General features: G+C 45.3%; 1 protein-coding gene across 1 annotated transcript; it reads left to right on the plus strand.

The window, feature by feature from the left end:
- Positions 1–54984: 54984 nt before the first annotated feature.
- Positions 54985–111543, plus strand: ATOH8 (atonal bHLH transcription factor 8). Its single transcript, XM_086964244.1, has 3 exons — positions 54985–55789; positions 82760–82951; positions 109878–111543. The coding sequence occupies exons 1-3, from the start codon at positions 55127–55129 to the stop codon at positions 109881–109883; spliced, it is 861 nt and encodes a 286-aa protein (XP_086820370.1). The 5' UTR covers positions 54985–55126; the 3' UTR covers positions 109884–111543.
- The last annotated feature ends 32636 nt before the right edge of the window (positions 111544–144179 follow it).

Genomic DNA, 144179 nt, shown 5'->3' on the forward strand with positions numbered 1-144179 from the left:
AGAACTGTTTCAAAGGGTGCTAACAATCCCGAAAAAATTGTCTTAAATACATGTGCGATGCCCCTGGTATCAGACATGTTTAAAATTTGGCTTAACATTTCTACGAAATGCACAGGGCAATTTGTCGATAAAAGGGTATGTATCTCTGACGTTGTCCTTGCAATTTGCAGATCATACGTTTCTTTGGACGACGTCAGAGGCACAGTAGTCTGTAAAAGAATAGACTTCATTCTACTTAATGTATCAATTTGAATAGAAGAGATATTCACATAAGGCCATATTGCCGCCTCCATGTCTGGATTGCTGTTTGGATACAATACTTGCATACAGCAAACGACCCTGGAAGTAACAGTAACGAGATAACATTCTCCTGGCACCATTCCACAACAGCTGTGGTCATTTATTAAAACGTAGCTTTGGTTGGAGTGTTGTCTGAAGAATGGCTCTATCTGTTTTGCAGGAGTGCCTTGCAGGTGATATGAAAGGTTATTTGAACACCCTTCGCAGGCTCCATGCAAGTTAATACCTTGACACAGAAGTGTACCGCCTAGTGATTTTTTACAATTATTGCCATTAAGGAATACCTCCTTTTTCCCTTCACTATAACATTTGTGTGTGTAAGGTAAATCCCAGGTTGATTTGCTGTATCCTTTACCCAACCTTTCATACTGGCCTGCTGGTATATATTCTTGACAATATTTAAACTGGAAAGTTGTTATCGGAATTGTAATTGTTCCGTGTATTATCCATTCAATGACAGGTCTTTCTGACATTGTCAATGGTAATCTCTCAAGTTTTTCAAAGCTCAGAATCGTATAATCTGCTCCTTTTTGTGCCAGACTGATTTGTTTATCAGTAAGGTTAAAGATAGAAAATAATGACGTTACGTTGATTAGACGCCATGGCACATAGCCTGAACGTAGGTTTTGCAACGTCCAGCCAAGCTGTACAATAAAAAGCAATTGGGACTGACCATGTTGTAACATTAGTAAGTCTTGCTCTATTATATCAAAGGCAGATGATACAATACTGTCCAGTGAATATATTCTGGAAGAGAGAGTCGTTAACCCATTGTCCACAACAGAAAGTGATTTTTCCAAATGTATACGATCAATTTCTCGTATTTTTTCTGCTGTCTCAATTTGCATTACTTTCTAAGCTTCGTTGTATGCAGCGTATATACCGGCCGCTATGAAACGTTTTTGACGCTGTTTGCGAGGTCCCATTATGAAATCTCGCAAGTCAGCACCTTCTTTAAGTAAAGTCAAGTGTTGCTGAATTTCAGCCAGTGTGAATTTCTGTAGCCATTCAAGGCATAATTTCCCTACACTGTATGTTGTAACTATCCCTGGATGTTGTCTCTGGGAATATCTTGGATCTGGCCTGGTCATTTTGAATCCCTGTCTTTTGTTCAGGAATCTATCTTGACAGTTGTTTGTGTCTGTGGGCCAGATCAACCATGTTTTCCAATCAGGATTTGTTCTGTTTTGGTGAAAAATATGGGATACGTCTATTTCCACATCTGTAGTGCTATTTCTATCAGGGTTGGGCTTTTCAATAGACGGTTTATTTAAGTATTTTATCTTAGCTAAACCAAGACAAGTAGTTTGTTGAATGGTATCATTCAGGAATATTATTTGTTCTGGGACCATGCAGGCTCTAAATAATGCTTCTAGACCTTGTACCTGCCAGTCTTTTGTACCCCAGATGGTTTTTGTTTCAATGTTATTTTTCCAAAATTCAAAACCAAATGTTGAAATTTTGTCATACAATTTCTCAGAATAAATCAATTTAGTATTTTTCAACATTGTTTTCATTCCTGTTTTGTTTAACATTTTAAAATAAAACGTTTCTGGATCACTATCGTTGAACCCTGAGAAGTATGGAAATTTCTCATAGAATGTCTTCGAGCTGCCTTTTGGCGGAGTTGGACAATGTTCTAAGCATGGGCGAATTTTGCGAATCTCGCGTTCGCGAATTTTGCGGATTTGCGAACTCGCAATCCGCAAAATCCGCGAATTCTCGCGAATTTGCGGATTTTTTTTTTTTGTGTTTGCGCGGGTTTCTGCCAGTTCGCGAGGGTTTTTTACAATGTCGCAAATTGCGAACTTACCTGTCGGGTCGCAAGTTTCACGAACTTGTTGTTTCTACGTGTCCAGCCTGTTTGGGACACTCTTCTTCATCACTGCCACTCTCTGTCACCACTGCCACTCTCTGACTACTCATGCCACCCTCTGGCCCACCCATGCCACCCTCTGTTTCATCACAGCACCCTCTGGTTGTCCAGTCAGTGTACATTATTGTGGCAACGCAAGCACACCTTCCCTGCCTCAAGTGACCTGAATTAATTTGGGGCTGATTAATGTGTCACAGAATATTTTTTTAGCTGGCACCTGCTTCCTTAGTGCTTCCTGATTAGTGATCTTTTGCACTTGCTAAGTGCTTTCATTGTTGCAAAATTAGTTACAACACCTGCCCTGCCCCAACTGACAATAATGCATTAGGGGCTGATTAATGGATTTGAACTTCCAGCCTGGCTCCTGCTTGTCTCCCTTAGCTGTAATTCAGGACCTTTGTGGCATATGTGTAACTATTCTGAGGTTCAGAGTAGGGTCACATAATAGTTTCAACTGGCAACTGAACTCTGGAGGGGCCCCTCAGGAAGCACTACAGGAAATGGCTACTAATGATGAGCCTGAACTTTTGAACCTGGTAAGTAGTTACTTTCAGTTTTGCTAAGATCGTATTTCTGCAATTTTGCACTTATTCGCGGGGCGCGAACTCACGCGAACAGTGCGAACAGTGCGAGCAAAATCCGCTGCTCGCGGATTTGCGGATTTTGCGGGAGATTCGCGAATCTCGCGGATTGCGAATTTACCGAAAATCCGCAAAATCCGCGAGCGAAACGGATTTTCCGCCCATGCTTACAATGTTCCCATTGATTGTAATTAAAAACATTTCTAGGTTGTGCAGATTTATGCAAATAGTGATGACCATAGTGATTGTAACAGTATTATTCCTCATAATTTGATGAACCCTGTAAATCATGTTCTGTGAATTTAGCTGACATTACCAAATCTGACATCATATTATTAATATTTTCAAAGTCCCAATCATCAGAAAAAGAACTTGGTATCACAAAGTCACTTAAGGAAACCTTAAACTGGTGTGGATACTTCAAGAGCTCAATCGGGCCATAAATATCATAGTCAGTTTTGTCCCATGCTATACCTCCAGGTATTGGATTGGCTGTGATGTTCACTGATGATAGTTCTCTTTTCTTGATGTGAGAGGATCTATGAGACTTTAGGACCAAGTTGATGTTGTGACTTGCTGTGTCCATTGTACTATATTTTCCATCAATGAATCTACCCAAGCATAAAACCATGATGAGCCAAAGCAGGAGGAAAAGTACACCTAACACAGTCCAAAATTCAATCCATGGTGAAATCCGATATGTTTCTTTTAGTTCGTGAAAAAGCTCGGTCATTTTTTCTTTGAAAGTTTTTGTTGCTGGCTTGTTTCCATGTTCACTTGGATCATCGGAAAAGTCATCAAAGTTGATAAAGTAGCCAGATGCTGTTCTGTCAATTGGTGGGATTGCTTCCGGATTTCCATTGATCTTTGCATTTTCTTTTGTTACGTTTGTACATTCTGATGCTACATCGTTGTAGATTGGTGTATCATCACGAATTGTTGCAATTTGGGTTTCAAGAGGCACAAGTTCCATGGCTTTGTTGCATACTCCTTTTTTATTTACTGTTGGTTTATCGAATGCGATTAGTCTCTCAGTTTAAACCTCTTGGATTGTAGCAAAGTTTGGTCTTCTGCTATTTCTTGGGAGTCCGCTGGGCCTACTACTTATTATTGGCCACATGATTGTGGTTTCACCAGGTCGATTGAAACAATTCTGTTTTCCTTTTTACCAGCAAGTGGCGGTAGTACTACTGATCTTGTTCCGCTGACAGCTAAGACAGGTACTGCTTTTCTGTTAGAAGGCCCAAATTCCTTCTTTACCGCAATCTTCTCTCTGACCAGATCCCCAATCTTTGGAATCCAGACAGGTCTTGCTGGCACAGGTGGTTCTTCAGTGGTTGTTGGCTTAGATTTTGTGTTACTTAGACTCTTTCTGGTTTCATTCAAGTCCTGTAAAACAGCCAAACGATCTTTGATATCAAACGTTTTTTCTTCTACCACTGAAGACCGACGATCCAGATCCTGGATAATCATTCTACTACCAAACAAAAGTTCATACGGACTGAAACCTTTTCGAGAATTTCTTGGCATGTTATTAAGACTACGTTGGACACTTATTAATGTTTGACCCATTCATCACCCGAAACTAATACACTTGCCGTTATAGATTGCTTTATGTCATGGTTTTTTCTTTCCACTACCGTATTTCCCTCGGGATGGAAGGGAGAAGAGTACGCAATGCGATGCCCATGCTGGTCATGGCCTCTTTGTAAGCTCGAGAGCTAAACGCAGGACCCTGATCAGAATGTAGCAAGCCAATTGCGTATGTGCCGATAAAGACTCGCAAATCTTTTATAACAGTTCTGGCGTCAGCCGAGCGCTGGTGGTCTACATTTTTAAGTTAATTTTGTCTTAATAATTATGGGGACGCATTTCTCCAGCTGGATTTCTGCGTTATAGATCGCCTGATGCTTTCTAATAAAGGTGTCCTGGCAATAGTCTGGTCCAGTTCACAACTGCGATCTCTGTTGCAGTCTGGACAATCCATTGCAAATTTGTAAATTTGCAAGCTCATCCCCGGCCACCAGTATTCTGATTGTAATTCTATTAGAGATTTCAAGATCTGTTGGTGCCTCGGACCCAGTCCCATGTGTGCGTCTTCAATCAAGAAAACCCTCCGGTTCATGTTTGGAATTACTCTATCCACCACTCCAGGGATTTGAGCAAAAGGAACGGAGTTTGCCTCAATTATATATGTATTACTGAGTGGATAGTTGAGAGGCAATGCTGCATAATCGCCTTTTAATGAGGCTTTTACTGCCAGCATGGTTTCTCCATCTATGTGTTTTTCTGAACGCTTTTTTGTGGCTACGGAAGCCGGTTGAACCGCTTCCGCTGTGGCTCTGTTAGCCAATGAATTCCCTGTAACGTGAACGCCATCACGTTGATGACTCAGTGCGTGTATCACGTGAGTCTTTTGTAGTTCTTTCTGTAAAAGAACTACTTGTTCCCAAAACTTTTTATGTTTTATTGTGGCACCAGTGTCATCTTTGTAACCGTTTTTGCTCCATGTCTGCATGTCCCTGCTGTATGACTTGACGCAGTAATGCGAATCGCACACTATTAGTGTGGGGAATTTGCGATCTGCATTTTCAAGCGCCATCTTTAAAGATCTTATTTCAGCTCGTTCAGCTGAACAGTTTCTGAGTGATTCAGTTTTTGTAATCATAGGTCTGAATTTACCAGAGCGCCAGCGACCTTTAACAATCGCGCACGCTGCATTGTAGGATTTTTTATCTACATCGTAGTGTTGTGCGAATCTGTCCATATAGATTACGCAGGTATATTGTTCCAGAGGCAAAATTTCGATTGGCAGAGGGTATTCTTGTTCATATTCTAGATCATCTAGTTTTTTCAGTTTCGGGTCAAAATAGTATTTCACGTCTTCTGTAGCAAGAGAATTTTCCCATTGTATCCATTTTAGATCTAATGCCACTGTATTCAGATTGCGTGGACTTGTTAATGCCTCAAGGGCTGATTCTGCTGTATAAACAGTTATCCTCTTGCCTTGGGCTAGGGCTCTTTCTTTTGCTACAGCAGTTTGAACCGCTGTTATAATTTTTTCTGTAGAGCTGAATTTCATTTCAGCTTGAGTGTACAAATGTGATTTGTAAGCTATTGGTACCGTTTCTCCCTCATTAGAGGTCAGGTATGTGAATCCGCATCTTCCTGGAATGACTCGGATTACAAGGTTGCGTTCGTTTGCACGTGTTTGCAATTTTGTTTTAGTTAACATGTCCGTCTGTAATGATCTCAAAATTTCTGTGTGCTTTTGAGTCCAATGTATTGGTTTGAAATCAGGTTTTATTAATTCATAGAGAGGTTTAACCCTCTCTGCATAATTTTAAATGTATGTTCTACCGAAATTCAGGAAGCCTAGTATTGATTGTAAATTTTTCAGTGTTTTTGGTGCTTGGAGTACTGCGCACTTCTCTAGGAAGTTGTCTGCCAGGCTTTTGCCTTCGTTTGATAATTCATATCCTAAAAATAGGACTGTTAGATGGGCAATTCTTGAATTTTTAAAGTTGAATGTGTAACCCTCTGATGCGAACCCAAGTATTATGGTGTTCACTCTTTTTAAGTGAGTCTCCAGGTCATCGCCTGTAAGATAGATGTCATCGACATATGATAATGCCTCATCATCATATATTTGTAGTAACTCTGTTACCCTTGCTGAGAATAATCCTGGGCTATTCTTGAATCCCTGTGGGAGTCGGCAAAATTGTTTTCGCTACCCCATTATTGAGAAAGCGGTCAAATACCTGCTTTCAGGTGCTATGTTTTGACAGAAGAATCCATTAGAGATATCTAATGTCGTTTTATATTTTTTGCGCACAATGTTATTCATTAGTGCTGCACTGTGTGAGTTTTGTACTGCAAATGTTTTGGAGCAGGAGTTTAAATGTCTGTAGTCCAAAACTAGGCGATATGAATCGTCTGGCTTGGAGACAGGAAACAAAGGATTGTTAATTTGTGAGGTGCATGTTTCAATCACCCCTTGATATTCAAGTTGATCTAAGATCTCCCTGACTTGCTTTTTAGCTTCTTGTCTAACCGGGTACTGCCTTTGTGCAGTAGGTTGATTTTTTAACTGGATTTTGTGAGGAGGAGAGTCCTTATCCCATCCTACATGATTTTTGTATAATGCAGGGGCTTGGGCCACTGCCCATTTTCTTGCCAATGTGTATTTTTTGTGAATCGGAATATGATTTGAGAAGGCAGGCATAATCATTTCTTCGCCATGAGGGCATTCCCTTACAAACTCTGGTGGCCAGTCTTTTTCTGCTAGAAGGATGTCATAGCCTTTAGAAAGTTTCTCCCAAAAGAGACCTTTTATTTTCCTAGTTTTATCTCCCTCTATACGTAATGTTATTTCATATAGTTTATGGGGCACACTAACTCGTGTGTCTGCAGTTTCTACCTGAATGTATTCATTCGTGTCCACTGTCTCCAGAAGATTCATCAGGATCTTGTGAGCTATTGTCACTTCTGCTGCGCTGTCTAACATTGTCTGGGCCCACTCTCCGTTTTTCAGTTGTGTCCTCAGAATCCTCGGCATGTTTAATTTTAATACTTGCTACCTTTTTTCTGGGAAATTGTGATGTATTACTTTGATGAGCAGGTTCTTTGTCTTTGGACTTGACGTGCTCTTCCTTGTGTTCTGACCGTCCTCTTCTTTCCGATTTCTGTGAGGAAGTCTGAAAAGAGCGGGAGGGACGTGTATTAATATCTTGATATCTATCAGGTTTTCTCAATTTATCCCTATCTCTAAGATTATATCTTTTTTCAGAGGTTTCCCTTTGGGGAGACTTGCCTCCTCGGCCAGGAGATCTTTTTCTCAGTTGAGGAGGCCTTCCTCAGGACTGGAATCGTTTTTCCTTGGGAGTGGATTGTTTATTACCATCCCAACTCTTTATTGGAGTATTTAGATTATTTTTAATAAATTGTTTTTCAGGATTTTCAGTTAGTTAAGGTTTTACCGGTTTCCCACCCAAACTATCTCTTCCTAGCTCTTCATAGGATTTTTCTATGATTCTGGCAAGTTCCAATGGTTGGTCTGTTGTATCTGTTTCCTTTAATTTCTGGCGGATTGCCACACATGCTGCTTCTCCTTTTATGTTGGCCAATAGTATAGCCGAGACCTGCTTAAAGTCTTTCAGTAATTTCATACCCAGATTCAAGGCAGGTTCTGGACCGTATTCGTTTTGAATTTGTCTTAGTACATCTGGTATTACCGCCATAGACGGAACACCATGTGTTTTTGTGTAAATGGAAGCAAAGACCGTGCCCAAAGTGTCACAGTCTTCCTCATGTGGTGCAACCCCCATTGGGAGGCAGATAGTCAGAATTCTGTGTTTCTCATGAGGTGTAGTATTAGGAAATACTGCCTCTATTTGAGTTATTTTCTGAGCTAACCAGAATGGAATTTGTTCCCGTTTTATGGGTGTTTTACCAAGACATGATTGTATGTTCTGTGGTGTAATTTTATTTGTATTCCCCTGATGAGGGGTCAGCTGTGGGATGTTAATTGTTGGTTGGACTGTTGCAGTCCGCATGACATATGGGACTAATTGTCTATGTATTTCAATTAATAGTTTTAGCTGAGCTAAAAGTTCCACGTCTGACATGTTATCAATGTCTGGATGTGGTGTGTAGCTGGCTAGAACCGGCCACGTGGCTCCTGGTCTACCTAGTGGACCGTGCCTGGTGATGTGATTTTGATGTTTTAGGGCGCCTTTAAACCAGAGCAGGTGCTCTTGGTAAGTTAGTGGGATTTCAACGTCCTCGAAAGGAGTGTATATAAACGGAGGTTCCTCTATTTTGTAATAGTGGAAGTCTTTTGTCACAGCGTGTGCTGCTGGAAAATGTATCCATGAATAGAATACCTCTGTCTGCCGAAACTCATGTGCCTCTATCATGAATATGACTGTACCACCTCTTGGTGATAGTCCATTCTCTATAAGTTTAAGAGTTATAGTTCTTCTTATATTGTCCAGGATGATGATTGCATCCGGGTCATTATCATTAAACCCTGTAACATCTGCACCCGGTTGATTCACATTTACTGTGGCTTCACCGGTTTCGTTGTTGTCGCCGTGTTCTGACATTGTTTAATGAGAGTTGTTTGTAGAGCAAGTTTCAAGGAAACAAAGATTAGGTGCACAATATTTTGGAACACTGTATCCTTCAACGTTGACTAAACCAAGAACTAATACATAGGATTCTCATCCTACTAAGTTCAGGCGGATTTTAACCTTTCACCCAGTCGTGAAAAGCACAACTGAGTTACTCTAGTGTCTTGTGTTAGATTATCGCCTTACCAAACGTTGGGCGCCATGTAGTGTAGTTTCTATATTCCCAATAGGCTCTGTGCATTGGAATAACATAAACAGCAGTGTAGACGTAGGACTGAGGTCATCTAGGTCTCTACTGACTATGTTAGACTTAATTAGTTTTGCCAGCTAGCTCAGAGGTCACTAGAAACTTTCTCGAATGTTTATTTATTTAATTTGTATAGCGCTACAGCTACCCACCAAGGGGTTTCCCGGCGCTAGTAGTTCAGAAATGCGTATTTTGCCAGTCAATATCAGATGTTAAAAAGCCACGTTTTTAATGCTTTCCTAAACTTCACATGGCTGACTTCCGAACGTAAGGAATGAGGCATCTTGTTCCAGAGTGTTCAGGAAAGGGTTACCCGTCCTGATTTAGACAAGAAGGGATTAGCTTCTGACAACCATATAACATGACAACTTTGCTCCCCCAGAATAAAGAGTGTATCTCCAGAGTCATGTGAAAACAATAGACAACTATTTCACTCAGTCAGTCGTGCATGCTTAGTTCCACCAGATTGCAGAGAAATAGAGAGACGGGCGTTTTCAATAAAAGATGTTATTTTATTGAGCAGTCTTCTTTCTCATGCAAGAGAAATGAATTGCCACAATTGCAATACTTATTGTAAAGTAAAGTGCGTACAGTAAAAGTAGTATTATGAAATAATACTGTAAAAGCATTGATATGGTTTCTTAGCCATATGATACTTAAAATGGATAAAATATATACATACATAAAAACATTGACTAACAAACTCAACTGGTGCTTCTAAGATACGCCTACCCCGGTGTACCTGACCTAAGCCTAATACGTGGGAAGGAGTAAGTAAGTAGCAGTTTTAAGTTAAAGTTAAGTTATTTGCCAAGTATCGGAATCAAGAATTCTCTCTAAGGTTTTATTCAGCTCCGTACCTTGGTTATAGAATGAAAGAGGTCTTGTATCTCGCTTCTCAGGACTCAATCTCCCAGCAACCCGCGAGGGTAACTTGGGAACACCGGAGTTGGATTTTCTCGGCGTGAGAAAAGGCAGCTTCTCCAGCGCGTCAAAAAGGGAGGGGCGGCTTCCTCTGGCTCTCGCATCAGCTGGGCTTCGGATAAGTAGATAGCCGCTCTGCTCCACACCACTGTGTGTTTGCTTAAGGCAACGTTGGTATATTTATATCTGAAAGGTGCCGGGTTTGACGTAAGGTTGGACATAAGACGTCACTAAGAACTAACAGTTCTTTCTGGACTCCAGGAGTTCTTGTGCAAATCAAAACAAAAGCAGGGGGTTTTCCCGGTCTGCTGGAGGCTTGGTTTGTTTAAAGAACACGTTGTGCTTTCTAGGAGTCTATGGGAGTAGCCTTGCCGTGTTTTGGACTGCATGGGCTATTACTAAATATGGATATGATTCTTATGCCTTTATAAGGATATTATTAATTATAACCACATAAGGGCATGAATCGGGAATATCGAATTAGGGTCCTAGATAGAAATACAACACTGTCTGTGAAATGGCAGTTTGAGAAGTGAGATCTTTCTAAAATGGTGGATAAGATGCAGTTTTGAAAAAAGTAAAGAAATGATTGGCTGTTTGAGATCATTATAGTCTGAAACGTGGGATGCATGTTTTTGTTTTTTAAAAACATGTTTCTTATTGGTTAAGAAAAAGTGTTTGAAAGGAACATTACATAGGATAAGCTGATATTTTGAAACGTCAAGCACACTTGCTGTTTGGTTTAGCAACATTGTGTGCTGAACTTGTGACCTATGAGTTTAGTTGAGTGTTCTATGAACTGTTTCTATGGTAACAGGAAGTGAGCAGATTGGGGGTAGGGTTCACATTTATGTCATTGAGAAAGGGCTGAAATGTGTAACCAATAGAAATGTGTGTTAGCTTTTGAATTAATGTGGGGAGCAATGTGATTTGATATTTACATGTATATGTGTGCAGAATGAGAGGGGAAGCTTGCAATGTTTTTGGTTTTGCTAAAAGCTGCATAGTACAGAGATTCTGTACAAGAAAATCTGGTGTGTGACTGACATACTTCTTAATCTACAAATCAATTTGAAAGGTAGCTTATTATTTTGTGAGAGGTTGTATGTGTTGTGTTTGTTTTCAATAAGATTAATGTGTTTCTCTTGGTAAAGTCCAGGGAGTAGTCTTGCTTATCTAGATTCATTTTGTGAGATTGTGTTCTAAAATATGTGGAATGTGTGCAGTCATGTCACCTGTTCCAGACTACTAAATGTGTTTTGCTAAAGTCCAAGGGATACTGTTATTTGTCTAGAATCACACTGTGAGTCAGTGTGCATTTGGGAAAATTGGGAAAGAAGCTTTTGGTTGCTTGATGTGTTTGCAGACACATAAGTGCTTAAAAACCTTTCTTGTTGTTAAGTTTTGGTGGTATTAGAAATAGTCATTGCCTATGTATTTGGAAAATGAGTTAGACTTTAACACTAAAATGCAGTAATAAAATATGTGGAATGTGTGCAGTCGCCTTAGTTTTTGTAGATCAGTCAATGTGTTTTGATGAAGTCCAAGGGATAGTCTTGGTTGTGTAGAATCACACTGTGAGTCCGTGTACATTTGGGAACTATTGTGAGAGAAGCCTGTGGGTATTTCATGTGCTTGCAGATAAATAGCTGGTTAAAAACTTATGCTGTTGCCAAGTTTTGGTAGAATTTGAAAGCGGTCATTGCTTATGTATTTGCAAAATGAGTAAGGCTTCTACAGTACAGTGCAGTTCTAAAATATATGAAATGTGTGCAGTCATGTCACCTGTTCCAGACTAGTAAATGTTTTGCTAATGTACAAGGGATACTGTTATTTGTCTAGAATCACACTGTGAGTCAGTGTGCATTTGGGAAAAATGTGACAGAAGCATTTGGTTGCTTGATGTGTTTGCAGACCCATTTGTGCTTAAAAACCTTTCTTGTTGTTAAGTTTTGGTAGAATTAGAAAATAGACATTGCTTATGTATTTGGAAAATGAGTTAGGCTTTAGCACTGAAATGCAGTAATGAAATATGTAAAATGTGTGCTCTCACCTTAGTTTTAGGTAGATCAGTCAATGTGTTTTGATGAAGTTCAAGGGATAGTCTTGGTTGTCTAGAATCACACTGTGAGTCTGTGTACATTTGAGAACTCTTGTGAGAAACGCCTGTGAGTACTTCATGTGCTTGCAGATATATAACTGGTTAAAAACTTATCATGTTGCCAAGTTTTTGTAGAATTTTAAAGGAATCATTGCTTATGTATTTTAAAATGTGTCAGGCTTGTACTCTCAAATGTAGTAATGAAATATGTGAAATGTGTACAGTTATCTTAACTCCTCTAGACTAGTGAATAGGGTTCGTTCTCTAGAATCACACTGTCAGTGTGTGTTCATTTGTAAAGCATTGTGAGAGAAGCATTTGGTATGTGTGGCTGTACTACTATAATCATTCAGTCACTATCCAAGTACTTATGGAGCGATTCAGAGCCTTAGCACATGTACTGCTTCAAACTCCTATGGACTATGCATGTAGAGATCTAACCACCTTCACACTTGTGTTTCAGGCCCACAATTTTCCAGTTAGTATCCATACACTGCAGCAAATACCCTGTGACTTCTCTTGCCATCCCATAGTGACTCTTTCAGCACCAAGTACTAATCCATTCACTAAAGTAAAACTCAACCAATTATGAATTCACCCAGTGTCTCTTCTTAGAGTACTGTAATCATTCAGTCAGTATGCATGTTCTTATGCAGTGAGCCCGGCTTTAGGGCATGGAGTGCTTCAAACTCCTATGCAATCTTCTTCACATCTGATACTGACCCACGCAAAAGAGCATTATTCAACTCATTTAACTTTAGTGCTGGACTTTTTGCATATTACAATCTTCTGACGAACTTCCGCATTTGAGTATGATGTACTGCCAACATCCTGAAATGGTGAACAACTTTTTGCCATACTTTCCTAGAAAGACAGGCCAGAGAATGACCTTGCAAACCAGTATTTTTTCTTACTCTGCAAGGGTCTAGTCCTTGCAACATCTTAATCTTTTGTTTAACACTTTTTTTAGTATATGCGCGTAAGAAATTGCGTAAAAGATCAATAGATTCTTGTCGTACAATACAAATACTACTGCGATCCCATGTGTACACTGGGGCTTTAGGACGTCTGCCTAGAAATTCATCAGCTATCACTTCTTCTGCATTTCTGGGACCAATTTCTCTTTCTCAATTGGACAACCATTTCTAACCTCATAAGCTCGACCACTGGTGTCAACTGCATGCAACAAATCATTGATCTGAAAATAACTCTCTTCATTAAAGAAAGGCTCTGAACTTGAACTGTGTTTCCATTCCCCCCAAAAAACATCACAAAATTAGTTCTATTAATTACTCTTTTCCTCTTACTTTTGGTCTTCATTAAATGGATTGGTTTATCTGGTGATCTAATTCTGTTTAAAACGAAAATAAATAATTTCCTCTTTACTTCAAAAGCCTTTTCAACAATAGATTTAATATGCTTCTTCTCTTTATAAAACAGTGCTCTCTTTTTATATTTCTTCATATCTTTCAGCAAATTATGTACTACTCTATTATAAAATAAGTTTTTTCTTATTTCTTTATACTGATTTTCTATTCTTTTAAAATATGTTGGATCCTTTGAGTGTAAATTGTTTTTTTCCTTTCCTATTTGTTGAATTTTTTTGTGGTTGGATCATTTTCAGTGGTTTCAAAATTCTGAATATTCTTTCTGGGTCTAGTAAGATTTGTAATAAATTCCTTACCAGAACATTTTCGCTTTTTAGTCACATTATGTTGGTCATACAATACTTGTTGTTGAATTTTCTTCAAGTAACTGTCCTTTAGCTCTCCTTTTCTCTTTCTTGATTTTTCAGGCATGATAACTTTATTTTATTGATGTTAAACAATATCTGGAAAAAAATAAACATAGATAAATATATATTAATAACTTGATAAATTATATTTTTCTATTACTATACAAACACATTCTATATAGATACTGACTGATGAAATGTACACCTTAAATACAAGTGTGAAGGTGGTTAGACTACTACATGTATAGTGCACAGAAGTTTGATGCACTCTGTGCCCTAAAGCCTGGCTCACTGCATGGGTACATGCATACTAACTGAATTATTACAATACTCTAAGAAGAGACACTGGGTGAATTCATAATTGATTGAGTTTTACTTTAGTGAATGGATTAGTACATGGTACTGAAAGAGTCACTATTGGGTGGCAAGAGCATTCACAGGGTGTTTGCTGACGTGTATGGATACTAACAGGGGAATTGTAGGCCTGAAACACAAGTGTGAAGGTGGTTAGACTATTACATGCATAGTACATAGGAGTTTGAAGCACTCCATGCCCTAACAGTGCTGCCAAGGATCACGCAACTGACGTGACACTAACGCATTTCAGTGTGGTACTCCGCATTACCGCACTGAAATGCTTTGTCACGCATATGCTGTGTGGTGGTTGTCACAGAAAGCACTTAATAAAACTAAAATCTGTGGCTTGCCCGTGACTTCGGCGCGCTGCTCCAGCAGGCTTAAGGCTCTCAGCTGAGCTAAGTACAGTGTATCATAGTGCTTCCTATCCCGCATCACTCTCTCACTGTCAGCAGCACGTCATCGCGGTGGACGTCACAGAGCTTCCTACTACTGGAGCGCAGGCGGCTCGCTAGTTTATCATGGCCGGAGGGAGGGCTGCCTATAATTATGGATGGAGGGACTGAGCACAGGATAATACCGTGGCCAGAGAGCCACAAATAACTGTGGCCTGAGCGCTACAAATAATCACGGCCGGAGCTCTAGATATATTCATGGCGCCCGGCCGTGATGCTAGCGGTGCTTCCTGCATTCGCGCGCACAGGTCTGGGCTGCTGTGTGCTGAAGACTGGATGGCCCCGCCCGGGACTCACAGGATCGAGTCAGGACAGTACAGCGGCCTCGACCCGTCACCCGGCTTTCACTGGAGGCAGGCCTGGGGGCCGACTGGAATTGCCACGGACCGCGGTGGCTACAGCCTGCCTTCAGCCAGCTGTAGGCCAGAGTCTACCTGCAATTGAGCGCGCAGGGCCTGCATTAATTAAAGAAGTTATCGGAGCCCGGAACCAATCTGCTGCATCTAAAGGTGTCCAGGGGTCTCTCGAGCAGGCATTTGACAGGCATTACCAGGGTGATGGTAAGATCACTTTCTTGATATTTTGACGTGGATAGTGAGATGTGCTAACCTTCAGCTTTGCGAGGGAAAGGTTGATGTTTTTCCTGAATAGAGGTCCCAAGTACAGTGACTGTTTCTGAAATTCGTTTAATGCAAGATCTGTATTACGTTCACAATCCTGAAGCAGGGTAGCACTAAAAATCGTAACCTGCATTAGAGTCCTTTAGCAATATCATTTGAAAAGTAATTCTTGATAGATACATGCACAAGAAGCTATTTAAAACAGTGCCCATTATATTTTATCACCCAGCATCAGTCCACAGACCAGCAGGTACCTGAACTCACTGTCTCTCGAGTGCTGCTCTCTTTGATTCTCTCTCTGTGAATGACTTTCTGGCAGACGGCTCTTACCTGTTTATGTTCTATAGTATATATGAGATGTTTCCCATCTCTTCAATGCTTGATTTTGCTCGTGAATAGGTGTCACTTATAGTCGTTGAAATGTCACTCATAATTACACTGAAATTATGAAAATGTCACACATGCCAATCTGGAACCTTGGCAGCTATGCCCTAAAACCTGGCTCACTGTATAAGTACATGCATACTGACTGAATGATTACAGTACTATAAGGAGAGACACTGGGTGAATTCATAATTGATTGAGTTTTACTTTAGTGGATGGATTAGTACTTGGTACTGAAAGAGTCACTATAAGATTGCAAGAGCACTCACAGGGTGTTTGCTGGAGTGTATGGATACTAACTGGGGAATTGTAGGCCTGAAACATAAGTGTGAAGATGGTTAGACTACTACATGCATAGTGCATAGGAGTTTGAAGCACTCTGTGTGCTAAAGCCTGGCTCAATGCATGAGTACATGCATACTGACTGAATGGTTACAGTACTTTAAGGAGAGACACTGGGTGAATTCATAATTGATTGAGTTTTACTTTACTGTACAGATTAGTACATGGTACTGAAAGAGTCACTATGGGATTGCAAGAGCACTCACAGGGTGTTTGCTGGAGCATATGGATACGAACTGGGGAATTGTAGGCCTAAAACACAAGTGTGAAGGTGGTTTGATCACTACATGCATAGTCCACAGGAGTTTGAAGCAGTAGATACTTGATTGAGTTTTACTTTACTGTATGGATTAGTACATGGTACTGAAAGAGTCACTCCATCAATGATGGAGAATATGGAGTGATTGGTTCCGAAGGATGTTTGGTGAAACAAACGAAAGGAAATTTGATTAATCGCAGAAAGCTGAGTTGCGACACTGCTGATAAAAGGGAATTTTACTATTTAGCTCTTTTGCAACTGTTCAAAACGTGGCGTTCAGAATTAGAATTACTTGAAGAATTCCAAAGCTATGAAGATTCCTTCAATTCTTGTAAAGATACCATAGAATGCACTGTTTTTTTCAAATTATGTGAAAATGTTGAATGAAATTGATCAAGAAGCTACAATTGCAGCTGAGATTGCTAGAGACAGTTCTCAAGACAGTCAAAGTTCTGCTGCGCTGAGTCAAGATCCACTAGGACAACCAATTGTTAAGAATGAAGCAGCAATCGCCATGAATGAGGTGGAAACAGCAATGCATCAAGCTCAAGAAGATGTAACAGACTTAGCAAACTTGGAAGAACAACTAAATGTTAAACAGAAATAAATATATCAGCAAGTGAGACAACAGATTAACCATGGATTTCTTCATGAAAAGAAAGAATGCACATGCACATCATTTCAACCTATCCAGATGTATGTGAGTGGACAAGATGGAACAGGAAAAAGTTTCTTAATTAAAGTAATCACCAGTTATCTACAGAAAACAACTGAGTCACATTTGCCTTGTGTTGTAACTGCTCCAACTGGGTTGGCAGTACACAACATTAAAGGAATTACATTACATCGTTTACTGATACTACCTGTGAGGCATGAAAACAAATTGGAATATCACAAGCTATCTGGAGAAGCTTGTTGTGAAGTTCAAGAGTGCTGAAGAAAATGAAACTTCTTTTTATTGATGAGGTAAGCATGATCTGAAACTTAATGCTTGCTTTTGTGCATTTAAGAATGCAGCAAATTCTTAAAACAGAGTATGACGTGTTATTAGGAGGAAAACTTGTCATAGTTTTCGGAGATCTATTGCAACTTATTCCCATAAAAGGACAACCAGTATTTAAAACACTTGCGCATGAAGACATCAGAAAGTCTCTGGGAAGTGTTGGAAACGTTAACATTTGGTCATATTTTGAATACAAAGAACTCATTACAAATATGGGACAGGCAAATGATGTTGATTATGGAAGTATTCTTCAAGATATAAGAATTGGATAACTGACAGAACATGGCAAACAAGCTTTGCAGAGTCGGTCACTTTCCAATTTGTTTCCAAATGAAAATATAGTTCCTGAGAAAATATACATAAAAATTGCTGAAAACAAATCTGTAATCTGCTTAATGCCAACACTTGCGAGTGTTCTATATTCAACTAACAACTTTTGAAGCTGGAAAATGACGAAATAATAAAAATGGAAGCCATCGATAAGATAGAGCATGAAGGGATCACTATTATTTTGACAGAAAAATTGAAGACAAAATTAGATTCTTTAGAAAAATCGATATCTAAAAGTGCTGGTTTAGAAAAGAATCTATATGCATGTAGAAACTGTCAGGTAATTTTAAGGCGTAATTTGGATGTAGAAAAAGGTTTAGTTAATGGAGCAATGGGCAAAGTTGTGGATTTTATTAATTATTCGAATAAAAATGGTATTGAATTTTTAAAAATTAAATTTGATCAGATTGAAGAAATGAAACAAATTGGTTGTTGTTCAGTTCGTTTTTGCTCGTTAAAGATGTATATGGCCGTAGAAAACAGTGTCCAGTTTTTCTGGCATATGCAGTGACTCTTCATAAATCTCAAGGTTTAAGTGTAGACAGTGCTTTGGTGAACATTGGAAGTACTGTGTTTAAAAGAGGTATGCATATGTTGCTTTGTCGCAAGTCAGAACTATATCTGGTTTGTTTTTGATTGATTTTGTTGACACAAAGGTTACTGCAGATGAAAACTGTGTAAAAGAGTATAGGAGGTTAAGAAGAACGTATGCTCCCAATTTAGGTCAATATCCTGTATTTGAAAAGTGTGTAGTAGGTCAAAGAAGAAGGTATGTGAATATCTGCAGTGAAGGTATAGAGAAGGAAAAAAACAAGATAATGTTGTCATTGTACGCAAAAATCACAAGCATTTGCAATGCAATAGGTCTCGCATTTGCGAGAGTTTTAGCTATTGGCATTGTAAATGACAAAGCCTTTCATTTATGTTTTAAAAACCAACACGTAATTAAAAGGCATTTTGCCATTTACAATGCCAATAGCTCAAACTCTCACAACTACGAGACCTATTGCATCTTCAGAGAGACCAGGTATTGGATGGGCGTGTCTCCTGTTAAGGGGCGTCATTAATTCCAGTTACCTTACACAAGGTCACATTCATTTTTATTGTCCCGGGAATATTAGCTTATTCGTCCAGAACTATAGGATGTCGAGCAACTCAGTGACTCGAACCTAATTCCTAGTTCTAAATTCAGCTGGTCTGGCCATTACACCGCACCCTGGGGCAAGGGGAGAGGTACAGGCAATGCCACATGGAGGCTCAGCTCGTCATGTGCTCGAGGTGCCAACAGGACCGCAGGCTGAGCCAGAGCCAGGCATCCTCCCCCTCCAGTATTCAGGGAGCTGAGCGGAGCCTGCCAGGACCTCTCTACAGGCCTCTGCTCTGCTGATGTGGACGGATTTAAAACGGAGCGAGTACTGTAAGGTGATGCCACGAGTCCTCGCTTCCTTCCTGATGGCTCTGCGCACAAGGTGTCTCTTCTTCTTCTCTGTACATCTATCTCTCGTAGCGCCTCGCTCTGCACACAGCTGCTTTCTCTTAGCGCTGCATGCTTCTAGCTCACTAAAGCCTCACTAAAGCTTGGCGATCAGTTCAAGCGCAGTGGAAGACCTTTTACAATAGTTGACTAGTTATCTTTCATTTGTTTATTGGTACTGCTAATAAGGTGAAATCTTTGCCCAGATGGTGTTACCGTGAGAAAAAAGACAAAATAGTTAAGTAATATCACAAAATGTGCTGCATTATGCCGCATAATTTGCCTTTTCTTGCCATATAATTTAGCGGCATAATTTGGTCCATCACTGCCACATAATCATAGTGTTCCTAGATATAATGTTCTAGTTAGACCACTATTTCTGTCAGGAGAGTTTAAAAGCTCAGAAATAGACATGTGCATACTTTTGTAATCGTCTAGCGTAGGGGCAGCATGTCGGGGTCTCCCACATGACCTATTTTGCATCTATTTTCTCACATTTCTGTAGTTTTTGAAAATACAGTTGGGTAATTTAGGTGGCTCCTGGACATGTCACAGCAACTTCTTTTGGCGTCTCAGGTATAATCACCCTTGCATCTCAAGAGGCTAACTCTCGGGTCTCACCGGAGGGTCACTTTATTATCTAACGTGAGGGTCATTTGAGGATATAATGTGAGGGTCACTTTAAGAGCTAACATGAGAGTTATTTTAGGGAGTAACTTGCCCAAGCCCTGACCTGCATCCCAAGTGTGCCAGCTTCCCACTTTACACTCCCTGCCCTACCCCTTTTGAAGTCTACCATCACCTGCGCCAACAACCCCCGGACCTTGCCGCCTTTCTTACCGCAATTACCCCCTCACCAGACCGCGTCCCCCTCAATGTGTCCGTCGCCCCCGTAGGAATTGCCACCAACTGACCGGCCTAAAAGGATGAAGGCACCCATCCTGCGTAACCTATGCCCAAATCTCCACCTGCCAGTTCTCCTCCGAAGACATCAAACAGTTTGCCCAGGACCACCGGATCCTAATCCACACTGAAAACTGCACCTTATTCCCAGTGGCCCAACGTCAACAGTATTGCCCCCCAGACCCTTTGCCTCACCCTGGGATCCCAATCTTACCCCACTATTACCTTCTTTAATAACGCATGTTCTCCCGATCCCCCTTTTGCAACCAGCACCCTCCCAAAGTGAGCCTCCAGCCATCCGAAAAACAGTCTTCCTTCACAATTCTTACCCCTGCACCCAACCTTACTGCCCCTCCCCGTGCTTGTGATTTAACACATTACCCCTGTATTTTGTAATAACACCCTTCCCCAGCCAGCGCCAGATCCCCTGAGGCTGGGTGGACGCGACTCCCCGCCTGGACACTGCACGGGAGCGATGCCCAAAGGACGCCTCACTGCGGCTTCAACATCACTCACAACAACTCCGCCATACGAAATGTTGCACATAGCTATCCGACACCTTAGCAGCTATCCATATCTTAAACTGCATTCCACACGTGTTTTACATGTGTTTGTAACCTTCAGTACTCCAAGTATTGTAGGTTGCTAATGAAAGCACGCGCTCTCCCCCCATAGACCCTGTCACCCTGTTCTCCTCTCGAGCCCAGCATGCCGCCAACCCGCAACTCTTCTCCCACCCCTGTTCCAAACCCAGAATCAACACCTCAAGAACATCATATTTGCCCCCCTAGCGTCCTGTGCAGGCGAAGTCACTCTGAGCCCTCCCTCTCCTTCCCTCGCCCACTGTACCCGGACCACCTACCAAGGACTCCAGAAATCCCTTAATCCTCTCCCTATGCGGGCCAGATCCTACTCCCCCCCATATTCCTGACCCCAGGATACAACTCCTCCTTATGGATGCCACACCCACCAGTGTATTGTATTGTATTGTATTGTATATTGGATTTATATAGCGCTTATCACCCAGGGGTCTCTAAGCGCTTGCCTTGGGAACCCGTCCTGGCTTTTCCCTGTGAGATAGCCCCTACAGGGCATCCCCAAGGTGAAAGCCAGGCATCCCACCGCAGGGGGCAATTGTGGAGATTAAGCAAGCTTAATGCCCAGAGTTGCAGAGTGTGAACCCATGATTAGGTCAGGCACCGAAGCGAGAATTAGCGAGTCCGTGGACATTTGAGCTCAAGACCCTGCCGCGTCGGGAATTGAACCCTGGTCCCGGGTCTGACCTCTGCTTCAGGGTCTGCCTGCTCTAACCAGTGAGCCACACTTCTCCACAGTGCCAGGCACCACAACACAAAGCCTCCCCTAAAAGCTGTAAATCGACTCTGTCCCGTCGCCAAAATGCGCCCCTTGAGCCCCCCAGCACCCCCTTCATATGCAGCCCCCTTTGTACGCGCTTCCACTTCCCCTTTAGCAGCCGCTATTATTTAAAGCCATAAACCCCCTGTGTTAGAACCCTTTCCTCGGCTGACATAGTAATAATAGGCAGGCATTTCCCTGTAAGTCCTTACACTATTAAATCAATAGCTATTAACAGTGGCGTTACTTGGGTTGGTGTCACCCCATGCGGGTAACTCATGGTGTCACCCCCTAACAACTTACCCCATTAATACATCATGGACCTCCTCCGAGTCTGCCAGTGCCAATTATTGCACTTCGCAGAGGTAAAAACGCCCATTGTTGAGCTGTGCTTTGTCAGTGATAGTTTTTTTAATTTGTGCACAGCTGTCAGGCTCCATTCAAGTTAAATACCCCCCTTCCCCTGCTCCCTACGGAGCCTCTGGTTCCTTAATCGGCGTAGAGGTTTCAGTGGTTCAGATGGTGGAGTGCTCCTTGGTGCTGTGACTGCGTCCCCCCTCCGAACCCACTTAATGGAACTCTGCTCTCAAGAGCACAAGATGGCGGAGTGCTCCTCGGTGCTCTGACTGCGTCCCCCCTCCGACCCCACACAATGGAACTCTGCTCTCATGAGCACAAGATGGCGGAGTGCTCTCGGTGCTCAGAATGCGTCCCCCCTCCGACCCCACTCAATGGAACTCTGCTCTCATGAGCACAAGATGACAGAATGTTCCTCGGTGCTCTGACTGCGTCCCCCCTCCGACCCCACTTAGTGGAACTCTGCTCTCATGAGCACGAGATGGCGAAGTGCTCCTCGGTGCTCTGACTGCTTCCCCCCTCCGACCCCACTTAATGGAACTCTGCTCTCATGGTTTTTGGGTCTTGACCTGGGTGCATCTTGCCATCTTGAGATGGTTTCCATCGATGCCCACGACCCAGGTCCGCCATTTTGTGGATTCTTGTCCTTTCCTTTGGTCCATTGGATTCCATCCTGCCGACCTTCAGTCATTTCTCTTTTGCTGGACTGCCTTATCTCTTTCTCCCCCTCAGGTCCCCCTCTCTCCTCTCACCAATCTCAGCCTCCGACTCTTCTCCCCCACCTACCGCTCTCTACCCCTTTTGATTTTTTTTATTTCCCTGTTAACTCTGTAAATATCTGATATATACTTGTCCAGCCTAATCACTAGTAAAATGTAATCCTGAGCAAATCTACTATTTGTATATATATGTATATAGAGATAACTCTAACCACTAGTATATGTAGTAGACCCTTGTACTCACTACCATTCCTATGTGATTCTTAGAGTTTATCCATTTGTATCTCTTCCTTGAGTGACTTTACAACTTGTACATTTGCAATTTTTCTCTGTTTATATCTCTTCCTTGACTGGCTTTACAACTTGTACATTTGCAATTTTTCTCTGTTTATATCTCTTCCTTGAGTGACTTTACAACTTGTACATTTGCAATTTTTCTCTGTTTATATCTCTTCCTTACGTGACTTTACAACTTGTGCATTTGCAATTTTTTCTGTTTGTATCTTTTATGTAACTCATGTAATCCTAAATCCTTATGTATCGGAACTGATTCTTTTGCAAAGCGCTCTGACACCTTCAGGTGATGTTCGCGCTATATAAAATCGCATTAAATAAATGAAGAAAGTGGAAGAAGCTGCGGTTCAGAGATCTGCGGTACAAAAGGGGGTGGTGATGGACGGAGCATCTGAATCAATCAAACACTCACAACCAGTCAAAAGATCTGGGTTTAATCCATCACCGTTCTTTAGCCCACTCTGCCACCCCAGTTCAGACATGGCTATATGCAAATCAGTCTGACCCTGTGCCTCATGGGAACAGTCCAGCCCGAACTGCCAAGCTTCCGAGGACCGGTTTCTGGCATTCCAGCCGTCTTCAGCCTGGCTTGCTTGAATACAGTGGCAAAGTGAGCAAGGGACTCAAGTCTGAGCATACCCTGCCACACTTATGGCGGCCAAAAGTGGTACAAAAGGGGGTGGTGAGTGTTTGATTGCTCAGACGTGAGTCCCTTGCTCGCTTTGCCACTGGATTCAAGCAAGCCGGGCTGAAGACGGCTGGAATGCCAGAAACCGGTCCTCGAAAGCTTGTTTGCGGTCCAGGGAAGACATGGCTTGGCAGTTCGGGCTGGACTGTTCCCATGAGGCACAGGGTCAGACTGATTTGCATATAGCCATGTCTGAACTGGGGTGGCAGAGTGGGCTAAAGAACGGTGATGGATTAAACCCAGATCTTTTGACTGAGTGAGAGTGTTTGATTGATTCAGATGCTCCGTCCATCACCACCCCCTTTTGTACCGCTTTTGGCCGCCATAAGTGTGGCAGGGTATGCTCAGACGTGAGTCCCTTGCTCACTTTGCCACTGGATTCAAGCAAGCCGGGCTGAAGACGGCTGGAATGCCAGAAACCGGTCCTCTGAAGCTTGTTTCCGGTCCAGGGAAGACATGGCTTGGCAGTTCGGGCTGGACTGTTCCCATGAGGCACAGGGTCAGACTGATTTGCATATAGCCATGTCTGAACTGGGGTGGCAGAGTGGGCTAAAGAACGGTGATGGAATAAACCCAGATCTTTTGACTGGATGTGAGTGTTTGATTGATTCAGATGCTCCGTCCATCACCACCCCCTTTTGTACCGCTTTTGGCCGCCATAAGTGTGGCAGGGTATGCTCAGACGTGAGTCCCTTGCTCACTTTGCCACTGGATTCAAGCAAGCCGGGCTGAAGACGGCTGGAATGCCAGAAACCGGTCCTCTGAAGCTTGTTTCCGGTCCAGGGAAGACATGGCTTGGCAGTTCGGGCTGGACTGTTCCCATGAGGCACAGGGTCAGACTGATTTGCATATAGCCATGTCTGAACTGGGGTGGCAGAGTGGGCTAAAGAACGGTGATGGAATAAACCCAGATCTTTTGACTGGATGTGAGTGTTTGATTGATTCAGATGCTCCGTCCATCACCACCCCCTTTTTCACCGCGTTCAGAGATCTGCAGCACGTTTTATGATCCCTTCACCGCCTGTTGGCAAAGCTTGAAGTAAACGGCCCAGAGGCTGGGAAGAGACCGCCCGTCCCTTCCTCCCCAAGCTTCCCTCGGAGCTGACGCCCAGAAGGCTCCCAGTAAGACTCCAGTCAGTCTGCTTTCACTTTCGGGGGAGGGGGCGATTTCGGCGCTAGGCATACTTTTTCTTGAGTTTACCCACGAGTGTGAAAAATGGGTATTTATTTACCTCACAAGTGTGACCAAATGTTCTATACATCACGAGTGTGGCAATGTGTATTTTACCTCCCGAGTGTGAAAAGTGGGTTTACCTCTTGAGTGTCAACAGTTGAGTTTACCTCACGAGTATCAAAACAATATTTTTACTTCACGAGTGTAACAAATTATTACCTCACCAGTGTCAAAAAATGTGTTTACTTTGTGTCAACAAACGGGTTTACCTCACGAGTATCAACAAAAGTTTGCCACGTGAGTGTCAAAAAATGGGTCCTCGCCAGTGTCAACAAATGAGTTTACCTCACTAGTATCAACAAATGAGTTTACCTCATGAGTGTCAAAAAACGTATTTACCTTACGAGTGTCAACAATGTATTAACCTCACGAGTGTCAAAAAAGGTTTTGTCTCACGAGCGTCAACAAAGGAGTTGAACTCAAGAGTGTCAAAATGGGTCCTCGCGAGTGTCACCAAATGGGTTCACTTTATAAGTGTCATCAAATGGGTTTAACTCACGAGTGTCAACTGAGTTTACCTCACGAGTGTCAACAAACAGGCGTACCTCGCCCATGTCAAGTGTGAATTAAACTATTGAAGTTGGGCAGCAGTTTCTCCTTCTTGACTCTACGGATCTGGAACGTTCTGCATTTCTAATGTGTATTGTTGTGCCAGGTTTAGTGTAGAAATAAATTGCTAGTAATCAGTGGTGCTTAGAGATGTATTTGAATATAACTGTTGATGGTATTATATGTATAATTATTGTTTCGGCAGAGGGGAGTAAAACCAATAATAAGAAGAAGAAGGAAAAGAAAAACTAGTAATGACAGTGGTATACCAACACTGGCAATAACCGTAGAAAAAATAATTATTATTATAAGAAGATATACTAGTAATGATAGTCGTAATACTAATACTGCTAATTATAGCAATCATAACAATAATAATATTAATAGTGATAGTACTAATACTACGGTTAATAACAATAGCTTGCATTTCACACCTCCATCTTTCTGAGTTAGATAAGTAAGCACTTTTGACCTAATAACAGTAGATGATAGACTTCTGCTGCCTGCGAAGGGGTTCGCGCTACATATGCGCCTGCTGCGCTAATTGCATCTTTACATTGAGGACTTCGGGGGTGCACGTGGGGGTTTGAATCAAAAGTTAGGAGACAGCGCCACAGTCTTCTTTTTGGCACCAAAACCCAAGACCTCGAGCTGACAGGTGCTACATGTGTTTTTTCGCCGGTTTGTAATGCCGCTTCGCGCGGATTTTAAGTGTATGTACTCCATACGTTTTCCTTCTTTTATACAGCTTTATACTTCTGATACCCATATTTGTCTACGTTCTCGTATTCCACCCCCTCCATCTACTGGCACTGTGATGCGTGCTCTCCGTACCCCTGGCCCATCAGCATACCCTGCAGGCTGCCCCACGCATCTGTTCTATATCTCTCCCCGGTTAAAGGCACTTCATCCCTCCAAAACCTACTGTCCCCCCCTCCTCCTCTCCCCATCCCCTCCCTCACCTCACACTCTGTAGCAGCAGCACCTCTTCTCCTCTTGAAATTCCCAGGAGAAAGCAGCTCTTACTAATCAGCTGGAAACTGGGGACCTTAGACTGCGAGAGAACATTTATCATTCGCAGCCTCAGCCAGGCAACCCTTAACGCACCCACAATGCCTGCACCTCCTTTGATACCAGGCGCCTTCAATAAAAGAACCCACTGTGCCTTAGCACGGAAGAAAGCCATAATGAGATTAATTCCGCACATTTACAAGAAACCAATGGTGCGCATCGTGAACTCGGGGCCCAGCTGCACTCCGCGGCGGGGGAGATACTCTCCCCTGCTACAGTGCCTGCCGGCAGACGCTGGGAGGGAGAGCCTGGCCATTGGGGGGAGAGCTGCACTCACCGTGCCCCCTGCGCCTCCACTCCCCGTGCCTGCAAGAATTTTCTTATCTGCTTGTTAAATAAACAAGCAGATAAGAAAAGTCTTCACGACAATCCGGAAAACAGGCCACAGTGTCCGTAGGGGCTGTCTGAAAAGCGGACAGGGTGACACCTGAAAACACTCCTTTCCATTGGGAAGCCAGTGTGACCATGAACGCTGACGCTACCCAATGGAAAGGAGGGGCGGGGCTTACAGTACCCTTTTTAGAACAATATCACTCGCAGAGCATGGCAGCTTCGCTGCTCCGCCCATGCGAGACCTAAAAAAAGACACTGTTGAAGAGATTGTTGGTTATCAGTTTGAAAATAGCTCAGGTGTCAACTGCTACGCTAATGTAGTGTTCAATGTTGTTTTTTTTCTTGAAGGTTTGCAACAGCAAATTATGGAGAATCAGGAAAAAAGATTATTTCCTTGTTGCATTCCATTTATGAAAAATTGAGAACTGATACAAGTAAAATACAAAGCGTTTGTGATGTTCGTAATCTTTTGGATATATGTTCTGGTTCTACACGATTTACGCAGAACATCCAACAAGATGCTCGGGAATTTCTAATGTATATGCTTACCGTATTGTAAAATGAAGGCGTAGAAATTGAAAAAAATTGTTATAAATGGGAACATCAGTGTGAAAATTGTATGTAAACATGTAGCACTAACATAGACACTGAAAGATTAATATATATTTGACATTACCGGACTGTAAATCAGTGTCTTTCAATAAGCTAGTTAAAGTAGCAAATCAAAACATGGATTGTAGCCAATGCAAATCAGACATGTTATCAACATTATTTAAACAAAGATATGGACAATATATAATTTTAATGATGCAACGTTGTACAACTGATGGGAGAAAATTGGACACTTTAATAAAACATTTTGTAGCAACTCAACTATCAATATCAGGAAGAACTTTTGTAGCAGTAGCAATAATTTTCCATAATGGTCCTTCCACAACATCTGGACATTACACTACCTATCTAAAATGTGAAAAAGGCTGGACACTTTGTAATGATGCTCAGTTGGTTTTCAAACAACGTTTCCCTAGCAAATTACCAAATTCCTACCTAATATTTTTAAAGCCAAAGTTTTATGAAGATAATTCAGCCTCAGAGGAATTTATTATAATGATTTAATAGGATTACTATTTGACAATTTAAAAAAAGGATTGCAATAATAGCATTTGGCCTCAAGGAAAGGTATATGTTTGAATTACGGACTTTTCCTTCCACATTGTCTCGGGGTATAGTTTTAAGCGACAACATTTACAGTGTTTATAAATTGAAGTTATAACATTTTCTTAGCAGTAAGCAATTTATATGTGTGTGATTTGTATTATATGGTATTTTATTGAGGATGGATTCTTGTTCTTATTGATTGTTTTTTTTTGCCCACTGTTATGTGATGAGTACGATTAAAATCACTGCTTCTAGTGAAATTCAATATATTCTGAGAACAGCAAAAAAGGCAAAGAAAATAGTTTGTAAAATGTTAAAATTATGCTGTGCTGTTAAAAATATATTATTATATATTATAACTATTCTTGCTTTTCATTCACAGATCCTAATTCTAAAATATGCAATTTACCACAATTTAGATTATAAAAAATAACTGAATAAAATGTGTAGTTTTTTATGTGTATTACTGTTGAGGTAAGTTTAAGTAAGTATTAAAATGCACAATGGCCTGTGTTTGCACACAGTTGAAAAAAGGGGAGATGGATGGAGTAGATATGTGCCAGAGAAGTACATTGCAGACAGGTATCAAATAGGACACAGCTTCAGAGCACCTGTCTGCAACACACATGGTATGGTATTCAATAGAGACATATGGTGGACTAGTGGTGCCCAGGGAATTTCAGGATTAAAAGAGACAAAATTCCTTAACTTAAAACACATCACTGAGTGTGTTGGCACATGTCACATCAGGCCCACTCCCTTCTCTTCCCTTCAGTAATCTATAAACATGTCCTATAAGGTTGCCAAAACGTAAGTACTTATAAATGTATCTTGTTCTCTGTTTGCAGTACTGAATTTTTTCTACTTATTACTCATGTAATAAGAATTGGCCTAGCCATTAACCCTAGTACAAATTAATTTCTTTATATACTATGCATGTACATCATACTTATAGCGCAAGACACTGTTTCATATTTACAAAGAGAGGAAAAGGCAGTCTGTGTACCTTTCTTCTCCAAGTAAATAAAACCTTATTATACATATCACTTTGCGTTGAAAGGGCGTTCTATGGGTGTTGCTGTGCGTGTTTGCACAGAACACTCATAGAACTAGACACATCTCCAGATTTATCAGAAATCATAAATCTGGACATGTGTGTGAATGCTGCAGCATCCTCCAATTGGTGTAGCAAGGCACACCAAGGAGAATTATTTTAATTTCTCCTCATTTTTTCTCTTTGAATGTATGCTAAAATGTACAGTATACATTGAAGGAGAAAAGTGCCTTCACAAATTGTTTTTGTGCAGAAATGTGTGTCTTTTTGCACAAAGACAAACTCCACACAACACAGATATCCCTACACCGTGGTGCAAGGGTGCCTGTGTCACCACATGGCTGCAGTTTAAGCAGCAGTGCAGAGGGAAGCACAGACTTGCAACATATTTATGTAAGTATGTTACATCCCTATGCTTCGGAAGTACAACAGCACGCTGTAGCTAAAGACTTTACAGTGTCATGCTGCAGCACTTCCTTATAGTTCTGCACTTATACATTCACCATACACCACGAATTCATTCTTTCAGTCAAGTATCCACTAGACATACATTGATGTAAAGTTTCACACACTAGCATACAAATTTAGCTCTTTTTTTAACCAGAGTAGTTACTTCTGAAAATAACTTTTTTTTTCTTATTGTAGATTTAGATATATATATATTTTTAATGACTTTTTGGGGGGGGGTTTACAGGAAGAAAAAGTCAACAGGATGAACAAAACCAAAAACTTTGAGGAAAAAAAAAAACTAGCATCGATGGTTATCGATGGCGCGACAAACAAGGTCTACTGATTGCTCCCCATAACAAAAATAATCGATTGCACTTCACGCAATGCATTTTCACTTTCCCAATTTGGGGACGTTTGTCTGGTGCCGATGTTGATGGTGATGTGATGTGATGTTGATGGTGATACTAGGTATTGCTGGTGGTGGAGGTGCATTTTGGTGCAGTCTTCTGCATTCTTCATGTGCATATTTCACAGGATGCAGGGATTGCAGGTGTTTGCGCATGCTAGCAGTGCCACAGGAGTATTTCTTGTTTGGATCTCCTCTGGACAGCACTGCCTGGCAAATCTTGCACGTCACCTTGGTCAACAGTAATGTAACTTTATTAAAAGTAAAAGAATATTATTTTTATGATTAGCTCAGATAATGTCTTGCCTTAATATTTATATTATATATATATATATATATATATATATATATATATATATATATGTTTTGGGACATTAAAATGTTTTGCGGAGTTGCGCACACACCGCGTCCAACACGCATATGACGTCACGCGCAACTGCACGACCGTCGCGTAGCGTAATACGTACATGTCGGGTATGCGCCACAAGTCGCGTACCAGTAGCATAGCAATCGCGTAGGAAAATTCTTACCCGTCGCACACCCTACGCGGATCCTACACAATGCTAAAATGGCGGCTAGGTTCTGCGCAGTGATCGAGAAAGGTGCGCTTTGGGTGCGCGACTCCCAAAAAAAATTTGAAGAAAAAAAACAATAAAGAAAATAATATTAATATATTTAAAAGAATATAAAATAATCAATAAAAAAAATTCTTTTTATAAAAATATATTTTTAATTATTATGTAAAGTAATTTAAAAAATAAGATATCTAAAAATAAATAGATAAAAAAATGTAGTAAAACAACATGAAAAAAATATATATTAAATACATTTAAAAATTATCATTTAAAAAACCTTTGAAATTCACTGAAAAAAACATAGGTTTGAGGCCTGTTATAGTTAGAACTTATCATTTAAAAAACCTTCGAAATTCACTGAAAAAACCATAAGTTTCAGACATGTTATAGTTAGGGATTAGCATTTAAAAAACCTTAGAAATTCACTTGAAAAACCATAGGTTTTAGGGGTGTTACAGTTAGCTGGACATTTCACTCGCACAAAACCATTGAAATTCCTCTGTTATAGTTAGTTGTACTAACTATAACTCGCGCGCCCGCAATCCACTGCTGATGATGTCACATATTACATCATTCATGACATGGTCAGTGACATCACTGATGACATCTCGAATGACATCACTGATGACATCATTGATGATATCCTCCACGTGACAATGAGATACACCTCATCATACACTAGTATAAACTTTCATCGCTCACTATAAAATATAAACTACCATTTTTTAAACCATTGACACACCAACACAACTTTCTAAAAACCCACTCACTGATTTGTACATCTACACACACATCTAAACACTTACCTATACATTCACTCATACATTCTGACAAAGATCAATAGAACAATATTAAATATACTTATACACCTATATCAACATTATACAGCAGCAAATATCCTACTCACTTATGCAGTCAACCTACTCACTTATGCAAATTGATCATACATACATTTACTCAGATACACACTTAATCAAACATAACTTTATTTATTGCTATAGAAAGTTACTCATACTTTAGCCCCCATTAGGATGGCTGGTGGACTTTGCCCGCCCGCCATCCTCGCGGAAAACGGGACCGCCCGTGAGCTGAGCAGCGGTCCCGCCATGCATATTATGATGCGCCCGCCACACTGGCGGGTGAATTATGCAGTTATAACATTGCGGCGGGTGGTGTTTACAAATGCACCCGCCGCAATGTTATAAATGCATGGCATGCTTTAGCATATACAATTGCAGGTGCAGTGAGCTAAAAAACGGTGATAGATCAAGCCCTGATCTTTGGACTGGGTAAGAGTGGTCTGCTTAATCCAGACACTCTGTTCATCACCACCCCCTTTTCTGAATCATTTTGTCCACCATAAGCGTGGAAGGGTATACTCAGATGTGAGTCCCTTGCTCATTGCACCATCAGGATTCAAGCAAGCCAGGCCGACGACGGCTGAAATGCCAGAAACCGGTCCCCGGAAGCTTGTTTCCTTCCCAGTATAAGAATTGGCTTGGTAGTTTGGTTTGCCCTGTTCCCATCATGCACTGGGACAGGAACAGACTAATTTGCATGTAGCCAGGTTCTGAGCTGGGATGGTGCAGTGGGCTAAACAACGGTGATGGATCAAGCCCTGATCTTTGGACTGGGTAAGAGTGGTCTGCTTAATTCAGACACTCTGTTCATCACCACCCCATTTTCTGAATCATTTTGTCCACCATAAGCGTGGAAGGGTATACTCAGATGTGAGTCCCTTGCTCATTGCACCATCAGGATTCAAGCAAGCCGGGCCGACGACGGCTGAAATGCCAGAAACTGGTCCCCGGAAGCTTGTTTCCTTCCCAGTATAAGAATTGGCTTGGTAGTTTGGTTTGCCCTGTTCCCATCATGCACTGGGACAGGAACAGACTAATTTGCATGTAGCCAGGTTCTGAGCTGGGATGGTGCAGTGAGCTAAAAAACGGTGATGGATCAAGCCCTGATCTTTGGACTGGGTAAGAGTGGTCTGCTTAATTCAGACACTCTGTTCATCACCACCCCCTTTTCTGAATCATTTTGTCCACCATAAGCGTGGAAGGGTATACTCAGATGTGAGTCCCTTGCTCATTGCACCATCAGGATTCAAGCAAGCCGGGCCGACGACGGCTGAAATGCCAGAAACCGGTCCCCGGAAGCTTGTTTCCTTCCCAGTATAAGAATTGGCTTGGTAGTTTGGTTTGCCCTGTTCCCATCATGCACTGGGACAGGAACAGACTAATTTGCATGTAGCCAGGTTCTGAGCTGGGATGGTGCGGTGAGCTAAAAAACAGTGATGGATCAAGCCCTGATCTTTGGACTGGGTAAGAGTGGTCTGCTTAATTCAGACACTCTGTTCATCACCACCCTCTTTTCTGAATCATTTTGTCCACCATAAGCGTGGAAGGGTATACTCAGATGTGAGTCCCTTGCTCATTGCACCATCAGGATTCAAGCAAGCCGGCCGACGACGGCTGAAATGCCAGAAACCGGTCCCCGGAAGCTTGTTTCCTTCCCAGTATAAGAATTGGCTTGGTAGTTTGGTTTGCCCTGTTCCCATCATGCACTGGGACAGGAACAGACTAATTTGCATGTAGCCAGGTTCTGAGCTGGGATGGTGCAGTGAGCTAAAAAACGGTGATGGATCAAGCCCTGATCTTTGGACTGGGTAAGAGTGGTCTTCTTAATTCAGACACTCTGTTCAACACCACCCCCTTTTCTGAATCATTTTGTCCACCATAAGCGTGGAAGGGTATACTCAGATGTGAGTCCCTTGCTCAATGCGCCATCAGGATTCAAGCAAGCCGGGCCGACGACGACTGAAATGCCAGAAACCGGTCCCCGGAAGCTTGTTTCCTTCCCAGTATAAGAATTGGCTTGGTAGTTTGGTTTGCCCTGTTCCCATCATGCACTGGGACAGGAACAGACTAATTTGCATGTAGCCAGGTTCTGAGCTGGGATGGTGCAGTGAGCTAAAAAACGGTGATGGATCAAGCCCTGATCTTTAGACTGGGTAAGAGTGGTCTGCTTAATTCAGACACTCTGTTCATCACCACCCCCTTTTCTGAATCATTTTGTCCACCATAAGTGTGGAAGGGTATACTCAGATGTGAGTCCCTTGCTCATTGCACCATCAGGATTCAAGCAAGCCGGGCCGACGACGGCTGAAATGCCAGAAACCGGTCCCCGGAAGCTTGTTTCCTTCCCAGTATAAGAATTGGCTTGGTAGTTTGGTTTACCCTGTTCCCATCATGCACTGTGACAGGAACAGACTAATTTTCATGTAGCCAAGTTCTGAGCTGGGATGGTGCAGTGAGCTAAAAAACGGTGATGGCTCAAGCCCTGATCTTTGGACTGGGTAAGAGTGGTCTGCTTAATTCAGACACTCTGTTCATCACCACCCCCTTTTCTGAATCATTTTGTCCACCATAAGTGTGGAAGGGTATACTCAGATGTGAGTCCCTTGCTCATTGCACCATCAGGATTCAAGCAAGCCGGGCCGACGACGGCTGAAATGCCAGAAACCAGTCCCCGGAAGCTTGTTTCCTTCCCAGTATAAGAATTGGCTTGGTAGTTTGGTTTGCCCCATTCCCATCATGCACTGGGACAGGAACAGACTAATTTGCATGTAGCCAGGTTCTGAGCTGGGATGGTGCAGTGAGCTAAAAAACGGTGATGGATCAAGCCCTGATCTTTGGACTGGGTAAGAGTGGTCTGCTTAATTCAGACACTCTGTTCATCACCACCCCCTTTTCTGAATCATTTTGTCCACCATAAGCGTGAAAGGGTATACTCAGATGTGAGTCCCTTGCTCATTGCACCATCAGGATTCAAGCAAGCCGGGCCGACGACGGCTGAAATGCCAGAAACCGGTCCCCGGAAGCTTGTTTCCTTCCCAGTATAAGAATTGGCTTGGTAGTTTGGTTTGCCCTGATCCCATCATGCACTGGGACAGGAACAGACTAATTTGCATGTAGCCAGGTTCTGAGCTGGGATGGTGCAGTGAGCTAAAAAACGGTGATGGATCAAGCCCTGATCTTTGGACTGGGTAAGAGTGGTCTGCTTAATTCAGACACTCTGTTCATCACCACCCCCTTTTCTGAATCATTAGCATATACAAAACAGCAGGCACCGCGCGGTGCCTGCCGCATTGTGTATGCAAATGCAGGGGGGTACCACAGGTACCCCCCATGTGCACCCCCACCTCACTTTCACCATGTGGGCCTGCAACTGGTCCGCAAAGTGAAGGCTGCATGCTTTTCCGTGGCAGCATTGCCGCTAGGGAAAAGCATCTGACGACGCCCATCCTAATATGGCTGTTGGTGTCTGATAGACACCGCCACCATATGAGCCCTTTTCTGCCCCGGCCGCAAGGCGACTGGGGCGGAAAAGCGGCAGACGGTGTTTCCAACCGCCGCGGTCCTCCCCGCCATGGTAATATGGCGGGGGGGAAATGGGTGGTGGGCGGACAAGTATGTCGGGCGGATCGCCACCGCCCACATGGCGGTGGCGATCCGCCCGACTTCCTAATGGGCCCCTTAGTGTGCTAAAAAATCACTATTATAAGTATACAGTTTTACATACAGTTATTCAGACAACCACTGATTCTTATGTATACTTATTTATATACACCAACTGTCAGATACAGTGCTTTTTATATTTCAACATTGTTGGACGTGTATCATTGAGAAATATATTTACTCATCAACACACACATAAAGAGATTCACTCACCCAAACAACACATGCAGTCTTAACATCATATACCTACTAAATCAACTATTTACACATGTTTGGACAGTCACACACCTCCCACCCAACCACATACACATTCACTCTCCCATACAAATACTCGCTTAACTAATTAAAAACTAATATAGAGTTTCACATAGGTAGTAACCAATGTATGCAGTAGTTTACACAACAAGAGACAAAGTGATTCAGATATTCACACAGTTTAATCACTATCCCATATGTTTAGTGAGACACTTTAAATTAGGCACTTACACAGTCAATCACAGTGCTACTAAATTCTCCATCTACACACTTACACATCTACTCAGTCTTCAATACAGATTCCTATATATAATACTTATTTAAATATCGAACCAAACCACATTCACTGGATGATGTCATCAGTGTTGTCATCAGTGATGTCATTTGAGATGTCATCAGTGATGTCACTGACCATGTCATGAATGATGTAATATGTGACATCATCAGCAGTGGATTGAGGGCGCGCGAGTTATAGTTTGTACAACTAACTATAACGGAGGAATTTCAATGGTTTTGTACGAGTGAAATGTCCCTATAACACCCCTAAAACCTATGGTTTTTCAGTGAATTTCTAAGGTTTTTTAAATGCTAATCCCTAACTATAACATGTCTGAATCCTATGGTTTTTTCAGTGAATATATATATACATATCTATACTAATATAATAAGGAGAGAGCCCAAGCCTTTGAGGCGGGTAATCTCAGTAACCACAGCACCAATCACAACACCCAATACAGCGTTGGAAAAGGGCAGTTGTAGCAGAAGGACATAGGCTATGCAGATGCCCACCATATACATTTAAAAGGTAAAAGTACTGTGCCAGCAAAGTAGTCCCTTGTGGGCGTGTCTGCATTGTGCTGGGGGCGTGACAAACGCTGGGGGTGTGTGGTACGTTCCACCCTTCATGCCATGTCTCATATCGTGTGCTAAACCCACCCTGCTCCCTTTAAATACCCCTGCACCACATGATCATAACCCACCCTTACTCCTTAAAATACCCTTAAACACTAACCCATTGTAACCCTATAAATATACCCTGTACCCCAAAACCCAAACCTATCCCTAAACCCTAAAAATACTCCTGTACCCCAAAACCCAAACCTAGCCCTGAACCCTATAAATACCCTTGTACCTCAAAACCCAAACCTACCCCTGAACCCTAAAAATACCCCTGTACCCCAAAACCCAAACCTAGCCCTGAACTCTAAAAATACCACTGTACCCCAAAACCCAAGCCTACCCCTGAAACCTAAAATACCCCTGTACCCCAAACCTAGCCCTGAACCCTAAAATACCCCTGTACCCCAAAACTCAAACATACCCCTGAACCCTAAAAATACTCCTATACCCCAAAACCGAAACCTAGCCCTGAACCCTAAAAATACCCCTGTACCCCAAAACCCATACCTATCCCTAAACCCTAAAGCTACCCCTGTACCCCATAACCCAAAACTATATCTGAACCCTTAAAATACCCAAACACCCCAAAACATATACCTCAGTACCCCAAAACATATACCCCTATACCCATACTTACCTTATCCAAACATTTTTTTAAAAACATGCTTTTACCATTCATGCATTTACAATGAATTTCGTTGTAAATGTATGCGTGGTAAAAGCATATAAAATGTAATACCATGCGTTATAATGGCATTGCGGAGTCATGGTACTTTCGTAATGAAAGTATGCGTAGTGATGGTATCCGGAAAGATAGTCGCGGAATAACGGGTGTTTACCCTCCCCCGGTAAGTACATTGGTGGCACGGCGGCCCACATCTCCAGCAACATACTCATATTTTTTCAGCACCCATTTGAAAAATGCACAGGTCTCTCTCATTGATGGCCAGCACCGACATTCACTTTTAGACACACCTCCCGCCACAAGTTCTAGAATTGCGAACTTTAGAGCTGGGGAGCTACGTTCGAATCTCGGAATCAGCTCAACATCCTGTGATTCCAGGCAAATGGCTTTGTATCCCCGTGCCTACCACAAATGAATGTGTTCTTCTGTAATGTAAATTGTGCTCATGCCATGTTGTAGAGTTCGCGCTATATAATATTGCAAGGAAAAATAAAGTAGGGAAATTCGAGTTCACACACTACTGAACCCGCACTCTTAACACCTTGGCTGCTCGAGATATTCTTCCCCTGTGCTGGACCCCAATAGAAATGGGTGTGGTCATGACGAGCTGAGCTCGTCATGAGCACCGAAGGGGTTAAGTGCATCAGCAGTGCACTGTGAATCGGAGCGTTTCACAGGCCTGTCACAGAAAAGAAATGCTATCAAAACGAAATCCTACAAAACAATATACTACTGGCCGGCAGCAATTCATACCCGGACAACGTCGGGACGGGCTGCTAGTATATCTATATAAAGAGAGAACAGAAACCTTTTGGCAAGGTAAACTCGGGAACCACAGCGCCAATCCACACACCCAATACATTGTTGTAATCCTCAGGTTGTGTAGATGGACATAGGCTGCATAAAATTAAAAAAAACGTAAATTAAAAAATTAAACTTTAAAAACAAAGTAGTCCCCTAAAAGTAGCGCCAGCCGCGACCTAGCGCTGGCCGCGACCTAGCGATGTCCGCAACGTGCGTGATGACGACAGGCGGGGAGGAGCGGTGACGAGCAGCGAGGAGTGGCGGTGAAGTCCGGAGCGCGGGGAAGAGTCGCGGATCAGGTAAAGCAAAGGCAAAGGCGAGGCAGGAGGCGGGAGGCGGGAGGCGGGAGGCGGGAGGCGGTCTGGGCAATGTCGGGGCGGGCGGGGTAAGGCAAAGGCAAAGGCGAGGCGGGAGGCGGCAGGCGGTCTGGGCAATGTCGGGGCGGGCGGGGGCCCGGGCAACGCTGCCGCAATCCGGAAATGCTGCCCCCAGCCCCATTCTGCCCCAGGCAACGCAGGGGTGGGCTGCTAGTATATATATATACATATATATATATATATATATATATATATATATATATATATATATATATATATATATATATATATATATATATATATATCTTCAAACTCTCCCCGCAGGAAGAAACGAGCTGCACTCACAACGGAATTGCTGATGGTGTCTTTATTTACAGCTCTGGTAGTCCTGATGCATTTCGGTCTCCCAACCTTTTTTAAAGGTAAGCCACAGCATCCACCAAACTCACAGCCAACAAGGTGATTGCTCCCAATTTACTTTTTTAACCCCCTGGTGGGCGGTCCCTATTGAGCCTTCCTGTAAAGCATGCTGGTCCTTGTGGTGCAGAGTTCGTCAATTATTCCCCTCTGGTGGGTGATGCTTTTAAAAGAAAGTTTTTATTTCTCGCTGCATACTTTCATTTCCGTTGTCTCCTTGCAAGACCCTTTTCGAATTGCAGGAAACCATGCCAAACACAGTATTTGGCGGTGCGCTACTGTCCCTTGTACCGTTGTACCAGAGCAACATCAATGGTTCAATATGCGGGCAGTCATGGCGCTCTTTGCAGGCGGTGCGGTCCTCACGGCAGAACCACGCCGGTACAACATCTTCAAACTCTCCCCGCAGGAAGAAACGAGCTGCACTCACAACGGAATTGCTGATGGTGTCTTTATTTACAGCTCTGGCTGTCCTGATGCATTTCGGTCTCCCGACCTTTTTCAAAGGTAAGCCACAGCATCCACCAAACTCACAGCCAACAAGGTGATTGCTCCCAATTTACTTTTTAAACCCCCTGGTGGGCGGCCCCTATTGAGCCTTCCTGTAAAGCATGCTGGTCCTTGTGGTGCAGAGTTCGTCAATTATTCCCCACTTCCCCAGTCGCCAGTAGATAGTTATAGTTAGGACCAAAGTTTCCATAGGAAGAGTAATTTTTGTTATGCCAATAACTTAAGTGTAGCTTGACGAATAGTCATAAATTTTTCCAAAAACTTCATATTTTTGTTTTGTTTTTTGTTTAGATGTAGTTTTGAAAGTTTTGGGGTGATCTATCAAGCGGGCCGAGAAAAGGGGGATGTCCCAAAACACCTTTTCTGATGTTATGTCTATGGGGATTTTTTATTTTTTAATACGACTACACCCCGAACCACTGAACGGAATTGCACCACATTTGGCAGAAAGAAGATGTTGGTACAATAAGAGTGTTTTTGTGATTTGGTTTAAATCCATTCAGTAGTTACAGGATATTTAAGTTTTAAAAATATAGATATCTGATAGTCCAAAATCTTACTGAAACCCTACTTATATTTTTTCACCTGCCAACACTTCAACCAGGAAGTGTTGGCAGCTATCTTGGAACCCAGTTGAACTGAGTCCCATAAAAAGATGTAAAAAAAAGAAAAGGGGGCAGGGTAGAATCACCCTGACCCCCCAGTGGGACTAGGCCTCTTGGTGGGGTCCCACTGGGACCCTACCGGGTCCAAAAAAGCATATCTTTTTTTGTGTCCTGCTGAAAATAAAAAAAGACAAAGCGCGAGCCCCCGCGCTTCATTCATCATTGGCCCCCCGTGCAGGCCAGGTCCAGAGGGCATTATGCAAGTATAGGAGGGGGGCACGCCCCCCCTGGGGTTTACTAATGCCCCAGGGACCACCACCTCCACGAGACTTCTTTCTAAAAAAAAGTTTAGGGGAGGTCCACCCCGGGACATTGCAGTTTGCTATAGCTTGGCAAATCACTGCTCCTGCCAAGCCACAGCAAGCATGGTCTCGTCAGCAGCAAGATGGCTCCACACTGAGCGAGCCCCGCGGCCGAGCCACTGAAATCCGGCATCAGCCGTCTTCAGAGGGGAGCTACCGCCAACCAACTGGCAGCCTTTTGCCCCGAAACATCCCCTGCAGGGGCTCCGCCAAGCTTGATGTTCCAGAGGGCTGAGATCGCTCATGGCGTGGGGTAGATTGCCTTGCCAATGTTTCACTGGGCCCACTTGGCTGCAATGACTCAGCATGAAGACCACAAGATCCTGCACAGGGCGAGGCCTGTGTTGAGCCTTTCGCGGGACTCCGGTGTCAGGCTGGGCTGGACCTAGCTGACTGGCAGGTCCAGCGTCACCCGCTGCCCTCACCTTCGACATCTCTGACCCCAGTTTCCATTTACCCATGAAATTGCCCTCTACCACTGGAGCCGACCACCGCTGTATGCTGCGACACAGCGTTGGATGCGCCTCCTCTCTCAAGTAAGCCTGCACCGAGTGGGGACTGCATCGCTCTCTCTTATCTCCTGCCCGAGCCCTGACTCCCTACTTGCCCACAGAAGCGGGCTGCAGCGGCCGTGACGCCCCCGCAAGCTGAAACTCTGCCCTTGAGATTTGGGCATTGGGCTTGCTTTGCACACTGCTTGCCTCGCTCTTGGATAATCATAGCCGGTGACTCACAGCTGCAAAACCAGAGATTCGGCACTCCTCACGCCATACACCAGTCTGCAAACTGCCTGCACTAACCTGGAGGCTTTGTCCACTTTCGGTCCTCCTCTCTCTGCGATGCCCTCGCTGCTGGGACCTACCATGCTGCATCTTCCTCCTACTCAGCTCTTCTGACTGCGACCTAGCCCGAACCAACGCTGGGTACCATGTGTTTGCCAGGACCTGGGCAGGCACACTGAGCTCCTCTGGCATTGTCCTTGGGTGGCCTCCACTGTACCGGCCACACCACTGCCCTCCTGATGTTTCAGACCACTGGCGCTAGCAAGACAAACGCCACAATCCAGGGTCCCATTCCCACCACACCCCGTGTTCTGGGTGCAGCTACATCGGGCCATACAGGGCGCTGTGGGTCTGGACCACCCCTCCTCCAAGCCTTGCCTGGCCTCTCTTCGATTGCGCACCCTGCCATCCTTGCACGCCCACGCTGGGGAAAACCGACACCAAGCAACCGAAGCTCACATTCACTGGTCGGGGAGCTGGCAGAGGTGGCGAGTTCCCCCTGATGCCGGTGAACAATCCACCCAGACAGATCACCCTGAGGAGCAGGACAACAGTCTTTGAGCATTACTGCTTGATGTCAAATCCAGCTTAAAGTCTATCGACTCTAAGATTGATCACCTTACATCACGCCTCAATCAGATGAAACTGTGGGTCGACTCTCAAGTCAAAGTCAAAATCAGCTTTATTCGGTGCAATTGGAATCACCATAAAAGCATATACATACAAGACAAACTATGGTATTGTGCATCATAATAAGCCTACAAGGATAAAATGGCATATACAATTACTTCTGCATATAAGATACATAGAATACATAGTACCAATAATAAAACAATCATAAGGGGTTAGGGGCATGAGCGAATAAGTCATGTCAGTTAATGTAACTGATAATCATAAATACAAATTGATGTATACAAAAATATTTAGGATTAAAAATATTTCTAAAAATCATCATCCACAATTTCGTATAACAATGCATCCAGATGTGTATATTCCTTTCTTTTTCTGATTGCAGACTGCACATATCTAATGACAACACTTACGGTTTACATGCTTTCCAAGCTACAAACAAAGTTAAAAGCTTGTTTATAATGAAAAATCATATTTCATACAAAGAGAGGCTTTAAAAATGCTTTCCGGATATCCATATAAAAACTACAAAACAATATTAAATGCATTGTAGATTGGGGTGTTTTTCCATCACAAGAGCAATTCGGTAATTTGTTATACCATTTTTTTTATATTTTGGAATGATACTAGAAAGTGCAATGTGCCCAACCTTATCCTAGTTAAATAAAATCTATGTTGGATGTTGCGTACCAACACTAAGTAAGATTGTAGACCCTTCATTATTGGACGTTCGCAGTAGGCAACAACGCTATTTTTTAGGATAGCGACCCTGTGCCTTTCTGTTTCTATGATGTTTAAATACCTAAGCTTTAGGTCTCTTTTACTAAACTCTGTTATTGATGTTGGGTCCATTTTATTAACTTCTATGTTGCAGCTTTTTAATAATTTAAATATATGATCCAGCCATAGTATTTTCTTGCTACGATCCAGGGTTGAACAATCCATTATTAGATCTTTAGTAAGTTTAGAAGATTCTTCCTTGGCCCATAACCCTCGCCAGAGGGTCAACCCAGCCAAGTCTATCCAATCACTTAAATACGAGGCCGGCAGTTCCTTATGTACAATTAAATTCGCAGTAGATCTAGGTACTGCCAATAATCTTTTAAGGAAATTTTTTCCAGAGTTTGTAGAGAGGCTATATTCGCATGTCCCCATATTGCTGCCCTGTAACAAACCCCTGAAACACCTTTACTTCGGTATAATGTTAGGATTTCTTGTATTGGTTTATTTCCTAGCTTCGCCGAAAATCTAAAAATACTCTATGTTCTTCATAAAAATTTCATATTACACAGTTCAATATGAGTATTTCATAAGCCTTTACTGTTAAAAAGCATTCCCAGATATGAAAAAGTTAAAACCTTGTCAATATGGGACCTCCCCCCCACATGATGCCGTCTAGATTTCGGTCTGGTGCTCCCGCATGTCATGACAAATGTTTTCTTTAGATTTAGCTGTAAATCTATTTTAGTCATATACAATGCAAAGTTTTCTATAAGGAGTTACAATCCATTTGCTGTTCTGGACATTAACACTGCATCATCTGCATATAATAAAACAGGCATGAAACGTATTCCTTTTTTTGGGGCATATGCATTTATGATTTGCAAAAAAGGGTCGACATTATTAATATAAAGGGAAAATAAAAGTGGCGCTAACACACTCCCTTGTCTTATACCACGCATTACTCTGAAGACCGATGTACATTCTCCCATTTACCCAAAGCGAACCTTGGAAGTTAAAAGGTTTTATATCTGGGAAGGATATACTATTAGGTTTATCGGTGCCCCTAGATCTTTCAATATTTGCCATAATTTATTGTGATTGATTAAATCAAAAGCGCTTCTAAGATCAACAAAACATAAGTTGAGTGCCCCTTCCTTTGCTAATATATATTTCCCTATTAAGTAATCTAAATTCAAACATTGTTCTACTGTCCCTATACCCTTTCTGAACCCATACTGGGCCTCTGTTAGGATATTTTGCTCACTAACTCAATTTTCAAGCCGTTCTAAAATTACACGACCCATCACTTTCGAAGAGGAATCCAAAAGGGATATCGGGTGATAGCAACTTACTTTCCCTCTGTCACTTTTTTAAAAATAGGGACAATAATACTTTCATTCCATGTAACAGGTATTATTCACCCACAAATAGCGTTAAAAACGTTCAATAACATGGGTATCCAGAAATCCATATTGGTTTAAAAAACATCAATTGGTTCTCCATCTGCACCCTCAGCTTTACCATTTGCACTTTAATTTAGTGCTAATTTAATTTCGTCTTGACTTGTTGGTGCAATACCAGTTGGCTCAGCTTGTATAAAATCACCAGTTTTTATATCAGCTATACTTATGGCTTCGGGATTGAAAATACTTTCAAAATGGGATACCCATTCTTCAGGGGCTATTACAGAATCAATTTGAGCTGCAGTGTTATCTTTGAAAAAAGGGTGGTTAATTGTTTTCCAAAAAGAGCTTGGTCATTTACCTCAGCTGCTTTGATTAACTTCTCCCAAGCATTCTCGCGTATCTCCCTTTTCCTTTTAATCAAAGAGTTTTTATAGCCTTTCCTCACCATTCTGATTCTAGCACTTTCCCTAGGTTTTTCTTTCAATGCCAATTTTAATTCTCCATTCAGAATATAGTCCCCATCAGAACCCTTTAGAAAATTATCTAAATCTATTTCTAGTGCTTCAATTGCCCTGCTTTTAGTATTATCAAAAATAGTATTATAAAAGTTGATTACAACGATGGCCTCTTTCCCTTCCAAAAGAAAGTACAGAAGCTGATAATATTGTGATGAGACAAACTTTGTCTTTACAGTCATGGGTGTGTTTACTGCGATTAAGGCGGCTAAACCCCCTTTTGCTCTACCCATCCCAGAAGGGCTGGCATTAGTACAAATAGATTGGTATCCGTTACTAAAAAAGGGATTAGTGCACCAAGTTTCTTGAATTAAAACAATCACACACCCGTCTAAGGTTTTCAGCCATTCTTCATCACTAATCTTGTTTCTAATTCCAGCGACATTCCATGTCATGATATTTAGAAATTCGCTATGATACATAGAGGATCCATCGGTTATGAAGTTATCCATTAGTTGTGATTCATTTATGCCCAGACTAGACTCCGTCACTACGTCTTTATTTGTTGGTACTAGTCTTGCAACATTTTCCTGATCAATATTTAAATTAATGGGATTTTCAATGTCCCTATTTATATGCGACTCGTCTTCTATCTGTTTTTCCTCAGTTTGATTTGGTATTGTTGGGGCGATTTCTGGAGAGATGTGTAGTATATTTTGGTCTTTGTCCGGACCATAAGTTGCTGTTTCCATTCTGAGTCAGTCCAATTCACTACATTGTCTCAAAGGCAAGTACCTATTAGTCAGGGGTACGTTGACGAAATATTTATTTCTTATATTAGTCTTTCTATGATCATTCTCTGTCCTATAGTGGAAACCCAAAGGTACGGCAAATACATGGTCAGGGTCATTTCTACAAGGACATTTATCCTCATTCAAAATTACTTTCAGCAACTCACCCACCAATGTAATATTTCTAAAGTTTATCACCACACAATCTCCATTGCATGCCTTTCTGGATGTACCCACCCAGTCTACCCTCCTCAACATTATAATGTGCCGATTTAGGGTATGCACCCCAACATTGGACTCTCATGACGTCTGCATCACTCAACTCGAGGCCAGGGTCTCCGATGCTGACGACGTTGGCGCCGAAAACAAGCAGAATCTTCTCAAAATGGACAAGGTCCTCGAAATTATACGCACCAAGAATGAAGATCTTGAATCATGCTCTTGGAGGAACAACATACACGTTATTGGGGTTCAGGAATCTACTGCGACCGGGAAAATGGAGGACTTTCTCGAGTCCCTGCTTCGCGAGCTCGTTGGCCCCATCCTGTCCGAACACTTAATCACTGAGCGGGCACATAGATCCCTTGGCCCGCTGCCTCCTCCTGGGGCACCCAACAAAACCCATAATTGCCAGCTTGTTAAATTATCGTGACCGACACTCCATCCTCTGAAGGGCCAGAGAGATTGGGGAGGTCAAACACCAGGGCAGCGTGCTGTCCTTCTACCCAGATTTCACCCTATCCATCCAGGCAGCTCGCAGGAACTCTCTCCTTGCAAACGCATTCTGCAGCAGTTGAGCATAACGTATGCACTTATGTACCCTGCAAAGCTCCACATTGATTCAGGTGACAAATTCTTCACAGATCCAAAGGCTGCTCTAACATTCACCAAGCAGCTGCAAAAGTCCCTCCCGCGGAGTCGCCGTACTGTATCCAAGGATGGCAGCACCAGTGAAAATGATTGAATTCTGTATGTTTAGATCCCACTTACATAGGTACTTCGCCCTCAAATTAAGACTCTGCCTAACCACATTACTTGTTCCTAACTATGGCTATTGCTGCCTAATGCTCCTCTATCACATCTCCCCTCTGTAGTTTCTAACGTTCGACAACCCTGCCTTATTGGCATGGGGGGGAACTTGCTGAACACTCGCACACAGTAGGCATAATTCCCAGATCAGTTCACTTCTTTCCAAGTTGGGGAACCATGGGTGGGGGTGGTTTGAAGCTCAACCTAATTTGGAGGTTGGAGTGTTTGAGGGGTGGGGGAGTCCTATTAACGGGGTGTGTACTAGACACCCCAACTCCTGGATTTTGTTATATTGTCATTCGTGTATTGTTTTAAGCATGACAATTCCCGCATTCACTCGACAACGCATTGTCCTCCTGGACACGAGATATCCCTATGTGACTACTGACCGCAGACAATTCATTAATTATATATTTCAGACTGACCCATGACTGACACGACCTTCCTGACCTGGAACATTGGAGGCATGAATGATCATTGCAAGGCATGTTTCATACACACATACCTTAGCAGACATAAAGTGGACGTGTGTTTCCTTCAAGATACACACCTCCTCCCTGTCAACGCATCCAAATTACACTTGAGGTATTGGGGGGACACCTACTCTGCATTCTATTCTAATTATGCGCGTGGCATCACTATACTTTTTAGAAAGGACCTCCCATCGCGCATTACACAGACCTTCATTGACGCTGAGGGTAGGTGTGTAATACTAACAGGTACACTTTATAACTAGCCGGTGATTCTGGCGGTACTCTATGGCCCAAACACCGACTACCCTCTATTCTACATCAAAGTATGGAGTATAATATCCTCCATCTGCCCCCTCCCATTTCAACATCGCACCCATGGGGACTCTGGATCGCTCGGATGATCGCAAACTTCACCCACAGGCCACTGTCACTCTACGCACCATCTCTGATGATAACTCGCTGCTCGATGCATGGCAACACACCCACACAGACACACGCAAGGGTACTTGTGTGTTAACAGGCACGGCTCCTGGTCCCAGATTGACCTATGGCTCATCACTCGCGACGTCGCGTCCATGGCCAACTTCATAGATCACCTGGCCCACACCTTATCAGATCACGCCCCGGTACACATGGGCCTGCGTTTTCCACTCACCCTTCACCGTATGTTTACATGGTGCCTACCTCCCAATGCACTCCGCAATGCCGCTTTTCGAGAAGATATTCGGGGAGTTATTGCTTAATATTTTGAACATAACAGTGGCTCGGTAGAGTCCCCCTCGGCCCTTTGGGAGGCCTTTAAGGTCGTAGTTCTGGGGGAATGCATTGCCAGACAATCTGTGGTACTTAAATCCATCAGGGGAGCCCTTGAGCGTCTGGAGGCAGACATTAAATTGCTTGATCAGCGACAGACCCTAGACCCAAACCCTACCACCCTTGCTGACATCAGAACTAAACTATCTGAATACCACACAGAGACTTATAGGGCGCCGGAAGGACCACGTAGTACGGCGATTTTATTGCCAGAGTCTCCGTTTTCTATTCCCAATTGTACACTGTCGTCAGTGTGATGCCTCGCAAGCTCCTCGACCAATACTTTGACTCTATTGAGCTAATGTGGCTCGGCAACGAGCCTCGTGAATATTTGGATGAGCCATTCACCACTGAAGAGATTAGCACGGTGATTGCAGGTTTCCCAGGCGATAAAGCACCTGGCTCAGATGAGATTACACCCGCCTTTTATTATGAATACGCACCCCTTCTCATCCCCCATCTGGCCGAGATGTACAACGAATCTCTTACCCTCTGTAGGTTACCCCCCACACTCCGCAAGGCTATAATCACCTTCCTCCTTCAGCCCGAAAAATCACCTGAAAGCTGCGACTCATACTGCCCCTATCACTGATTTACACAGATAACAAGATTTATGCAAAATTGCTGGCTAAACGATCCATCATAATATTCCCAAGTGCTTTAACAGTGCCTTTGTTGGTTAAAGAATGCCTCCAAGGGAGTGAGCGTTTTTCTACCTCTATAATACTCGCTAGTAGTTTAACAGTGCCTTTGGTGATTTAAAAGTGCCTTCAAGGGAGTGAGCGTTTTTCGCCCTCCATAATGCTCCCTAGTGGTTTAACAGCTCCTTTGTTGGTTTAAGAGGGCCTCCAAGGGAGTGAGCGTTCTTCACCCTCAATATTACTCCTTAGTGGTTGAACAGCGCCTTTGATGATTTTAAAGTAATTTAAGGGAGTGAGCGTTTTTCACCCTCCATAATACTCTCTAGTGGTTTAACAGCGCCCCTGGTGGTTTAAGAGTACCTCCAAAGGAGTGAGCGTGTTTCTTCATCCATAATACCCCATAGAGGTTTAACAGCGCATTTGGTGGTTAAGGAGTGCCTCCAAGGGAGTGAGCGTTTTTCATCCTCCATAATACTCCCAAGTGGTTTAACAGCGCCCCTGGTAGTTTAGGAGTGCCTCCAAGGAAGTGAGCGTTTTTCTCCATCCAAAATACCCCCTAGAGGTTTAACAGCGCCTTTTGTGCTTTAAGAGCGCCTCAAAGGGAGTGAGTGTTTTTAGCACTCAATAATACTCCCTAGTGGTTTAACAGCGCATTTTGCGGTTTAAGAGTGCCTCCAGGGGAGTGAGCGTTTTTCACCCTCAATAATACTCCTTAGTGGTTTAACAGTGTCTTTGGTGGTTTAAGAGTGCCTCCAAGGGAGTAAGCGTTTTTCACCCTCAATAATACTCCTTAGTGGTTTAACAGTGTCTTTGGTGGTTTAAGAGAGCCTCCAAGGGTGTGAGCATTTTTCAACCTCAATAATACTCCCTAGTGGTTTAGCAGCGCCTTTAGTGGTTTAGGGAGGGAGGGTTTTCACCCTCCCTGATACTCCCAAGTGGTTTAACAGCGCCTTCCCCCAATAATACTCCCTAGTGGTTTAGCAGCGCCTTTGGTGGTTTAGAAGGGCCTCCAAGGGAGTGAGCGTTTTTCACCCTAAATAATACTCCATAGTGGTTTAACAGGGCCTTGGGTGATTTTAAAGCGCCTCCAAGGGAGTGAGCGTTCTTCACCCTCAATAATACTCCCTAGTGGTTTAACAGCGCGTTTGGTGATTTTAAAGCGCCTCCAAAGGAGTGAGCGTTCTTCACCCTCAATAATACCTCCTAGTGGTTTAACAGCGCCTTTGATGATTTAAAAGTAATTCAAGGGAGTGAGCGTTTTTCACACTCCATAATACTCCCTAGTGGTTTAACAGCGCCCTTGGTGGTTTACGAGTGCCTCCAAGGGGCTGAGCGTTTTTCTCCATCCATCATACCCCTAGAGGTTTAACAGCGCCTTTGGTGGATTAGGAGTGCCTCCAAGAGAGTGAGCGTATTTCATCCCCCATAATACTCCCTAGTAGTATAACAGCGCCTTTGGTGATTTAAGTGGGCCTCCAAGGGAGTGAGCGTTTTTCACCCTCAGTAATACTCCCTAGTGGTTTAGCAGCGCCTTTAGTGCTTTAAGAGTGCCTGCAAGGGAGGGAGGGTTTTCACCCTCCCTAATACTCCCAAGTGATTTAACAGAACCAACTCCAAACAGAGCTCCGACATGAACCACCTGAAGTGCATCTTACTCAACACCCGCTCGGTCCACAGACACGCCATTAAACTGTGGAACTTACTCGACACCACATCGCCGGACGTTGCCTTTCTCACAGAAACCTGGATGAACGCCTCATCTGCGCCCGACATCGCCATAGCCATCCCGGACGGCTACAAGATCATCCGAAAAGACCGCATCAACCAAACTGGAGGAGGCATCGCTATTGTCCACAAGAACACCATCCGCATCACGACCAGTTCCGACGATAACCTCGCAGCCGCCGAACACCTTCACTTCCAGATCCACACCGACCCCAAAACCACACTCAGAGGCACCCTCATCTACAGGCCACCAGGACCCCGCACACTATTCAGCGAAGACATCACTGATTTGATCAGCCCACACGCCCTCTCCTCCGAGGACTACATCCTACTGGGAGACCTCAACTTCCACCTGGAAAAGAACAACAACAGCAACACTACCACCCTTCTGGACAACCTCGCCAATCTCGGACTCAAACAACTCGTTGACACCCCCACCCACTATGCCGGACACACGCTCGACCCAATCTTCACCTCCAGCAAGCACATCTCCTTTAATCACACCACAGCTCTCCACTGGACGGACCACAGCTGCGTTCACTTCAACTACAAAAAGACTACGACCCACAACCACCCACAACCAGTTCCCCGGAGAAACTGGAATAAAATTACCACCGACCAGCTCTTCACTTCACTTCACCAAAACCCTCCTGCAAAATCATCGGACCCAAACCAAGCAGCCACCAACCTCACACAATGGATCACCCGCAGCGCTGACGAATTAGCACCCTTGAAAAACCATCAAATCAAGCAAGGCAGCAAAAAAGCCCCCTGGTTTAATGACGACCTTAAGAAATCCAAGAAGATCTGTCGCACCCTCGAGAAAGTCTGGCAAAAAAACCCAACCACTGACAACCTGACCACCTTCAAGAACGCCACCCGCAAACACCACCAACTGATCCGATTCACCAAGAAATCAGCATTCAAGGATCGACTCGACAACAACGCCCACAACAGCAAAGAACTATTCAACATCGTCAAAGAGTTTACCAACCCCACCGCCGGCACCAACGACATCACTCCATCCCAAGACCTCTGCGACTCTCTAGCCTCATTCTTCCACAACAAAATTGCTGACATACATAACAGCTTTGGAGACCAGCCCACCCCACCTACCTCCGAACTAAAACCCCCCTCCAACAACCTTTGCGACTGGAACCCAATCACCACTGAAGACACCATCCGCCTTATGAACACCATTCACTCAGGATCGCCAACCGACCCATGTCCCCACCACATTTTCAACAAAGCAGACTCCATTATCGCACCCCATCTCCGAGACGTAATCAACTGCTCCCTCAACTCCGCCACCTTCCCGGAAAGCTGGAAACATGCCGAACTCAGCGCCCTCTTGAGGAAACCTACAGCAGACCCCACTGAACTTAAGAACTACCGCCCCATTTCGCTCCTCCCATTCCCTGCCAAAGTCATTGAGAAAGCCGTCAACAGTCAACTCGCCGCCTTCCTCGAATCCAACAAATCCCTCGACCCGTCACAGTCCGGCTTCCGAGCCAAACACAGCACCGAGACCGCCCTCATCGCAGCAACAGACGACATTCGAACTCTACTGGACAACGGAGAAACTGCTGCCCTCATCCTACTCGACCTCTCCGCAGCCTTCGACACAGTCTGTCATAACACCTTTATACAACGCCTCAGCAACATCGGAATACAAGGAAAAGCATTGGACTGGATAATCTCGTTCCTCGCCGGAAGAACCCAGAGAGTCCGCCTCCCCCCTTTTAGATCAGAGGCCACAGAAGTCATCTGCGGCGTACCCCAAGGTTCCTCACTCAGTCCCACCCTCTTCAACGTATACATGAGTCCCCTCGCTTCCATTGCGTGCCAACACAACCTCAACATTATCTCCTACGCAGACGACACTCAGCTGATCCTATCCCTCACCAAAGACCCTAACACCGCCAAAACCAACCTACACGAAGGGATGAAAGAAGTAGCTGAGTGGCTGAAGAACAGCCGTTTAAAACTAAACTCAGACAAAACGGAAGTCCTAATCTTAGGATCATCCCCCTCCGCCTGGGACGACTCATGGTGGCCACCGGCCCTGGGAACCGCACCCATTCCAACGGACCACGCACGTAACATGGGCTTCATCCTGGACTCCTCCCTCTCGATGACCAGACAAGTCAACGCCGTCTCATCATCATGCTTCAACATCCTACGTATGCTCAACAAAATCTTCCGTTGGATCCCCACCGAAACAAGAAAGACGGTCACCCATGCACTGGTCACAAGCCGACTAGACTACGGAAACACCCTTTACGCCGGAACCACAGCCAAACTACAGAAAAAACTCCAACGCATCCAAAACGCCTCAGCCAGACTAATCCTAGACATCCCCCGCCAAGCTCACATTTCCAGTCACCTGAAAGACCTTTACTGGCTACCCGTCAACAAGAGAATAACGTTCCGCCTCCTCAGCCACGCACACAAAGCCCTCTACGACCTAGGACCCGAATACCTCAACACGCGCCTGTCTTTCTACACCCCCACCCGCAGACTTCGATCGTCCAATCAAGCCCTCGCCGCAATTCCATGCATCCAAAGATCCACCATGGGAGGAAGATCCTTCTCCTACTTAGCGGCCAAGACCTGGAATTCCCTCCCCACCCACCTCCGCCTCACACAGAATCACCTCTCCTTCAGAAAGCAACTAAAAACTTGGATATTTGATAAGTAAAGCTCCCCCCCTCCCTCAAGCGCCTTGAGACCCTCTGGGTGAGTAGTGCGCTATACAAATCTAAACTTGACTTGACTTGACTCCAATGGGTTGTTCACCAGTTCCCTCTTGGGTAAATCTAGCGTAATGCTCCGTGGTGTTTTAACAGTGCCACGTTGAATGTTTCATCTGTTGCTCCTGGGTAGACTCAATTTAATACTCCTGGATGGCTCAGCAGTACATCTAACGGGCTGCCCAGCTGTCACACCTGGAGAGGCTCCATGTAATATTCCTGATGCCCATCAATGCATGATACTGACCACCCAGAGCAGTGTCAGTCCCGGCATGTTCATCTCACACCTACGCTTGTGCTCAGCGTCAGTGCGCCGTGTGCCATCAAACATCACGCACCTTGCGCAACATACCCCATACAGTCTCGTCCATAAACAACAACCTTTCAACCATACACTCAAAAGGGCACCTATAAACTCAAAAATCGAAGCACTTTGTGACATCACCCTAGCTATAAAGCTCTATATAAAGAATTGTATTGTATTGTAATTGCATTTATATATCGCTTACTACTTCTGACGAGGTGTCAAAACCCTTTTTCGGCGAGTAGCATGCTTCTCCAGGACCATAAAAGGATTAGTGGTGAATTAGTATAGTGAAAATATGAAAGTAATTTGAGTGATGGATATGTTAGTCAGTTAGTTGGATTAAGAAGGATATTGGAGGGATAGAAGAGGGAAAAAGGTTTGCAGTTATATAGATTTATACAGCGCGTGCTACCCTTGATGGGGTGTTGAAGCGCTTTTTTGGCGAGTAGCATGCTATTTCGAAATCCAGAAAGGATTAGTGGTAAATTAGTGAAAATAGGGAAATAATTTGAAAGGTGGATAAGTTAGTCAGTTATTTGGATTGAGAAGGATAGTGGAGGGATATAGAAGGGAAAGAGTTTGGATTTATATAGCGCTTGCTACCCCTGTTGGGGGGTTGAGGTGCTTTTTTTCCGTGAGTAGCACGCTACTCCGAACCCATATAGGATTAGTGTTGAGTTAGTACAGTGAAAAATGAAAGTAATTTGAGTGGTGGATATGTTAGTCAGTTATTTGGATTGAGAAGGATAGCGAAAGGGTAGAAGAGGTAAAAAGGTTTGCATTTGTATAGCGCTTGCTACCCCTGATGAGGTGTTGATGTGCTTTCTTTTTTGGCTATCAGACAACCCAGAAAAGTGCTTCAAAGCCATCCAAAGGGTACGAAAAGCGCTTTTAAAAACAATTACAATATAGCACAATGGGATGGGCAACAATACTGAACTTTCCTCACCATTGTGAAGTACAACTCTCTTTTTAATACTACTAGCTTACCCGTCACGCGTTGCTGCGATCTCAGAAGAAAGGAAATATAAGGAAACTTGTTATGATAACATTCAATTTGCATTGTGTCATTTTTATTGAAACGTATTCATTTTAATATGGTAAACATTTTAAAGTGTTGTTTTAATTCTGTTTATTTAGTCGAGTGCTTGTGGATACACGGTATATTTTGTTTTTCCGTGTGGTGCGTACACGAATAAATCAGAAGGTTTTCCGATGCGTGAGCTGGCCACATACAGTTGTCCATGTGAGAAGCACAGATTCTCCAAATCTAGTCCACACACTTGCAGCGATTGTCCTTGTGCTTTGTTGATGGTCATTGCAAAAGCGAGTCGCACCGGAAACTGTAAACGTTCAGTATTGGAAAGAATATGAGGGCCCTGGGGGGCCGGGGGCCAATATATTTTTTTTTGCCAGAAACCTTCGCGGGAGTGTACTCAACAACTTTTAACACATTTTTCTTTTCATTTTTTTTTTGCCAGAAACCTTCGCGGGAGTGTACTCAACAACTTCCCAAAGTTTCATGCTGATCGGATGAATGGTGTAGTAATGCATAAAGGACAAACAGACATACTTTCGTTTTTTATATATATAGATTGAGCATCATCCTCTTTCTAAAATAAAAGTGTTAAAGTGGAAAGGGTTAGTGGAGAGAAAACTGTGAGATAAAAAAAACTGTGCCCCTGAAGTTGCATCACAGTTTGTGTTCAAGAAAGGCTTCCTTCTTTGAACGTCTTTAAAAAGAGCCACCCACATAAATAAGTCTCTTTAAGGAAACAGATTGTTCGAGTGAAAATGGAACAAAGGCGCCTGGCAGAGCAGCTGTTTGGGAGTAAAGAGCGCTTCCTGTTCCTCTGGAGCGCCTCATGCGCGCGGCCGGCCTCCCTCCCGGCTGTGTGAGGCGGGCTCCCCTGTCACCGGCGGCCAGTCACTGATCTCACTAACCGGGGCTTCTGTGTAAGCCGAGGCTAAACAAACACAGATGGGGCTCAGAGTGCCGGCACCAGCGAGGCGGCCGCGGCGCAGCCGGGCCACGGATGACACTCTGGCTGCGCAGGGGGTGTGGGTGGGTGGGAGGCGCAGGGCTGGGGCCAAGCTCTTGACGGCTGCACTGGAGGACGGACCTGAAACACACCTCTCCTGAGGCGCTGCTGCTGGGACCACTGACTGCGCAAAGCGCGCTGGTGGCACAGAGCGCTGTCCCACTCCACAGAGGACAGAGGAGGGGACCTGCCTGTCCTTGATACCACCGCAGTTCACCCGGGACCCCTGACTGCGCAAAACGTGCTGGTAGCACAGAGCGCTGTCCCACTCCACAAGAGGACAGAGGAGGGGACCTGCCTGTCCTGGATACAGCCGCAGTCCACCCGGGACCCCTGACTGCGCAAAGCGCGCTGGTGGCACAGAGACTGTCTCACTCAGCCAGAGGACGGAGGGGTCCTGCCTTTCCCAGATAGTGCCACGGTCCACCCGAGACCACTGACTGCTCAGGGAGTGGTGGTGGCACAGAACTGTCCCTCCACTGAACTCTAGGACGGAGAAGGGGGGCTTCCTCCACGACACCTCTTCCAAGGGGCTGCCACAGTCCGGCCGGGGCTGCAGGGGACGCTAATTGTTCAGAGGGCAGAGACTCGGAGTACCACAGACAGGGCTCCTGTCCTGGACACTCCTCTCGGGGCACTGCCACGATTCCTCTGGGTGCAGTTGGGTGCAGGGTACAAAATTGCGTCCCTGCTCCAAAACAGGGCGAGGACGAGGGTCCCTGCACCTCTATCTCGTGTAGCTGCCAAAGGCGCAGAGGGTGCTTCTGGGCGCCTTCCGCACAAGCTACTGCCGTTGTGACCGCAGTGCAGTGGACGCTGACTGACTGCTCGGGGGCAGGGACGCACCGGCCTCTGCTTCTGCAGCAGGACGAAGAAGGGGCTCCCGTGGCACCTATCAGGGGGGCCGGCAGCATGCGGAACCTGCAGGTGATGGAGGACGCGGCGTGGGGCAGCCTCGTCAAAGAGGTGAACGGCTTCAAGAAACTCAAGCGCAAGAACAAGGAGGCGATGAAGCAGATGCACGGCTTGAAGCGCTGCAGGGCGACCCTCAAGTGCGGCCCACCCTCCGAGAGACCCTCCACCTCGGACGAGGACGCCCCCCAGCTCAGGGCGGTGGCTGACAGCGCGCGGACTGATGCTGCCTCGGCGGCGCTGGACCTGAGGAACGGGGCGTTCTCCTCGGCGGCCGGCATCCCCTCGCGTCCTGCCGGCTGCCTGCCTGCTCAGCGGAGGGAGCCCTTCCTCAGCCCGGCGGCGCTGCACGGCTTCGAGCCCCGGGGGTTCGCGGAGCAGCAGCAGGCGCTCCAGTCCCGCATCGTCTTCTGTCCGCAGCGGCCCCTGGAGGGGTCCTACGCGCCTTCATCCCACGCGCAGCATCAGCACCAGGTCATGTACAGCCCTCCCAGCCCGGACTCGAGCAGCAGCATCTCTCCGCGGAGAGGAGGGGGGGACGCGGCAGCCGGGCCCCCCGGCGAGGTGCGGGCCATACAGCAGACCCGGCGGCTGCTGGCCAATGCCCGGGAGAGGACCAGGGTGCACACCATCAGTGCCGCCTTCGAGGCGCTACGGAAGCAGGTACGGAGCCAAAGACGCATGCAGAAGCAGGCGAGGGGTTGGGGATGTGCTAACCGTAAAACATGTCTGAGTAATACACGAACACAGAGAGAGCACCCCTAAGTGGAACACACCGAGAGCACCCCTAAGTGGAACACACAGAGAGCACCCCTAAGTGGAACACACAGAGAGCATCACACACAGAGAGCACCCCTAAGTGTAACACACAGAGAGCACCTCTAAGTGTAACACACAGAGAGCACCCCTAAGTGTAACACACAGAGAACACCCCTAAGTGGAACACACAGAGAGCACCCCTGAGTGGAACACACAGAGAGCACCCCTAAGTGGAACACACAGAGAGCACCCCTAAGTGTAACACACAGCGACCCACAACAAGTTTCAAACCACACTGAGCATTCCTGAGTGATGGGCACACAGAACCACAGCAGACTCCAGAGCACAGCGAACATAGGTACACATGGCGAGCATCCCTGTGCCATGGACAGTGAGCCATGGGGCCACAGCGAGCATCCCTGTGCCATGGACAGTGAGCCATGGGGCCACAGCGAGAATCCCTGTGCCATGGGCAGTGAGCCACGGATCCACAGCGAGCATCCCTGTGCCATGGACAGTGAGCCATGGGGCCACAGCGAGCATCCCTGTGCCATGGACAGTGAGCCATGGACCCACGGAGAGCACCACTGAGTGTAACACACATCGACCCACAGCACGCTTCAAACCACAGCAAACTCCAGTTAGAGCGAGCACAGACACACATAGCGACAGCGAGCTCCAGACCACAGCGAGCATCACTGTGCCATGGACAGTGAGCCACAGATCCACAGCAAGCATCCCTGTGCCATGGACAGTGAGCCACGGGGCCACAGCGAGCATCCCTGTGCCATGGACAGTGAGCCATGGGGCCACAGCGAGAATCCCTGTGCCATGGGCAGTGAGCCACGGATCCACAGCGAGCATCCCTGTGCCATGGACAGTGAGCCACGGGGCCACAGCGAGCATCCCTGTGCCATGGGCAGTGAGCCACAGCGAGCATCCCTGTGCCATGGACAGTGAGCCACGGGGCCACAGCGAGCATCCCTGTGCCATGGACAGTGAGCCATGGATCCACAGCGAGCATCCCTGTGCCACGGGGCCACAGCGAGCATCCCTGTGCCATGGACAGTGAGCCATGGGGCCACAGCGAGCATCCCTGTGCCATGGACAGTGAGCCATGGGGCCACAGCGAGCATCCCTGTGCCATGGACAGTGAGCCACGGGGCCACAGCGAGCATCCCTGTGCCATGGGCAGTGAGCCACAGCGAGCATCCCTGTGCCATGGACAGTGAGCCACGGGGCCACAGCGAGCATCCCTGTGCCATAGACAGTGAGCCATGGATCCACAGCGAGCATCCCTGTGCCATGGACAGTGAGCCATGGGGCCACAGCGAGCATCCCTGTGCCATGGACAGTGAGCCATGGGGCCACAGCGAGCATCCCTGTGCCATGGACAGTGAGCCACGGGGCCACAGCGAGCATCCCTGTGCCATGGACAGTGAGCCATGGATCCACAGCAAGCATCCCTGTGCCATGGACAGTGAGCCATGGGGCCACAGCGAGCATCCCTGTGCCATGGACAGTGAGCCATGGGGCCACAGCGAGCATCCCTGTGCCATGGACAGTGAGCCACAGCGAGCATCCCTGTGCCATGGGCAGTGAGCCACAGCGAGCATCCCTGTGCCATGGGCAGTGAGCCACGAGGCCACAGCGAGCATCCCTGTGCCATGGACAGTGAGCCACGGGGCCACAGCGAGCATCCCTGTGCCATGGGCAGTGAGCCACAGCGAGCATCCCTGTGCCATGGACAGTGAGCCACGGGGCCACAGAGAGCATCCCTGTGCCATGGACAGTGAGCCACGGGGCCACAGCGAGCATCCCTGTGCCATGGGCAGTGAGCCACAGCGAGCATCCCTGTGCCATGGACAGTGAGCCACAGGGCCACAGCGAGCATCCCTGTGTCATGGACAGTGAGCCACGGGGCCACAGAGAGCATCCCTGTGCCATGGGCAGTGAGCCACAGCGAGCATCCCTGTGCCATGGACAGTGAGCCACGGAGCATCCCTGTGTCATGGACAGTGGGCCACGGGGCCACAGTGAGCATCCCTGTGCCATGGACAGTGAGCCACGGATCCACAGAGAGTATCCCTGTGCCATGGACAGTGAGCCACGGATCAACAGCGAGCATCCCTGTGCCACGGACAGTGAGCCACGGGGCCACAGCGAGCATCCCTGTACCATGGGCAGTGAGCCACAGCGAGCATCCCTGTGCCATGGGCAGTGAGCCACGGATCCACAGCGAGCATCCCTGTGTCATGGACAGTGGGCCACGGGGCCACAGTGAGCATCCCTGTGTCATGGGCAGTGAGCCACGGATCCACAGTGAGCATCCCTGTGCCATTGGCAGTGAGCCAAGGGGCCACAGTGAGCATCCTTGTGCCATGGGCAGTGAGCCACGGATCCACAGTGAGCATCCCTGTGCCATGGGCAGTGAGCCACAGCGAGCATCCCTGTGCCATGGACAGTGAGCCACAAGGCCACAGCGAGCATCCCTGTGCCATGGGCAGTGAGCCACAGCGAGCATCCCTGTGCCATGGACAGTGAGCCATGGGGCCACAGCGAGCATCCCTGTGCCATGGGCAGTGAGCCACGGATCCACAGCGAGCATCCCTGTGCCATGGACAGTGAGCCACGGGGCCACAGCGAGCATCCCTGTGCCATGGACAGTGAGCCACGGATCCACAGCGAGTATCCCTGTGCCATGGACAGTGAGCCACGGATCAACAGCGAGCATCCCTGTGCCACGGACAGTGAGCCGCGGGGCCACAGCGAGCATCCCTGTACCATGGGCAGTGAGCCACAGCGAGCATCCCTGTGCCATGGGCAGTGAGCCACGGATCCACAGCGAGCATCCCTGTGCCATGGACAGTGGGCCACGGGGCCACAGTGAGCATCCCTGTGCATGGACAGTGAACCAAGGGGCCACAGTGAGCATCCCTGTGCCATGGGCAGTGAGCCACGGATCCACAGTGAGCATCCCTGTGCCATTGGCAGTGAGCCACGGGGCCACAGTGAGCATCCCTGTGCCACAAACAGTGAGCCACGGATCCACAGCGAGCATCTCTGTGCCATGGGCAGTGAGCCACAGCGGGCATCCCTGTGCCATGGGCAGTGAGCCACAGCGAGCATCCCTGTGCCATGGACAGTGAGCCACGGATTTACAACGAGCATCCCTGTGCCATGGACAGTGAGCCACGGGGCCACAGCGAGCATCCCTGTGCCATGGACAGTGAGCCACGGATCCACAGCGAGTATCCCTGTGCCATGGACAGTGAGCCACGGATCAACAGCGAGCATCCCTGTGCCACGGACAGTGAGCCACGGGGCCACAGCGAGCATCCCTGTACCATGGGCAGTGAGCCACAGCGAGCATCCCTGTGCCATGGGCAGTGAGCCACGGATCCACAGCGAGCATCCCTGTGCCATGGACAGTGGGCCACGGGGCCACAGTGAGCATCCCTGTGCATAGACAGTGAACCAAGGGGACACAGTGAGCATCCCTGTGCCATGGGCAGTGAGCCACGGATCCACAGTGAGCATCCCTGTGCCATTGGCAGTGAGCCACGGGGCCACAGTGAGCATCCCTGTGCCACAAACAGTGAGCCACGGATCCACAGCGAGCATCTCTGTGCCATGGGCAGTGAGCCACAGCGGGCATCCCTGTGCCATGGGCAGTGAGCCACAGCGAGCATCCCTGTGCCATGGACAGTGAGCCACGGATTTACAACGAGCATCCCTGTGCCATGGGCAGTGAGCCACGAGGCCACAGCGAGCATCCCTGTGCCATGAGGCAGTGAGCCACTGGGCCACAGCGAGCATCCCTGTGCCATGGACAGTGAGCCACGGATCCACAGCGATTGAGCTACGGATCCACAGCGAGCATCCCTGTGCCATGGACAGTGAGCCACGGGGCCACAGCGAGCATCCCTGTGCCATGGACAATGAGCCACGGATCCACAGCGATTGAGCTACGGATCCACAGCGAGCATCCCTGTGCCATGGACAGTGAGCAACAGCGAGCATCCCTGTGCAACGGGCAGTGAGCCACAGCGAGCATCCCTGTGCCACGGGCAGTGAGCCACGGATCCACAGCAAGCATCCCCGAGCGACAAGCTCACAGAACGATAGGGAGCGCGACTCCCCAGCGAACATCTCTTAGTGATAATAAAGACAACCACAGCAAACTCAAGACTCCAGAGAGCATCCCTAAGTAATAATGACACAGCCACTGCACGCTCATACCGCAGCGACCATCCAAGTGTCATGCAGCGACACATGGGGGACACAGCAAACCACAGCAAGCATCCCTGAGCCCCAGGCTCACAGAACCACAGCAAACTCACACCGCAGCGAGTATTCACATTTCATGCAGCGACACAAGGGACCACAGCAAATCACAGCAAGCATCCCTGAGCATCAGGCTCACAGAACCACAGCAAACTCATACCGCAGCGAGTATCCACATGTCATGCAGCGACACAAGGGACCACAGCAAATCACAGCAAGCATCCCTGAGCATCAGGCTCACAGAAACACAGCAAACGCATACCGCAGCGACCATCCACGTGTCATGCAGCGACACAAGGGGCCACAGCAAATCACAGCAAGCATCCCAGAGCATCAGGCTCACAGAACCACAGCACACTCCAGACCACAGCGAGCCAGTGGATGAATATATGAGGGTGAATATCAACCAGGCAGTGATAGTGAGAGAGTGTGATTGCGTAAGTGGTTAAAGGAGTGGATTAATTAGTTTAGTCAGTGTGAGTGAAGAATAACGAGTGAGTGTATGAGTGAAGGAATGTGGGTTAACGAGCAGGTGAACGGGTCAGTGATCTCACACTCTAAACCTTCAATTAAAGAAGCCAATGTATGGAGATAACATTAGAAAGTAAACTGCTAAACAGTGACGTAAGAGAGTGAGTTTTTACTACACAAGGACAACTTGAGCTACCATGAAACACATGGGAGGCCATTAGGAAGAGACATGTTTCCCAGAGTGCGGTGTGGCCATTGCCAAAGAAGCTGCTATGCTGTGTGGGAGTGTTTCCTACTGCATCGTATTTGTATTTATATGGCGCTTTCCGTGTTCCTTGCGCGGCACTCAGCGCTTCCCTGTACAGCACAGCTGGTTTATGCAGATGTTAAGGAGAATACTGGACGAGAACCTCTGATTTAGTTTCGCCCGTATTCAGAACATGCGCTTGTAATCAGGGCCACTGGAATTATGCGGCAGGCGAGGATCACATTATGCGGCATCGTTCACCAAATTATGCAGCAATAACATTCAAATTATGTGGTATAATGCGGCACGTTTTGTGATAGTATTACTTCATTGTTTTGCTACGTATGCTCATCTTAACAGTTACTGAATAAACATTTCACCGTATTAGTACCAGTTTAACACCCAAATACAGCACTAACGAATGAAAAGATGACCGGTCAACCACTGTGACGGGCCTCCCACTGGGCGGGAGCACGTATTGCCACGTTTTCAGTACATTTTTATCCTTTTTGAGCTACAAAACCACTTTTTGTAATAAAATCAGCAGGATGTGCAGCAGAAGATGGATTATGTGGCGAATGCTATAAAACCATATATATGCAGAAAAAGCATGCTTCCAGTGGCCTTGCATATAAAAAGGTTTATATGCATTGCACATATTATTGTATAGTCACTTGTTCAAGTGTCAGTGACCAGTACAATCATGGAATATGTGTTCCAAATGTTAGTGAAGAGCACCAGCTGATAAGGGGATAGAACTTCAGTGTGGTAGTGCAATACCATACAGCACAGACTAAGGTACAGAGTCTCAGTGACAGCAGAGATTCCAATATCAAAATTGAAGGCAGAAGAGCCTCTGTGATAGAGGAGAACCCAGCAGCATCAACCAAGGGTGCAAACTTTAGTAACAGCAGAATACTCAACAGCACACACTTAAGGTACAGAGATTTAGTGACAGCAGAGAACCCAACAGCCGAACCTAAAACAGCACAGCTTCAGTGACAGGATAGGACTCAACAGCAGAGAACCCAAAAGCAGAAACTAAGAGAATAAACCCTGGGTAACAACAGAATACTCAACAGCAGATGCTAAGGGAGAAAGCCTTAGTGACAGCAGAGAATACAAGATCAGAATCTAAGGCAGAAGAGTCTCTTTGACAGAAGAGAACCCAACAACTGAACCTTAGTGAGCAGTGCCTCAGTGATAGCCGAATATTGTACAGCACATGACATGTCAGTGACAGCAGAGTAGTCAACAGCAGGCACTATGGGAATAAAGTCTCAGTGACAGCAGAGAACAAATATCAGAAGCTAAGGGAGCAAAGCCTCAGCAACAGCAGATAACCCTACAGCCTAACCTCAGTGAGGCTAGACTCAGTGACAAAGGAATACTCAACAACATAGGGAGCAGAGCTTGGTGACAGCTGAGGACTAACCATCAGAAACAAAGGGAGCCCACCCTCAGTGACCTCAGGCTATACAACAGCTGATATTTAGAGCGAATATCCACATGGACACCAAAGAAACCAACAGGAAAGGTTAAGAGAGCAGATCTCCAGTGACAGCAGACTAATCAACAGAAGACACTAAGGGAACAGAGTCTGAGGGACACCAGATTTCTAACACTTAAGTGTAAAGAGCATCAGTGACAGTAGAGTACTTAGCAACAGAAACTAAGGAAACAGAGCCTCAGTGGCAGCAAAGAACACACCAGCAGAAACTATGGGTGCAGATCCTCAGTGACACTAAATTACTCAACAGTAAATACTAAGAGAGCAGAGCTTCAGGGAAAACAGAGTGTTTAATAACAGACACTAAGAGAGCTGGGTACTCAGCAGCAGAATCTAACAGAGAAGAGTCTCAGTGACAGCAAGGAAACCAACATCAAAAACCAAGGGAGTAAGTGTCTCAGTGACAGCAAAGTTATCAAGTTCATAAACGACGGAACATAGCTCCAGCAGCAGCAGAGGCTCAGCAGCGGAAACGAGGGAAGCAAGTCCTCTGTGACAGCAGGGTACTCCACAGCAAATCTAAGGGGGAAGAGTATTAATGACAGCAGATAACCCAACAGCATTTACGAAGCCAGAGCCTTGGTAGCATCAAAGACCCCAACAGCAGAACTTTAGCAAACAGAGCCTCAGTGACTGCGCAATACTCAGCATAAGGGGCAGGTCGGGTGTGACAGCAGAGTACTCAACAATACAAGCTAAAAGCGCAGAACCTTTGTGACAGCAGAAACAGAGAGCGCACAGCCTCAGTGACAGTAAAGACCCAACAGCAGAACCTTAGCGAGCAGCAAAGCCTCAGTGACTGCGGAATACTCAGCATAAGGGGCAGGTCGGGTGTGACAGCAGAGTACTCAACAATACAAGCTAAAAGCGCAGAACCTTTGTGACAGCAGAAACAGAGAGCGCACAGCCTCAGTGACAGTAAAGACCCAACAGCAGAACCTTAGCGAGCAGCAAAGCCTCAGTGACTGCGGAATACTCAGCATAAGGGGCAGGTCGGGTGTGACAGCAGAGTACTCAACAATACAAGCTAAAAGCGCAGAACCTTTGTGACAGCAGAAACAGAGAGCGCACAGCCTCAGTGACAGTAAAGACCCAACAGCAGAACCTTAGCGAGCAGCAAAGCCTCAGTGACTGCGGAATACTCAGCATAAGGGGCAGGTCGGGTGTGACAGCAGAGTACTCAACAATACAAGCTAAAAGCGCAGAACCTTTGTGACAGCAGAAACAGAGAGCGTACACACTTAGTGACAGTAAAGACACAACAGCAGAACCTTAGTGAGCAGAGCCTCAGTGACTGCGGAATACTCAGCATAAGGGGCAGGTCGGGTGTGACAGCAGAGTACTCAACAATACAAGCTGAAAGAGCAGAGCCTTTGTGACAGCAGAAACAGAGAGCGCACAGCCTCAGTGACAGTAAAGACCCAACAGCAGAAACTTACGAGCAGCAGAGCCTCAGTGACTGCGGAATACTCAGCATAAGGGGCAGGTCGGGTGTGACAGCAGAGTACTCAACAATGCAAGCTAAAAGAGCAGAGCCTTTGTGACAGCAGAAACAGAGAGCGCACAGCCTCAGTGACAGTAAACACCCAACAGCAGAACCTTAGCGAGCAGCAGAGCCTCAGTGACTGCGGAATACTCAGCATAAGGGGCAGGTCGGGTGTGACAGCAGAGTACTCAACAATGCAAGCTAAAAGAGCAGAGCCTTTGTGACAGCAGAAACAGAGAGCGCACAGCCTCAGTGACAGTAAACACCCAACAGCAGAACCTTAGCGAGCAGCAGAGCCTCAGTGACTGCGGAATACTCAGCATAAGGGGCAGGTCGGGTGTGACAGCAGAGTACTCAACAATACAAGCTAAAAGCGCAGAACCTTTGTGACAGCAGAAACAGAGAGCGCACAGCCTCAGTGACAGTAAAGACCCAACAGCAGAAACTTACGAGCAGCAGAGCCTCAGTGACTGCGGAATACTCAGCATAAGGGGCAGGTTGGGTGTGACAGCAGAGTACTCAACAATACAAGCTAAAAGAGCAGAGCCTTTTTGACAGCAGAAACAGAGAGCGCACAGCCTCAGTGACGGTAAAGAACCCAACAACAGCAGGTAAGGAAGCAGATCCGTAATTACAGCGGAACAATCAACAGCTGATACTGTTAGAGCATCAGTGACACCAGAGAACCCGGTAGAACAATTCAGCAAACAGGGCCCCTGTAGAATAGTCAACAGAATCGGAAGCACAGCCTCAGTGAGAGAAAGGTATCTAATAGTAGATACTAAGGGGCAGATTTACAAGCCCCCTGCACCACCAGTATGTCATTTTTTCTGACGTACTAGTGGCGCATGTTACTGCTCCACATTTAGAAGGACAGGAAAAGTCACCCAGCGTGACTTTTTTTTTGTCCTTGGAAGTATGGCCCGTTTACATGCAGCACTTTGCGCTAAACCCACAGAACAAGACACAATTCCAGATTTACAATGAATCGTAAATCTGGAAATGCGTCTGAATGCTGCGCCACTCTAGGGTTGGTGTAGCGAGCCGCAATAAGGAGAAATGAAATCTCCTTGCTTTTTCCTCTTTCAATGCATGTCACATTCTACAGCACGCATTGAAAAAGGAAAATGACTGTAGTGATTGTTTTTGTGCAGGATGTTGCCCCTTCCTGCACAAAAACAATCTCCCCATGACGCAGGCATTCTTGCACCATATGCAAGGGTGCCTGCGCAGTTTGTGCACCAGATCCAGGGAGAGCACAAGAATGCTACATATTATTGTAAATATGTCGCATTCCTGTGCTTTGGAAGTGCCACAGCGTGGCACAGCCAAAGGGCTTGCATTGCCGTGCTGTGGCACTTCCTTGTAAATCTGCCCATAAGGGCCTCATTTATGAAAAGTGACGCATTGCTGCGTGAAAACAGCGATGCTTCAGTTTTCATTACACCCTCCTTGCGACATGCTGGATGTGTCATATTTACAGAATGACGCATCATGTCGCAAGGAGTTACATATGCGTCAGTATTTCTGACGTATCTGTAGGTGCAAAAATGGCGAATTGCTGGAGTGTGTCACAAAAGTGACGCCACTCCAGCAATGAGTCATTTCAGATGTGCAAGTCCCATTTCAAATGTATCTGAATCAGTCTTACACCTGCTGTGAGGCAGGCGTAAGACATTGACGCATTTGCATCCTAGAATTGGCGCAGTGAAATCTCTTAGATTTCGTTGCGTCACTTTTATGAGACTTACTTGCGTCAGAACGCCCACCCTGCATACATTATACCTGGCGCAGGTATAATGTGCCGCAGAAGTTTACAAAGTGACACATCTACTTAGATACGTCACTTTGTAAATATGACGCAACATGGCACATTTTTTACGCCGCTCGTAGCAGAGCCTTAGTGACAAAAGCTACCCAACAGTAGAGCCGCAGCGACCACAACCCCAATTCAGCAGAATAGTCAACAGTGCAGGAAGCAAAGTCTCAGTGACAGAAAAATGCCCAACAGAATAAAGAAAGGGACCAGGGCCATAGTGACAGCAGAGTACTCAACAGTAGAAATTAAGGGAGCAGAGCTTCAGTGACAGAAAAATACCCAACCATAGAAAGAAATGGTCCAGGACCATAGTGACAGCAAAGCACTCAACAGCAGAAATTAAGTGAGCGGAGCCTCAGTGATAGCAAAGTATCCAACAGGCAATAAGGGGCCTGAGCCTCTGCAACAGTAGAGTACTTGACAGTAGAAACTAAGACTACATCGCCTCAGTGACAGCAAAGTACCTAACAGCAGACAATATTGAGCCATACACCCAGTGACAGCAGAGTACTCAACAGCAAACCCAAGGGTTCAAACACTCATTGATAGCAAAGTAGCTAACAGACACTAAGGGGCCTGAGCCTCTTCAACAGTAGAGTACTTGACAGTAGAAACAAAGACTACATCGCCTCAGTGACAGCAAAGCACCTAACAGCAGACAATATTGAGCCATGCACCCAGTGACAGCAGAGTACTCAACAGGAAACACTGAGGGCTCTAAGACCCAGTGACAGCAGAGTACTCAACAGCAAACACTAAGGGCTCTAAGACTCAGTGACAGCAAAGTACCCAACATCAGACAATATTGAGCCATGCACCCAGTGACAGCAGAGTACTCAACAGGAAACACTGAGGGCTCTAAGACCCAGTGACAGCAGAGTACTCAACAGCAAACACTAAGGGCTCTAAGACTCAGTGACAGCAAAGCACCTAACAGCAGACAATATTGAGCCATACACCCAGTGACGGCAGAGTACTCAACAGCAAACACTAAGGGCTCTAAGACTCAGTGACAGCAAAGTACCCAACATCAGACAATATTGAGCCATGCACCCAGTGACAGCAGAGTACTCAACAGGAAACACTGAGGGCTCTAAGACCCAGTGACAGCAGAGTACTCAACAGCAAACACTAAGGGCTCTAAGACTCAGTGACAGCAAAGTACCCAACATCAGACAATATTGAGCCATGCACCCAGTGACAGCAGAGTACTCAACAGGAAACACTGAGGGCTCTAAGACCCAGTGACAGCAGAGTACTCAACAGCAAACACTAAGGGCTCTAAGACTCAGTGACAGCAAAGCACCTAACAGCAGACAATATTGAGCCATACACCCAGTGACAGCAGAGTACTCAACAGCAAACACTAAGGGCTCTAAGACTCAGTGACAGCAAAGTACCCAACATCAGACAATATTGAGCCATGCACCCAGTGACAGCAGAGTACTCAACAGGAAACATTGAGGGCTCTAAGACCCAGTGACAGCAGAGTACTCAACAGCAAACACTAAGGGCTCTAAGACTCAGTGACAGCAAAGTACCCAACAGCAGACAATATTGAGCCATACACCCAGTGACAGCAGGGTACTCAACAGCAAACACTAAGGGCTCTAAGACTCAGTGACAGCAAAGTATCCAATATTAAGCCATAGCCCCAGTGACAGCAGAGTACTCAACAGCAAACCCAAGGGTTCAAACACTCATTGACAGCAAAGTAGCTAACAGACACTAAGGGGCCTGAGCCTCTGCAACAGCAGAGTACTTAGCAGAAACTAAGATTACATCGCCTCAGTGACAGCAAAGTACCCAACAGCAGACAATATTAAGCTGTTGCCCCAGTGACAGCAGAGTACTCAACAGCAAACACTAAGGGCTCTAAGACTCAGTGACAGCAAAGTACCCAACAGTAGACACTAGGGAAGCGGAGCCTCAGCATACGCAGAGCTCCCCACAACAGAAACTGGGGTGCAGAGCCTCAGAAGCTGCATAGTAAACAACAGCACATCACATTTTGTGGCTGAAGAAAGTCGCAGTAGTGTTTTAACTGCACGTCTCGTGTAGGATGAACTCACAGCTGCAGACAATTTGACCAATAAGGAACCACCTTTCTTCTTACTCGTTTATAAACAAGCTCGGCAGAATGCTCCATCACGATTGGCTCGCAGGGATATCTGTGGATTGCGATATGGCCAGTAATATCATTACAATGTGTGCAGCACGTATCAGACTCGGCTGTAAACCTACAAGGCAGCCATTGTTGATGTAGAAGGGGCTATCATGCTTGTGTTCAGAGGCCAAGGCCCTGCTGCTGTGTTCCTGTAGCAACATCCAGTCAACAGTGGGTCATTTCCTGCAGACACAGCTACTTTGTGGCTTTTTAGAGTTTGGAAATCCTTCCTTTGTTTCAGGACAATTTAACCGGTTTTGCAGTTGGTCTAGAATTAGGAAGGTATTTTTGGCGTACCTTGCAACTTCACAAAAACAGTGCCAGATTAAACCCTGTGGAAGCCCCTCGGAAGTCGAAATTTCGGGGTCCTCCTCGCAAATTATTTCCTAATACGTTTTTAACTTTACCAACCCACACTTTTAATAAACCAATTTTATTACACAAAACTAATCATTAACAATTATTAATGTTATTAATCAAACATTATTTTTTAATTTAAAAAAACCACCAAAACTTTCTTCAATTTGTCTGTGGTGAAATCTTTGAGGTTATCTTGGAAGTACCTTTTGCAAGACATCGTATTCACGCATGTCCTTACTGACAGTGCTTAATTTGTAAAAGGATTAGTGCTGGTGGCAACGCTTTTCTCAGAAGTTCACCGGTGCCACTGCAGAATGTCTGGGTTGGGGAATATAAATGCTGTCCCTTGATTCCACCTCATGCCTCCTTCCTCCACCACTGTCCACTCCCTCTGCCTTTATCTTGCTCTTGCAGGTTCTTTGTCATCCGTTTCCCCCCTTTTCACTGTTTTGTTGAATTTTCCCCTTGATTCCCCTTCTTCTGCCTTTCTTACTCTTCATCTGGGTGTAAGTCTGGGTGTAAGTCTAAAAGAGGTCCGGTGGGCCCCACCTGCTCAAATTAAGCACTGCTTAGTGAACACTGACAAAATGATTCTTCATATGATATGCATCTCAGAAAACAAGTTAGGCCCTCATTCCAAGGGTTGAGGGAATCCCGATTTCACAGGAAAGAGAGGGGCATATTTACAAGGGCATTTCACCACCGAATTGTCACTTTTTGCGATGGTCTGGTGGAGCTGTACCCTGCTCCATATTTACTTAACGTGGCTTAACCCACCTTGTAAATATGCCTCTTTCTGCTGCAGTCTGCTGCGGCAAAGGGGCAGGCAATGGGTGTTGCAGTGGGTGTTCAACCGTGACAACCATTGCTTTTTGTCGCTGTCCCATATTTACAAGGACGGGGCAGCACCAAAAACTAAGGCCAGGTAAAACCTGGCGATTCGAGACGAAATCATTAATTTCTGCTCGTGTTTTGCTCTATGTGTGCTGCATTTTGCAGCACAGATAGAAACAGCGAATCACCTTTAAAGATCGTTTATGTGCAGGAAGGTGTCCCTTCCTGCACATAAACAATTGCCCCTGCAGTGCAGGCACCCGTGCAACATGGCGCATGGGTGCCTGTGCTGGCACTAGGCAACTTTTTTAGCGCCAGCACTACGGGAAATGCCGGGGTGCGCTGCATTTCTACAAATATGGCGCATCCCTGCATTTTGAAAATGTTGGAGCGTGACGTTGCCAAATTTGGCGTTACACCGCGCTCCGACATTTTCTTGTACATGTCCTCCTGGGTGTTGTTCTTCGGTTCAATGCAGTTATGAATACAAAATTCGCTGCCAAAGTTAAACCTGCAGTGGACATTTCTACAGACATTTGCCATTGTGCACAGAATTATCTTGCAATGTGGAAACTTTGGCAAACTTTGCAGGTGAAATGAACTTATAATGGAATCTACTTGGTGCAAGTATTGTGCCAGCGTGGTCTCTTTTTGTAGTTGTAACAACATAGCAGGAGTGGATTTGTGTATAAAATTAAAAAAAAAAAACAGTATAAGCGTTTTTCTGTTTATAGAGGCCTTCTAGTCAATGATGTCACACTATATAGCGCATCCCAAGCAGACGTCATCTGGAATATTTATTTTTATTTTTATATGGTGCGAACTAGACTGGAAGGCATCAGATCCCTTTACTTGGGCACCAGTTGCGTTACAGATGGACACAGACATTTTTTGTTAGGCACAAGGAGGTGAATTGATTTGCCCGGAATCACAGGATGTTGAGCGTTTCTGCTGAGACTCGAGCACGATTCCCCACCTCCGAGGTCGCCGCTCTAGCCCTTAGGCCACGTCTTCTCCCCATTCTGAGCTGCTTAGTGGCAAAGGCTGTTCCTGATGAAGGACTCGGTAAAGACAACTGCGCTATTTTCTCTTCTGGATGTCGCCTTTGAGGGAATCCCCGCTCTGACGTAGTGAGACACCTGTCGCTGACTAAGGAAGGGCGTCTCAGCACTCTGCTTGAGGAGTTTTGGAGGTCGTGTTGGGACGCATGTTCAGAAACAGGGAAACGCCCACTGTCCTCCTGCTTCTTATCGCCTCTCTGTCCGATTCATACGATGAACGAGAAGCACACATATTTGTGGAGAGGGGGGACTGAAGCAAGGCTAGCGGTAGCCAACACTGGCGAGCGAAGAGATTCATGTGTTCGCAGACCAGCTGCTGCGCCGTGCTGGCTGTAAAAAGTTTCAACATGTTTCTGCCACACGCCTCCAACATGGCTGCAAACGGGGGTTTCTGCCTCAGCAGGGATTCGCTGGTAATGCGATAAAAACGCGTGCACAATTACAACAGGAGCTTGCTTCCATGAGCACATTCGCCGGCAGAATATGGACCGGGAAAAAGGTCTGAATTCAATCAATCAATCAATCAATAAATTTGTATAGCGTGCTACTCACCCGTACGGGTCTCAAGGCGCTGAGGGGAGGGGGGTTGCTACTGCTCGAACAGCCAGGTCTTGAGTTGTTTCCTGAAGGAGAGATGGTCCAGGGTCAGCCGTAGGTGGGTGGGGAGGGAGTTCCATGTCTTGGCTGCCAGGTAGAATTCGGGAATCATCTAAAAAATGTCTCTAATAATAATAATAATAATAATAAAGATATTTGTAAAGCGCTATGACTGGGCCATCTCTGCGTGTCCCCGCGCTGTGAGAGCAATATTAGCCAGGCACTGTGACTGACCCACATCCGAGACCAGCACCCAACTCACCTTTGGAACAGGTGAGTTTTTAACAGTTTTCTCTACTGCAGGGATCGGTGCCTGACCCATTGTTACAAGTTTGACCTCTGCTGCGCCCATTCAGTCCTTCATTGTATTGATGTTGATAAAATGGCTTCCATTGAGGTAGGTAACAATAGGCTTCTGTGACATAGCGCCAAGACACCCCTCAGCTCGTACTGGTAACCCTGAAAGCCTTGATACTCTAGTGTTCTCCAATCACATTGGAATATATTTCAAGCACTGAAGCCTCCCTGTTCCATAGCAGGCAGCCGAGCCTTGTGGCCGAGGAGGTGGCCCGGGCCACTGCTCCATAGGATGGGGTTTCTTACCTGTACTTGACTTTATTTTCCTTCACACAGTGAAAGCATCTCAAGGTGTGAGAGATAACAGCTTAGGGTTACAGAATGAGTGGATCTTGTTTGCACCTATCACAGAAACATGCATACAGGTTACCATGAGAGTAGACGGCTGACCTGCTGTACAGATTCGCATATGTGTGGATGAATGGTCTACATACAGGTTAGCATGAGTATAGATAGCTGAGCTCGTACACAGGTTACCATGAGAGTAGGTGGCTGACCTGCTGTACAGGTTAGCATGAGAGCTGATGGCTGACCTGTTCTACAGGTTAGCATGACAGCAGATGGCTGGGCTTGTATGCAGGTTAACATGAGACTACATGGCTGACCTGCTGCACAGGTTCGAATAGGTGTAGGTGACTGGCCTACAATACAGGTTAGCATGAGTGTAGATGGCTTACCTGTTGTACAGGTTAGCATGAGTGTAGATGGCTTACCTGTTGTACAGGTTAGCATGCGTGTACATGGCTGATCTTCTATGAAAGTTAGCATGAGAGTAGATGGATGACCTGTGATAAAGGTAGCATCATTCTGCATGGATGACTTCCTCTACAAGTTAGTAAGGATGTTGACAATTGATTTGAATTTGAGGGGTTACACATGGATGATCCTTAAAGCCTGTAATGAAATAAAAGCTATGAGTTGTTGGATGACCTTACTGTTCAACGGTCTCAAGACCCATCATAACCTGCAGCTGGGTGTGTCGGGTACCAAATGTGTTGCCTTTGCTAGGATTCACATGGGCTATTAGCAACACTTGTATTGTCAGGTTTTTCTGGAACCTCAGGATGTCTAAGATATAGAAAGGTGTTCCGGAGAGTGAAGCCGCGAGTTTGGAAGGCCCTCCCTCCAAACTCCTGGTATAGACCCAAGTAGAAGGGGAGTAGGCTGTGAGAGTCTGAACTTTGGTGTCACTCAGAAGAATCAATGATCGTCTTGCATTGATTGCTTTCACCGACAAATTAATGAAACTGCCGCAGAAAGTTGGTTCTGGCTCCTTACGTGCAACTCAGACCCATTCCCATAGCCGAGCGCAATATCGCTGTGCCTGTCCTTCTGGAGCAGTCCTTCCATGTCTCTGCTGTCATCACTGAACTGCTTTGCATGCAGCTGGGCGCCCTTGGCCCAGTGCTGAAACCGACACCGTTCTCCCGGGACCGGTCATCTGCGAGCGCAAAGCAGCAGCCGCAGGCATGAATACAGATATAGAGTTCTCACTCTCACCTCTCCCGCTTTGGAAAGGAATGCTGGTCCCGAATCAAAAGCACAAAAATAGAGCGCAACACATCCAAAAAGGAAACAACAACACAGTCCTATTCTTTTGCTGACATTGATCCAAGGAGATCGGACCAGAAATGCAGGTCATGTAGTCTATGTCACTGTGCAGAAATATCTTCTGAAAGAGCTGCCAAAGACGTGGCATGTTATGTTAGGTGTCACTTATATGACAGAACACTTACACTACTTTGAAATATGAGGAGAACTATCTTTGTTTTTTCTACTTTATTCCATTTTCTATGTGTGCTGCATTCCGCAGAACACAGAAAAAGAGGAAAATGCTTCAGGGCATTGTTTTTGTGCAGGAAGGTGTTCTTCTTGTACAAAAGCAATCCTGCTTACAGCGCAGACATTCAAGCTCCATGATGCGAGGGTGCCTGCATTGATGCTAGGCAGCACATTGTTCACCAGTGCAGGGAAATTACAGGAATGCCCCATATAATGTTAGGTACAGAGCATTCCTGTCCTTTCTCTATTGTGCTGTATGCAGCACAGAACAGCAAGGTGCCTTTCTGCGCTGCATTATTATTTGATACATTTACCCCTCAATACTTTATCAAGACTTTGCCCCATTTTGTGCCACTTTGCATGACTTTGCACCGGCACAAAGTCTTGATAAATCTGTCCCGTCATGGCTTCTGCTCTTATGAAAATGCATTTTGTTCGACTCAACGTTTAGGATACAAGCAGACAAGTATATCATGTCATGATGGCCCTATTCTGAAATCAATTTCATACTTTTGTGTGTTTGATATTTGCGCACTCCTTGAAGTTTTTATGTTGGTGTATTTTGAAACTTTTGGGAAAAATGAAGCTGCAAACGTGTATAGCACCAACCCCATGAAAAAAACACAATCCTATTTCAGGGTCCGGTTCCAACAGTGCACTGAACAGATCAGCAGGTGGGTGAGCAAAAATGGTTTGAAACTGAACTCTGGCAAAACCGAGGTTCTGCTGTTCGGAAGTAACACCTGCGTCCCCAAGCTGGCGGCCCCTGGAACTAGGTAACCCACCCACTCCAGTAACAAGAGTTAAAATCTCTTTCGACAGCGAACTTTCATTTGAGAGTCAGATTAATGTCATTACATCCTTCTCCTTCTTCTGAAACTTCTAAGGGAAGTCTCTCCATTTATCCTGCTGGAGTTGCAGAAAACGGTGGTATCTTCCCTCCTGCTATCCAAGCTGGACTGCTGCAATGCTTTAGTAATGAATTTGCAGAAAAGACTCTTTCTCAAACAACCTGCAGAGTGTACAAAACACAGCAGCTCCTTTAATGTTGAGGATCCCCAAGCATCAGTCTGCCTCTCAAGCCCTGGGCTTCCCATAAGGAAACGCATTAATTTTAAAGCACTCTGCATTGCGTTTAAGGCCCTACATGATTCTAGCCCTGACTATTTGAAAAAAAAGCTTCCAGTGTTACACTCCCTCCAGGCCCATACGCTCATCTTCAGCGTTTAATGTAACTGTTTCCAAAGTGGAGATCGAACTGGGGCCGCAGGAGCTTCATCATCTAAATTTCCAAGCTTGGGAATACTCTTCCCCAGATCTTAAGAAAATTACAGGACTGCTAGTCATTAGGAAAGGTATGAAAACATGACTTTTTAATCTATGTTCTGCTCTCATTCATAATTTTATATAGTTTTATGGGTAACCGCCTTTATCGGATACAGGGTCGGCTTTAGTGCTGTGGCGCCAAGTGTGACATTCATTTTTGGTGCCGCCACACCCCATGACCACTTCCTCGTATTCTCTCACTACTATCGGGCAAAAGTGCCCCTCATCACTCTACTCATAATTTATTGCTAAACACCGTGCCCTCCCCTGAGGTCAGCGCCCCCTCCACAGGCCAGCACCCAGTGCGGCCGCACCGGTCGCCCTGCCATAAAGCCGGCCCTGATCGGATAGTGCAAAGACGCTTCCGGGCAGTAGAACGCTTAACACATTTGTATTTAATTCATTTCATTTCAGGCCTACCTGCAGCTCTGGCTGTGATTATATAGTGGTGATAAACATAGGAGAATCTGATGAAAACAGGGTGTTGCGTCTTATCAGAACTAACGTTAAAAGTTCAATCCATCTCTCTGGTAGTTTTTGCTGCAAGGTCACATTTTTTCTGCACTTGAAGAGTGGGACGTCCAGTTCAATGGAGGTTGGCAGGACATTCTCAGCACAGGCTCTCCCAATGCTTCTCACTATGACCAATGGTTGCTGCCTGTCTGTGACAGCCTGATAGAGGCAGCCCTGCCCCCTGAGACCATGGCAGCTTCAGTTGCCTGCATGCTGTGGGTAGCAATGTGCCATCTGAGCCTCTTCAATCCTGGCCATCCAGCCACCTGGCATATGGGCCTGCTGGAATCAGATCTTTGGCTCCAGACTGGTCACAGAGTGAAACCCGGCTCTCAATACCTCTTGATACAAGCGGTGGATCCCCTCCGTAACCTTACCCGCTCTTCTCTCCGCGGGGCTTGGGCGCCAAGCCTGGATGCGCTAAAATGCAGTCAGGAACGTTAGCGACGGCAGGTTGGCGGAGACCTTAGATCTGCCCAGCTGTCTGATAAGTCCTTCGCCAGCTGTCCATCTCATCCCCTCCATGGATGGTGAGTCATTCCTGTGACATCAATGTATCACGAGTGCGGTGGAGGCGTAAAAGGTGCAGATTACGAAACGCGTTTCCGTCAACCTCTCAGTCTTGTGAAGAAACGTAAAGTGTCAGACTTACGTCTGGGGACATTGGGTGTAGTTCTCAAGCCAGTTTTGTGATTGAACATACCCATAATGCTGGATCACACTCGTTTCGATGTATCACTTACGGTATCTCTTTTGCATATCTATTAGAATGAGAATAAACTTTATTCGATCGAATTAAATAGGCCATAAAAGTACAATAAAAGAACATGCATTCAAATACTATTCATTTCCAAATATATCCATAACATTACATAATCAAACAGTTCATGTAAGAGCACAATCGTGCCTTGGCATTCCCCAATCCTTGAAGTCCAAAAAAAAGACAATGCATATTCAAAATCAGTTTGAGAAGGAAGTAAGGAGAACAAAAACCTCAACTAAGAGTCCGCTATGCGCTCCAGCCAACATGATTGTCGCTTCGAAGTGTCTGATATGCACTGAAGGATTCACCTGTATGCCAGATTTACAGAAATGTTAACTCAGGCAGAAATGAGAGCAGAGTATAATCAGAATTTCAACCTACTTGGTAAGCTTACTATAAGGGCCTGATAGTCTTGGACCCAAACCACGTTCTCACGCCTCAATACATGAAAAAGAAAGAAAAGGGCCACAGCCCTATGATGTGAGAAGGGTTCAGGTAGGCTAAGGAGGGCTATGAGGGGTCGACCAAGTAAAGTGCTGATAGTGCGGTGCAGGAACATTAGATAAGACTTAAAAAGTATTGTCACTTGCCAGACCACAAGCCTAAACAAATTAATTCAATTATAAAAAATGCAAAAATCAAATCAAACTCCCCCTGTGCAAGAGACGCAACCGGCAGGTAGGATAGTGTAACATGACAAAGGGACGGAAGATACACATTCTGGGCCGACACAGGCCTGCAACATCATATAATCCTGAGCCATCAAATATTGAGAGGCCCAGAAGTGACTTTCCATTCTAAACCCCTGATTCTTCCTAATCTTTGTTACCAATCCGAGGTGGGTGTGAACAGTTGTTATAATTTCCTCAGTAGCTAAATATTGAAGGAAGTACAGTGCTTGCATGCAATGTCTTAGGGAAGTTTTGTTAAAAGGAACTTTATTAGTACATAATCTGGGTTTAGCATAAAAACTACAAAAAAACATTGCATGTAAAGTACTTTATGAAGAGATCAAATCATAGGGATCGCGGTTACGCTCCCATTTATTGCAATAAGGGAATGCCACTTGCCGTTAAGATTTATTGAGTATGAACCTTAAAAGGATGCAATTCTGATGATGCTGAGCATTAAGTAGCAAAAACGGCTGAAGGCCAGTGAGATATAAGATGTGACCGAAGTCATGGTTCTAAACTTGTCCCACCTTGCTGCCCCATATTTTGCAAGTCCCTCACTATCCTTTTGTTGAAGGAGAAGCGGGAGGAAGGATTGTCAAACAGCTCTGGTCTAGAGAGAGTCAAAGTCATATCCCTAATCTCCCTCGGCCAAGGAATTTCAAGGCCCGTTCCAATGACAAACAATCTTCAGTGGTCGCACTAAACAGTGTCAGTGAGTCATTAGTCCAGACTCGTCGCCACAGCCTAAGAGGGCGGATCTGTATTTTGTCCTTCACGGGGATTAGCCCCAATTTATTAAGACAAATAAAAGTGGCACTGCTTTGGGGTTGGGAAAGCAGGGGGCGATCCTATTTTAGTTAACTATAGATCATGAACTTAATTGAGGCCTTAGACCCCACCGGGCCCTGTAGGTTGCTACGCTCAGGCATTTCGTGTGATAGATTGCTAACGTACAATGTCCAGGTCTCCTTCCTAATTTAGCGACAAATCAGAAGAGTGCATTAATAATCCACACAAACTCACTGTTCCTGGTCTCCAACTGCTGGCATCAAGACCCAGAGTTATTAAAAACTAGACCAAGATAACTAAAATTATTCGCAGTTTGGGTGAGTCTAGAGTGTAAAATATTTTTGATGTAACCACATATGCAGAGCTAAAAGACATAATATTACCTTTAACCCCTTCACTGCGGCGGCTATTCCGCCGCAGTGCTAAGGGGGCGGGGCGGCCGCATGCTGGTGACGGAACCGCTCCGTCACCAGCATCGGTGGCGCTGTGCTTATGACGGAGCGGTTCCGTCACGGCCCGCCCCGCTCAATAGAACGCTCAGCGCAGGCGCGGAATTCGCGCCGCGCATGAGCAGCGAGCGGGCCATGACGGAACCGCTCTGTCATCAGCACAGCGCCACCGCAGCTGATGACGGAGCGGTTCCGTCATCAGCAGACAAGGGGTTAAGGTCCAACTCCTCCATTAAGGCTGAGAATTCATCTAGGAGGTGTTGCACAGAAGCCAATGGGCTGGTATTTTAAATGGAACCTGGTGCTGACCAAACATCTAGTGCTAATTGGCCTAGATATTACAAGGTAACATTGGACATTGAACATATGGAGAGGAGCAAAGTACTGCTATCAAAAATGAGTTGATCTTTATCTTGATGGTCAACTAGAGTGTGTGATGAACTTCCACTTAACAAGCTCCATTTCGCTCTAACATCAAATTGCATCAGCAGCATCTGCAAATAATTCATGTTAACTAGGGTATTATTGAGGATGTCCATCCAGTTAGTGATCCTTACCTAACTGGACGCAAGCATTTTTAATATATTTGAAATAAATATTTACTAGAATAAAGCATAGTCATGGGTGACCGCTGGAAGGCTGCTGAGGTGGCATTTTATGCATGTGGAAGCAGCATGAGCCAACTCGAAAAGGGTCTGTTGGCGTCCTGGACTAATGCATCCCCTGTAGGGACCTGCGTTTAACCTCATGGTCACAGGTTCAAATCCCATTGGATCCACTTATCGTATGTGGTTGATCAAATGGGTACTGTGCTAAGACGCCCTTCTAGATAAACCTGTGCTTTACAAATACACGTAATGTTAAAAGGTAGTCTGTGAAGGGCCACTCTGCAAATACTACAACAAATCCCTTAAATTGTTCTCGCTTTTGCCTTTGCAAATTTTAGGGAATTTTACCATCACAATATTTATACATCTCAATAAGCAATCAGAATTTGGTGCCACCACAGGGTTCTCTCTTACAGAAAATGTCCGTAGACAGATTGGGGCAGTGTCTTAGACAACCTAAGGGATTATCTAAAAACGTGCAGTAGCAAGCACACACTTGGGTGTCGGTAGGATGAGTTGGAATATTTGCTAGAATGAGTGGGTGCCAACATGGGCCACGTCCACTCAGAGAGTTCTGGATACCCCCACCAAAAGCAGCGCGGTCTCTCTGTAGCGCAGAGCAGCATCTTTAGAAGATGCATCGTATTGAAGAGTCACATCTTCTGATTACATAAATAGTCAGGGCACAGACACGTTTGTTTTGCAACATGATTGCAGCACAAATTACAAAATTCAGTCCTCAGAGCCTAGGAAATGAACAGAGATCAATGTACTGTCATAGAGAACCCAGGGAGAAACGCTGCCATGATGAAGAGATTTCGGTTGCTGTCAGGACTTGCTGAGCTGGTTGATCAAAGTCGCCCAGTCCTGAATGAGCATTGAGGCAGGTACTAAGTATTGCTTATAAAGGTGTGATTTGCTGCTGCGGAAGAATACTGCACCTTTCCACTCTGTTGGACCCTTAAATACTGGAATATTTCATGAGCTTCTCTTCAGAGCTTGTTGTAAATTGTGTCTTCAAATGCAATACATTTGGGAAATTGTGCTTCAGAATGAATCATTTTGCACTACGAAATAAAAAACAAATTTGAGAGAAGAAGCTCCCGTGGGACTTTCTTATTTGCTTCCTTTGCCCTATGTTATTAAAACATAGGGCTGCTAGACCTTCCTGTATCTTGTAAAGTGGGTAACCATTTTCTTGTATTACATCGTTGTCAATGACCTACATTTCCTATCATTTAGAATCTCTACCAACTTGACTTTTTTCCGGGCCATATTAGTCACTATGTATATTAATATTTCTAGAATGATAATGTACATTTTATAATAGTTTCCATTAAACAGTAAACTAGTAATTGTGTGGAAGACACCAATCGATCACAAAACACAAAGGGGCCGATTAGGATGTTGGTCGGAAAGCCTCCGAACTTGCCTCTGAAGCCTACGGTTGGTGGTCCCCCCTGTTAAACCCTGCACTGTGTGGCAGGCAACATTGGGTGCCTGCCACAGCATACAGGGTTTTATGCACACCCTAATTTCTCTATAAGAGCCTTATTACAGTCGGTTTACGGTCGTAACACAAGCTACCATAGAGAATAGTGACTAACGGTTGCATCGTAATCAGGCAGTCGGAACCGCCGACCAGAGGTCGGTTGGTCCCAAGACCGAGACGGTGTTGGTCGGAAGCAACTCCAACCAACATGGTAATCAGCCCCAAAGCATTATGGATACCCCACATACCAAGTTGAATGTTAGTCTGAATTCCACAATTTCTTCTTCTGGGTTTACCAGGCTTAGGATTTAAGCATTATTTGGTCATGCATAGAAATAGATATTTTTTACCACGTCTTCAAATTTAAAGTGTACAGCAATTGACAAAACACAAATGCAGTGGAGGTTGGTACCCATAATATTTTGGGGGGGGGGGCAACCTAATAACAAAGAAATGGGGAGCTCGCTGCGCCATGACTACAAATTCTTGCCTCAGCACTAGAGTAAAAAATGCGTGCCTCCAAGTGCAAAACAAGCACCATTGTAAAGAGGAAGACATCCACATCGTTAATTGATCTGTTGTATTATAGAACGTTACAAACACGATTATGCCTTCAAGGCAAAATGTTTTGAGAAACTCAAAAGTGATGCGGTCTGATACTGCTCTTCACTTGTGGACCCAGATTTTAATATTGCAAGATTGTGCATTCGGAACCCAGCTATTTCCGCCATCACCTTATATGACTTGTGGTACAGCTTTTATAAGCTTGACACTTCTCTTCCCTCTAATAGCACTTGCTGCGAGACACCAACTTATCCTACTATATCCGTGTTGTGATCTGTCGACTTTACAAATCAATCACAAAGCAATGCTTATCAGACTTAATTTCCCTGCATCCAAAATTACACATTCCCTAATAGATCCCGACCCCTCCAGCCTACTCCCACCCCTGCTTTAAAAAAGGAAAGTTAACTTACCCATTTCGCTGGCCCGCCTCCTCCGATCCTCTCTACGTCTTCAGTCTGTCCGTGCGGCACTCGTGGTCTCTGTAACAAATAAACTCTCCAGTCCAATCCACACACTGCTGTCATGCTGCTGATAATGTTCGGCTGCATGACAGCAGCGCCAGGATTGGCTGGAGCGGGCTGCCTCGATGCTCCAGTAGGCACAGGAAGCTTGTGTCTGCTCGTCACCCAGCTGTCTGAGACAGCTAGGTGGAGAGGTTTATACTGTGCAGGTCAGGCTGGCCGTCGCAAGAGAGCCTGCCAGCCTGACATGCGCTGTATAAACTGGTGGAGTGAGCATGCCTCTCCTGCTGCCAATCAGCAGCAATGCCCGCCCCCAAGCATGTCTCAGGCTGAAAAAAGAGAAAAATAAATGGTAATAAATTCAATTTATTGCCATTTTATTGTCCACCTTTTGCTGCGCTGGCAGTAGGGGGACGACGCTACTGGTAATTAATTCAACTTATTATAATTTAATTTTTCACCTTTTGTGGCGCTGGCAGCAGGGGGGCAACGCTCATCTGCCCTAATGGAGGGGCCGCCGCTGCGAAAATGAAAATGTTCAAGTTTCTTTCGTAAATAATATCAAAAGAGTGTATAGAGCTCCGCCATAATTCACCATCCATCTCAACATGAAAGGGTTGATGGAAAATGTGAAGTGAGTGATGTAATAAAATCAGAACTATTTAGATTTGGACATTTATATGAACCTCTGGGGTTCTCTTTGGCTCATTGCTCAGCACAAACAACAGAGACCGCTCAGTTAAACCAAATGTTCCAACAGGCTCATCTGAAGTCAGCCAACTACCATCCCTGTGGGACGCAAACATACTTTAACTCCCTGTACAAAAATAAAGCGCGAGAACCAGAGGATAGGGGAATTCAGTAGATTATCATGGCCCATCAGCAAGGCCAACTCAAGGTCAAATGTCCATCAGGATGAATTAATGCTGCCATTGAGGAGATAATGAATTCTGACTCCACTGAGTGAGGATTGGAAGAAAAATAGCTACTAAATTGAATTCAGTATTCAGCATTGTTTGCGGCTCTGCTTGCTGCCTTCCAAAAGGTGCTTCCAGAGGTTGAAGCAATGGTGAACCATTCTTACTTAGAAAACCCTCCTTTCCTAATAAATATATTGTTGGGTTTTCACACTGTTGGGATAGTTATTTGCTGGTGATAGCTCTTCAGAGGACTGATCCTGTGACACCTTGGATATACATTTTGGAATACACTGATAACCCTTCTTAATACAGAGGCCTCTCTGATAAACCTGAACCACGCTTAGTACCACTACCACTTACGTAGTACCGCATTAGAATCTCCGCCCCCTCTTCCCTTACCCCTTTGTCGAATGCTTATGGACCATAGTGAAAAAATAGCAGGCAGAGCGTTATCATCTAGTGCTTCCATGCAGACTTGACTGACCAGCTGGAACCACCCAACACTCACTTCCAAAGTGTAACCAGCCCAACCTCGATGGCTAAAATGACCACCACTCTCATTTGTATGGTGTGATATGGCTCCTCATTCCCTCCCAAAGTGAACCACTACATTGTCACTTGTAAGCTGTGACCACTATGCTTACTTTAGAAGTGCTACCACATCGCCTTCACCAGCAAAGACCCGGAAAGACGTTCTCAAGCATCTCTCTGCTTGGGTAACCACAAGATGGAATCCATGCATTACCTGATTTGCACTTAATTACACAGATTTGTTTTGCCCAGCACCGCAGCGAGTACACAGTATTCACGCAATAGTAAAATTGACAGGCTACAGAGGCCAACTGATGCAAATGCGACTGGTTGTATTAACAGATGCATCGCTGGCTTAGGCGATGCCGCAAAGTGAACATGATGGGCTAGCTAGGTCCATCTGAGCAGCCTTGTCCTTGCGCTAACATGCACCATTAGTAACTCTCAGTCAAATGTGTAGGACAAGACCAAGTTTCAATCATGGCCAGCCGCTGTTGCCCATGTATACGTTCTAGGTATATACTATCTGTCCCTGAACATGAACCTGAGCAGCAGGGTGAGCTTTGCACCTTTTCTACTCAACCAGCGTTACAATAGGGCTGTGCTTTAGGCAACACTAGTGGTCCATGAACATCACTTTTATTTTTGTTTAATCTTTGATTTCTGTGTTCATTTTTGTGCATGAAAAAAAGTCAATCAGCAGCTGTTGCTCATTTTATAATACATTATCATATTTTAAGTACTTCACGGCAGATGCTCCCTGCAGTATGTGGTGGTCACTGATTACCTTACTTCGTTTACAGGTGCCGTGTTATTCGTATGGTCAGAAGCTCTCCAAACTGGCCATTTTGAGAATAGCCTGCAACTACATCCTCTCCCTGGCCAAGCTGGCAGACCTAGATTACACAGTCGACCACAGCAGTATGAGCTTTGCGGAGTGCGTGGAGCAGTGCACGCGCACCTTGCAAGCAGAGGGACGGTCTAAGAAAAGGAAGGTAGGTGAACTCCTTGGAAAAGGATATTTAATCCAATGTATTTTTTCAGATTGCATGTTGGGTTTAAGGAAAAATACTTTAGATTGGCATTGGTTGATTTTTTTGTCTACCTGAATACATTCACACAACTTATCTATGAGATGTATACCTTAGTAACGTAATATTACACTTTTTCTAGGTCTGCACTAATAAGACTGTGAACAAAGCATGTCATTTGTTAACTGAGTGTGGTATAAAATCTGTTATCAACCAATTCTGCAGTGGTGTAGCATTGGTTTATGTGGTAAGTGCAGGTCTTTAACCACAGATGGGGTGGCAAGAACCCTCCAGTAGTCAAGAAAACATCCTTTGTCATGGATGCAGCGCATGGGGACTAGACATGTGCAAAGATGTAAATGTAAATGTAAATGTGCTTCGATTTATATAGCGCACTTTAACCCAGGGGTCTCAAGGCGCTTGCTTAGGGAACCCGTCCTGGTATTCCCCTGTGAGATACCCCGGCCGGGTATCCACAAGGTGAAAGCCAGGCATCCCACCGCGAGGGGCCGTAGTGGAGATTAAGCAAGCTATTGCCCAGAGTCGCAGAGTGTGACCCCGTGAGTCGAGTAGGCACCGGAGCGAGAATTGTCGACTCCGTGGAATTTTGAGCCCGAGACCCGCCGAGGCAGGGAATCGAACCCTGGTCCACGGCCGATCTCAGCTTCCGGGTCTGCCGCCTCTAACCACTGAGCCACGCTTCTCCACTAGAAGCTCTGGTTGGTGCTGATCCACCGCTACCCAGCATGTGCCACTAAACTTGTACTACCCTTGGAGTGTGCAGCTTCCACACTACATCTAATACGTGGCTTCATGAGTTTGACGAGCACTGTGGAAGGCTACCCACAGAGATCAAGGTAATCATACAGGCCCACTGCTTTGAGCCTGCGCAATGGGAAAGTCTGGTCTCTAAAAATCCCAGGCGACTAATGACACAAATAGGTGAAGATGCAAAATACTCCAAGCAGCAGCGTCAGATACCGTACATTTGTGGCTCCCATAAAATTGCACATAATAATAACTTGTCTTGTTTACATCGCTTCATGCCCTGTAAATTGTGATGCTACAATTTATGGCACTCTATTTACTGACCTTCAAGACTGAGGATAAAAGGTTGATTGGGATTGCCAAGGTACAAATTCTTGAGGCGCCATCAGCATCTTCTACAAGGAATCAACTCAACATATTGAGCCATTCCTCCAGCATGCTGATGATAGTTTCACACCTGTGACAAGACTAAAGCACAACTGAGCCCAGGAATACAATTAAAAGTATTTGATTCAATTTGGAATGCAGCTATGTAAAATTTATTGTGTGATTTGTAAAAATCTTACAATTAGAGCAATCTGTAATACACACCCTTTAAAACATAGCAAATAAGTCTAAAAAAATTTAAAAACTTAATCAGACAATTTTCCTAGATAATACCACAAAATAGGTTATAAGCATTATTTCAATCCATAATTTTTTCAAGACAATTAGGCAAAACTTAATATGGATAGTAGCAGTTATGATTTCATTACTTATGTGCAAAATCACGTGTACAGTGCAAAATGTATCCTAGCTATTTAAAACCTCCAAATTTACTAGGCTCGACTCACTGGCGTCCACTTTCTTTTTTGCAAGTATCAAATATTTTGGTAAAATTAGCGTGCATTTGCATCATTGTTTATCCAGTATGATTTAAACATACGGATTCATATAAACGACTAACAAGTAAAATAAAGTCCTACATTTGTTTATAAAATAAATTGCGACACTCCTGCTAAAATTGAGAGTTGACCAAACTGCTACCAAATATTACGAGGGATGCAATGATGCAATTCTAAAATCAGCTGCCACCACACCGGTAGTGTGGTGTATAAGCAGATAGTGGGTGTAGTGTAGGGTTGGATTGGGATTAAAAATTAGCCTGGGCACGCTAAAAAAAAGTGGCAGACATTTGTATATTGCCTTTCCGCAAAACACGGCTTTGGCGAAGTTTTATATACACCTGAAAACAAGTGAGGCCACTTCTGCTTAGGCCCCCTGCCCCCGCTCAGTATGCACACATTAAATGGCCGGCCCAGGGAGAGAAAGGGAGTGACATCTCTGCCCGTTGATAAAAGGGAGGTAATGGACGCCCATCTGCTTCCAGAAAGGCCACTCAGAGCCACACTGGGCCGCTGGCGACATCTAAATACACCATACACAGCCCAAATCAACCGCAGGCTGCCAAAAAAGCAGCCCACAGCTGGAACTTCGATACCAGCCCCTCTGCCATTCCAGAGTGCCAGCCTTAGCAATCCGACCCTGGTGGAGTGATGCTGATGAGGCCTGGATTAGATCTAGCAATGTATAAATTGGGACTAATCATCAGCAACTAGACTATACTCAAGCCCCATCTATCCGATGCTTGAATTCAAGGCGCTATGGGTTGCTCAACTTCTTCAGTAATGCGTATGTAAACAGGTCATGTGATCACGTTTCACAAACAAGGTAACACCAAAGTGGACCTGAAACTTCCTTCTGTCTACAGGAATACACCAATTGCACTACCAGCACACAATTTGTGTCTACTGCCTCCAACGACAAGAGATAATTTCAGGTTGCGTTGGCCATGTCATCCCAGCGACCCACAGACTCAGTTCCGCTGGCGATAAAAAGGCAGCCATCCAAGTTGGCACTGGAGTTCTGCTAACAAAGACACATTCATAGGACGCAACATAAGACTTTGAGGCTAATCTGATTTGTAGAATCACGTGCTGCTTGGGGTTTTAAGCCCAGCTTGGAATATCATTCCACAAGAATGGGAGAATTGCTCTACAAAAGGCTATGGAGTAGCTCGAAGCAATTCCCTGTGAATGTTTCTGCATCCTGATTAAGCTGCATGTGTGCTATTGTAAGAACTCTGAGAAGGAGAGAAGCATGGGAAAACTGAGAACAAACGTACTATTATCGCCATTTATGCAACCGCGTTTTGTGTTTTTTTGTGATACAATGAGTGTGATTCACAAAACTTTTTGCAGTCGCGACAGCCCCAAAAATGTTGATTTGTGGTTAGAATTCTTGATTTCTGACTCAGGATTTGGGGGATTTTTTTTACCACAAAATGTAGTTACTACTACAGAGCAGCTGTCTGTACTGCTGATGTTCCCCAGTAAGTTTACGGCCGGGGGTAGGGACAAGGGTGTTGCCAAGGGAGAGGACGTGTTTACAATTGGGAATGTGGAAAGCACCTACCAAGTGGCAACTTTGTGGGGAGTATAAATATTTCACCCATTCCATTTTCACCCAATTCTTGCACTTGTTTTTTTTTTGCAAAAAATGCTGAACGTGTAAATCTTGTATGAATTTGCCTTAAATACCCCCATATTTTTATGGGATGTAGAAGAATACTTTTCTACACATGCAAACACATTTTCAGCAGGAGGGAAAATAAGGAAAAGTTTCAAATGTGAAAATGTACCTTTCCCCTTCACTCACTCTGGCGTATTGGTAAAAATACCAGTGGGACAATGCATTATTTACACTTTTCACAGTGAGTGGCCAGGCGTTTTTTTTCTTAGACTTTGGCCCAACTGGAGGAAGGGATGAGGGCCTAAGATAGGCTTGGAGACTCAAAAAGATCATCTTTTCATAGACATGCTATGTCTTACGAATGTCCGTGAGGTATGCCTGTATGGCAAGGTAAGGAAATGCCAACAGTGGCATTTATTTATCCAACTGGAGAATCAAAGTTCATATTTCCCACTGGACTATCTCTAAAGGGGTGTAACGCAGGTTCCTGCAGCCCATTGGGCGCAGGCGGGGCAAATTCAGCCAAAGGCCATTGAATATCGATAAGATATAAGAGACTGGGAGGGGGCTTGTCCCATTCTGCAGGGGATGGGACATCATTTTGTGTTACACTACTGCTGACTCGTCATTCAAAATTCATGCAGTAGTGTTGCTACCCATCTATTAAAGCGTTTTGATGCCTCATCTGGGGTATGAAGCCCCATATATAAATTCAGTTTGTGTTTCCACCGGATTGTTGAGAGTGTCAGAACTCGAGGGTATGTCTAGAGTGCAACACGTATTGTAAATCACACATCACATGCATCAGCTAAGTAGTTTAGTTTTACATAGAACATTACACACACAGACACTCAGCACAGATATGCCACATAATTGGGTGTCAGTCACCATGCTCACAACGGCACTGTCTACCAAGAAATACTACGTATCACCCTACAACAGCAAACATTACAGAGAACTCTGCATAGGCAGCCAGTCTAGTCTTGTTCTCTTTTTTGACAGTCAGCAGTCTCAATATGTAATAAAGTAACTGTAAATGGACCCCAATGTCAACTACCTTTGGGGCAATGTGCACCCGCAGCAGCCGAGGAGCCATCTAAGGAAGTTGGTACCATTTTCCAATCTCAGTGACCAAATCTCATAATTGATTAAAACTGACAAACTCCTCCAGGAAACATCATTTACAACACAGACAGAACTACACAGGGCCATTACAACGCAGGAACTACAACGAACGTGTTGTTACCACACTTTCCATTACCACGCAAGTCATTACAGCGACTTGCTTTAGGGAGCGCATTGTTGGATTTTAATTCCAACACCTTCCCTACCGTTGCACAAACTGGAGTTGGTATAGTAAAATATGCTATTCCAAAGTCCTGCGCTTCCCCAAGGCAAGTCGTTGTAGCGCCTTGCGTTGTAATGGAGCGTGTGGTAATGACGCGTTTGTTGTATTGCCTGCGTTGTAAAGGCATGCATTGTAAAAGCATGCTTGTTTACGTCATACATCCCACTCCTCCACCTGATTGCAGACAACCAGAAAACGACTCATACTCCAGCCTGCAATGGAAAAGTTTGGGATGTCATACCCTGAACCGGTATGTGCCCATGTTACCATGTCTCCCGTGTGTGCATGTGGAGTGTCTGTGTGTGTGTGGGTGGGTGTGTGCGCCGTGTGTTACTGTATAGACTCCAATCAATGTCACTCCATATTTTTCCATTTGCCCATGTAACTTATCCAGGGGCGTCTATTGCTAGTGTAGCAGGTGTAGTGGCACCGGGGCCAGATGTGTGAGGGGACCACTGCTTCCCAGCTATGGATGTCTTTTACTACATGAATGGGCCCTGGGGGGCAATTTCCTTGTATTAGGGCCCATAGTGCCTTATCAACAAGACATTACGCCTCAAAAAGACAGCCACACTAGATGGCTGAGGGAGGCTTCATAAGCGCGCAGTGATGGGCTAATATGTAAAAAGCAATTGAGCATCCCTCAGAAACAGCCCGAATCCAATTAGGGATGCATTCCTGCAGGCTGCCTACTGTAGGGCCGAATCAATTACTGCGAATCATCATCAAGCCGCGCTCGCTCGGGAGGAAGCCGCGCGCTCAGCCAGCCTTCCTCTGCAGAAGGGCCGGGTACATTAAAGGGCTGATTGATGCCTCTCCTCGGCCCCTCGTGACAAAAGGCCTTCTGTAAACTTGGGTTGAACTTCCCTCGGCATCCTAGACCCGTCGTCAAGGGCGGCCGTAAATCAGGCTGACTTTAATGGCCGCATAGGTGACTGGCAGGGGAGTTGCTTTGTGTTCTGGTTTCCTTTGTTTTGACACTTTTTTTCTGGCACTTTGTGTCTTGTTTTTCTAGCGATGCCGCTTTGAACCGACGATTTCTCTTTTCTTGGAAGCTTTTTGCTTTCAGTCTCAGTTCTAAACTTCTTTTTTTTTTCTTGTTTTGCAACTTTGAAGCGGAGCTTGAGTCAATAAAAAGACCCCAGTGTCCAATATTCAATACTTCACATCATTCAATATGGGCGATTTCCATTAACTAGCGATGTTACTAATCTAGTACTTATTTAACTCTAACCTTGGGTTCTGAAGTAGCGTGCTTCAAGCCACAAAGTGCTTCAACCCCCTCGTCAGGGGTAGTATGCACTATATAAATACAATATATCATTACAATTATTTAATCACCATGCCCTCACCAAATTTGTATCTTCGGAAGGGACAAGATCAGCCACCAGCTTACCGCCATCCTCAACACCTCCATCTCCACAGCTACCTTTCCCGACACCTGGAAACACACAGAGGTCGGATCCTTCCTCAAGAAACCCTCGGCAGACCTCATCTGCCCCATCTCGCTGCTCCCGTTTCCCACCAAAGTCCTAGAGAAGGCCATCAAAATCCAACTCACCAAACACCTGAGAGAAACATCCTTGTGAACTCCTCCCACTCAGGATTCAGAGCCAATCACAGCACAGAGAAAGCCCTGATCGTCGCAACAGACGACAACCGCACCCTATTCAACTGAGGAGAATCAGCCGTCCTGATACTACTCAAACTCTCCAAAGCCTTCGGCACTGTCTCCCACCACATACTCATTGATGGACTGCGCCAGATCGGAATCAGAGACAATGCGCTTAGATGGATGCCATCTTTGCTCACGGGCGCACCCACAGAATCCCTCTCCCCTTTTCACCTCTCAACCCAAGCACAATTCCTGTGGCGTTTCTCAATGCTCATGCCACAGTCCAGCCCTCTTCAAAATCTATCTGACTCCACTTGCAGATTGTCAGAACCCACAACATCATCTCCTACGCTGACGACACCCAACTCGTCCTCTCGCTCTCAGTGGACCCTACCACGAAAAAGACCAATTTCCAGAATTGTATGAAAAACATCTCAGCCTGGATGAAGAACATCTGGTTGAAACTCAACATGGACAAAACAGGGGCCCTGTTCTTCGGCAGACACGCCTCCCTCTAGAATGACTCCTTGTGGCCAGCAGAACTCGGACCTACCTCCAGTCCGAGAGATCAGGTCTTCAACCTCGGCATCATCCTGGACAGCAAACTCTCGATGAAACATCAGTTTCATGCTGTATCCTCAGCCCTTTTCCACACTCTCCGCATGCTCCGCAGAATTTTCAAGCGGCTACCCACCAACACCAGGAAAACAGAGACTCAGGCCCTCATCCCCAGCCGGCTGTACTACGGCAACGCACTCTATGCAGGTGCCACCACAGAACTCTTGAGAAGACTCCAGATGATCCAGAATGCAGAAGACAGACTTGTGCTCAACTTAACCAAGAGAACCTACATCACCCAACACCCGAGAGACCTCCTCTGGCTCCCCATCCTACAAAGATGCCAATTCAAACTACTGACCCACGCCTACAAAGCCCTCCACAACGCTGAGAAGCTCCAACTCACTCCAAACTGAAAAAGAAAACCACCCAATACCGATCGTTTTCTGGCAACGCTCCCAGGATATGGAGCGCTCTCCCTGGAGTCCTCAGATGCAAACCCTCCTTCTCCTGTTTCAAAAGGGACCTGAAACTCCTTCTCCTAAACAAATACTTTCATGACCAACGTCAACTTACCTAGACTTCTATATTGAGTCTCCTCTCTCTCTGGACATTCAAGGATAGTGAGTGACCGGACAATGTCATTCGCACCTTTTTATTTTTATTGCTCTCTCCTCCGCTGCACTGCATATTTATTTCCCATGCTGTATTTGTTTCTTTGGTTTGCTTCCTTACTGCCGGCCTTCTATGTATTGTAATGTCCTTTCTGCTGTTTACTGTGCGCTCTGATACCTATGGGTCAAGCTAGCGCTATATAAAACTTTTAAAATAAATAAACAAGGACCTGCCTGCATGAACCACCACCTGAATTTCCACCTACCATCCATCCATCACCTCGCACATCTGCTGCAGCCGCACCGGAGGACGCTCCTTCCCCCACCTTGTTGTCAAGTCCTGGAACACCCTTCTCCTCCGCTTCCGTACTTCACCGTCACTGACGGACTTCAAGAGGGAGCTCAAGACCCGGCTCTTCGACTATGACCCGCAGCACAACACCTGGATACCCTCTTGGGTGATAAGCCGTGCTCTAGAAAGACTATTTGATTTGACCTCGTCCTGACCTCATGTTAGATTCAACAGAATTGACTACACTTTCACACTTGAACAGTCACACTTGAATTCCCTGCCCATCTTTTCCTTCTAAGGCTCCCACTCTGGGCCTCCGTGATCTGTCCATCTCCCCACCTTCGCCCCACCCAGCCGCGGTCCATGCAGGTAACAGCGGTGGACCAGGGTTGGAGTAAGGGGGGTATTTCGAGGGATGGTTTTGAGGGAAAATTAAATAAAGAAATAAATAATTTCCCCGCTGCATCGTCTCCTGAAATACCCTCCCCCCACCCGGCCCCACCTCCCTATTTATTTAATTTATTTATTTATTTTGCATCTTGTACCGCGCAAACTAAAACCCGAAGGTGTCAAGGCGCCTAACAAAGAGATCAAAAAAAGCGGGCAGTCTTGCACTTACATGTACCTGCACGGACCACGACTGGCCCCACCACATCCCCCCCCTGCACCTCTGCACTTCAGTTCAGCTCTATAATTTATTTAGGCATTCACTTAGCTAGCTGCCCCTTCACAACTGTATAGATAACAGTATGCATCCTTTCCCGTAGGTAAGACACTCCACAGAAGGGGATACCAGACATTTACAGTGGGCTCATGGGCATAGCTACCATGGGTGCAGCAGGTGCAGTGGCACCCGGGTCCAGAGCCCTGAGAGGTCAATTAAACCCTGATATTTGCAACAGTTTCATACTACAACAGTGCTCAGAGGGGCATTTTCCTCGCTTGCACCAGGGCTGTTGGCATCCTGCGTAAGCTACCCGGTGGGCTCCGGGTAGTGTGGCTGGGAAGTAGCCTGTCTCCATTGGAGGGGAAAGACTTCTAAAACATCCTGCTGTCAACTTGAAGTATATTCGACTGGATTTTATAATTATTATTATTAGCAGTTCTGCAAGATTAGGTTGCTTTTGGAAAGGAAACAACCTTTTTCCATCAAAATAAAATGAAATTTCATCCGCGGGCCGCCAGCAGGGCCTTTCCAGCTGTCCTCACTCAATGCATTCATCCCCTTCAGGTTCTGTCCTTTACTTCATAGGAAACCCTGCTTCCCCGAGCATCTGCCGCGCGCCCTGCCCGGCTCTGACGGGTTCCCTGGTTCTAGCGGGCCTTGTGGCGGGGGCCGGGCCCCCCCCGTGAGGCCCCCGCTCCAGAGAGCTGTCGCCGGCTGCCCGGAGCCCGCGCCACGGGTTGACCGCAGGTGGCTCGCGCCACCGGCCCCTGCGCGCGGGTCTCGTCACGAGGCGGGGAGGGGGGCTGCAGGGGAGGGCCGCGAGAACACTTTGGATTGTGAAGAGGCAGACTCCATGGCACCAGCCCTCCCCGCACGCCTCTCCCTCCCCCTCAACCAGAAGGGAGAAAAGAGGCTTTTTTTCACTGTAAATAAAGTAAGGCATTAATAGACAAATTGCCTGACGGGCGGCGGGTCAAATGGACGTGGAAAGTGATCTCTCGGGCTTTAAAACTTTTTTTTTCTTTTATAAAAGGGCTGTATGCGTCAGGGCCCCCGAGTAACAGGGCCGCAGGTAGTCAAAAGGGCACCTTCTTACGATGGCAGATTCAAGCCTTTAGGCTATCCTCGTCAAAACTTTCCTTTCTGCGCTAAATTTACGCCTGTAGATAAATGAAGCCTATCCCATACTCCCTCCACACTTTAAACATTTAAACTCACCCCCAATCTCAAGTCACCCACAGTTGGAGGGCATGTACTGTTCTGTAGTGAGTACCTGCACTTTCTTAATTTGAAAGGGAGAGTACCTGCACTCCTCAACACCGGTGTAGGACTTTGAATGGGAGAGTACCCGCACTTCTCAATCTCAGCACTGGTGTAATACTTTCAATGGGAGTTTACCAGCACTTCTGAGCGCTGGTGAAATACTTTGAATGGGAGAGTGCCAGCACTTCTCAGCACTGGTTCAATACTTTCAATGGGAGAGCACCAGCACGTCTCAGTACTGCTGCAATACATTTAATGGGAGAGTACATGCCCTTCTCAGCACTGGGGAAATATTCTGAATGGGTGAGTACCTGCTCTTCTCAGCACTGGTGCAATATTTTCAATAGAATCGTACCAGCACTTCTCTGGTTCAAACAGCTATTCTATATAGAGGATACCTGCACTTCTTCTGTTACCATTCAAACACGGCATAGGATCACCCTACAAAGCACTGAATCTCTCCCTCCCTGGAAGCTCCAAAGGTTGAAAAGTATTGTGCAAGCTTCTCTCCCTTTCTCATCCTCCCTGCCTTTTGTCAATGTTTGATGCCCTGGTTCACTTTTGGGCTTCGCCGTTCCTTATCAGTCTACCTTCATTTCTAAGAGATCTACTGGTCTATTGCACCTGGATCTGGTTCTCAGGCCGATTAATCCACTCATATACCGGGGCTGACAAGGGCTCTAACTCTCTAGGTGTTATCCACTGAGGTTTTATGTGAGTGCTCGTGTGGGTCAAAGTGGCTCAAAGTATTGCCACGTGAGAGCCCACACAAACATTAGTAAAACTGCTTTATTTCTACCCGTCAACCTCCCAAGAAACTTTCTACAGTCTTTCCCTACCACTGCCTGCTACCTGCGGCTGTGGTAGAGACGACCAGCAAATCTACCAATGGTCTTCGCTTTATATGAGATTTCTCCCTGAACAAACCTGCCTCAAGAAATGAAAGCCAACTGTCCCCTTTCCACCTCCAGTGATAAAGTGATAACGAGCATGCCATTTCAAAGTGGCTCTGAGAAAATAATGCCATTGTCCAACATACACACCCGCTGCAAAAGGATAGGCCTGATCCTAGCCAAGCAGCGAGTGGCGAGACTGCGATTCATCAATATGGTCTCCCCTGCATTCCTGATTCCTATTCAGCCTGGCGGAAAAGAAGGCTGTCTCTCCTTCCACCAGGGCTTTTCAAGGAGAAGCAAACCTCCCCATCCTTGCAGCACTGAATATGTCTTCCTTTGCATTCAGTATCATCAGGTCAACGCCGGCGGACGCCCAGGTTCCCATTGCAGACTGTTATCCATGCTTGCAGGCACAAGTGTGCCCCACGCTACAAGAGGTGGCATTCTACCGGTGGGTTTATTTATGTTAACTTTTAGTACTTGATATAACCTGTCAAGTCCCTGGGCACAAGGTGGCAGGGTGCTTTACAGCATGGCTAAGTCATATATGGTACAGGCAGAAATAAGACCATTTAATTATCAGCGAGATTAACAGTGCAGCAGTACAGGAGTGTGAATATCGACTGAGCGAGATGGGTTGTACTGTGTGGCGCTACAAGCTGAATGCTCTTTTATACCAATAACTTGTTTTTATGTGTTATTGATTGTGCACTTTCACTATTTCTAAGTACCATGAATAACAGCTGTAACTATTTTTCAAGATAACAGTGCTCGATAAATTTACTGACTTCAGAAGGATGGACGGCTGAGTCAGCCTTGTTGAGAATCAGACAAATGATCTACAGATCACTAAGATGATAGCGGGGAATGCTTCACTCACTTGCTGCCTTGGCCATCTGGGCATTAATATGGTGACAAAGTGGTAGTCACAAGATCAGAATAGATAGCTGCATTTATGCAGTTCACTGAGGCCTTCTTATATTCACTCTCACCGTCATCAGTACCTCTGAGATCCTACTCCAGTTTGATTTGCATCATTATTGTTGCTTACGGTACTGTGACCTTTCACCCCTCAGTGTGAGGTTTATGCAACACTGTATAATAAACCTAGCTGTACGTTTGGATTAATGTACACTCACCTGCTCTTGCACACTCATTACAACAGGCCTCAAAATGCTCTGTTGAAGACACTGGGAGCTTGAAAATACTGACTCAGTGCTTTGTGATATCACTCCAATGAGGGACAGCAAAGGGCGGCAGCTGCTGGACCTTGCTTAGTCTTTGCCACACCTGGCATTGCCCTTACCACTCCTGGCTCCTGTGCCATTAAGGCCCATTTACTCTTCATAGTTTCCATTCCTTGCCCTTCCCTTATTCCTCAGCCACAAGCTGGAGGCTCCTGGTGTGTGGGCCAAGGGGGCCACCCTTGTGATGTGCTAAAGAGTCAACTTCCACCTCCCCTGACAATTGAGTCAGTTTACAGCCTCTGTTATCAGCTCTACAAATACAAATCATTACCCTGTGCATAGGGTCATCACAGTTCTTGATTGTCTGCACCACAATTATGGATCCAAGCTATAAAGCGAAAGGGCAAGTAACAAACAACAACGTGTGGCCAATGTTTCTATTAGCACATGCCCTTCTAAACTTTCTCAACACAGGTAAATGGCACGATGGCGGATGTTGATGCTTCAGACTCTCACTTAAACTGGAATGCAGGCAAATAACTGTAGTTAGTGACCAGAATATATTAGTTGTGATTGGTAGAGCCAATCAAATGATTCCATATATTGTACTAAAGTTACTGAGCGACAGATTGCTTATATCTATCAGAAAATAACCACAACTTGTGCCTAAACATGAGTCCACAAGGTTGACGGGACCCCGTGGTCCTCCATGTTCCCACAGCGGTATTTGTGTGCCGCTCTGGACTGCAAAGCCACGGTACTAACCGAGGAGTAACATGCAGGAGCCTCTCCTGCTTGCCCGTCAAGCCTCATTCTGAGCTCACACTGCTACCCCCTTCTTCTTGGTCAGGGCCCTTGAATCTTCACCTATATGTTGACTCAAACCAAATAGCAGACTAACATGTCCACCACTCAAATTAATTTCATATTTCCCTATATCGATTCCCCACTATTCCTGTTTTTGAGTTCCAGGGTAGCATGCTACTCGCCATAAAAAATGCACCTCATCAGGGGCAGCAAGTGCTATATAAATGGAAACCTTTTCCCTCTTCTATCCCTCCACTATCCTTCTTAATCCAAATACCAGACTAACGTATCCACCTCTCAAATTACTGTCATATTTCACTATAGTAATTTACCACTAATCCTTTATGGGTTCCGGAGTCACGTTCTACTCGCCGAAAAAACGATGTGACATCTCGTCAGGGATAGTAGGAGATATATAAGTACAATTACTTGTTGCATGTGGATGCAGAGATATGCTTTATACGCCATTGTCCTCTGACGCCTTCTGGCTCCACCCACTAGTAACTCCTAGCAGCTAACATGTATGCAGGGTGCACGCGTGTCACACTTTGTACGAGATGCAGAAGACAGAACTTTGCAGACAAAGCTTCAAGCTTAAAGGGTAACCATGGTTCCAGATTCTGCTGTAAAGGGGTCATTACTTTCCAATAATTACTAAGTCTCAATGATACTTTGTCTGATCTCTTAGACGTACACGCAGCTGTTGAACATCTTTCATGGCAGCTGTTCTTTTCTGTTTGATGCCTCACCCCTCACCCTTCTCCCCAGAGATCATCTCTTCCACTGAACTGTGTTAGGCATTGCAGCTGTAATACTGACATTCTGTAAGGGCCATAATTCCCAAAACATAGAGATGCTGTGACGGAGAAGTTGAAATCCGTGCTCAGCTCTCTCCATCTTTCATCCTACCGAAGGAGATAAAATGAGTACCTTTGAGAAGCAGAATGTTCTACAGCACTTTACATGCCATAGATAGATTACTTCATTCAAGTCATCATTAGTAGTACTAGTACTATGTTATGTTATTATTTATAGCGCTTGTTCACCGAGGTTTCTTGGCACTGCAGCAGTACATAGATTAACGCACAGATAGGACTTCATAGACTAAAATGATAGGTTAGAAACGAAAGGGAATTATTATTAGCTATACCAATATTGTTTCCCTTATTGTCAGGAAATTCTCCAACATGATGTAATGAAAGCTACAAACAGAGGTGGGCTGACTTTTTGGGAAATCAGGAGATTGCGTAACAGGACTGGGGCTACATCAGTCCAAGGCTCTGCCTCAGGTGATTGTCTGCCCCGGCCCTCTGGGACTGCAAGAGGCATCATTGTCCTGGTAACTCTCCAGATTTTTCCAACAGCAAGTTTGCCCCAGATGTAACCCCAAAAATCTGAAACTACCTTTGGTGGCCCCACAGTGCATCAAAGCTTCCTACCCGGTTGGCGACACTCTCAAGAAATGGATCTTCTCTGCTGACTTCCACGCTAGCTCCGGGACACCTCGCTCGAGCTAGATATGCGCTTTACAAATACCCTTTACTATTATTATTATTATTATTACCTGCACAGGTTGCGATAGCAAATAGGTCTGGGTTTAGTGTGCTGACATAAGACATGCTGTGCTGGTACATTAACCCCTTCGCTGCGGCCGCGATTTTACCACTGGGCGGTAAACAAAAGAACAGGGCGGGCCCGTGACGAACCCCAGTCGTCATCAGCACACGCCCACCGCGGGGCGTGACGGCTGGGGTTCGTCACCAGCATGGGAGGGGTGAAAGTAGGGCTCATGGGAGGGAGGCACTGGGGAGGAGTGAGAAGGCTTTATCTGAGTAGTTGTTCCTCATCTATTTTTATTTTATTTATTTAAAAAGTTTCATATAGCGATAGCTTGACCCGCGGGTATTTGAGCGCTTTACATACACCTAGAAAAGACAGAAGAACATTGCATTACATAGTAGGAAGGCGGTAAGGAAGCAAAACAGGGACAAAAATACAACATGAAAAATAGGTAAACAGTGCAGGGGAGGGAGAGAAAACAAATGAAGGTGGTTAACACAGTCCGGTCACCAACTATATTTGAATGTCAGGAGAGAGAGGAGTCAACTTGGATATTGAAGTCTAGGTAGCTCAATGCAACCACACAAGCGGCGCTAAAAGGACGTTTCCAAGTTGCCAATAGCATAAGGTCAGAGATGAGTGCTGTAATGGGCAGCACCAAGCAATGACTGATCACGCCTCAAGGCAAGGTCTGGAAGGGTCAATGTAAATAATGTAAATGTACAGGAATTTATATAGCGCAAATCACCAACCGGTCTCTAAGCGCTTGCTTAGGGAACCCGTCCTGGTATTCCCCTGTGAGATAACCCCGGCAGGGTATCCACAAGGTGAAAGCCAGGCATCCCGCCACGAGGGGCCATTGTGGAGATTAAGCAAGCTATTGCCCAGAGTCGCAGAGTGTGAACCCATGAATCCAGTAGGCACCGGAGCGAGAATTGTCGAGTCCATGGACATTTTAGGACTCAAGACGCCGCCGAGCAGGGTCTGATGGAGAAAGCCAATGGTTGAAGGAAACTGAGCCAAAGCCACTCTATGGATATTGTTAACAATAGGTCTTTAATTTAAACAGTTAAAACCCAGACCTAAAAAGCCGGGATTAAAAGGATCCCGCAAGAGCACCCTAAGCAGAGATGAAGTGTGACTTGGGGAAGAAAGAAGCATGAGGTGGAATCAACACCAACATTTAACTTGCACACGCCACTCTTGTAACTTATCGTTTGCTACCTCTTCTTGTATTTTGTTTTGACACATGCACAATTGTCACTTTTGCCTCATGTAACGTATCGTTCGCTTTTGTAACCACCTGTAATTTTCTCCTCATGTAACGCTACTGTTCCTATTGTGAAGCGCTCTGACTGACACCTTAGGGTGAAGTCCGCGCTATATAAAAACGCATAAACTAAAATAAATAAATAAAATAAAACACCAGACCGCCATTTGCAGCCCAGGTGGCCTGCTCCTCATCATGTTGGGGGCCTTCGCCTATTTTTTATGTTATTTTTTATTCATTAAATATTAAAGTGCCACACGTAGGCGCCGGGCCCCTCTCTCTGCACCTCCGCGCGCCGCTCCCGGGGGCGCGCGCGGCCCCGGCCCGGGGTCGGACTGAGCTGCAGCTGGCGGGCCCGGCCTCGCGCGCGCGGCGCTTTGCGTTTGATCAGGGCCTGTCATACAGAGCGCTGAGCCTCCTCCTCGCGCCCGCGCCCCGCCCCCTCCCCGGCAGGCCCAGACTCCAGATGTTCAGAGCGCTTGCTGGGAAGTCCTGCTGGCGCCACTGAGGGCAGAGGGCAGGGGAAAGGCACGCGAGCTGGAACCCGAAGCACTCAGTCACCGCGGGAGCTGGCACATTCCCCAGCTCTCTGCTGGCACATTCCCCAGCTCTCTCCTGGCCATCTGTTCCAAAAAAACACTTCCAGGACCTCGGCGGCGGCCGGGATCCTACACTGAGAGCAGCTGTTCTCCAGCAGGAGGAAAAGCCCTGCGAAAGGGGTCTTTGTGAGAGGAAACTGGCTGATGAGGAACAGCCCGGGCGCCGGAGCCCGATGCAGCGGCGAGAACTCCTCGCTTCAAAGCAGAGGCGCAGCGCATGTCTGTATGTGCCAATAAAGCGCCTTGGTGTTGGTAGCTCACCACATATATACACAGACGCGGCGCATCTCTATAAATGCCCTTAAAGCGCCTAGGTGTCGGTAGCTTACCTCATATATACAAAGACGCAGCGCATGTCTATATGTGCCAATAAAGCGCCTAGGTGTCCGTAGCTTACCCCATATATACACAGACGCAGCGCATGTCTATATGTGTCAATAAAGCGCCTTGGGGTCAGTAGTTTACCATAAATACAGAGACGCAGCGCACCTCTATATATGCCCATAGAGCACCTAGGTGTCGGTAGTATACCATAAATACAGAGACGCAGCGGACCTCTATATATGCCCATAAAGCGCTTAGATGTCGGTAGCTTGCCACATAAATACAGGGACGCAGTGCATGTCTATATGAGCCAATAAAAAGCGCCTAGGTGTCGATAGTTTACCACATAAATATACAGACGCAGCGCATGTCTACATATGACAATAAAACGCCTTGGTGTCGGTAGTTTACCACATGAATACACAGACGCAGCGCATCTCAATATATATGCCCATAAAGCACCTAGGTGTCAATAGCTTAACACATAAATACAGAGACCGAGGGCATCTCCATATATGCCAATAAAGCGCCTGGGCGTCAGCGGTTTACCACATAATTACAGACCACACGTCGATGTGTGCCAATAAAGTGTATGGGGTTTAGTAACTGACCAGATAAATAGACATAGAGCACGCGTCTATATGTGCCAATAAAGTGTATGGGGTTTAGTAACTGACCAGATAAATAGACATAGAGCACGCGTCTATATGTGCCAATAAAGTGTCTGGGTATTAGACAGCGCTTAGCTATATGTGGCAATAAAGTGGCTGGGCGTTAGTAGCTTACCCCATAAATAGAGCGATAGAGCACACAGCTATATGTTCCAATAAAGCGTCTGGGCATCAGTAGCTTATCATGTAAAGAAATAGAGCTCGTCTATAATGCCAATAAAGCGTCTGGGCTATAGTCTCATCACATAAATACAAAGATAGGGCGTCACTAACTTGCCCCATAAATACACAGACGCATGTCTATCTGTGACAATAAATCGTCTGGACACTAGTCCCATCACAGAAATGCAGAACATGTCTATATGTGCCAATAAAGCAGCTGGGCATTAGTAACTGATACATAAACACGTACAGTACATGGCCATATGTGCCAATAAAACTGGGAGGAGGCGTTAGTAACATCACATAAATACAGAGATACAGTACACGACCTTCGGCTGTGCACAGTGAGAATTGGTCTATGACCAGACCCTCCTTGTAATTTTTTTAAAATGTTTTTTTGCCACCCCAGTGCCACAGGGGGTGCTCCCCCAGATCTAAGCATCCAAATATATTTTTCCCAAGGCCAAAGTACTCATCTCAATCTAATCCGCTTTAGTGGGTGGAATTTTTTTCTTACATTAAGGCTGCTTAGCTTTTACTGTTTGCAGATACTTATCTTCCCCTGGCTGCACGCATTTATGATACTCACCTTCTACTAAAACTGTTCACACTGTTTAAGCCCCTTTCAATGTCCATACTTCAGGGACTATTAAACTATAAGATAAGAACTCTTCCCAGGAAAAGGAAGGCAGCTTCTAACAGTATGCTGGAATGCTTGCTTTTTTATTACTTGGTTGGGTAAAGCAGATGCTTTAGCCGTAGCACGTTTGTGGAATTTCCAATTCATACATCCGCACCTTTCTTTGCTCTTTGTAGGCATTATCAAGTCGATGTTGCTACTCTACAGACAGTCACACCTGCATTTAAAACGGTCTTGATTTAAATGGTGCGGCAAGTGCAGTCCCACCGGTGTCAAACGTTGTCATAACTACACTAAACACCCAATATTGCTATATTTTACCTCTAAACAGGCGGTCATAAGTGCAGTCCTCTAGCAGACACTAGGGCCATGATTTCAATAGTGCAGCAAGTTCAGTGGCAATGGGACCAAAAGCTTTAGGCACCCCACTAAACACCGAATACTGCAATATTTTACAAATAAACAGCTGCAGTTAGCTTTCAGCACTAGCATCAGGATTTCAATGGTGCAGCAGGTGCAGTGGCACCGGGCCAAAACGTTGTTACACTTCCTTCAAAATCCTAATATTGCTATATTTCTTAGTCTATGGTCTCTTGGTTGTGTTGTGTTGGATACCTTGTCAAGCGCCAGGACGCTCCTTCGCTGGAGCAGCTGTGCGCTGAATAAATACTCCTAACATAACATAACATAACATAACATATTTTACTGTTAAACAGGCAGTCACAATTGCAGTTCCGTTGCCGTTAAAAGGGGCATAATCTGACTGGCACAGCAGGTGTAGTTGCACTGAGGGCAAAACCTCTAGGAACCCCACTGAACACAGATTATTACAAAATTTTACTATCAAACAAGACAGTCACAAGTGCTGTTATCTAGCAGGCAATAGGGTCATTATTTCAATGGTGCAGTGACTCCAGGACTAAAAGCTCCAAGCACCCCACTAAACACCTAATATTGCAGCCTTTTACTACTAAACTGTCAGTCACTAGTGCAGTTACCTTGCAGACAACATAGTCATGATTTGAATGGTGCAGCAGGTGCAGTGGCACCTGGCTGAAAAGATGTCAGAACTCCTCTAAACATCAAATATTGCTATATTTTATTACTAAACGAGAAGTCACAATTACGGCTCCTTTGCTGTTAAAAAGAGCATAATTTGAATGGTACAGCAAGTGCCGTGGCCCTGGGGCCAAAACCTCTAGTGTCCCTACTAAACGCAGAATATTACTAAATATTACTACAAAACAGGCCGTCATAAGTGCAGTTATCTTACAGGCAATTGGATCATGACCTGAATAGTGCAGCTGGTGCAGAGACACCTGGGTCGAAAGTTGTCATAACTCCTCTAAACACCAAATATTGCTATATTTTACTACTAAGCTGGCAGTCACAAATGCAGTTATCTTTCAGGCATTAGGGGTATGATTTGAATGGTGCAGTAGGTGCAGCGGCACCACACACTAAAGTTCTCTGAACTCCTCCAAACACATACTTTTTCTATTACATCAATTAATTCTATTATTTCCCTCTTTAATATAAGTTTTCAAAATGTTAGTATTACTTACCAACACTATACCTCTAGTAACAGCATAATATATAACAGCATAACATTTTACCTGACTTTTTGTAACTTGCATTATGCAACTACTCAGCAAGATACAACTTACAACAAAAACAGCTTATTATTTAATCTTATAGGTGAAACCTAATGCATCTACAAATGCTTGTTTCTGTTTTGAGGCACAAAGATTCCTATCGGCATTAACATCATGCAGATTCGTCGAGCACCACCAGAATGACTAAAGAAACAACAATGCTCTTCCTATGGAAATTCTGACCTACCTATATCTACACAGTCTTGAGAAATATACAGAAAAACAGTGCATCGTAATAATGTGAACAGGGATATGGGCCCTGTTTAGCAGAGCATCTCAATATTGTGAAGAGAGATGTGCCTCGTTTAGCGGAGCACGTTAATAATGTGGAGGGAGATGAACCCACATTCAGCAGGGCATCTAAAAAGTCCCAAAGAGACGTGTGGTGCATCTTAGTGACACAGGCAGGTTCTCATCAGCACTGTCATAGTGCACAGCACTGAGTGGGGAATCTCTTGCCACTCCTTCAATGGCAGGGCGTTGTGATGATTCCCAATGCAGACAGTAATACCAGCCTTACGTGGAAACACCTGCAATCCATGTGTGCCATGCGCTGTCTATAGCATCCACTACTGGCGTGATGCTGTAGATACCATGGGAGTCTTGCCTCCAAGGGAAGTGGATTGAGAAGGGAGAGCATATAGCGTGCAGCAGTACAACGGGGGTTACTGCCAAGATGTCTGTATGCGTTGTGAACACATAGGGCCTCATTTACTAAATGTTGACGCACAGGAACGCAGCAAGCCTTCCTGCTGCTCTGTTGTGCATCAAAATATAAAGGCCGGAATGCGGCGTATCTACAAGATATGGCGCATTCCTGTACTTCTCCCCTGTGCTGGCGGATAAACAGCAGCCGAGCGCCAACCCAGACACCCTTGCATTATGTTGCGAGCGGGCATGCCTTGCGCGGATGATTGTTTTTGTGCAGGAAGAGACACCTTCCTGCGTGCAGGAAGGGACACCTTCCTGCACAAAAAACTAAAATGGATGGCATTTTCCTCTTTCTAGGTGTGCTGAAAAATGCAGCACACATAGAAAGAGGAATAAACAAGGAGAAATAAAAGTATTACTCCTCGTTGGGCAACTCTTATGCCTCCCCTGGGGAGGCGTAGTATTCTGAAGCATTCCCAGCTTTACAGATCGTTGTCAATCTCATAATGCGTCAGGTTCCATGGATGTTGCGTGGGAACACCCACAGCAACACCCATGGAACTCCCTTCATGCAGAGTAATGTGTCAAAGGAGTTCATATGTACAAGGCCATGAAAAGTCACGCAGGGTGACTTAACGTTACTTTGTAAATATGGGCAGGCCCATTGCGCTGCCAGTGCACTAGAAAGAGGCACAGCGGGCGTTTAAATTAGGGCCCTCATCCCTACCTAGTCCAACAAAGCATGATCAGTTCATAAGATGTGCCCCATACAGCTGGGAATCCACTCCAAACCCAGTGTGGGAACTCTTATTCTCAGACCATGAAAGACTGGGAAACCTCATTCATATAGGTGGCATCCATATTCACTGATTATCACACCTGGTGATGTGTATTCACACTCATGGACTCCCCCTGCTCTGTCTATTAAATATCTGAGACACTTATTTCACACACCTGGAATCCTCAGTCACCTACTGTATACATCTGGCAACCTCCATTTACACATCTGGACTCCTCACTGTCCAGCCGTGTCACACCTGACATCCAAAAATTCCCCTTCTTGTCAGTGAAGGACAAATAAATCCAAATGCTCACTACTGGAATCCCTGTGCTCCTACTGTATCTCATTTGTGACTCTTCACTCACACATCTGGAGTCCTGCATGCACTGGCTGTATCTCATCTGTGACTCTTCACTCACACATCTGGACTCCTCCATGCACTGGCTGTATCTCATCTGTGACTCTTCACTCACACATCTGGAGTCCTGCATGCACTGGCTGTATCTCATCTGTGACTCTTCACTCACACATCTGGACTCCTCCATGCACTGGCTGTATCTCATCTGTGACTCTTCACTCACACATCTGGAGTCCTCCATGCACTGGCTGTATCACATCTGGGACTCTTCATTCACACATCTAGACTCCTCCATGCACATGCTGCATCACATCTGGGACTCTTCATTCACACATCTGGAGTCCTCCATGCACTGTATGCATCACTTCTCGAACTCTTCATTCATACATCTGGACTCCTCCATACACTGGCTACATCACATCTGGAACTCTTCATTCACACATCTGGAGTCCTCCCTGCACTGGGTGCATCACATCCTGGACTCTTCAGTCATACATCTGGACTCCTCCATGCACTGGCGGCAACATATCTGGGACTCTTCATTCACACATCTGGAATCTTCAATGCACTGGCTGCAACACATATGGAATTCCAATCACACCTTTGGATTCCTCATTATCTACGACCCAATCGGGAATCTACATTGAGGTATCTGGACCATTCCTTCCTTGCGTGAAACATCTGGGAATCCTAATTCGCACAGCTTTACTCATTATTCACTTGCTGTGAAGTATCTTGGAATCTGCATTTCATTTACTGCCTGCATCACCTCTGGAGATTTGAATTCACACCTGTGTTTTCTCCTTTACTGGCACTGACCAAACTGAGAATCTACGTTTATCTTTGAAATCCTCATTTTCTGCCTGAAACATCTGAGAATCCCAATCCACACAGCTGGCATCATCATTCGCTTGCAGTGAAACACCTGGCAGGCTCAGTCACACAGCTGGAACTCTCACTCATGGGCCGTGAAACATCTGAAAATCGTAAACCACACTACAGGAATTCGGAGTCACACTGCCTAAACCCTCCTCACACACCAACCATGATACATCTCAGACTCTGCATTGCACCGCCCCAAGGAAACTTAGAATCTTTGCACCTAACATATTGACAGCTAACGGAGAACTTGAGCGAACAAAGAAAATATATAGCGCCAGAAAGATAATCCAAGCTTTAAAATCATTCTGCAGGAAATCGCCCTTGAAATTCCAAGCTGCAAGTGGACCTCTGTTTACAGTGGCGCCTTGTTTGAATGAATGAATGAATAATCTCATGCAGGGTTCTGAGGGGCTTCACCCAAGGATGCTCCTGGCTTGGCCAATGGATGTTTAGACCATTCACCACTCACCTGCCATCAACCAAACTGTATCTAGAGCTGGCCAAGGATGTGCCCAGTCCCGCCAGAGGTGGGAGATGCAGGGTGGAAGATCAGCTTTCAACAAAATAAAATCAGATTGCAGAAATCCTGCTCTGCTTTTGGAAGGCACAGAGCTGAAGGCGCACCTGAATCAGAAGGCAGCACTCCTCCCAGATCCCAACTTCGTCTCCAATCACTGATTGGCTGTGCCTTTGCCTTTCACCCTGTACATCACTTTGCTGCCCTTTGGCAATGTTCACGCTATACAGATTCCACATGCGTACCTAGACACCTGACCTCTACTCATGACCACTGTCCACAATACGTTTGGATCCACAGGTCACGAGCGAAGGCAAAACTTCGAATTATTAACTATTAGCAGTTGCTTTAAGACACAAAAGTAAAATGATGAAGAACATCCAAAAAACTTCAATTTTGTGTAAATTACACAATTTGTAGTAGTGCTAAAAATAGTACAAATCCACTTGCACCATTTCTGTTGCTTGTGTAAGTGGGAACGAGGCAAACTGCTTATTGTCAAAACAAACATTTTGCACCAGTCAAAATGAGAGGCAATCTGAATGCAATCTATTCTTTCCTCTAGCGAATGATAAGAAATTCAGAAAGTAGATTTTCTCCTCTCTGCATTTGAATATGTGACTATGGTCCTGATTACCAGTTGCAGGGTGCAAGTGGAGCGGAATCTCTGCCTCCCAGCACTCATCCCTGCTCGTGTCCATGTACTTCCGAGCCTTTCCTACTCTGTGACTCCCACTCCGGAACCGGGACCCAATATCCCTTTGCCCGTCAGTGTCCACCTGCCTGTGTCCAGTGTCCCCAATGCTTTATGGTCCTAACCCTCCCCCCCCCCAACCCCCCTCCCCCACTCATGCCTAGCATGCCCCTGGTCCTCCCTGCACATGCGCACTGTGTACTGTTTTCTCGCTCGGTCCTAGCCCCATAAAGCCATTGGTGAATGTGCACAGTGTAAATTACCTCCATACATGCATGCCCATCTATTTCGTGTGACTCCCTGTCTCTTTCCACCTGCCCGCCTGTGCCCTCCACTGACCACGGCGTTACTTTGCCTCTGACCTTGCCCTTCTTCTGTCCATGGGCTTTTTATCTCCTTGCCAACTTGCCCTTCTACGTCCCATTCCAAACGGTTGGCTTTGTCAACGCTTGCATTCTGTGCCCCATTTAACACCTTCTAAGTGCCAGTCTGACTGCCCTGGTGATCCACTTGCCCATAACTTCAGGGCTCAATTTCAGGCGGAGTAGAGGTCCTTATAGCCTCTGCAGCTGGTGCAGAATGTGGCGGTCAGGCTGCTGACGTCATCTGGCAGGGTACGCCGCCCTCTGCCAAAGTCATAAACAGGGCCACTGAAATTATGGGTCAGGAGAGGACCAAATGATGCAGTCAGATTCACTCAAATATGCAGCAATAAAAGGCTAATTATCTGTGCAATGTGGCACATTTTGTGACAGCCTTCATTATTTTGTCATTTTCACACGTTAACACGGTGGGCTGAATTTTCCCCTCGTTATTACCAGGCTGACACCTAAATAAAGCAAGAAGCAACAGGAAGAAACCAGTCAACCCTTGAGAAGGGCTCTAGTGTGCATCAGCATGTGTTGCTGCATTTTTAGTAACTTTTGATCCGTTCGAGCTTGAAACAATTTTTTTCTTAAAATCTGGAGATTATGCCGTAAATTAAGGATTATATTTGCAACTGTGATTTATCTGTTAACATGCAGAAAATGTTGCAGCTGTGAAACCGCATAATTCCAGTGGCGCTGCTCATAAATAGAAATGGCGCTCCCAAATTGCACCATTATCCTCATAGATCCTTCTTTCTGCCACAAAATCACAAAAAGAGGAAAGACTGACTACACCCTAAGTGCTGTGCTAGTTGCATATCTCCTTGCAATAGTTTTTGAGGTATTGAAACACTTTGTGAACACTGCACTGCTTTCAAGATTTGTGGTTTTACTTCACTATCACATTGTACCAATGAAGAAGGTCTCATCAACATGGAAAATCAGGCTCAAAAATAATGCGTTGTTCATTCAAACATTCCTAAATTTGGATTTATTACAAAAAACTTCAGGACCAGAAGTTTCTAAAGTTTAGCATGTGTGCTTTACTCAGTGTACCCATTATTTGCAAAACATGTGTTCGGGCGGAGTCTCTCGTGAGAGAATCAGAACCCAGAACGGTGCTGGGGTTCCAGCTCAACCCTCTTCACGACCACGTTTAACTACGAGACATGGTGATAGTTACTTGTAAGTCAATCTGAGTTCTATTGTGTCGCGGATATGGGTGTGTACCCAAATCGAAATTACAAGTACCTCACAACTTTTATTACCTTTTTCCATGCACAAAGTCTGTGTTGCAAACGCTCTACAAGGTTCTGAGTTTTGCAGTTTGAAGTGTTAGAAAGCATGCAATATTCTCTAATTTGTTGAGCAAGTTCTTCATCTCCCACTGAAGTATCTACTGGTGGAAAGTCCATTAGCGAAATTACCTCCTTGGCATAACTTGTATTATGGAGGTAATGTAGGGTAACCCACAGAGAATTTGACATGCCTTCTGCAAATCAGAGGGTCTTCACATGGTAAACAACGTTTATAACGAACGTTGTCTCCGTGGGGAATCACAACGCGGTCGTTATTACGACCGCGTTGTCATTCCGCATACCATTACTCTGCAAGTCGGAACAACGACTTGCGGAGGAGGGGGGGAGGTGTTGGATTTAAAATCCAACACCTTCCCTAGTGTCCGCATAGACTGGAGTTGGAATAGTAAATTATACTATTCCAACTTCCAGCGCCCCCCCCTCCGCAAGTCGTTGTTACGACTTACAGAGTAAAGGTATGCGGAATCACAACATGGTCGTGATAATGACCGCGTTGTAATTCCCCGCGGAGAAAAAAGCTACGGGATTAGATTATACATTCTCTTCAAATACACCTTCAAGCTGAGCTCATGGAGGTCATTGGTGAGGGATGTCACAGAAGACCTCCTCCTGTCCCCGGTGTGCCGGACAGGGTGCTGACTTTATACACATGATCTGGGGTGCCCTGGCTTAGATAACTACTGGCAGACTATTTTGGAGTCCCTCTCTGCAGCTACGGGGTGGACCATTCCCAGCGATGTCAGTCAATACTTGTTGGATATAGTACCGGCCTACAAGACAAAAACGTTAAGCAGGAAGTTTATCCCCCTGGGATTGGTACTTGCTAAGAGGAGAATAGCTATCAGGTGGTTGTCTCTATTATCAACAAATAAAAGGTATCTAGGGGTCAGGGAAGTAAGAAAAAAGACTCAACTCACAAAATATCAATGACATAACCAAATATTAGTTTATAAGAAGTGGAAAACCCAAGTGATCCATTATGCATGACAAAATACAGGTGGGCAAGCAAACGTGGGCAAAAAACCCCAAGGGCAGGTGAAATTCTCCTATCAGTTGCCGATCTGTTCCGCCCTTTTTAACATCGTCTGGGTTCTCTTTACCCAGGAGAGAGTGTATCCACAGTCTAATGGTATAATAGAGGCTGTGAAGACCCAGTGGCTAGTGATTAAACAAATGGGTAGTGCAGATATTAAATAGATGTAATTAGGCAACTGAAAAAGCAGTGCAAGTAGTGTAAATGGTGATAGAATAAAATTGGATAAAGCTGAGTAGAAGTCTAATTTTTAATATTTTCTCTCAGCTCCTCCAAATCTAAAACAATGTGAAAAGAAAAGAAAAGAAACAGATTTAAGATAATATCTGTTCAGCAAAGGGGGTCGACATCTTTCTGCATAAGTGGCTATTATGCCACTGCTTTTGTCAGGACCTAGATTGTTGCTACTTCTGTATAGTAAAAAAGTGAAAGAGAATTAAAATTGATATCACCTGAGATTTCAGGTTAAGTAATCCACCACAATCCAGATATTTGTGGAGATGGCGCTTCACCCCACCTGGCTGCAGCTCCGGTAATGAGGAGCACAGCTCTATCCGTCGGTGTCTCCCAGCGTCCCTCTGCGCTGACTGGGGAGGGGCCTCCCCAGTCAGCGCAGAGGGACGCTGAGGGACGCAGGGAGACATTCTGCAGTATTGCTATATACCAGGTGTGGTTTACTCCCAAATAACAGACCACTCACACTGAGGCCTCCCGGGTGCTACTTGTGTCTTTATCTACATACCAATGGTGATCACTTCCAAGAATGTCAGCATGTTCTATTTTAGGGTAATTCCTTGTTAATATGAAACTTTATCTTTTCAGTCTGTGTAAGAATGACAAACACAAATTCCATTATAATGTGTTTTGTTTTGTTTTTCAGGAATGACGTGTGCCAAGGCCGACTGAAACGAACTCTGAAACAGGGTTTTCCCCTCCTTTGTGAAAATAACGTTGTGACCCTTTTCTGACAGAGATAATTTAAGGTTGCTGCTATTCAGCCGCAGGACTTCTGGTCTCGAAGAAAAAACACTTGGTTCTCCTGTCCTTTCAACTGGTTTTCAATCCAGTCATCTCTAAAGACTATGTAATTTATTTATCCCTTGTTTACTTTTTGCCACTGTTTCGACTTTATCTTCAGTCCAGAAAACAATCAGCTGCTGCTGTGCCAAAGCTTCCACAGAGCGCCTAGACTGATATAAAAGTGCCTTAAAAAGTATTTTGGAATGTCCAAAGAAACAACCGAAGCACTGAGTACTCACTTTCGTCTCCATTGGACAGCTACACACCTTGGGTTCTTATAAGGATTTGAGTCCTGTTGGCTGACCCAAATAATCTTACCTCAAATCTGTTGGAGTAATCTTGGTAATGGGAGGCAACTGTAGGTATCAAACTTTTACGCACTTGCACCCAAAGGGTGACAGAGGGACTTGAAAACCATCCCATCATCATAATCGACAAAGGATTATTTCGGGATCCAGGTTATTGGCATTTGGTGAAGCTCTCTTAACAAAAATGTATTCAGTTTCGACTGTGATGTAATAAAAACATGTACTGCCAATTTCTACATGCCCAAGAAGACTGCGGCATGGCCGGTGAGATAGACTTGTGGGTTTAGTACTTGTTCATGGGCCTGAAGATCTCAAATTTAAAACCTTGCCAGACCTACTGAGCCTTTCATCATTCTGATATCAATAAATTGAGTACCATCGAGCAACGCAGTAATAAGTGGCTGTTGCCAATTTCGGTTGTATGTCTGAATCCTGCATGCGTTTAGCACGCATGCCTTTACAACGCTGACATTAGAACAAATGTGTTGTTACGACGCGTTCCTTAAGCACACAGGTCCTTACAATGACTTGCCTTGGGGGGGCCGCTGGACTTTGGAATAGTATAATTAACTATTCCAACTCCAGTCTGCCCAACAGTAGGGAAGGTGTTGGAGTTGTTGAACTGGTCCAACACCAGTCCAACAACTCGTTCCTTGAAGCAAGGCATTGTAATGATTTTCGTGCTAAGCGAATGAGTGGTAAGGACGCGTTTGTTCTTTTGCCAGCGTTGCAAAGCCACAGCGTGTTTCCGGCTTCATGATAAGGGATGTTTCCCGCCAATTTCACATATGATGGTTGTTATTAATGCCACCTTTATTTAACTTCACAGTGAGAAGGGAGACATATTTCAAGTGTGTTGTAGTGAAAAGAGACTCATAAAGCAGATGCTCCTACTATGCAGTTTCACAAATGTGCCTTTTTGCTGGTGCTATACATAGCAGTGAACATACCGGCATCCTGTGCTGATAAGTCCAAATTGTTTAACGAGATGCACCCGCTTTCCCTCACTTCTAAGAACTAATGATGGGGAATAAATGACTACACCCATTAGATGCTATCATAATAGGTGTCTGTGTATATTCAGGTCTATGTAATGTGAGTTTCCACCCCATTCTTTGAAGTTATATGAGATCTTCAAAAAGTGTGTTAATGGAGAGAAAAACAGAAACTTACCATTTTGTTGGACAATTTATCAGCAAAATAAATGAATTATCCATACATGTTTTTATTGCTTATGTTGTGCTTTTTAAGGGAGAATTTTCTAACAAAAACATATTTTTGCAGGGAAGGTTCGCTGGAGGTGTGATGGAAAAAATAATTCAACTATTTGTAACTTCACGAAATGCAAAAATCATAAACATGACCTGATTCTGGGTTCTCCAAAGTTGGTCCTGGAGGGCCGCATCCGTGTCAGATTTTTAGCATATTCCCATTTATATAAATGTAGTGATCTCAAAAATCTGGCATGGATCCGGGCCTCAAGGTCCGACTATGGAGAACCCTGACCTAATTCTCACCCTGAATAAGAACTTTGCCCAGCCCTAGTTTTGACCTATCACCGGGACTAAGCATGTCTGACAGACATTTGTCTAAAGGCTCAGCTAGTCAAGGTCGTCAGACCCTCAGTGTCTTCCACATGATTTCATTGTTTGGGCTGAGACCCCGACGGTGAGAAGCATTATTCTAGACTAGGTGAGGCTTAATTTGTGGGAGGAAGCCACCAGCACAAAAATTGAAACATTTCTGATTACTTTATATAGCAGGTACTGGGCACACGTACAAAAGATAAACAGTATTGATACTGAGCGATTTATATACAAATAAGGCGACACCGGTGGTGTGATAAACACGTTTCTTTATGTGGATATTCTTCCAACCCGGTCAGCGGGTAATATTCGGGCCGTAGGTACGGTAGAAATGGAAGAAGGCAGCAAGCAGAGGCGCTGACCGGGTTGGAACTATTACCGGTAATTAGCAATCATTCTTCACGCCTGTTCAGCCCTGATGAGTCACAGGTATCCATCCCCCTGTTGACGAAACACGTGTCGGCTGGCATTGTATGTTCTGAAGAATATCCACATAAAGCAACGTGTTTATCACACAACACCGGTGTCGACTTATTTGTTTATAAATCACTCAGTATCAATACTGTTTATCTTTTGTACGTGTGCCCAGTACCTGCTATATGTTTCTCCGGGGCAAAGGTGTCTCACCTTTAGCACTTTAAGAGGTTTAGGGTAATCCTCTATACTGGATGCACCGTCTAAATCTGTACATACCTACCACATCCTTAACTATTTGTGTGACTGCTGGAGCGCCAGTGTCCTGCTTTTCTTCCAAACCCTACGCAGGCCTTCCGTTTCTGATTACTCTATTGTTTAATCTGGATTAAAGTTAGGTTTGCACTGCAGTAAACTTGAATGAAAATCTAAATACAGTATTATAAGTTCTAACCCCCGTCAAGGGCTATACACGGTTTGGAATGCCATCTTTAGAACTTAATATGATGATAGAAATTGCATTTATGTATTAGTCTTCTACAGACGGGCTGTAATACTTTTGGCACATCCTGCCCATGGAGGCAGAATATGCTATGTTTTTCAGGGAGAGACAGAAAGATTTGACTGCTGGATCTGAGAGTCTATTCCAGCCCTTACTTGCTGTTTGTTGTTTTAGTATCTTAAATGACACTCCCATCTTTGTATTGTTCAAAAGGCATGAATGTGTTATTACACAAATGAAGTACCTGTAATAGCAACAATCACTTTGCCGCACTTGAGCCTTTTTTGAACTGATAATGAACTTGAAAATTGATCACAAAGCACTTGCCCTTTTATTATTATTTAATTAAACAGGTTCTTCTCATAAAACGGATTTCTTTACAGTCATGTCAAGTCGAGCATGTACGCTAGAGCAATAGTTACTAATAATGCAATACGGATTAACTTTGAATGTGATGTCGCCACCCATAACACTGCAATAAAAGAATAACATGTAATTCTTGTCTAGAAAGTGTCAGTGTTCTACTCTGTAAACAAGGACTGTGATTCCTATGTGCATCTGCCTATGCTTGGGTCAATAAGACGTATCTGGATTCAAAGCAACATATATACATGTACTTGTGTGAGTGTCTTGCAATTACCTTCAATTGCCTTATTGTATAGTGAGTAATTACATTTAAGGACTACTGTCTAGTTTTTACATCTCTCAATCGTGATACATCTCTTGGGGAGACCATGACCAATGGACAGTCGCGACGCAACAATATAGAGGTTTTAGGGTGGGTGGGGGTCGCGTTGGAGGTGGAGGAGCTGCGGGGGAGCGCGGGAGGGGTAGCGCGCTGGGGTTTGTAATAAAAAATAATTACAATATAAACGTGCCTGGAGCTGCCTCCCGCGTTACTCTCAGCACAGTCCTTCTTGTTCCCAGCAAGCACTGGGACCACGTCACGGACTGCTAGGAAAGACGCACTGTTCAAACCAGAGAGTCTGTGAGGTTTCTCCAGCCCAGCTGCTCAATGCAGCTGGCTGGCGAAAACCTAAGTGCGCATGTGTGTTTTGGTCGACCTGAGACGGCCAACCAAAACACACATGCACACTTAGCCAGTAGAGTACACGTCACACTCCTCCTCCCAATGTCCCACTCCTCCTTTCGCAAGCTGTTCCAGAACCAGAAAAATAAAAATAAAATGAAGACATCAATTTATTTTCCATTCACTGGCTCTGAACAAGGGAGTGGGGCGAATCTCCTCCCTTATGGCGGAGGAGCCCACACTGCCAATGGATCTATTGGTCTACTGATCTTGTTTCGAAACAGCTCCCAGAACCTATGTGCAGTGAATCCAGATTGGTCCATTTGATAGTTTGAGGGGGCCTGGGTGAAAAACTGCTCGTGGGCCCCTGAACCTAACCCGGTATTTCACTAACGAATTATTAGGACAAATCATGGCAAATGGAGCGTTTTGAAACAAACCGACTGATTAACATTGGCCTGATTTAATAGAATGTGAAGAGCTCATGGGTCTACTAACCTCACCCAGTCAGCAGCATGATGAGCTGAACATAATAAATAATTCTTCAAGAGAAGAAGCTTGCATCTCTTCAACCTGTTGAGCTATGTTCATCTTGAACAGCTGCTTTACTTATATGGATAAATACTTCCCATACAGCAATAGGTTACCTTGGATCTGCTCCAGGGTTGATGAAGAAAGTTAAATGCATGAGGGTTAATTTCCGCCTGCAATTATAATTGTAATACAAAATGTATGATGTTTAGTCTCAAGGTTACAGCAAGTTCTAAAGTACTTGCTGCTCTGTAGAAACCTTTACTGTGGTCATTTCATTACATTAGTTTGTCTTTACCATAAGAAAAAAATATTTACTTGGGGTAAATGTTTTTTTTTAAACCCTGCAACTGCAGGCATTGTACTCCATGTGAAATTACTTAAGAGGATCTACTTTTGTGTAGAAGTAATTAGGAAGTCACCAAATGGCTCCTATTTTTCCTGAAAACATGTAAACCTTACAGGTGTGCTCTTGGAAAGGTCTGTGGATTCATGACATTCACAGATAGGCAAGCACGACAGAGTGAAAACCTGTGGGTACAGATTCACAAATATTTCTGTGAATAAGCCCCCCATGATTCAAGGCTGAGTATGTCATCTGAAGAACTAATGCACCCTAGAAGTTGTTGACCTGGTTTATTTCAGTATTACGAAATAAAATGATGGACGGAGTGTTGAAACTTTTCATTCACTCCGAGTCACATATCTGGGTTTAATCCATCGTTATTTTTCTCGCTACGACACTCCAGTTTGGACCCAGCAATATGCAAATCAGTCTCAACCCTGCGCCCTATGGGAACAGTCCAACCTAACAGCCAAGTCAGATCCTCCCTTGGCTGAAAACAAGCATCCTGGGACCGGTTTCGGGATATCACCCCTCATCAGTCAGGCTAGCTTGAACCCAGTGGTGCAGCAAACAAGGGATCCACATCTGGGCATACCCTTAGCCACATAGGGAACGCATAGCAACATCACAAAATAAAATGATGGACGAAGAGTTGAAATGTGGCGAGCAAAATAACAATGGACTAAACCAAGATCTATGACTGGCGGTGAGTGTTTGAAAAGTTTCAACACTCTGCTCATCATTTTATTTTGTCATGTTGACCTGGGTTATTTCTACTAAATCAAACAGACTAGAACATCAGATAGCAATGATTTCTAGCAGAACAGTATTAGGCTTGGAACTTGGTGTTCTGCTCTGTCAAGCAAGGGGACAGGCATAATTGTTGTATTAAAGATAAATGTGTAGGCAAAACAGATGGCCCTAATTTGATGTGCAAAGTCCACGCTTCTATATTTTGTGGTATGTGAGATGTCTGTGATATGTGGTTGCTCTTTTTAAGATTAAAAAAGCTCAGAGTAGCAATCTGCTTCAGTAAAAAAACACTCTTGTTTTGTTACATAAATCTTTTCTGGATTCATATGCTGTGCATTATTCCACCATCTAGTCGTTGTGTCTGTAATTGTGTTGTTTCTTTCTCTTTTAGTTGTGGATGTTGTCGTCGACCACCATTTGTAAATGGTTTCAATACTCAAAGGTGCCAGCACCAGTTTTAGGATGGCAGGCAGTTAATGGTGCTGCTTCAGAGGCATTGAAGATGAAGAAGAGGGGGCAGCCCCAGTGTCATACTCTGTGTTAGACCACTTCTGACCACTTCTTCAGTCTCTCGAGCAGCAGGGCAGTGTCTATGGAGCACTGTCTCTGCAGGAATGTGTTGTTTTCCACTAGTGTTCCAGTGGTTAGAGTACTGATGCTCTGAACCAGGTTAGCCGACTCTCTTTGTGTACTTAAGTCTCCAGTGGTAACTGGGTAGAACAGCTAAAGTTTACTCAGGTGATAGTATAGGTTTAGCTGCAAGTAAATTACGTCACTGTGATCGCACACAGCAAAAGTCAGTGTCCAATAAATGGTATTTCTTTTAAAAAAGCAGAATTTGTTCACAAATGTCCTTGGAGCTGTGGATAAGCCAGACATGAATCCACACGTGTTCTAAAGCTCAAAGTGGATAAGCGCTAAATAAGCCTTTATAGCTTCCCGTTCTGTTGCATTGAAGATATAAATAATTATGCTGGCGAGGAATACTATAATTCAGAGGCAATACTCGAAGCTGAAGTCATTATCCCACAAACTTTAGCCCAACAATGTACTTACGTCAAAAAAGGAAATAGCAGGTACTTTGAGATTGTAAATTAGCATTCCTTTTTTAAGTGGTTTCTCCTTGCCAGTGTTGGTCTGGAAGAGTGCTTACAGTTCCTAGATAGCTCAATCAATCAATCAATCAATCAATACATTTATAGAGCGCGATACTCACCCGTGAGGGTCTCAAGGTGCTGCTACTGCTTGAAAAGCCAGGTCTTGAGTTAATTATACCTTGACTGTGGTCTGTTGCCCTTGACATATAGGCAGCCCCAGTTCACAAAGCAAGGTTGCCCCTGTCACAATGCACTATAGATACTAAAGATACAGATGTTCGGATTCACTGTTGTGTGTAAGGCGCCATCTTGCATACAATGATATGAGCATACATATCAATCCATAGGGGCGACATGAAAAACAGCAGATCAAGGGATTTTTGCAGAGGAGACCAATTGGGCTCCTCTCTTACGGATTGCGCAGTGGTCAACAGGCCTCTCTCTGACCCTGTGGTGTGGATGGTAATCGGGCCATTCCCAAAGGGTGCAAAAAAACTGTTTGTATGGCACAATAACAAATTAGTTTCTCCAATCAACTATGGAAGGTTAACAAGCTGAGTATGCCCTTGCTCATTGGAGGTGAGTACTCTAACAAATAACATGAAGCCAGCCCACCTGTGATCTCACAGCATACACATGCTTCAAGATGTTACAGCTGACTGCATTGTACGGGGGTTGTCATCCTTACAACAAGGGAGAGTTCCAATCACCTTTAAAAATCCCGAGGAGTAGGCACCAAATCCTCGCTTGCCACTAAGTTTCACAGGCAGTCACCCACCCAAACACTGCTTTGACGTTAGACATCAGACTTTCCAAATTTTACGGTATATGAATGGCTTCATCAGCAGTAGCAGATATGAGCATCAATATTGGGTTATATAGTGATGACCACAATAAAGGGCAGATACTCTAAAAAGATGTTTTCTGTGGTTGCTTGATTGGTATGACTGGGCCACAAATGAGAAAACACACTAGGGACTCAAGGAGGGTGCTCAATGGAGGGCACTGAGCATGGACATCATTTAGGGGATGCCAGGGGTCGCAACTACGACCCCTGGCTTGCCCGTTCCCAAACTTAGCACTGCCCTTGTGACCCATGGCCTTAGAGGTGGCAAAATCAGAGCCAGGAAAGCAGGGGCAACACGTCCTTATTGTTGATGCTATGGTTCCAGTTTCCTTTCTTTGTTTTTTTGTCAATTTTTAATGACACTAATAGTGAATACTATTATATTTTTCACTATTAAAGTAATAAATAAATGGAGTGCAATTAGCTGGAATATTACCCTGACTGGCAGCTGAGGTAAGTAAAAAAAAGGCTTGTAAATGTATGCTGTGTGCATGCCTGCAGATGACTATGTGATCATGTGAGAGACAGTGTTTATTTATATATATAGAGGTTTATATAGCGCAAACATAACCCAAGAGGGTATCAGAGTGCTTTACAAATAATCAGGAACAAATAAGAGAGAAACAAGTAGGTAACAAGCATTGGAAATGCAATAGGTCTCGCATTAGGAAAGTTTGAGCAATTGGTATTGTAAAGGACACTTTTTTTATTTATGTGTTGGTTTTGAAAATAGCTAAAGTAATAGCTTTGTCAGTTACAATGTCAATAGTTTTAACTTTCTCAAATGTGACACCTATAGCATTTGTAATGCAATGTGTGTTGTCTTTACGTGACTTAGATGTATTGATATTGCAAATAACAATGGCTTTTAATTTTGTAAATAATTAATACTTAAATAAAATGTATTGTAATTTATAATGGCAATAGCTTAAACGTTTGTAAATTAATTTTGTGAAGATTATGTTCAGTGTATTTTATTGTGACGAAAATCCAAGAACATTGCATTTGCACCTGGTGGTGGATGTGGTGGTGGATGTGGAGGTGATGGTGGATGTGGTGGTGGATGTGGTGGTGGTGGTGGATGCGGTGGATGTGGTGGTGGTGGATGCGGTGGAGCATGTGTTGGATGTGGTGGTGGATGTCATGGTGGATGTGGAGGTGATGGTGGATGTGGTGGTGGATGCGGTGGTGGATGTGGTGGTGGATGTGGTGGTGGTGGATGCGGTGGAGCATGTGGTGGATGTGGTGGTGGATGTCATGGTGGATGTGGAGGTGATGGTCGATGTGGTGGATGTGGTGGTGGATGCGGTGGTGGTGGTGGATGCGGTGGTGCATGTGGTGGATGTGGTGGTGGATGTCATGGTGGATGTGGAGGTGATGGTGGATGTGGTGGTGGATGCGGTGGTGGTGGTGGATGTGGTGGTGGTGGATGCGGTGGAGCATGTGGTGGATGTGGTGGTGGATGTCATGGTGGATGTGGAGGTGATGGTCGATGTGGTGGATGTGGTGGTGGATGCGGTGATGGTGGTGGATGCGGTGGTGCATGTGGTGGATGTCATGGTGGTTGTGGTGGTGGATGCGGTGGTGGTTGTGGTGGTGGATGTGGAGGTGGATGTCATGGTGGATGTGGAGGTGATGGTGGATGTGGTGGTGGATGCGGTGGTGGTGGTGGATGTGGTGGTGGATGTGGTGGTGGTGGATGCGGTGGAACATGTGGTGGATGTGGTGGTGGATGTCATGGTGGATGTGGAGGTGATGGTCGATGTGGTGGATGTGGTGGTGATGGTGGATGTGGTGGTGGATGCGGTGGTGGTGGTGGATGTGGTGGTGGTGGTGGTGGATGCGGTGGAGCATGTGGTGGATGTGGTGGTGGATGTCATGGTGGATGTGGAGGTGATGGTCGATGTGGTGGATGTGGTGGTGGATGCGGTGGTGGTGGTGGATGTGGTGGTGCATGTGGTGGTGGATGTCACGGTGGTTGTGGTGCGGTGGTGGTTGTGGTGGTGGATGTGGATTTTGTCGATCATTTAAGTATAAGCACTGTATGTCAGTCAACTACATTGTACTGACTCTAATAGATGGAGATACATAGTTTTAAGCACAATCACTTTAACAATGGAGAATTGGCTTGCTCAACACAAGAACGTTAATATTTATCATAGGATACCCAACAAGGGACTTCAGTGAGACTAACATATGGGATGACCACACTCGTGAAGCAAACGGTCAAATAGTCCAATTCCTAAAAACATTTCTCTTTATACCAAAATAAATAAGGAATCACAAAATATAAGAAATTAGGGCGATCAAATTGGTGGTTCATTTATAATTAGGATAGGACATACAGAGATAAGCATGAACGTACTAACTGTCCGGCTTTAGAAGATGGCTGCCGTACTTTCACATGTACTTGTAGTCTTGATGTCTGCGATACTTAAACATATAGTATCATACAGTTGCACCAAGGGATTGAGCAATTATAGATATGAGTGTCAAATACAACCCAAAATAAATATAAAAATGACTTAGGCAAAGACGGGACAAATAGAGGTTATATAATATAGACAATTACCAAAAATAATGAACAGAGCGGACTTTTTAGTCCTTAAAGATGGCCGCAGTGTAAACGACAAACCAGAAGTCCTTCCTCGATCTTTACACTGGTAGACAAGGGAGGAAATCAACACACCATGAGATCACGCAGATCTCAGATAGTATTTCAACAGGAACGCGGGAGTCTCTCACTCGAGCGTACTCTGCCTCGAGGACCCCGGGAGGCGTCTCGATAACTTCATGAAATCCGAGAAGGTAAGAATTACTGACAGCAACCTTAGGGATATGCGAGCGAAAACGAGCTAATCTCACTTCTAAGAGCCGGCGAATAGCTATAAGAGAATAATTTATGGGACCTTTTTACTTTTTTCAAGAACACGAGGGGTTTTAACATATGGCTGGGGAGTTGCAAAGACCGTAACACGGCGGGCAGGGGAGGGGGCGGAGCGGGGAGAGGTGCGACACGGCAGGCAGGGGAGGAGAGTAGGAGGAGGAGGGGGGAGGAGAGTAGGGGAGGCACGGCCTAGCGGCCGTGCAATCAAGAAGTGAGGGGGCGGAGCTGGGGGAGGCTGTGAGAGAGAGAGTAGGCAAGGCAGGCGGCTGGGGGCATGTGCACGCGCTTTTAAGCTCAATGCGCATGCGCATTGAGCTTAAATTTCTTGTGCACTGCAAGGAATCGCCACGATTCCTTGCAAGTTGGTTAAAGAGTCGATAAGCCCCCATAGTCTCGCAAGCTCGATGCGCATGCGCATCGACAGGCGAGACCTAAAAACAACAAAACGATCATGAGAGATAAAGGCAGTCACAACTATGGCAGGAAGAGGAGGACCAGTGCATAGCAAAGCCGATAAGGCGGCATACAAGAGCAAACATAGGAGATAAAAAACAAAACATGAGTGGGGAATGCAAACAAATGTTCTAGAATGATACAGGATGTCGCAACATTAAGCTGGGGTAAGAAGACCCTTACAGAGCAGAGCGGCTAGTCAATATACAAGTACGTAGATAGGAAAGAAACATGTGTGAAGAGGAAGCACCATAACTTGGGCCTAATGGCAGAGTTGTTGAATTTCTAGTTCAAAAAAGTAGTACTGTCACTTCTTTTATGAAAGACACTGTTGAGGGATTCAGTCTGGTTTCAGGGGCCAGGGAGTTCCACCTTCTCTGGTCTCTACCCGAAAAGGCACAGTTATAAGTTTTCTTTATTTAAAATTTTTGTGGTTTCAACAATAAGGTGTTGGAGCTCCTGGAGGATCTGCAACCACTAGGTAGTTCCAGTTTTTGCATGAGGCACAGAGGAGTGTTGAAGTGGAGGGCTTTGTGGGTTCATGCAGGCAGTTTTTAATTGATTCCTAGCCTCTTTTGGAAGCCAGTTTAGGGATTTCAAATCCAGAGAGGTGGGGCTGTTTTGTTTTGGATCCTGTGATGAGCCTTAGCCGAGTTCAGAGCGGCCCTTAGTGGAGCCAACTTATAGCTAGGTAGACCTCAAAGGGCTGTACTACCATAAGTCATCAGGGGGAGTGAAGGGTTTTATTTCCCCTAGAATACTCATGTGGACGCTTGCTCCTTTGGTGGCTGAGCTTATGTGCTCCTGCATGTTCAAGTTCTTCTCTGGTATTATTCAGAGTGATGTCATAGTATCTATGATGTGTGGTATGCAGTTTAATGCTGTTAGCTGTTTAATATTTACTTCAATAATGTGAGATTGTTTGGGTGGGGAGATTAGGAGGAATTCCATTTTGAGGGAGTTTAGTTTGAGATGGACAGTCAGTTTTGGGTTCTGGGAAGAGTTGTGTTGAGTGACCTGATGTCATCAGGTGAAGAGATTTTCAGGTACAATTGAGTGTAGTCTACATAATCATGATGGCGGATTTTAGAAGTTCAGGTAAAGGCTGCATGAACAGTTGAAGAGAGTGGGTGTGAGTGGGGACACTGGTGGGGCCCCTAGTGTGATTGGAGTGGACTTGGAAAGGGACTGATTTGTCTTAATTCTTTGCATTCTGTTGTGGAGAAATACACACCTTTATAGTCTTATCCTGGATTCTAGTAGGTAAAGGAGGTTGTCATGCTTGACAGTATCAAAAGCTGGACGGGGAGGATTAGTAGGCAGGATTTGTTCTAATCCAGCATTTTACGTGTGTCATCAACTATGTGAGTAAGGGCCGTTTCAGTGCTGTGACCTCGATGGAAACCAAATTGAAATTGGTCTAGTAGCTGGAATTGATCTATGTGGTTACATAGTTAAACATGGACACAATTCTCGAGGAGCTTCACCAGAGTTGGATTGTTAGTGACTGGACAGAAGTTTTTTGGGTCCTCGTGACCTGCAGTGGGTTTTTTGAGAATGAGAGTAACCTAGTCCGGCTTTAGACAATCCGTAATCACACCTTGAAATAGGGAGGCATTTACTATTTTGGTGCAGAGTGAGAGTAAGGACATCTTCATCTCATTGAAGAAATTTGAAGGTAGATCAGTGATCCTCTACCTTCAAATTTCTATGACTGAGTAGGGAAAATGCCAAGCCTGGCCAACTAAGATGGCCGCATACTCGCATCAGCGCTGAGCTCTGTTCCGTCATCACAAGAATCCTGCATTGATCCCGCCAGAGGATGCTGCATAGGCCCATGAATAGTTGCGGCTGCCCCCCTCCCCCCCAGACCTCAGAGAACCAAAAAACAGGGCGCTAAGTCACCGACAAGCAATGGGGGCAGGCTGTTGTAGAGCCGGTGTAGCAGGAACTGCCTGACCCCGTGATGGCAATGCCTGACCCTGGATCAAAACACGAATACGTCGGGAGGGGAAAGAACTGTGCCCCGGCAGCCAGCTGGAGGTGCTCCCAGGGGCGGCGGTGAGAGTCCGGATCCCTCCGGAACTGGAGCTGTGCAGCTGAGTGAAGACTTCACGGCCGGGAGGCCTAAAAATCGAGGTAGGCCCATCGGCAGTCTGAAGCAATCCCAAGAGCTGTAGCAATTGCCAGTGAACCTTGGAGGGTGGGCACAATGGTGGAGGTCCCTCATGAGTCGCTGGGGAGCCCGGCAGCTTAAAAAAGAAGCACACAGGCTCTGTAAAAGGCCAAAAAAGGGAGGCAACACAAAACTCGGGCGGAGCAGGAAGGCTGAGATGGGCCCAGACCCCAATACACACCAGAGCCACGCTTAACGGAAAAGAGGGCCACTGCCTACGTTAGTCGGAGTTGACCAAGCCGGATCACAAAGGTAGATTTGTAGTGATCGAAGGCAGTTGGATGGTCATGCCATGTGCCTGATCAATATTTATGCTCCCAACAATGATGATGGAGACTTCCTAGGGTCAACTCTCAGTCAGGCTCTGCTTAACCCAGACACGGAACTATTGATAGCGGGATATTACAATTGTGCCTTTGATGGCCCATTAGACAGGCTCCCATCAAAACCAGACATTAAACCCCAGGCGAGGGAGGCCATGATTTGATTTGATTTGATTTGATTTGACATCTTATAGAGCGCAGCGAATGCCCGAGGGCGTCATGGCGCTAAAACAGCCTGGAAAGTAAAATTCCAACTAATTTTATTTTATATGAACTCATTAGTTGTTGAACAGACAGGTTTTCAGACTACTTCTGAACAACATCAGGGAGTTACTATTTTTGATCTCTAATGGAAGGGAGTTCCATACCTTAGCAGTGCCAACAATAAAACTCCTCCCCCCCTCAGCGTAGCTGCTTGTACCTCGGGATTACCAATAAGTATGCCTGTGCTGATCTTAAGTTTCTGGAAGGAGATATTTCTTGAGATTTGTTCTCAGATAAAGAAGCCCTTTCCCCTGTAATGCCTTAAATGCAAGACACTGAGCCTTAAATATAATTCTCTTCCCCACCGACAGCCAGTGGAGATCCCTCAATCGATTAGTTACTGGTTCATGTTTGGAAATATTTAAAATTAGTCTTGCCGCTGCATTCTGCATCCGTTGGAGTCCAAGTAGGAGCTGTGCCTAAAATCCCACGTATAAAGCGTTTCCGTAGTCCAGTCGCGATATAGCCAATGCAGTGACCACCGTCTTTAGAGTATCCACAGGGATAAATGGACGGATCTTCCTAATAGTTTTTAAGATGCTCCAGAAGGTGGAGGCAGCTTGTTAATTTGACCTTCAAATGTCAGTCTTTGGTCAAATATTACCCCCAGATTTCTAACCTTTGAGACTGGTAGTGGGCAGTTGCCCAAATCAGCCGGCCACCACTTTGGGGACCCGAAGGAGGTGTTGGAACCTAGTAGCAAAACCTCTGTCTTGAGGCAATTTTTCTGCATCCATGTGTTGATCTGTAACATGCAGATATTAAAACAATCAGCCGTCTCTTCAATATTGCTTGATACTGAGATCACCACCTGTGTATCATCGGCATATGACATGACAGAGAAGCAACATTGTTTAATGATTGCTGCCAGCAGGGCCACATAAATGTTAAAAAGAGTGGGGCTCAGGGATGAGCCCTGAGGCACCCCACATGGCAGCTCGAATGTTTTAGAAACACTACCATTCATTTCCACCAAAAATGTTCTGTTTGTTAAAAATGATGTTAGTAATTTGGTGGCACTGTCTTGAAAACCCAGGGGCATATTATCAAGGACAGGCGATACATTATCGCCGTTTTTATCGACAGGAAACTGCTGATAAAGCGGCGATAATGGCCTTGATAATATGCTCTATGAATTCCAATCGAAGCCCATGTTAGATGTGAACACATCTAACATGGGCTTCGATTGGAATTCTTAGAGCATATTATCAGAGCCATTATCGCCGCTATATTGGCAGTTTCCTGCCGATATAAGCGGCGATAATGTATCGCCTGTCCTTGATAATATGCCCCCCAGTTCCTCAAGTCTATCAATAAGGATTTCATGATTGACCATGTCGAAGTCCGCCGATAGATCTAACAAAATCAAGGCGGCCTTCTTACCTTCATCCAGAGTTTTTCTTAATTATTCTACTGGCATCACTAAGGCGGTCTCGGTTCTATGCCCCTCTCTAAAACCATACTGAGAATGATCTAATAGTTCTCCTTCTGCGATAAAGGACATGATCTGCCTATTAATCAGCTTTTCCAACACTTTGGCGTAGAAGGGAATCCTAGATATTGGCCTATAGCTGTTTGGTTCTGTCGGGTCCATATTGGCTTTATTTAACAAAGGTCGAAACCGAAGCTCTTTTCCATGATTCTGGGAAAGATGCCTGACTGAATTATTTCTAGGAAGACTATTCTAAGTTGCTCACTGATCAGCTCTGGACACAGATGAAAGATTTTAGGAGGGCAAGGGTCTGATGGAGCTCCTGCCTTTGTTATCTTTACTACTTGGATGATCTGGTCCTCAGTAGGTGGGAGAAAAGAGAAGGTTGTGTCAGTGGAAGATAAATAGATCCTCGGCGTTTTTATCTCCACAGGTCTATTTATGCTATCTCTAAACGTTTTATACAGTGTCTCCACTTTGGTAGTAAAAAATTCTCCAAGAATATTGCAGAATTCGGGGTTCTCTATCTTCTGTAGTTTCCCTGGGAGCTTAGCTAATTGTTTCACTGTATTAAAAAGCTCCTTGCTGGAGTTTTTAGATTCCAGGATTTTTTGGGTGAAATATTTACTTTTCTCCTCGACAATCATTTTATTGTAATCTGATAAAGTAGTTGCATATTCTCTTTTCCTTGTCTCAGCGTAGTCAGTTCTCCATGCCCTTTCAAATCTCCTGCATACTTTTTTCTGTTCTCTGAGTTTGTCAGTGAACCAGGGCTCAGATGGCCTTTCCCTTGTTGATCGTAGCCTCTTTTTAGGGACTGCTGAGTCTACCACTGTTTTGATCCAGGAATTTACTTTATTGACCATATTGTTGACACCTAATTCCAGATTTGGTTTTGTTGTTATTAATTGAGTATGAAAGTTTGGGAAATTGATTTTACTCCAGTCTTGGTATACAACTGTGCCCGGAGCTGTTGATGGTGTCATTGGTCTCTGGGTATCCCGTATTATAAAAATAATGGCTTGGTGATCTGACCAAGTCACCGGGATAACCTCCGACACTTCTATCCTATTATTAGAAGTGAATATTCCATCCAATGTATGGCCTGCATTGTGTGTCCTTTGTTTAACCATCTGCCTCAGGGAAAAGCTGGCCATTCCGTCAATGAAAGCGGTAATGTTGTTGTCATCTTCCCTTTCGAGGTGATAATTAAAATCTCCTAAAACTGTGTAATCTGAACTATTTATACTATCCTCTAGAAAAGGACTAATATTGTCCATCAACAAAGCTTGCGCTTTTGGCAGGCGATATAAAAATAGCCCTTTAAATGTATAATTATTATTGATTTTTATCTGGAAAGGGAGAGTTTCACAATCAGGCGAACCATTGCTCATACCTCCCGTTATTCTCAAGCCTTCTCTGGCGATAATTGCAAGCCCCCTCCCTGCTTCTTCTTTCTATCAGCTCTAATGATGCTGTAGTGGGTGGGAAGCGCTAATAGCAGATCCGGGTCTGATGCTACATCTGCCCAAGTCTCCGTTATAAAGGGGATATCTATCTGATGACTCTCTATGAGAACAATTCAATCTAACACCAAAAAGCATGCTCGTGCCATACACCGGAGACGAAAACATATAGCAGGGTAGACTATTTCTGTATGCAGGCGGTGACAATACATAGGGTGGGCAAAGCACAATACATGGCCCGATACCTGTTCGAACACTCCCCCTTGCTAATAGACTACACACTGAACAGACCCCACCCAAAATACTATTATAGAGGATAAATGTTGAAGCTCTGCCAGACCCAGTATATAAAGATGTTATAGATATGGAGTTGAGAGGTTACTTCAATACCAATTGGAAGACAACAAATACTAGGGCGATGGAATGGGACGCAATGAAAGTAGTACTCAGGGGGGTCTGTATGGCAACAGAGGTGGGCACCTTCCTGTTGAGCAGCGGCCAGGGTAGGTCAGAAGGACTGGTTTCTAATGGAAACAGCGACACCACTGTTTGGGTGTCCTTGCTACCGCTGCAGCAGATGAGGTCACACCTGATAGTTACTTAGGTGGTCTCTCTTCACTAGGAGAACTCCCCTAGCTGTTTGATAGTGGTAGGTATCATAGCATGCTTACCTCTTGTTTATGTAGATATAATGTTTTTTCACTAATTGTTATATGCACGGTCCTGAAGAATCGCCACTGATCTTACTTTGACACTCACGAGGCAAGAAACATGTCGACCATCTGAGAGTAGAGTAGGTATTCTGTCTCATAGTTACCAGAACACATTACCGCTCCCATAGTTTTTTTACTGTAGGCAGGGTACATAACTGAATAAAGCCTTCCATAAGGAATCCCTGACCTATTTTAATATTACTCTACACTCATCTACACTCACCTAGGCCCCTCACCCCCACTGCACCCTTACGGTAAGGAACAAAATATCTCCGGCAAAGAGGCCCTTTAAAGGTGCCCATTGGGCATTGCAGCGTTTGCCCAACGAGGAGCAGGCTCATATGATGAAGCATGACACCTAGCTTGCTGGGTATGTGAGGGCCCTAGTTCCGAGAGGAGAAATTCCCCTCCTCCTTGTACCTATTCGACCCCTGTTCTCTTTCCATCCCCCCTTTTAAAGTCTTTATAAACTTGGATCATCATGGTGAATACTTGTTTCACCTAGGAACTGCGTACCTATTTGTGTTTAACAGAGGTGGGAGTCAGAAAAGTGTTAGAAAGGGACTTGCAGGAACAAGAACACAAGTTTTCCACACTAGAAGCATCAATTCCCACAAACATGGAGGGCCTCCAGGGATGGACAAAGCAGAGACAAAAGGTAGGAGAGCTATCGGATAGGTTGGAAAAATTTGACCGTACTAAAGGCAGGAAGCGCTGGTTTATACAAGGGGACAAAGCTGGCTGATTGCTGGCGCGACTCATAAAAATGGAAACACAACCCAAACCAACATTAATAATCAGGGACCCCGGAACTCAGAGGATGAAATACATGCAGCACAAAATAAATGCTGAATTTGTGGAGCATCTGCAGAAAGTTTACACAGAACCCCTGTTCGAGCCACCCACCTCGGCGGTGGAGCATTTCCTGGAGGGAATTACATTGCCTAGTCTAGATCAGGAAGCCCAGGATGTCTTGGGCGCCCCACTGACCAAAATGGAAATAATAACACCTATCCGGCAGATGAAAACCTCTAAGTCACCGGGCGCTGGCAACCGAATTTGTAAACAGTTCCCGGAAATACTTGCAGAAAGACTACAAGAGATAAAGGAACTACAGAGATCTCTGCAGGAAGCGCTCATAGTGCTCATCCCCAAACCAAGGGAGGACCCTGCGCTACCGAACTCCTATGTTAAACGTGAATCTGAAACTCATCAGTCACGTTTTGGAATCCAGATTTCTCCCGTATATGCCCCAGATTATTCATGAAGACCAATAGGGGTTCATACCCCCCAGGAGTACCCTGAGAAACATCAGCCGCCTGGCACATGTCATGCAGATTCTGGATGGGAGATTGGTAGATAGCGCCCTGGCCTTCTTCGATATAGAACAAGCGTTCAACTCAGTCAGATGGGACTGTATTGGCTAGTTCTAGAAAAAAGTAGACTTGGGCAGAAGTACATCGAGTGGGTTAAACTACTATACACAAACCCAATACCCAGGGTTCGCACTGGTCGCTATGTGTCGGACAGTATAGTGCTCCAAAAAGGGACACCACTCTCCCTGTTGATTTTTGCAATAGCAATGAAGCCGCTAGCCTGCCACCTAGGAGTGGTACTCAAGGGGCATGGGATACAAATAGGACCACCGAACATTCAGTCTCCCTGTATGCCGAAGATGCCTTGGTGTGTCTAAGCCACCTGAGGCAGTCTACTACACTATTAATTAAAGCACTGGATACATTTGTGGCAGCTTCGGGGCTAAAGATCAACAAATACACATCACAACTATACACGAACATCCGACCAAAAGGGGACGAAGAGTCACTGCTCCCTTGGGAATTGGAATTAGTCTGACACCTGGGCATTCATTCATTCAGGGATAGAGACCGGTGCTACGATCTGAATATGAGACGGATCATAAGGGGTTTACACAGAAGTTTCAACTTGAAGGACGGGGCCCTCTAGGGCCACGCGGGTTCTTATGACCACTGTGAGAAGTTAGCCTGATATATGATGTCCACAGTTCTGTGGGCACCTTGTATCAGTCCAAACAATCCCTTATGGTGGTGGTTGTTATGTTATGTTATGTTATGTTAATAACATTTATTAGGCGCAACAGCTGCCCCAGCGAAGGGGCGTCCTGGCGCCTGATCATATGCAGCAACATAACAGATCAAAGCTGAACAAGGGGGATATTTAGCTGACAGAGGTAAACAGGTGGGTTTTGATGGCCCGTCTGAAGAGGGTCAGGTTGTAAAGTCAACCTTATAGACAAGCTATCCTAAGGGTAGCATGGACTAAGCAGCCTTCAGGCTAAACTCTAGAGGGCATGTGAAGCCAGCTGTTTTACCAAATGCAATCCTGTAATATCAAATGAAAGGACACCACACAAGTTATATATTATAAAAATATATGTATCTATTCTCAGAATAATCCTCTATACTCTTTATGAGTCTAGAAGCACAAGCGTTTAAACAAAAGCACAGTATAACATATGAAAGTTGCACAATTGTGGATGAGGTCCAGGGGCCACTCAAACCATATACTAAAATAGTGGTATAAGTATCACTAATCGAGCAATGGTAAGGCCTGGGGCCTTGGGAATCGCTGGGGCTATTCGGGACTAGCAGTGATGAAGTCGGTAAAAGCCCACGGGACTTGGGTGCAGCGCTAAAAGCACACGCATACACCAATGCAAAGTCAATGGTGCGTAAAAGTTACAAAGTTACTGTTTTAGGAGTCTTCCGACTGGACTAAAATTACCAAACTTTAGACTTAGACACTAGAGGTGTATACCAATACAGGAGCACCGGCGTTCATGAGTTACCTCACCCAGAGGAAGCGGGTGCATAGGTGCCAAAGTGTGTCGGGTTTCGTCACGCAGTCTGATGGTGCCTGGAGATGAAGATGCTGCAGGTGGCCAGGAGAGAAGAGTCGGTTGGATCCAAGGGTGGATCGACGATGTAGAGTACCTGAAAGCAGAGGGGACAGAGTCTGGGTCACTCAGCAGTGACCAGGGTGGAACCAGAAAAGAACCAGGCAATGTCGGGCGCAATCAGGTGGTTGTTGTGAAGCTTGTCTCCGCTGCCACGTGGACTCTGGGGCACCGAGGATGTCCAGGAGTGGATCACAAGCTGTCCCACAAAGGCTCTCGCTGTCAGCGGTGTCAGCTTCTGGATCGGAGCAAACAAACCTTGGCAAATGCAACCCATGCAGGATTCAAAGATCGCTTCTTACTCGGACCAGCAAGGTCAGAGGGTGGCTCCTTTTCAGGGGAGCGAGGGCAAGTCTAGAGCAATTAGACTAGCAGTGTAAATTCAAAGGTTCATCGGTACTGGGGCCGCTAGCCAACGGGCAAGTGACCGGACCAATGCATTGAACAGGAAAATGCAAAAGGGCCCCACACAGCACTCGGTGAGTGTGGAGGAAGTAGCTTTGGTGCAAAAGCTGCTCAGGGCTGGGGCTTCTCAAACCCCAATGCACAGTATCGAGGAAGCCTCGGGAGCTGCACGGTAAGCACTTTGTGGTTTTTCCAAGATGGCCTGCCCCACGCTTCAGGTCACCTCCACAGGTCTCAGACTTGCTGGGACTGTGGATCAGGCTGTTGGAAGGCAGGAACGTTGGGTCTTGTTGATCTCTGTTGCTCAAGTTCTGGCGGGAACTGCAACAAAGCAAATGGTGAGGCGCTGGATGGTGCCTGTTTGCACAGGGTGGTCACTGCTTGACCACAAGGGAGATTCTTCAGTCTTCCACGTCGAGTGGGATGTCGAAGGGTCCAGAGTTTTGTTTCATAAGTTTCAGTTAGGGTAATCTAAAGTCTCTAGGCACAGCTCCTACTCTTAAACATAATCTAGGGGCTGGATCACCTGCTAGGTCCCTCCTATGGGTGGGACCAGGGAAGGGGGTGGTTACACCCCTTTCCCTTTGTCCAGTTTCGCGCCAGGACTAGGGCTGGTGTGCCCCAGTACCGGTTTGACTGGTTTATGCATGGGAAGCCTTGTGCTCCCCAGGCAGTGTCTAGTTTCATTCAACCCACCCTGCCCCAATCCACTATCTCCTGTCTGGGGAGGTGTAGCACCTCCCTGTGACAGGAAACCTTTTGTCCAGGCCTCCCTCGCTGGAGTTTCGGTCAGCAGCAATAGGCCAGACTAGTGTCTGTGGCAGCAGCATCCATTTTGTGATGCTGAGGCTCTGGTTAGAATTAACCGCGTTTTAGCAAAGTAACATGTCTTCTCCCTCTAGAAGGGTGGAATGCTACCCCCGTCACCAGGACTGGCGAAGGGGTAGTATTCCAAAGTGTATGACACCTTACACGACATGATTTGATAAAGCCAAACCAAAGTTAGCACATAACCGCGAGGATTATAATACACTTAAGAGTATATGGTATGGCAATATCCTGGAACAGCTAAGGGAGGTGGTCCCGACAGCTGCAGACAGGCAAAGCTCATGCTAGAGCTCCATCTCACATAAAACCCCGCACTCTGCCTCCAGGATTGTTAAGGCCTGCCATAGAAGTGACTTATAGGTATATATATGTCCAGATATAAGTGTAGATATGGGTATACTATATCTAAGCAAGGGGTTATTACACGACCTTGCCCCAGCTGAGTGATCAGCCAGTTGTGTCAGTTTGGATAGCCAGCCAGGGGTGGCAAAAGACATGCTGCAGCCCCTGGTAGGCCTTGGATGCACCTATGCCGTGGGCACCTATAGGGGACTGTACAGGGGCTGACAAGGTGACCCAAGCCAATTAGTTATGCACCTAGGGTACATTGAGTCCATTTTACAGAGAGAGCAGATAGCCTGGGGCCCTGAATAGCAGGATCCCAGGCCAACTAAGTCGAAAACCAGCTAAACACAAGGCAAAAAATCTGGGGTAACCATAGTCAGGTATCCACCTACCTACAACCACCTGCTCTGCCTTCCCAAATGAAGAGTCGGTCAGACAGTAGAGAATGAAAACTTACATTTATTGAGGTATGTACTCTGCAGAGGAGCCCAGTCAGACCTTCATCCTAGGATGTCTGTCGAGGGGACTGACTCCCCAGGGTAAGCAAATACATAATAAAATCTAAGGAGACTTCGGCCACGCCTCTGGTGGAAAACTACCGGCTTGAGCCGGGCATGAACAAAGGAGGTATGCAGAGATGAGCTGTCTAGCACTTGCTAGAAGAGTGCACTATCAGTATCTCAAGGCCACTGTGCCGAGTCTCAGCTTCTCCTAACGTGCGAGCAGAGCTACATGTATACAATGGAATGCAAAAGCAGAATAATTGTTTGTTTGTGACTCGAGTTACAGCCTTGAAAAGGAAAGAAAATAATAACGAAGTACAGTGTTCTGCTGAGGCAAGCAATTCTGAATACATGAGGTCTAATACGAGTACAGCCCAGGCAGTCTAATAAGGATTATGAAATACAAAATGGAGTCACACTGGCTAGTCGTAGGCCTACATGCTGCAGTGGTAACTCAGTGGGTTACATAGCGCAGTAAAAATGCATGTATTTTAGCCACACAATGCTAACCTAATATTACATAACAAGTGCATTATGGGGGAGGGAAATTTCAAATCTAACAAACTTCTGGAATACCCTAAAACAGTCACTGATGGGCAAAATGGCCTTAATACAAATGGTGGTGCTGCCGAGATGCCTTTACATGATGCAGGGGTCCTTCTATGAAATCCCACGCAGGGTCTTTACAGAACTAGAAATCCTTTTGACATCCCTGTTATGGAATGGGAAGCGATGCAGGTGACCCTTGAGGTAATGAAACTACAATGGGAAAGAGGGTGAATCGAAATCCTCGACCTGGAACTCTAGTACTTGGCATCGCAGTTACAGCACGAAATGCAGTGGCTTGACTTGGAATCCTCCTGGGAAAGGAATCTGTTGGCAGGTACCAATGGGAATCAACAGTTGGCAGTCCTTCTTATGAGGGGAAAAAGCAGGCCAGACATAACCCCCCGATACGATTAAAGGCCAGTATATGGAATAGAATGGTAAAACCGGTACTCAGGAGGAAGCCCTTTGCACCAGAGGCAGATGCCTGGGCCATACCACAGTTCGCTAAAATAGAGCAAGCAATGACCACTGAAAAGTGGAGAGAGGGAGGCTGCCTGATGCTGGCGGACCTATACCCAGAAGGCAGGTTCCTAACCTATCTGGATGCGGTAGAAACATTTGAGTTGGGCACTGGAACATTCTTGCAATATGCTAAAATAGCAGCCATGGCGAGAGACCTCTGGCTGACCTTTCCAGAGCCCCGGAAAATTCACAGACACTAGTCACCATGATTGCTATGGTGGGAGAGTGTACGTTTGTAACTCACCTGTATCGGACTTTGAGGGACGATAGGCAAGGCAAATCCCTAAAAATAGAAGAAAGATGGCAAGAGGAAGTTCAACACCCATTAACGCCTTCTGATTGGAAGAAAATTCATGAGGGAATACGTACAGTGTCAATAAGTGGCAGATTTAAACTAATACAATATAATATAATACACATGATGTATCTTTTCCCCAGACGGCTACACACGATCAATGCAACCCGAGACCCACAATGTCCTAGATGTAAATACAAGCAAGCCAGTTTTGGGCACATGAAATGAATGAATGAATGAATGAAATGAAAGCAGGACTTATATAGCGCATGGCTGCCCGAGAGCGTCCCAGCGCTGAGATTGCATAAACAGCTGAGGGGAGGAAGAGGGGGGGGACAAAGGGTAAAAGAAGGAGAGAGGCGTTTTATTGTGGGAAGAGGTGCGTTTTGAGTAGTTTTCGGAACTTCATGTAGTTGGATTCGGCCCGAAGCTGAGTTGGTAGGGCGTTCCATAGAGTAGCGGCTGTGACCGAGAAACGGCGTCCTCCAGTGCGAGCTTTCTTTGCTCTGTGGACCGTAGTCAGGTTCCTTTGAGAGGAGCGGAGGGGCCTGTTGGGTTTGTATGGGTAGATCATGGTCTTCAGCATCGGTGGCCCTAGGTTTTGCAGGGCCTTATGGGTGGTGCATAGGGCCTTGAATATAACTCTTTCTCGAATCGGCAGCCAATGGAGTGCCTTTAGTGCTGGTTTAGCAGAAGATCTCCGGGGTGTTCCTGTCAGCATCCGAGCAGCGGCGTTCTGTGTTCTTTGGAGAACATTAAGGGTAGCTTCTGGGGCTGCCAGGAAGAGGGCGATGGTTTGGTAGTGTCCACGTATACAAGAATTCTGATCGGAAGTACTTGAGCAACTTAATAGGGTGACAGGTTGGGGGGGGTAGCGCTAGAAATACGAACATGCCTTTTGGGACTGATACCTAGTAATCCTAAACGTAAAACGACCAGACGTTTTCTTTTTTATACTGGGACTCACAATAGCAAAGAGACTGATAGCGAAACATTGGCTGACCCAACAGGGCCCATCCTTTGATAAATGAAAGACAGATATTAAGGAATGGGCAACGTCAGAGCAGGAACATATGAGGAAAATCAGATGGAATGAGAAACTACTGGAGGTACTACAAGCCTGGGGTATGATGATACAGGAACTGACGGCCAAACCCCAGTCATCGCAACTAGACTCAGGGGAGGGAGAGCAACGGGATACACAGATCTCTCATAGGCAGGAACGACAAGCGACCAACACACAAGAGGGCTCCTGAAAACCGAACTTTAACTTTGGGAAAGAAAAAAAAATAGTATACCTAACATTGGAAGATGGAAGCTAGTTGGGGGTAGGGGGGGTTGAGGGGTATCTCCAAGCTTGGGGCACAGTGCCAAAAGAGTGGAATCGTTATTGTGCTAAACCCATTGGTGATGTTGTCACAAATAGAGTGCTGTATAAAATATCTGTTAGACTATTACTGTTAACTGTTATTTATGTGGTGAAAAAACAAAGAAATTCCCCCCAAAAATTGGGGAAATTGCTTGGGGATCCTGTGGGATGGCTGAAGAGCTAGGCCGCCTATTCGATTATTGTTGGGATCATTGTTAATAATGGAATTCTTGATGATGGGTACATTTTCATTAAAAAAACCTACGTTGCATTCTGATGCTTGGAAAAGGATGATCCTGTTGTTATATTTGGAGATGGTGGCATCTGCTATGAAAGTGGATTAAGGGGCTACCTTGAGTCTTATACTGTGTGGGGATTTCTTGAAGGTAATGCAGGAGTATTGCGTGGAGTGCTTTCCTCCATTGAGCTCCTCTTTTCATGTAGAAGATGAGCTCACTTATTGGGGTTCCTTTGTTCAAACAGAAGTATGGGTCAGAGATTAGGGTTTCTGGAAAAGATTTAAGACGTCTGTGTTTGAGGCATGTGAATGCATTTTTTGATAGGTTAGGGCTGTATTTAATTATAAAAGCATTGTGGCCCACTAGCTCGAGCTTGGTGTCAAGTACTGTCTGTCCAGAGAGAAGGGGTCCTGTTTCTGGGTTCCAACAGATTAGAATTGTAAGACTCTTTATAATCTGTGGACATCAGCTATCCTGGAGTGGAAGGGGAGCCCTCCTGCCATTACAAGAACTGGCAGAGTAGGGGCAGTTTATCAATCCTATTAAAACTGTATTGTAATCAGGCGAGGTTGACCATGAGTTTGGAAGAGGAAATGGATGTAATGGGGGGTCAATGATATAGGCTGGATGGAAGGAGTATATGTAGACACAGGCTGGAACATTCCATAATCCGTCATGTCATAGATGCCCTAAAGATTCGGAAACTGCACCATTTCCAGTAGGTCGCTCCCCTTGGAGCTATTAATGTGCTATTGAGCCCTTGAGTCATTTTTTATTGACAAAAACAGACAGAATAAGTCCCATGTTGGTTCCTATTCTGTTGGTAAAGCTGCCATTTTAAGTTTGGAAGGGACCATTGGGAGGCGAAATCGACCCCAAAAATAAAGGGCTAGCCAAGCTCGTCCAGAACCCCACTAAACATAAAGAACCCCTAGACAGCCTCAGCGCAAATGAGTTAGGCATCGAAATGCCAACAACAGAAAGGACTGTCAACAGGGAAGTCTAGAGAAGCGCAGGGGGGAGGGCTCTAGAGTACTGAGGTGAGCAGCGCCGTAGCCCTGTGAACAAAGCTGAAGGATGAATGGTCCAGAGTGACCAGACAATTATAGGGATCCTCCAGTGAAGCGTCAGAGCCCTCCAAGTAAAATGCAGCCCCTGGGGCAATTACCCCTGGGAGGGGCTCCTTTTGGCCGCTGCGGATGTTCGTGCAGGCCAGTGCTTATTTTGTAAAATAATTTTTTCCAGGTCTCTCGTCAGGAGACCACTGCAGCTTGTATCACACATTGCCCCTGCCATGCTGCCCAGGGTAGTAACAACACAACTACTAACCATCACACTCGTACAAGTGTGACAATTCAGACAATTACAGGCTACCAAAGCTATAAAACTGGTTTTGGCACAGGATATAGTCATTTTAAATGTTTATTGAATTAATAATTGACTGTTGTTGTGGTCATCTCTAAATTAGCCAGACAGCGCCACCTTGTGGCAGACTGTCACAAGTGCTGGTGTTGGCAATTGAGTGCTGGTACTGAGCACCAGAAACCGCCAGCTCAAATTAAGCACTGGTGTAGGCAGATGCTGGTGCTTGCATGGGTGACAGTCAAGCAAGGAGGCGTCCTGGTGTTGGGGAAGGGCCCGTGTCCAGGGTTGACGGTGATCGCCTCAGCGGGTGAAATTGCTGGCAAATATGAGCACCTGTACCAGTGGGAAACTGGCAAAGGAAAGTTGGGAGAACCAGTCAGCTCTGTGGGAAGGCCAGAGCCAGCCGCAAATCAGACTCAGAGAGGTCCAGTGGCCACAACATAGAGCCCAGGCATGCAGCGGACCCACAGCTGGAACAAGGGGGTCTGCTCAGTCAGAAATGCTTCAGGATGAACCAGTCACTCACGATCAGATGGCAAGCATGGACTAGACCATCGCTAGTCAGCAGGGGCTTTAGGCAGGTCGTCATTGTAGGAAGCTGGCTCTGTATATACTATATCAACGTAAGGTAGTCTTGGTCACCCTTTTCTTGTGGTCTACTTTCTTTTCCAACTCTTGGGTAGAAATTGGACTTAAGTCTATCAGACGCTGATGCAACTTTTTATTGATGAAGTTACTTAAAATGAGTTCCTTCATAAACAAGTTTTAAAATCTTTCATAATACTGCACGTTACTTTCAGTCAACCAGCCACCTAGTGTTTTGACTAGTCTACAAATTCCACTCAGGACTCTCTCTGGGATTTCTGAGCCCCCCTGATTTTAATTTAGACCTCCTCAGTAGTGAGTCCAAATCCCTGAATCAGGGAGCCCTTTATAAGTTCATAGTACTCTGCTTCTTCCCCACTAAAGGTCAGGAGCCTGTCTCTGCACTTACAATAGAACAATTCGCAAAGGAGTACCCCCCCCCCTTGAGTCTTCCTCAATTTTCTGACCTCAGAGCCCCTCTTAAAGCTTGTGAATCACTTGGTGAAATTGTCACCATCCGCAAATTTAGGAGCAATACCTTTGGGGATTTAGATCATAGGATCTTCCTTTTCTTGACTTTTTAAATTGCTAACATTTCTGCCGCCATTAATGGGGCCTAGGCCAATCTATGCTCTCTCTTTTTCTTGGGCTAGAAGCCTAGTCTCTAGCCTTTTGGGCAACATTGCTAAAAGGTTGTCCTCAGTAAAGTTGTCCTCACTGTCTGGTACAGAGTTATCCCTACCTTTGTAGGATATAGACCCTGTACCCCTTGGATTTGGAGTGTAGGACACAAAGTCCCCATCCTCCCTAAGTAGTTGAGGTGGGTGGTTTAAGACCTCATCATCCTCACTATTTTCCCAATACTCCTGAATGTCCTCACCTACAGCAGTGGGGTGATCCCTTGCATGCCCTGCCAGGAACTCCTGGAGTTGTCTTCTGGTAGGGTTGGATCCAGTTCTTATTTGCTTAGCTTTACAGAGAAGCCTAAACTCTCTAACTTCTAGGTTGGAGTAAGGGGCAGGGTTGAGCTCAGCCATCTTCTCTGGGCAGCTCATTGTTTTCTAAAGTGAATGTGGTTTCTTTTTAGAAGACCTACAACAATTCTAAGTACTTTCCCCTAACTTCAGTGACTTTTAAGTTTCTAAAAAAAGATTTATTACAGGGACTTAACACAAGGCTCTAACAAGACTTTTAGAAATTGAAAGATAGTCAATTCAAAAAAATGTGTTGTACTACAGTCAAGTTTTGGATTCTTGTAAGGTGACTGCAGGGCAGGTCTTCCGGACTCTGAGGGGCTGCTGGACATGCTGGGTTTTCGCTGTAGTCAAGTCGGAGTCGGGACTGGCCGGTGGGACTGGGGCCAAAGCAGTCAGTGTGCTCTTCTTCCTGGGTCAGCATGGCTCTTCATTCCTTCTTCTTTCTTCCTCAAATCTGAGGAGGTAAGTTTCAGGGTTGCCCCTAAACACAACATTTAGGGGCATTAAAGGGGCGTGCAGGTTGGAACCAATGGGTCCCTTCCTTGTAGTGGGTACACCCCTATTATGCCACCTGCCAGTGGGAGGGGGGCATGATCCTCTTCCTAATTGGCTGGGTCCCCGCTGATTCTCCCCCCCCCCAAAAAAAAATGGGGGTCAGAACTGGTGGGAGACAGTTGTTGGGGGCCAGTTGCTGGAGGCAGCAAAAGGCAGGGACAGCTTACAAAGGCGACAGGTCTTTGAAGTTTCCCCTTCGTGGACACAGCCCATCCTGGGTGAGGAGGAAAGACACCTCTGCCTACGATGCACTTGGTTTCTGGACCCAGAGAGCGGATGCTCTCTACCCAGGGGTCCAGAACTCTGCCTGGTAGTGGCAAATGGTGGGCAGCCATTCAGGAACCACACCAGGGCTGGTCATTTTCCAGGGAGCATCTCAAAGATGCCCTCTGGGTGCATTTTACATTAAATCCCCCTCTGACATCAATGTGAGTTTAATGTGCTGAGAAGTTTGCTACAAAACTTACCAGGTTTTAATAAAGCCACTGTGGAGCTGTGGAGTTCATAATGACCAACTCCCAGACCATATACTCTTTATTGCTTTACTACACTTCCAATGTCTATGAATGTACTTAGACACTGTAGAGGTACAAGGCTCATGCCAATGTTCCTTCACCTGAGGGCTAGTGCATCCTCCTGGAGGGGTGACTTACCTAGGCCCCAGTCAGTGGGTTGCAGGTATGGCACACAAGGCTGTGTGCCATGTCGACTTTCTCTTCATCAAAACATGCAGGCTGCAATGGCAGTGTGCGGATATTAAGGTACAGGGCCTGTAAGGGAGCACATTAGGTGCTGCAGCTCTTAGAGGCCTTCTCTGGTCACAGTGCCCTTGGTACCGATGGTACCTTTTACAAGGGGCTTACCTGTGGCCAAAGATGTGCTAATTGTGCTAATTGTGTGTACAAAGGTACAGTTTTGGGAAAGAACACATGCCCTCAGTACCTGATTGTCAGGGGACAATGTATGAGAAACTGTCTAATAGAATATGCTAATATGAGATTGTGCATGTGAAATTGTGCAGCGGCAGTAGGAGCAGCTAATTACTCTAATGTTGTTCTGATGACGATTGCGTGCTGATGTTTATATTGCATCCTTCACCATCTTTGCTTTGTCATGTATTGTAAGGAAATGGAAAAATGAAAAAGACCAATAAAGATATAAAAAAAAATGAACTGGTGGATAAAAAGTGAAATTTCAGATTACAATTAATAAACACCTCCTTGCGATAAGCACCCTAACGTTTAATAATTATCAAGGGATTGTGCCAACTGCCCCTAGCAACTAGACAGAACAATACGTTATTTACTATATAACTGTTTGTTCCCTATATTTACCATGTAAAGCGCTCTGATACCCTCAAGAGTCTTGTTCGCGCTATATAAAATCTTCATAATAAATTAAACAAATAAAATGAATTCTCCAGTATTTATATTCTACGTGTTCCTACCATGCAGTAGACAACATAAATGTTTTCGTTTTTCGAGCGAGGTGCCAGGCCAAGGCGCCACACAGACCGCAAGCTTGTCTTTCGTGCTCACGCAGATACCGCCTTTCACTTGCAACATTTTGGGTCGACTTCCCGTAAATGTTGACACAAATAAAGGCCTGGATCCCGGCCTCGGGGATTGTTGGCTGCCTTATCAGTTCAAGGGCGCGAAGCAACATTCCTCTCTGTCAAAGCACTTTGCGTGAGGTTCTTTGGTAAGAAACCAGCTGGCGGGGCGAAGTGTGTCCGGTAGCCGACGCCTGCTTCACAGCAGCTGACTGTGTTTGGAGACCCAGAGGCCACTGCAATAACACTGCAGGCTCATTAGAGAAACGGTAACACAAACCAAAGGTAGCCACCAGCCTGGAGGTGGGGGAGAGCTGAGGAAACAACGCTGATAGGTGGAAAAAAACAGCCAACAAGGACCTATTTAGAGCTTCCATCTAAAAGGAAAACAAACCAAGTGATGGTTCCTGAATTTGTAGGGCTGCTTTGTAAGAGATGTATCAGTTTAGCGAACCCTTAAACAAAATGAATGTGTCATTGTGTAATGTAACTGGTGCTCATGTAAAAAAACTCCCAATACCCTCTGGTCGAGTTAGCTTTTTTTGTAAAACTGCAACAACAACAAAAAAAACACAAAATACGGTGGCAGTGATTTCTTTGTTTGTTCTGTGAGGCCAGGATGTGCTCATAAGGTTGCTTTGCCACAGCTAAAATAACTGAAAGTACCTGCATGTTGATAGAATATCTGAGATAAATGACACCGCACAGTTATTTTCTGGAAGTGCGATGTTTATTAAGAACAGGTTTGGGTTTAATTTACAGGCAATCATTCTTAGGTTAGCAACAAGGGGACCTAAGCCAATGGCCCACCTAAGGTGATATCACCCACCAGGTATTGTTTTGTCAGCGGTGTTGTCCTATTGGATTTTGATTCTCAACCGCACTCCATAGTCCAATGTAAGGTAACGCCTACATTTGAAGTAGCGATACCAGCCCAGTGCTCAAGATTTCAACGGTGTCTCAGGAGTATGGGGGGGCATGGCGTTCCTCCCAGCCTCCGTCTCGCAGCCCCCTGTGCAACCAATATTGGTGTTTTCTGCTTCATGAGTTATTTTCGCCACGCCCTGTAACTCTTTCTGCAAACATTGCATAGAGAAAACAGAGAAAAACAATCACAACCACAGTAACAATAAAGCAGAAAGACTGTAAATGTAGGGTAGGCAGGGTGAGCTTTGCAAGAAAATCTTAACGAGGAAGCATGTGAGCGCCATCCAAGTCTCCTCCGGAAGTGATGTTTTGGGGGCGGGGCATCTCTCATGGTCCATGAAGATGCTGCAGTTTAGTTAACTCCTACAGGTGGGATAACGGTGTAGGCTGGTGGGTCTACTAGGGCCTGACCCGGGTTATTTGTCCCATGGTGATACACGTACACTTCCTACCCTAGAGCTATGTCCCCTATGGACTGGAATACATAAGGGGCATGCCTCTGTCTTTATGGGCTGAGAACAGCAGACTTTTCATGCCCCCTTCAGGAATTGTATGGTACTGTCTGGCTTCTGTGGGCAGATAGGTGGCATTAATAAGAGGGTTAGGAAGCCAGCCGACTCTCTTTTGCTCCGAAGATCAACATGCCCTTGGTTTGTGTGGGCGGGCAACCTATATAAAATCTAAGGTATACAATCAACTTCTACTTGTGCTTCCAGGGTAACATTAAAAAGATGAGCTTTTGGTTCCTGGAAGGAAGCCTACAGCCTTTCCTAATATACCCTTCCAATATTCCCTACCACAAATTCTTCAAACCCCAGGATTAGGATCTGGTCATAAAATTTACTAATATCCCGTTAAAAAGAGCCAGTCCGACCAACTCTAAATATGGGTAATGAGTGTTGGAGACCCGTCTTCCAATCCAAAATCTTGAGTATGTGCGCCCTGAAGTTGTGGCTGGCCTAATTCATAGGTGACATAAAACCCTAGAGATGGAACCCGAATGTTTAGCTCAAGCACTGGAATCGGCCATAGGTTTACTTGAGTAATCAGTGCTGAATTTAGAGGAGTGGTTTTATCAAAAGGCCGTCCCTGCAGCCATAACACCACATACTGCACTCAGTCTGCATGAAATGGGTCTTAAAACGTGGTGGTTCTACATTTCATACTTCATAGGACAAACTCTGGGTAATAAAGGTACTGCAAGTCAGTTCTCCACCCCATATTACATGAATCAGTAACAAATTTAATTTCTTAAAGAAGATCTTTATTGGCTTGCGCTCCAGAACATAAAAACCTCAAGGTACCATGATTATTCCCATAACAGGCATGGGAATCGTCAGTCAAAAAATCAAGTCGCTTCTTAAAATCTCCCAACAATGGATTAACATTCTAAGTGAATTCCTCTGACATATGTTGACTAATTAGTCATCTTAAATACTTAAAATGTGCAAGAACAGCAACTAGCAGATATCACTCCAGAGCAGCTATAGGCCATCTTCAAGAAGCAGAGATTTGAACAAGAGCGATTAATCTGGAGACCTAATTGTATTTCAAATGGCTCTATGAGCTCAAACATCTGTGGAAAGAGGATCTCGGGATCTCGCATGTATAGAAGAATGCCATCTGCTTATGAGGAAATTATAAGGGCCTGCAGTCCAAGTAAAATCACATCCCGTAACAATGTATCAAGCATCAGTAAGGCCAAAGGCACTGAGCTCAGGGCAAAAACCAGAGGGCCTAGATGGTACATCTATCTGATTCCCTTGTATATTGTCCAGAATTGTATACCAAACTTAATTTCCCTTTAGAACAGAGAGGATGCAATGCAAGTCCACATTGCCAAAGGAATCGTGGGCATGTAATTTCGCTCATACATACAGTGCCTCACTCCTCCTTGATAATCTTCACCTACACACTTTGTCAAATTTTATCAATGAGCAGTTCATTAGCCCAGCACTGCTCTTATTATATTTTTGCATAAAGAACAGTGGTCCCAAGATCATAGATATCACAATCAATGTATATATTTTCTCAAATTATCAATTTATTCAATTGTATATCAAAGTATTAAAAACATTGCGATGGGGCAGTGGGTGGGATGCACTTAGAGATAACTCGTAAGGATGATAATGATCATTTACTACTGTAGACATTACCGACCTTCACACACCACACTCGGATGCTAGGTCTTTCATGATAAATTGCCGGGGGCACCTCTATTACCTCCCTCCACATGTACCAATCTTGCATGCATTTCAGAGACAACCCTCTCCGGCCAGCGACCCTGATTTTAGCTTGGACCCCCTATCATAATAAATAAACTCCTAACTTCCTGCCAATAGCACAAAATGAGGATGAAGTGATTAATGTTAATGTCAAGCTACTCCTGATGTACTGGGAAGTAAAAAACAAGAACAGATGTCATATACTAAACTGATAGGGTATTTCCAACCAGGCTATTTCCATTTCTGCATGGATGCCTTCTTTGTTGTAATATCGAAGTGGTACCTTTGATGTAGGAGCAGTGATTGGTTCTGATGAGAAAAATGTACCACTACGGCCCTAATAAGTTCAAGGCGCTTCTTGAAGGTTCCAAGTAGGTGTAATTTGTCCGCTACCGGAGCATCCACAAAATTACCCATGGCTCCAGAATCTATCTTGGCAGTAACAGAAACTGCATTTGTGTTAGTAGCAGAGTTAGTGGCAGCCATCACGTTACTGATGTCTTCCCCATTGTTTCTAACTTTTGGTTTCATGTGACAATTTTTGATGAAATTTACTTTTTTCCACAATTAATAAATTGACCACTACGTCACCTCAAATCTTATTTTATCCTTTGAAAACGGAGCACAAATGGTACAATCATCATAGGTCGATATTAGCTTCTTCTCCTGTGACTGCAGGCCTTGGACAGTCAATTTGCCTGTTACTATCCTCTCTTTCAACTCCCTTTCTGCTCACTTAAGCTTATGGCCTAGACAAAGGGTGAGGTTAATCAAATTCACACAAGTCTGTGGATCAATCTGTATTAGAACACCCTTAAACTCCTCATTTAATCCTTGATAAAAGAGTAACATTCTTTT

The sequence above is a fragment of the Lissotriton vulgaris genome, chromosome 3_2, assembly GCF_964263255.1.
Source record: "Lissotriton vulgaris chromosome 3_2, aLisVul1.2, whole genome shotgun sequence".
NCBI classification, from domain to species: Eukaryota; Metazoa; Chordata; class Amphibia; order Caudata; family Salamandridae; genus Lissotriton; species Lissotriton vulgaris.

Excerpts from the sequence above, each read along its gene's own strand:
- ATOH8 (XM_086964244.1), top strand. The coding sequence starts at position 55,127 with ATGCGGAACCTGCAGGTGATGGAGGACGCGGCGTGGGGCAGCCTCGTC. Across the intron at positions 55,790-82,759 it reads TCGAGGCGCTACGGAAGCAG|GTGCCGTGTTATTCGTATGG; the intron begins GTACGGAGCCAA and ends CTTCGTTTACAG.